This window comes from Ammodytes marinus (assembly GCF_949987685.1).
Source record: "Ammodytes marinus genome assembly, chromosome: 4".
In the NCBI taxonomy this organism is placed as follows: domain Eukaryota; kingdom Metazoa; phylum Chordata; class Actinopteri; order Uranoscopiformes; family Ammodytidae; genus Ammodytes; species Ammodytes marinus.
The window spans coordinates 11,543,427-11,687,605 of record NC_137233.1 but is presented as its reverse complement, the minus strand read 5'-3'; the positions used below and the strand labels follow the sequence as shown (position 1 = coordinate 11,687,605).

The 144,179-nt window shown below is 40.7% G+C and overlaps 3 protein-coding genes and 1 long non-coding RNA gene across 6 annotated transcripts; 2 read left to right on the top strand and 2 right to left on the bottom strand.

Annotated features, from left to right (window-relative positions):
• Window positions 1–37,164: 37,164 nt before the first annotated feature.
• Window positions 37,165–72,467, top strand: phc2b (polyhomeotic homolog 2b). Its single transcript, XM_080026847.1, has 15 exons — window positions 37,165–37,269; window positions 49,467–49,785; window positions 50,937–51,098; window positions 51,230–51,307; window positions 51,630–51,791; window positions 52,866–53,000; window positions 53,147–53,444; window positions 59,964–60,274; window positions 61,457–61,649; window positions 64,688–64,902; window positions 65,731–65,860; window positions 67,419–67,524; window positions 67,628–67,736; window positions 68,903–69,233; window positions 69,792–72,467. The coding sequence occupies exons 2-15, from the start codon at window positions 49,525–49,527 to the stop codon at window positions 69,944–69,946; spliced, it is 2,646 nt and encodes an 881-aa protein (XP_079882973.1). The 5' UTR covers window positions 37,165–37,269; window positions 49,467–49,524; the 3' UTR covers window positions 69,947–72,467.
• A 2,421-nt stretch (window positions 72,468–74,888) lies between these two features.
• On the bottom strand, window positions 74,889–83,016 carry LOC307249516. Its single transcript, XR_013844838.1, has 3 exons — window positions 82,949–83,016; window positions 78,081–78,196; window positions 74,889–75,396 (listed from the first exon to the last, which is right to left on the bottom strand). It is a non-coding gene; the product is annotated as an uncharacterized lncRNA (long non-coding RNA).
• A 1,608-nt stretch (window positions 83,017–84,624) lies between these two features.
• On the top strand, window positions 84,625–94,269 carry LOC307249566 (T-complex protein 11-like protein 1). Of its 3 annotated transcripts, none has more exons than XM_080026356.1 (10): window positions 84,625–84,733; window positions 86,079–86,169; window positions 86,299–86,428; window positions 86,547–86,667; window positions 88,153–88,373; window positions 88,942–89,078; window positions 89,603–89,784; window positions 90,708–90,889; window positions 91,532–91,704; window positions 92,864–94,269. In XM_080026356.1, exons 1-10 carry the CDS (start codon window positions 84,689–84,691, stop codon window positions 93,088–93,090), a joined length of 1,509 nt encoding a protein of 502 aa, XP_079882482.1. In that variant the 5' UTR covers window positions 84,625–84,688; the 3' UTR covers window positions 93,091–94,269. The 3 variants fall into 3 exon arrangements, with proteins under 3 accessions (XP_079882482.1, XP_079882484.1, XP_079882483.1); XM_080026358.1 differs by having other exon boundaries at window positions 91,532–91,727; window positions 92,864–93,090; XM_080026357.1 differs by lacking the exon at window positions 84,625–84,733 and adding an exon at window positions 85,120–85,187.
• A 3,552-nt stretch (window positions 94,270–97,821) lies between these two features.
• On the bottom strand, window positions 97,822–143,018 carry anks1ab (ankyrin repeat and sterile alpha motif domain containing 1Ab; the record flags this gene model as incomplete). Its single annotated transcript, XM_080025931.1, has 13 exons — window positions 97,822–98,251; window positions 100,855–101,031; window positions 101,988–102,125; window positions 102,223–102,306; window positions 102,400–102,471; window positions 102,692–102,829; window positions 107,935–108,102; window positions 108,998–109,105; window positions 110,921–111,067; window positions 111,440–111,538; window positions 122,469–122,584; window positions 128,820–128,892; window positions 142,722–143,018. 13 exons carry the CDS (start codon window positions 143,016–143,018, stop codon window positions 98,132–98,134), a joined length of 1,737 nt encoding a protein of 578 aa, XP_079882057.1. The 3' UTR covers window positions 97,822–98,131.
• Between the last annotated feature and the right edge of the window lie 1,161 nt (window positions 143,019–144,179).

Genomic DNA, 144,179 nt, shown 5'->3' with positions numbered 1-144,179 from the left:
CGGACAGCCCGCAGGGATTAATAGGCTACACTACAGCATGGAGCGAAAGGGTGCTGTGTGTGTGCCGCCTGTCCGCGGTTTTAGTTTTACCAAATAAACCATAGTCAAACCAGATGCTATTTTGTGCAAATAAATTAGCCCAGCAAATCCCGCCCGGGTGAGTACTGCATGTCTTCCCCTCTCTGCCCCATTTCACTAGCCTGGTGCTACCAGACCATCGTACTTCATTTCATTTGTACAGAAGGTCTGGAAGTGCTGTAATTGGCAAACGTTCACTCACTTGGAAGCGGGTGTCTGTTGAAGTTTAAAACTATTGGATCTGCCCAGTGCCACTCTGGATTAGCCAACCAATCGCATCACGTTTGGTCAGACGTATGTCATGAGTCGGCTTCTGGCGGTGTGTTTCAGTTGTACAGGGAACTCGGAAATTTCCGACTTCACTACATATTGTAGTCTATGGATCTACCGTACCTGACAACGGTAACTTGATAGAGCCTAACGTTCAGTTATTTGGATGAGAAAGGTTGTAGGCGTCCATACTTTCCCGAGCAGATGCACTGGAACACAGACAGGTCGGAACTCGGAACTACCAAGTCGGAAATTTCCGATTTCCGAGTATAAAGGAACGCAGCATTCAACTGAAACTGGAGCGCGACTTCGATGTCATCATTCTCAGCCACTCACTCTGTTCGCTGATTGGACCGGCAGAAATCTGCCTGAGCAGGAACCCATGAATACACCGCACACCCAGACTGACTACTGAAGTGAAATGAAAATTGAGCGGAAGTAGGTAGGCGGGCGGAGCCAGGCTACCATTTCACCTCTGTCTTTACACACTGTCAATCAAGCATGAAAAATGCCAATATAGGGGAGAACGGGGGAATCTGAGGCATCGGGTAATGTGAGCCACCCCCTGTATCTAGGCAACGGAAAACATTTGTGGTCATGTGAGATATATGTTTTCAAGACCCTCTCATTTCCCCATGGCCCTGAAAGAGAGGACCTCATGGTGCTATGGTAAGCATGTTTTTTTCACCAAAATAGGTATTTTGCATGTAAAAGTAAATTTTCTTGCTGTCAACTTAATCAACTGTTGTGCCAAAGCAAATGTATTCACGTAGAAAAACTTATATCATACGTGTTGATGAACTACCAACATATGAAACCATGTGATGCTGATAACTGAAGATTAGCCTGAAATGCTAAGAGAAGTAGTTTTTTCTCAAATTGTGGTGGTGGGGGAAAGTGAGCCAAATGCTGTGGGGGAAAGTGAGCCACTGTCTCACTTTCCCCCACCATGAGGCACAAGTTAAGTTTAGTCTTAACATATTTTAATGTAATATTACATAACATATGTTTTATTTTAATGTCATACACATTGTAGAAAAGCCATCATGCCAAGGAAATACACCAGGAAGACGACCTGGGGCAACCACACGGAAAGAGCACCTTCTCATCGTTCCCTGTAACCTTCAGGGCTGGAATGTAGAGTAGGCCTAGTTGTAGAGTATGACAGGCTGATGTTATAATCCAGTTGGGTCTTCTCCTGTGTTCTGAGTCCCAGGCTGTTCTCACTGGTTCTGATTTTCCTATGCTTTGACCCCCAGACACTAGCTGGCTCTAAGGGTCCTGTGTTCTGACCCCCAGACTGTGATCTAATCTAACTGGTTCTATCTATCATTTGAATCTTATTAAAACCTTTTGAATTATAATATGTTGTATTTGATTTTGTTCAGAGTTACTTTCAAGTGTTAAGAAAATTTGCTTTGCTTAATTGACCAAACCCCATCATTCTTTTACTAGTCCGACATTAGTTCTGGAATGTGTGGCTAGCTTTCAGGATTCTTACTGTTACAATATGTGTTGTTATGGTAGTTTCAGAGTGGAAAAAGTAAGTGGATCAATTTACCCCACAGCTGGGGTAAAGTGAGCCACATGACAACTTTTTTTAAAACAATCATATTTTCACTGCCCTTTGTCTTGAAAAAATTCTGCTAATGCCCATTTCTAGGAAACATCCTGAATTAATGGGAAATGTGTACATTTGAGTGATAAATCATTTTAGCTCCTTTAGAGGGGAGCAAATGTAAAAAGTGGCTCAGATTACCCCGTTCTCCCCTATGTCTAAAAAAAACATTTTAATTTTTAATTAAGCATATAGTCTGTGCCGTTTTGATGTTTTAGTTCATTCAAGGATTTTCCAGAATGTCAGACAGAAAAAGATTTAGGAGGTCGCACTACAATACGATAGCAATTTTTAGTGTTCAAAACAGCGTTTCTGACGATTTTGACCCACAATCATCTGCACAGCAGAAGTTATGTCACATTGACAGAGCCTCCAAGTGAAATCAACCAGGGAGGGATGTAACGGATATAACCAAGAAGCAAGTTCAAGGTGAGGCTGAGTGGGCTGAGTTCGAAATCAGAATGTATTAAAACATTTTCATAAACTACATGTAGTTTTCCTCATGCAGTATCTGTGCTAAACCATGAATTTTTCACATTATGGCAAACCAACACTTGTTAGTAGTAGATTATTTGTGTATTTTGTGTTGGCTTGCTCTGTACAAACAACATCATTTGGCTGTCTGCTGTCATATGTTGCTCTTCCCAAAGTTTCTTACATTTTTTTTTTTTTTTTTTTTTTTTTTTTTTTTTGGGGGGGTGGGGGTCCTTGGCTTCCTTGCTGGGGTTCCTTGCTCAAAATGATTCTGCAAAATATATAATACAATAAGCAGGCAGGAATGTCTGTAAATTGTAGGCTACCTGACACAAGGTATGTTACATTGTTGAAAAAATTATAAGGAATATAAATTTTGACATGAATAATTGATTTTTAAATGTTTCTCACAAATTTTAAAATAATAAATACCACAGCTGATTCATTAAATAATATTTACAAATGATTGCAACCTTCTGAACAAAAAGTTATTGAATCTATCCACATGTGTGATCCAGTGATCTTTCACCATGTTGGTTATATGTCTGCCATCCGTTCAGCCCTTTCGCTGTGATCTGGGATGTTTGTTACCAAAAGGCTTAAAAAAACAAATTTAAAAAATGAAAAATCTTTTGTCTAGGATTGAGGGGAGGTGTCCGGTCCCAGTGTATGAACAAATATTAAGAAAATAATTATGAGAACCCGAAGGGAAATGCATGTGTTTTCACAGTGCTTGAAAGCTCAGAAAAGACGGAGGGTGACGGGTTGAATTTGTCAAAATCTGTTCCCTTAGTATTTTATATCCTGCCTTTGAAACCTTGGGAAAACAATAATAGGGAAGCATTGAGGGAAAGGTCAAGCATGAATTGAGGGAAAGGTCAAGCATGAGCCCCAAATGGACTTGAAATTATTTTTCAACAAGCTGCCTTAAATAGAGAATAACGGACAAAAAAACACAGCAACACGTTTTAGTTGTGTCACATTGTTCAAACCTTTAATAGGAAGGAATTTTCTGTCATTTGTCCCACAATTAGAAGTCATACATTTTGTATTTAATGGAGAAAAAAAAGATAATCTTACATTCCTTTAAAGGCACTATAATTTTAATATATGCATTTCATTGAACAAGCAGACCAAATGCATGTGCTAAAGCTAAAATGGAGAGCTAAAACCAAAAAGTGCACTTCTTTCTGTATCCTCTTCCTGTCTGAGTTCAATACAGCCAATACAAACGTGATGATGAGGTGACATCACGACAGTACAAACGCTGCTCTAACCTTTTGTTAAAGGTGCTCTGAGGCCTGTTTCAGGTAGCTGGTTTTGAGGCAACCCAGAGTTTGTTCGCTCTGAGTTGGTGGAAACTCTGGGTTTTCCGTTTCAGGTAGCAGGTTCAGTGCAACCGAGAGTCAGTTACTGCGGCAACATACGCCGTGGGTCTAACCTGCTGGATAGGTGGTTAGACCTACCCTGAGTTTGTTTTCACTTTACGCTGCAGCTCCGACTGAAGAAAGAGTGTCACTGTCACACGCGTCCCTGTACAGTTTGAAGCAAACTCACTCTATAGAAATCTCCATCGGGATGTTTTTATCATTTCCTGATGATTTTACGTTTGACCAATCATTTATCTGATCAGTAGCCTTGTTCTCAGCCCTCGGTCCGTTCATATAGGCGGCCACCTTACACATCGTGACATGCTCTACATTCAGATTAATAAACCTATTTGTAGCCTATTGTATGTTTTTTAACGTCTGTGCCACTGAACAGATTTATGTCAGGTGGATTCATGTAACGCTGCGGCTGCACGCGATCGTTGTAGTTCACTTGTGCGATCCTAAAGTCACAGACAAGCCTCGTTAAATAGCCTAATATGAATATAAAAATGATACAATCATTTAAACTGTGATCACTTGAGGAAAATGGATCTGGTAATAAATCAATCAGGCTCTTCAATGGAAACTGTCACCTAATGTGTCTTGACGTTAATGTATTTCACTCCCCATTTAAAAGAAGCGACAGTCTGTTCTGTTTACTGCACAGTAGGCTTTAGGCACTGTCAGTAATGCTGTGCCGCGCCAGCTTTATTACTTTACAGCTGATATGCGTAACTTTTTAAGATAGACTATGGCTTCTCATACGGAAGCGAAATGATTATCTTGACAAAAAATGTTTGCTCTGTTTTTTTCTGAATTGCCGAGGAGATTAGATCAGAGTTATGAGACAATATCCCGTTAATTCTTCTCCATAGGCTACCATAAGCTCATTCGTTAATATTTCTAACTCTAGTGGGAGGAGCGGAGATTTCTTTTTTTCTTTTTTGAGAAGTGGAGAAGTGGGAGGATCAATCATTTGTTTCTTATGTATGTTCCATGGTGAATCATGTTATCAGCGATCCATTGACGATGGCTTTTATGCACACGCTCCACCCAGAGTGAACACGCTCAGAGTTGATTAACCCAACGCTGATCCACTGTTCTGAAACCGAAAACCCAGAGTTGCTTATCAACCCTGCGCTCTGAGTTTACCAACTCAGAGCGCAGGGTTAAACCCAGAGTATGTAAAACCAGCTACCTGAAACAGGCCCCTGGTGGTATCCGGATGAAAATAATCATAATGACAGAGGAGGAAGAGCAGCTTGCATTCATACGATAGTCGCAGCAACGGTACATCAGGGGAGGAAAAATGACACATTATTGAAAAGATTGTTGATGTTTGGGTTTTAACATGCAAATCCTTTGAAAGCCGCAAGGAAAACAATAACAGACATTTTCTGGAACAAAGGCTCGGGCCAATGTTCAGAAGGATGGTAGCCTATTGTACACTAAATCAAACGCTCAGGATGCCAGTAACAAGGAGTGTCCTGTTTGGACAAAGCCATTGCATAGAAAATGGCAGAAATCATTACCGTTTCGGTAACGCTTTATATTAAGGTTCTTGTTATAAGCCTTAGTTAATAGGTAATAAGGACCTTATAAGATGCTTATTAACATCAGTTTGTGTTAATAAGACTATATTTAAGTGTTAATAATAACACAATAAACATGTTCATTGTGTGATTATAAGACTTTTATAAGCACTTATGAGAAACTTCTTAACTATTTATTGATTGCTTAATAGCATTAATGAAAGTCTCATGAGTTTCTGATAGCTGTTAATAAAAGCATTACAAACCCATGTATTGAGTCTTACTAACTTACCTATTATGTCATAGTTAAACCTTTACTAAGGATTGTTTGTTGCTTTATGAAGGTGAACACACCTTTATTATTTGTTTATTAGCAGTTAACTATGTTCTAAGAACGATGCTTATTAAGGTTAATAAGTCCTTTATTAAACAGGTAATAATGCATTTTTATGCTCTAAGAACAATGCTTATTAAGGTTAATAAGTCCTTTATTAAACAGGTAATAATGCATTTTGAAGGTACCTGATCTAAAGCGAGAACAATGCTTATTAAGGCCAATAAGTCCTTTATTAAACAGGTAATAATGCATTTTGAAGGTACCTGATCTAAAGCGAGAACAATGTTTATTAAGGTTAATAAGTCCTTTATTAAACAGGTAATAATGCATTTTGAAGGTACTGGATCTAAAGCGAGAACAATGCTTATTAAGGTTAATAAATCCTTTAACATACACTTTTTAACAGTTAATAAGTACTATATCTTGTCAAGGTGGATACAATGTGAATGAAAAAAAACTACATGTAAATACAATGTTAGAGAGGTGAAGCACAAAAACTTACTTTTAAAGAAAAAAAAACACTTAACAACTGTGCAATTGTAAACATGTTTGTTTGTTTGTTTCCCAGAACTTTCATGAACAACATTTTACTAAATGTAAAAAAATAAATACCTTTGTAAAATAAAAATGCTGCCTGACATCAATTCAAGTGTCCAATGATTAAGACTATTAATTTAAAATATTAAATGAATAAGAACAACAAAACAATTAAACGAGTAGAGCAAAAAAAACTTCCATCAAACAATAATTTAAAAAAAACTCTGTTGTAGGTAAAACAATATAAAACGACGTGGGGTTGTATGAGTTGCTTCTGCATATTGAATCTGTAACCTTATGGAGATGGCAATCCTCACTAGAGGAATTTGGGCGAGACGTTGCTGTATCAGAAGTCAGCATTATACTGTTGCAGATAGGACAAGCAGAAAACCACATACAACTATATAGATGCTAACCCAGTGGTTCTCAAACTTGTTTTGTCATTCCCCACTTTGGAGGTGGGAATATTTTCAAGTCCCACCGTTCCCTGATTGTGTCAACAAAATAGTAAGAAAATTGGTCAGTCTTTAAAGTTTAAAATGTATTGAAATAAAATCAAGTAATACAATTCAAAAATAGATCATTTAAAAAAAAAAAGCCTTCTTCTGCTGGCCCCCTCTGCAACAGTATAATGCTGACTTCTGTTATACTTCCTCTTCCTCTTCCCATCGTCTGAGGAGGAGTCAGAGGAGTCAGACGACAACGGACTTGAGCCCCAGGGGAAGGTTGAGTCAGGCTGGTCTTTCTTGTTACTGTATAAAGACAACACAAAGAAACATTGATCACAATTAGACAGATAGCAGACAGGTTATACTAAGCATTTAAGCGATTTGGACATGGAATCTGCAAAAAGGGGTGCAGTATCAAAGTAAATTTAGTCTGTAATGGTGACAATTGTTGGAAAAAAGTAAATAGTTTCTTTCATTCAGATAGTTGTCCCTTCAAGAAATCTCTCTCCGTTGTCAGGTCTTTTATTTTTACATCCTGGCATTCTAATGTATACCTGGCCAGCTAATGTTTATATTTCTGTAGACCCAGTTTGGCAGTTAGGACAATTTGGGCAGCATCTGGGTCAGCACAGAAATAACCATTCAGCATTACTTTGCCCCTTCCTGACAAGCTAGCATGACACAACTGTTAATAGATACGTTTGGTTGCAGTTTTTATGATAGTGTAAGCTAAACGTTAGCTCAAAAAAGAAGCTCACCAAAGCTTCTGAAAGAAAGTAATGTAAGCTAGGCAAACAACTAGCAAGCTAGAACCAGCTAACGTTACTATAGCATTACATTCTTAAACTTACCAGAAGAGTCATCCTCCAGTTCGGACCTCACCCTCTTATTTTTCAGAGACCTGGTTTGGGGTGCTGACCGTGCTGACGACTCCGACATGTTCTCCTTACTTTCGTGAAACACTTTGTCAAGCATGGCCGTCAAGCTGGCGTCAAGCCATCAGCGACTTGCATACACGGAACTTCCGGTTTTACAACTACCTTCAAAATAAAAGCCCTTTAAGGATCTGATTTGAGGAACAAAACCGATCATACGAGTCATATTCATCATAGATTGTGAAAAATATACTACGTTCTCGGGGCATCTCATTTTAACACTCACTCAACATGTGTGCGTGAAAGAATCACTTCAGAGCAAAAACAAATATATTATGCACTCATTATGCTAGATGCCAAAAGACAACATTTTGGAAAGAGGGATGAAAATCAGTGACTTTAGCCAACTAAGATATGGCGCTGCAAACCAAACTCAGAAAACTCATTTTTGAAGGTACTTCAACAAGAAAAACATTAAAGCTAATCAAATACCTTCACCGCTCTAACATTGTATTTACATGTCGTTTTTCTAATTCTCATTGTATCCTGCTTGACAAGATATAGTACTTATTAACTGTTATTAAGTGTTTAATAAAGGACTTATTAACCTTAATAAGCATTGTTCATAGAGCATAGTTAACTGTTATTAATTGATTAATAAAGATGTGGTTACCTTCATAAAGCAACAAACAATGCTTAGTAAAGGTTTAACAATGACATAATAGGCAAGTTAGTAAGACTCAATAAATAGGTGTGTAACGCTTTTATTAACAGCTATCAGAAACTCATTAGACTTTTATTAATGATATTAAGCGATCAATTAATAGTTAAGAAGTGTCTTATAAGTGCTTATAAAAGTCTTATAATCACACTGTCAACATGTTTATTATGTTATTATTAACACTTATATATAGTCTTATTAACACAAATTAATGTTAATAAGCATCTAATAAGGTCCTTATTACCTATTTACTAAGGCTTATAACAAGAACCTTAATATAAAGCGTTACCACTGTTTCTTCATTTTGCAACAGAAAATAGTCCCAATTCCTTGCCTTAAAAACTACCTTTTCTTGTTCAAAGAGAAATCCTCTACTTGTAGCACCTGCACCCAAAAATAAATAACACATATTAAAAGGACAAGCATTGCATTTCTAAAAGTAGAATTGGACTTTTTTAGTTGTTTTCTTTATTACTGAGAGTTGGATCAGATAATTGATGTATAGGCTACGGTAAAATAGGTGGTGATTAGCTTAGCTTAGCATAAAGATTAAACACATGTGGGGGTGTAACAAGATTCACTTACCGTCACCTCTACAGCTCTGTGAATTACAGAAACACTTCCATATTTTGGAAATACTTATTTACTCTCTTGCCAAGATTAAGATCAAAAAGATGTTTGTATTGTAAAATATGAAGTTAAAGCTGCAATCTGCGACATTTGACTTGCGTTGTTGTTCCTAGAGGCCAAAAATGCTTCTTTTCTCATGAAAGTTCTGCTTTAAGTCTCCAATAACTCTTTTTGAGGGACATGTATTGTTTTTCAGCAACTAAGACCTACGCTATGGTCTCCATCTTTTCCTTGAAATTTGTCTGCCATAATATTTTTTTTTTTTTTTTGCTGAATACAACACTAAGAACATTACGACTGATTAAAATCTGTAAAATTGTGGACTATGAAACTAACCGCAAAATGCAAAAAAGCTCATTTAGCCCTTTTTCAAAGTCAAGGGGAAATGACCTGCAAGTTTGTCACCACATTTTCTCGAATTCCCTTTTATAAAAAAATATTTAATATAGCCGCATTAAAAAAGTAGAAAAAAAGGCCTCCTTTATCTGATTTTCGGGATTTCTGTTGTTGATTAAACTTCAGAAGCTTCCTGTCACTGCAGCCCATACAAGTGTTGACCTAGCGTGCTCCTGACATCACCTCTACTGAATCCATGAACTGATTAACACCTGAGTGAACAGGGAGATCAAATTCTCCTGTTCACAATGAGAGCCCAGGACTCAGTCTCCTCTGCAATGATGTTCCCACGAGTCAGTGTCCATCTCCAGCCTTTGTGTCGTTAATACTCTTTCTCAGAACTAGTTTTCTGTTCTTTGGGAGCATACAGTTTCTTGTCCATCATCTCTGTTTCATGAATCCTATTTATGTCTATCTGTGATAATAAAACATGTATAATAAAAACAAAAAGTGGGCTACACCAAACTCTTGATTCTGTAAAATGGATCAGCATTGTAAATTACCATTTTGGTATCCTGGTAGTAGGCTACAAACCATGTATTAGATAATTAAGTCATGCACGGTTATTTAACAAAAAAGCATCACAATGTGATTACAATTGAACATTCATTATTTTTAATTAAATACTTTGGCATTCCGTGAAGTATGCTTATTCCCTTTCTTGCAGAGAGTTATACTGTACCTTTATGGTTAATATAAAGCAATAGCCAGCAGCTAACTTTGCTTAGCATAAGGGGGGAGGGTGGGGGGGCAACACCTGACTTGTTTCCCACCCTGGAGATATGGTTAGCTAACAGCCAACTAGCTGAAACTTTCATTTTTATATGGACCACTGCCAAATTCTCATGAAACTCTTGGCAAGATAGCAAATGCATGTACAGTCATATGAAAAAGTTTGGGACCCCTCTCAGCCGGCATTATAATTGACTCTGCTTTCACAAAAAAAAGATAAAAGTGGTTTGTCTTTCATTTACCAGGAACAGCTAACTACTGGGATGTTTTCCAAACAAAGATTTTTTGAAAAGCAGTATTTGGTTGTATGAAATAAAATAAAATGTGAAAAACTGGCTGTGCAAAAATATAGGAACCCTTGTGGTTTTGTTAATTTTAATGCCTGTAACATCATGTAAAACTGATGACACAAAATTGGTTGGATTATGTTGTTAAGCCTTGAACCTCATAGAAATGTCTGTTTAATCATGAGAAAATGTATTTTAGGTGCCTAAATGCAATTGCACTTCTCTTTGACTCTCTGCTGAAGTGAGACAGAATGGGATCATCAAAGCAGCTCCCAAAAGATCTGAAAAACAATTATTATTCATTGTCATGGTTTAGGGGAAGGCTACAAGAAGCCTTCCCAAAGGTTTCAATTGTCAATTTCGACTGTAGGGAACGTTGTCAGGAAATGGAAGGACACAGGCACAGTGGCAGTTAAACCCAGGTCTGGAAGACCAAGAAAAAAACAGGAGCGGCATAGGAGGACGATTGTGAGAATGGTTGCACACAACCAGGCCTGCCCACACAAATGACTGGGCCCCTGAAAACCTCCAGTCAATGGGCCCCCCTTACCCATTACTCCTATCAACAATGAGTGTGAGTGTGCTCATCCCTCAATAAACACATACATGTATTTGTAGAGAGACTAACTATCTTATCAACCAGGGAATTGCAGAGACAGTTGGGGGAGCAAGGGCTCATTATTATTTTAAAACAGTAGCACATTTCTGACTTAGCCCAGCATACCTACCAATTTATTTTGATTCCCTTACACTCACACAATTGATTAAGAGATCAACAGATCTCTACAAAATAATCAGTTCACACAGAGACATTGTTCTTCTTTAGTATTCACTAAAGCAAACAGTTTTTTTTTTACAATTTGCACGTTTTCTATGCTACTAGTTTCTGGTAAGATACATTTACACTAATTGACTGCACCAAATATTGCACTTTTTTGTATTTCTGCACATGACATTAAATCATTTGAAATCTTTTGGTTTTTGTTGAAATAAATAACACTTAAAAACATTAACAACAAATTATTCACACATAAATGAAAAAAGGCGGTTCTCTACACGAATAACCAAACCAACCTACCCTCAAAACTATAAAGTTGGCCTATGTTTGGTTGCAACATTTAGGCTTAGTTCATTCAGCTCTCATCACTGCAAAAGTAGTCTGGCTTGACCACTTCAGCCAGCGTCTATTAAGCGCTGGCGTCGGCAAACAACGCCACGCCTCCATTGGCTGCTTCCCGGGGTTAGCCCCGCCGTAGATGATTGTGATTGGTTTAAAGAAATAAAAACAGGCCAGCCCAGTTTCCCCCCGAATAGACGGCTCTAAACGGAGTGCTTCCAGACCATACTACTTGCTGTAGTTTGGTCTGGCTTTGCGAGACTACTGCAAAAGCACTGAAATCATTACAAAAAAAGTTCTTAATATTTGAACTCAAATCTGTTCCTTCAATTATTTCCAACTTCTTTGTGCCTTGTGTCTTTCTTTGCATTAAGAACTTTTTTAGGTCTATTTATTTTTTTATTTTTTTAGAAACAATACAGAAAGCAGGACCTTGGTGGTTACGGCAATAATTAAAACAGGATGATGCTGCTCGTCAGCTTCATTGTGGTATTGTTGGTCAATTGGTCAGGTTTGTGAAAAACTGGTCAGACCTGGCTGGTCGTGTCAACCTGAAGACTTATGTCAAAGCCTTTGGAAGGTATAGTCCCCAAAGGGAAATTCTTTTTCACACAAATGTACGTCATGGGGAGAGATAATTTAAACCTGTTTGTAGACTAAGGAAAATTACAGAGTAACTAGCCTGTCCTCTTTATAAGAATGTATAACTACAAAAGGTACCCAACCTGTTTTTTCATGGGGTCCAAACAGTGGCATAACTTTGATGTTCATATTGGTGGGGACACATTTTGGCGAAACGTCACACAATTTGGCGAAAAGCCCTCGTCCCAGACCCAGCATCCAACCACTCACTAGTTTATTAAAGAGGACCTATGATGCTTTTTGACTTTTATGACCTATAAACGTTGTTATGATGATTCATAGTCATGCTTAACCATACTAAATTATCAAATAATGACTTACATGCATTTCGACGTATTGCCTGCTGACTGTCTGGGGTGTCTGTGCAGAGCACTAAACACTATTCTAGCCAGTCGAGAAGTCACGTGTTCAGAGCGGTCTAACCCTTTGTAACCCTGTGACGTCGCATGTAACCCTGGGACGTCACCACGCGGATGTTTCCATGTATGGTAATGCTGTCACTTCCCTGTTCGCGTCTGCCTCACGTCTGCCTCGCGCCCTGTCACTACACGATCTGAGGAGCCTGCACGATATGAGGTGCGCGTGCGCAAAATGGCCGCCATCATTGACAGCCCGCTTAGCTCAAAGTGTTTTGGAGAGCCACAGACTGCACTAAAAACAGACTGTAACTCGCTCAATTCTGAACCGATTTTCATGACATTTAGTTTGTTATGAAGATAGAACAGTTAATCATGCTACAGATTACGTGTTGGAATTAAATTCAGTTACGGGGCCGCGAACCCACGGACTTTGTGTGTGTGTGCTTGTGCTCACGGGGGACTTTAGGAGGGGGCGGGGGTGGGGACGCTGACGTGCGTTGCCTAGGCGACTGCGGGCTTTCCAAGATGGCGGCCGTTCTGCGCATGCGGTCCTCATATCGTGCAGGCTCCTCAGATCGTGTAGTGACACGCCCTTATAGGTCCATGCTCGCGCTTCCCGCCACTGAAAGTGTTCCGGAAGGAAGGTAACCAATCACAACGGAGTGGGGTTTGCAGGAGGGGGGGAGGGTAGCGGAGATGGCCGATGCACAGGCGGAGGGAGCGGAGATTGCCGAAGCACACACACTCAAGTGTTGACAGGACATGCTGGATCGCCAAAATAAGAGAAAGAGCTTCCCGAAAATCTACATAGTTTTTTGTGATGTGATTCGTGTCAGGTTGCTCTATAGCAGTGTAAAACAAGAAATTAAGACCAGAAAAGTAGTATAATAGGTCCTCTTTAACCAAACCAGTTTTATCATATCTATGTAGCCTACAGTTTAGTCAAGAGTTGAGCGGCTATCAATCGTTTTGCACTAAAAAACGTATTATATTCATACATCCTTGGCTGCTTATGTTTCACAGTAGGGCTGTCCCCGACTCGGAATTTCAGTTTACGAGTGAACCGGGGAGTTGGAGCGCAGCTGAAGCGCGAGCGTGCCCGAGCCTCGGCGAGCCGGTGACGCTGCAGAGAATGGTGATTCGAGCGAGTAAAAAAGACAAGATGCTCGCGGTCTACGGGGGCTTAATTGTTTCTAAGGCGACCTATCTTTACTACAGCACATAGCAGAGCAGAATCAATAGGCATATATAGTGCGCAATTTGCACAGCGCAAACGCTGAGCATTCACCAAAAAAAAAAAAGTTTCACAGCTAATGTTCATTTATTTCATTTTTTTTTCATTTTCCTTTATTTAACCTCGAAAGATCAATTGAGGGGTGACCCTCTTTTACAATGACGTCGAGTTTGTACAGATACACAATATACAATGAGAATACATAACAAGTTTACACAAACACGCACACACACACACACACACACACACACACACAGACAACAACAATTTAAAACATTCAGATCAATTGAATGAAAGAGACAATAGCCTAATTAAAACAGTTACAAGTGTAGAGGGGCTGATTCAAAATAATAATTTTAAATTGGTTAACAGTTATGAGTGTATTTATTTTAATTGTATGTTGTAGGCTGTTCCAGGAGTCAGGGGCACTATGGCTAAAAGCGGTTTTACCAAGCTCAGACCGGGCATAGGGAACATATAACATGAGCATGTCAGTTAAGCGGGTTTGATAAAGCCCATCTGAAATAAGCAGCATTTCTGTCAAATAGAGTGGTAGCTTTCCAGTCAGAGCTTTATATATAAAAATATGCCAATGTGCATCACGTCTCTCCTTAAGGGAGGACCACCCAACCTTTTCATATAAAACACAATGGTGTGTATCATAAGCATCTCCTGTAATGAATCTCAAAGCAGAGTGAAATACAGAGTCTAGGAGTTTAAGGCATGAACGAGATGCATGCCGATAAACCACATCACCGTAATCAAGGACAGACATAAAAACTGCCTCAATAATCCTTTTCCTACTGAACAACGGGAAGGTGGCTTTATTCCTATACAAATATCCAACAAGATTTTTTATGTGAAATGTAAAAGAGAGTTTTTCATCTATCCAGATGCCAAGATATTTATATTTAGTGACTCTTTCAATATGAGATCCATTATTTGTGTGAATAATAAGATCATTAAGATGTGTAATTCTTGCTCTGGAAAAACACATATTTTGTTTTTTCTGTATTAAGGACAAGCCTGAGATCCACTAGACAGTTCTGCAGGGTGTTAAAAGAGCTCTGTAGGTTCTGTTGCACTGAATCAGAAATGCAATACAGTACAGTGTCGTCCGCATACAAATGGGCATGGAAGTTTTGTAGTGATGAAACAATGTTATTGATGTAAATTGTGAATATGACTGGACCTAAAATTGAGCCCTGCTCATGTAGGCCTAGCCGTTAGCACACTCAGGATCTGTGTCTGTGTCTGTGTGTGTGTCTGTGTGTGTGTGTGTGTGTGTGTGTGTGTGTTTGTGTGCAGACGAGGTGAACCTATAGGCAAACGTAGGCAATTGCCTTGGTTTCCGGACTACAATGGGCCCCATAATCAATACAATTATTTTAAATATTTTTTTACTGTTCATTCATTAATCAGCGATCGCATCGGGGAGGGACACTCTTTCGGCTTTACGCCCGTGATCAGCTGCTGAGGTCCGACTGGGCTTTTCTCCTGAACAGTCCCAGTAATTACATGTCTGCGCAAAGTTGACATAGCTGTTACTCATTGTCATGCCCTCCTTCTAGAAAGTTCTCATGTGTTTGTATGAGTCAAGGATCTCACCGAGTTTAAACGACTGCATTTAATCAAAGCATTCAAAAACTGCTCTCCGATACAGTAACAAACAGGAGGTACAAGTGAACTAGCCCACCGGGCATTCTGATTGGATGAGGCAACAGAGTACGGTGGCTCCGGTGGCTCATAATGAACAAACTGCATATAAGGGCCCACTCACACTAGGGTCGTTTGCCTGTTCCGTGCTGCAGGAAGATTCAGCACGATTCCCCCCCTCCCCACTCCCCCCCGCTGGCCCGTGCTCACACTGCTCGTGGCCTGGGCACGATTGCACCTTGCCAACGTCACCGTGCGCGTTTAGGATTTGGAGCGTAGTCTACTTGTAGGCTAAACAATTGTTTGTGAATATTTTCATCCGGCCAAATTTGCATCATATATTCCACTTCCACATTAGAGCAACGAGAATCCTTAAGCTATTGTTTTTTTTAAAATGTAGCCTTGACGTAATAGGTCGCGGTGGACAGTCTCATATTTGTGCAGCACGCTGTTTATTATTAATATAACGGCCCGTCATCAGACCATACGTAGCCTACCGGATGGTTTTATACACATCGATCGCTCCATCAAATCCAAGTCAGACCTTTTTGTATGGGCAGAGATCGTTTTTTTAAGTGTCTTTATAAAGTTTCTTGTTAAACCTTAGTGTAGGCTACTGTTTCCTTATCACCGGGCCGAGGAGTCCCGTTGTGTGTTGTTTTGTGTTTGTCTCCACCGCCATGCGTAAAGGCAGTATTATGAGAGCTGACGGGAGGAAAAAGGAAAAGAAATCATCTGACGAACGTGAGTAAACACGAAAACCTTTTTGCTTTGCTTTCTGCGCTCACCTATTTAGCTCTCTCCCTCTTTTATTAGCCCACACCTAGGTCTACACACACGTTAATTCTCACACATTTTATGTAGCTACAAGTCCAAGTGGTGGGCAATTCTGGTGCCGACTAGTAAGGCAGCGGACGTTAACAGACTATGCATCCTTAATAAATTCACGTCAGGAACGCCGCCTGCGCGCTTGCTTGTGCGCTTGTTTGTGCGCGTGTCATCTCATTAGCATCTGTACTTTGGCCACGGCACACCTCTCCCAGGTGTGCCGTGGCCAAGGGGCAGTTCCGTGCTGGAATACGGATGGCGTGGTCACACTAGCCAAACGTTCTAGACTTTAGTATGCTAATGAGCTTTGGCACGTTGCCGCGGCCCTAGTGTGAGTGGCCCCTAATGTAACCAAATGCTAATGTAGCCGTTAGCACCATAGATAGTAAATAATAGGGTTAGGGTTAGCACACTTCCGAAATGACAGCAGAAGCTGTTTTACCGCTCTCAAATTAAGCAACCAATCACCGCTAACCAAAACACAACCCACGACAACCAACAGGAGGCAAAGCCAATCACAAAATACATAAGGCGGGACTATAAGGTGGTCGGGGGTGGTAAGATGGAGGGGGTGGTAAGATGGCCTAGAGGAAAGGTGGCCGGCCAGTAACCGTGAGGTCGCTGGTTCGATCCCCGGCACCGGACAGGAGGGTGCTAGTTGTAAAACTAGCAGAGGCTGGTATTACGTCTACGGTGCCCACCATCTCTACCATTGTGTCCTTGAGCAAGACACTTAACCCCAAACTGCTCCAGGGGCGCTGTACTGCGGCTGACCCTGCGCCCTGACCCCCTCCGAAGTGTGGTAACTTGAGAGGGGATATGCGAAAAGACAACTTTCAATGTAACCAACCATTGACTAATAAAGTAACTTAACTTAACTTAACTTAACTTAAAGAGGCAACGCATTAACCCTTTCTCGTCGTTGTCATATCCTTCTCATATTGGTGTGGACAATTTCAGCACGTTTGAATATTGGTATGGACACGTCCACACCGTCCATACGCAATTTTACGCCCATGGGTCCAAATACTTTTCACAACGACACCCAGACACAAGTAGCAGGTAGGCCTACATGTGTTTTCCGTGAGAAGGAACGCCTCAGGAAATATAATCCAGCCAAAACTGTTTAATATCAAAACCCAATCTTGTCACCATTTGGCACACAAAGGGTTTATAGGATGGATTATGTTTGAAACAGTTAGACTCCGCTGTGCTCAATCTGAAACATTTTGAACATTTCTGCTTTTCTACTGCTTTTTAAAGCGGAGCCGCGGCTCTGTGTAAACACCCAACTTTGAATAGATATTGACATAAATATCTAAAAATATAAAAATAAAGTTTAGCTTAGTTAGGTTCTTGACTTCCAAAGACCATGGGCCCCCCAAGTGGCTGGGCCCTAGAAAGCCTTCCCACTTTCTACCCCTTAAGGGCGGCCCTGCACACAACCCACAGATCACCTCCAAAGACCTGCAAGAACATCTGGCTGCAGATTGTGTATCTGTACATCGTTCAACAATTCAGCGCAATTTGCACCAAAACATCTGTATGGCCGGGTGATGAGAAGGAAGCCCTTTCTGCGCCCACGCCACAGATACAGTCGCATGAAGTATGCAAAAGCTCATTTAGACAAGCCAGCTTCATATTGGAAGAAAATGCTTTGGACTGATGAGACAAAAAATAAGTTATTTGGTCTTTATAAAAAGCGCTTTGCATGGCGAAAGAAGAAAACTGCATTCCAAGAAAAACACCTTCTACCTACTGTCAAATTTGGTCATGCTGTGGCCACTTAAAGGCACTACGAGTAAGATGGCACGTTGGCGTCCCCTTTGGACAAAAGCGGTAGTATTTTTACGACGCCCGCTGTCGCAAATGCTCGTGCCAGGCGCGTGAGCGTGGACTGAGAAGGGCGCAATATAGTGCATGTTCGTGTGTTGAAAGTGTGAGGACTCTTTTCGGCTCCGTGAGAGTGGTTTTGACACTGCATCAACTAATGCCAGTCAGTACACACACCTGCTTGCAATGAGTTGATTCAGCAGCGTCACCTAACTACTCTCTCTCTCACGGAGCTGTGTCCTCACAGAAAGCGAATGAATGAGAGACGGCAGTTGTAGACTATGGATCACGATGAGGTAATGTGTTTGTGTTGTTGATGTAAATAATGACTATTTCAGATAATGGTTATCTGATGATGGTGAAGCAAAGCAAACTTTGTGTTAGTACCAACCGCTCATTCATTTAGCAGTCTAGTTTCGCTCTCGTGAAATTGTATACACGTTGCTTGGCAACGTCCTCCCGCCCGCCTATCACTCACTCTCCCTTTTCGCTTTTCTTCATTGCATTCTCTTTTTTTTCTTTGATGGTTCAGCCCCGTTATCAGTCATTTATGACGACAAATAACTGTCTCAAACAAGGCTCCCGCTCCCCTTCCCTCACCTGGAGGGATAGGCTTCTCAAATCGCGTTGCAGCGCCACACTGAAATCTGCAACCAATACGGATATGTGACCATAGAGCCTGCACGAGCGAACCGAAAATCGGACTGGGTGTGCGACCAGACCAAAAGCAGTAATAAAAACTATATAAAAACGTCTTTCTTTGCACTGATGGTCTCGTTTGCTGTTAAAGGTAATTTATGATTATCAGAGGAAACATGAGGTTGTTTAAAAGATATTTAAATGTTACTCGTATCCGCTTTAAGGGACTGGGGCCCTGGTTAAAGTCGATAGTCGGATGAATTCAACCCAGTTTCAACAGATTATTCAGGATAATGTTCAAGCATCAGTCACAAAGTTGAAGTTGCCCAGGGGTTGGATATTCCAACAAGACAATGACCCTTAACACAGTTCAAATTCCTGCAGAGGGAAAAGTAAAATGTTCTGATATGGCCGTTGCAGTCCAATGACTTGAATATCATCGAAAATCTATGGGATGATTATGAAGTGGGCTTTCCATGCTCGGCAGCCATCACATTTAACTGAACTGGATCGCTTTAGTATGTAAGAATGTTCAAAATACCTCCATCCAGGATCCAGACACTCATCACAGGCTACCGAAGGCGTCTAGAGGCTGTTATTTTTGCAAAAGGAGGCTCAACTAAGTAGGGGAGAACGGGGTAAGTAGGCACACTTTTTACTCCAGTGAGAATTGCTCATCACCTAAACATCTTTCAATAATCATTACTACATTAAATTGGAGCTTAAGGTGTTGGCTTGAAATGTGTACCCCTCACTTTTTCTATCTTATTGTAATAAAGAAGAAATTAATCATCAAAGACACCCTTACACATTGTGACAACCAACCCCATCAAGGGGTCGGTTGTCAAACACTATGGGGTTGTTTGTCACAATGTTATCTTAATGGGAATAATATTATAAACAAGGCAAGAAAGTGAAACTAAATTTGAAAGTTTAATTGCATTGTCAAGTTGACAAATAGGCCTACATAACTTACTGTAGCCTTGGCAGCTGGTCTAGTTTGGGATGCACTGGGTTTGTTTTGATTTTGTTGCCCTTTTTTCTTTTGCATGCTAGCTGCCTTTACCTGCTCTATTCTTTCCTTCTCTGGGGTGTCAGTGAGGATACAGCTTGACAATTTCTTTCGTTATTGGGTTTCTTTTCTGGCTGCAGCCTTTGGATAACAGGTGACAACCAACCCCCCAAAAAATGTGACGACCAACCCCAACTTGAATTTCTTGCTAGCATCAAGGCCAACAACCATCTGAAAACTAATTAACTTGCTAACCACAATCTAAACTATAGTTTACCCTTCACACTTTGTATGGGTAACAAGTGTTTTGTTATAAACCAATTGTGTAAAAGCCTAGAAGAAAAATACTGAGCAGCTAAATATTTTCAATTTGACATGAAAAACACAAACTGTCGTCTCTCCTCAAATTCAGCAGTCTAACTCCAAGGAAGACTATGTAGGTGACCTCTGATCCCAATTCTGGATATTATACCAAAATTTCACAGACAGCGCCTTCTGGTTCTGAGATATAACGATTGTGACAACCTACCCGTGTGACAAATTACCCCGTTCTCCCCTACTGATGTCATTTTAGTTTTGGGGTGCCCAAATGTATGCACCAGTCAAATTTTGTTATGATGCCTATTGCATATTTTCTATTATTCCAATAAACAAAATGACACTGCTGAATTGCTTCTGTTTCCCTAAGGTATGTCATATATGAAAAGGAATTTGCGTCTTTGAAATCCCAGCTAATGATGAACAAAAATCCCCAAAATTAGAAGGGGGTCCCAAACTTTTTCATATGACTGTATTTCCCGAAATGTCAGTGAGTTAGAGTGACTAATACAGCTTTGCCTAATAATAAACTATTATCATCTCCAAATAGACCATTCATGATGCCTCACGGCTGCTCTTTTGGATCATGACACCTTCATCAAAAGAGTAGGTGGAGTTAATTCCTTACTCGTTTGATTTTGTACTTGTATCTTTTCTTAATAATGGACTTTAGTTGTAATCACACTATTTAAACATGCTACTGATAATTTACAAAGATAAGAAAATCAGTCTATGTGCGGAAATGCGACAACAGGATGCGCATTACGGCATCCACCTGTTAGTCACACTTTGCATCTTTGCTGGAGCTTTTCCGTAAACCGAACATGCATACGCAATACGGACTCTCCCAAGAGCTTGGGCTTGGGTCTATCAAACAAACAGATTTGTTTCCTTTTCTGCAAGGCCTGGGTTGTGGTCCTGCAAAACACAAATGCATCAAAGGCCTTCTTTCATCATGTGGTCATAACAGAACATCGCTGGTGCCTGTTCCTGACACTGCTGTTTATGGAACATATGAGATTAGAGCCCATGTCAGTCTAGCTCTTAGTGGCCTAAAATAGCCTACTTAGATCAGCAACAAAGATGCAGATTACTACCTGAAGTATTTTAGCTGGGTGGGTCAAGACATATTTGAAATACAATTCAATATTTATGGGGATGGGATTTAATATACTTTTGGTAACTGTTTGGCCATTATATAGCAAAAATATACATTTTCAAATCTCAGGGGATTTTAATCAAGAACTTCACACTTTACATGGTCCTGATTCAGTTAAATTATTTGTATGCTTATTTTTTATTTCAATTTTTGCTTTACGTATGATGCAATGCTGATAGAATTTTCGCCGGGATCAAAAAAGTATATCTAATTCTTGAAAACATAATAAAATCACATATTTTCTAGACATAAATATTACTATTAAAACATTTTCCACTTTTTTAGACACAAAAATGAATGTATACAGTATACTAAGATTCTTGAAAATGCCAGCATTCATTTGGAATTTTGCTTTTGTCAACCCTTTGAGCTCTGGTTTGGTCAACAAGTCCTGAGAGAATTGTCAGTTTTTTATTGAAAATGCTCCGCTGAGTCTGTCTGGGTAGTCATGTGGGTTTTTTACAACTTTCTCAAACAGCTCCCGGCTGCATATGAAAGAAACAAAGCAATGAGCTGCCTGAGAGACGTTGAAACCTTGAAGGAACTGGCTGATGCACCTGCAAAATATGGATATACATTTCTGTGGTTTCACTAAAAGCATATAAGTAGTCATTAGATCCCTAAACTTATTGATTGTAGCAACATTAATTCATTCAACAGCACCATATCACCTTGGAGTTACTTTCATTTCATTGCAATGCCTTTGTCGCAGTGTATGGGGCTTCCAGTATTGAGACTGTAGTGAACACAGAAGCCTTGTATGGGAGCAGTGACCTTCCTATGCACCTTGTTTTCTGTCACTTGTAGAGAGGAATGGACTTGGCCTCTTGGATGAATGTTTTCCCTTGGCTCACCACCAACATATTTGGTATAGGCCAAGGCCATAGACTGTCCTGTCATTCATCTGTTTGGGCATTTGGATTGTAATTGGACGACAAGATGACATGGCAGGTCCGCTACTGTTGCCTGTTAAAATAGTGAGAGATGTGTGCAGTCTGAATGGGGTAACCATTTCTCCCAGGGGTCTTGCTTACAAAACCATGGATACAGCAAATCCAAAGAAATGTTGTCTGGGACAAGGGTAATAAACCAAAGAGGACCACAGTCATTTGGACCACTTTTTTAAGCCATGCTAGCAGGTATCGTAGTTATCAACCGGTTGGTCCACAGTGAAACCGGAGCTGCTGCGTTACAATGCCAACATGCCTAAAATTGGGACATGTTTGGTTAATCACTATTGTGCCATTCTTCAGCAGGGATCAATAACGCAGACTGTATGTGCCTAAACATTTGCTTACTCCCATTGAGTGATCAAATATCTGCCACTGTTTAACAGATAAACCCTTTCCACTGTGTTGTTATCTACAGTCAACAGGATTATAAATCGGACTGTAAGACGTCATGTTTGATTTACCTTTACTCAGCGGTGCATTCCACTGCAGCCTCTGTTGCAGGACGAGGGTTACACTGAAACAAGACTGAAGAGTGTACAGCCATGCTAGTGGATCTGTGAGGCTGAACATTGGCGCAGTGGTGCTGAAAAGCTAATGTCAACATCCTTACTTGCTCACAATGATATGGCCTTATAGGAGCTGTGATGTCCCTGTTTCGACTACCGCAGGAGACCTTTGTTGCAAGTTATTCCACATGTTCCTCTTCCCTTCTTTCCTGACATCTCCTTACCCAATGTTTTCTAATTATAGTATACAACACCCAAAATAATCATTGTGGAATGACATGCAACAAGGTACTCAGCAAATTGGAAATGATGTTGTGGACAGGGGTCAGGTCAGAGTCATAGTGGCCTTTTTGGATCAGGAAAGTCGGTAACATTCCTCCTTTGGGGGCAGAAAAAAGAAAGAAGAAAATTGCTATTCAAAATTGCATCTCAAAGTTATTGCGATTTTTCATTCTGGACAAAAGTGGGAGACAGAGACGTTTCAATAAGGAGCCATGCCGCTAGCATGGATAAAAAGGTAATAATGAAGTAACAGCCAGGGGCATGAAACATGAAAGGAACTGTAAACCCTGATAATGAAGGCTGTGTGATTGGCATTCCAGTGCCAGGAATGTTTCACAGGTGTTTTCAGAGTCAGAATAGGCCACTTCCTGTTTGAGCTTCTGCCTCTTTATCATACCACGGTGGGATTATCCAGTCTTTATTTCACTAAACCGTAACTTCAACTGTCAAAAACAACCGACCAACCAACCAATGTGCGTCATTTGTCATCATGAACAAGCACAAATGAAAAGCCTTAGAATGAAGTTTGTGACAACAGTAGCCTCAACAAATAATTAACTCTATAAATACACTGAATAACCTGTGCTCATCCTATTGTTTTAGCTTGTATTTTCCCCCTCCTGTTTAAATGCCAAATAACGTTATATGAAGCAACATGCATTCGGCAATAATGAGTTGTGTAAATTCGAGTGTGCATAATTACATTTGACACGCTGCTGTCCTGATGATAACTGATAACCTTTCACCCACTGACCTCTGCCCCTGGCCTCAGCTGACACTGTGTTTATTATTTCACGGCTATACAAATAACACAAAAAGAACTCTCCAAAAAAGAGCTCTCTTTGATTTAATCCCCTACTCTTCTCGGCAGTGCCATACAATTGAACCCTCTGTTGTGACCTTCTAAAGCTGTGGTGTGCAACTCTGAATCCCTTCTCAAACTGCTTAGAAATGTGGCCCTCTTCCAATGAAGCCTTACCTGGAAAAAGTCCAAGCTAATGAAGACTAGGAGAAATGTAACTTTTTCTGAAGCGACAGCTCCTTCAACGCGGAGTGCCAGCAGGGTTGTTCTTCTTGTGGGAACAAGCTTGCAGAGCGAATGAGGGAGAGCCGTGGGGGTTTTTATCAGGTTTGTCTCGTATTGGTATTATTCAACTGCCAGGATTAACACTTAATATGTTACACAAAAGAGGCTGAATTCAGAGGCTTAGTAAAACAACCCAAATTCCTGTTCACACAACTTGTTAGCAGCCACAACATTCACATTCGGCTGCAGCCATTTTCAGTCATTTCGTAAGTCTTAAGTTCATATGAAAATTCATTGTTGGCAACTGCAGTTTTTTCATGATAATTATTATTGGTTGCACACCCAAGATTTTCCTTACATACATAAAGAACCATTTCACTTTTCCACTACATTCATATTCACATTCGCACATCTATAACGGTCTCCTCTAAAAGGGATCAACAAGAGCACAAACACATTAGCTATACTAAAAAAAAACATGTGATTGTCATGACTTGTGCCAAATGCCATGGTTTTTAACATGAGAGGGCTAAATCTGCACTTGGCAGAGTTACTGCTCTTTCTTTTTTGTTGAAAACAAACGTCCACTCTTTTTAGGTCACTCCTTTATCAGGTGATTGCCTGGTGGTTTGAAAAGAGCCACTTTTAACACAAGGAGCAGTCAACTTCACATTACAATTGAATAATGTCCATATTTGTATTACGCTTTTAGATATTCAGCAAAGGACTAATAACATGTCATGTGGCTTGTAATCAGAACATACATAATTATGTAAAACGTGTTTTCAGGGGATTATCTCGTGGAAGGAAGGTCAATTAATTTAGGGTGAACTTTGACGCTCAAACTTATGCCACTGTAATACTGACCTTTGAGATAATAGAGCAACGGTCCAAGATGAAGGAATGCCCTTGCAAGAAATCAATACGTCACCAAGCTTCCAGCTCCACAAATGTCACAAGGACTCACAAATTAACTTTGCTGTGCAACTTTCATGAATGTCCGGGCGGTTGAATGCTTACGTGAGGCATCTCTGTGAGCAGGTGTGGATCTCCACAACCTAAGCCATGAAGGAGCAACGATTAGCATGAGGCTGAAAAATCAAGTCTAGATACGTATTTTTTTAAACGCAACACAAAGCATCAGAAAAACTACAATACCACTGTAGAATACTATTATTGTTAATGTTAATACTGTATACTAATCAATCTGTTTTATTTTCAGCACTGTAATCCCTTTCGAGGATTCATTGTTTGAAATGAGTTGCTGTAATTCAGCTTAAACGTGCAGAGTGGACTGACCAAACTTTTCACGTGGAAACACGTGTGCATTGTTTCTGCATTTGTTTACCCCAAGTCTGCTAAGCTCTTATATCACTTACACAAAGGCGTTTTTTGTCCACACATTTGTTGAGGTTTTTGAATAGCTGTATGAGGCCTCTCTACACTGATGCCCCTGATGATTGTTAGTGATCCATACCTGATAGAATGGAGGAGGAAGGAATCTACGCTGACATCTCTACAATAAAAGGACCAGGAAGTAGCATATTTGTAAAGTCTAGTTTAGTGTGTGAAGCCTGCTTTGTCAGACAGTTAGCCCATGTCACTTTCCCTATACTTATGTCACTGTAAGGAAGGAATCCTATTTCCAACAGTATGAAGTAGTAGTAGGGTCATTTGCAGATATCTCTGTCCATATATTTATGACCACAAGTTGTTGTTCTTGTTTTTGATGTATTTTTCACTCATGCTGGATGCTGAATCATTAAAGTAATTATTCTAAAATCACCAATATCAAAAACTAGGTAGATCAACAGCTACTGCACAAAACAGGTGGTACTGAACAACGGTTTTTAAACAAGCAGCTGAGGTGGAATTAGCAATGCTGGAGAATGCTTGTTGTCAAAATCCCTTCAAGATCTCATGATTCGCTACCAGAAAAAAATGTGAGTACACAGCGTAGGCTCTGTAAATGGGCATGTTGCTAGTCACAGGTTATCATCTGTCTTTTTCCAGCACTCTAGCTCAACTTAAAGGCTCCCCAAAGGGCATCAAATGTCTTCACCATTTTGTATTTGATATTCATTCCTGAGAAAGTCATACCCTGGGGCAACCTGATTGTAAGAGCCAATTTTAGTTTACTTCCTATTTTGTAAAGGTGTGTTATTTTTATCGCTATGTTTATATACAAGGGAACATTTTCAGTAATATTTAATATTTATAGTTTGGCATTTAGTCAGTTTACGTCATCTCTTATTGTTTTACGACATATTAATGCCGTAGCTTGTAGCCATGCGCATGACTATTAGGAGAGTTCTTGCTACGACGTATTGACGTCAGAGAAGTTTGTCAGGCATGGTTCGATACAAGTTTTTGACCGTAGTCGTTTGTGGATTAACATGTTATAGGAAGAACATGTAAAAACAACTTTTGGATAATAAACCCTTAAAAGCTATCCTGCCTCTCTCGTGGATTTATGGGTGTTAACAAAGAACTGGATATACGACACGCGTCAAGGCTTCGAGTTCAGCAGCCTACAAGCTATGTGGCCATTACATTAAGGTTGGTCGGCCATAACACTGATTTTTATTCTGTTGTTGGCAATACTGGGATGTTTTGCTGGTAATAAGAGCTTTCTTTTGCGTTTCACTAAAAAATAACCATATTAAAACAGCATCATTTATTTATTGCTACAATACGGTTCCAAATATTTGATACCAAAATAAAAACAGGAATTGGACCGTGAGGGCATCTTCAATCACATGAAATTATTTGATCAAATGTTTGGACTATGGATATACAGTATATAATAAACACTGAGTGTGCAGTGTAAATAATTGTAATGGGGTTAGAAAGTTGAGTACAACTTTAACCGATGGAAGGTAATAAAATAGTCAAGAGAATTATAATCAACATATGACATATGTCTGCAATCAATTCCTTAACACCTTACTGTGCCCCTGTCAATTTCAAAATTACTAGAGTGTTTTGTTCCAAAATAATTGTATTCTCACCGTAAAATGTTATTCTATTGAAGCAGAACATTTAAAATTTTTGTCACGTGGTCACACCTAAATGGAACTTTCAGACAAATTTGCCTCAAGGCACGAATGTCCTATGAATCTGGTTTTATGAGATGCAAACATTTGCACATCGGCCCAGGACAGATACATAGAACCAACATTCACCAAGGCAACAGACAACAGAGTGGTGCAGTATTCCAAAGTGTGTGGTGGCCTTTGAGAGAGTTGGCATGTCGACTATGGTCACTGAAGCTTTCTCAATCCCATTCATTTCACCTCACCCATTGCCTGCAAGATTGTGAAACCAAAAGATAAAGCACGGTCACCAACAAAAGATTGTGTGTGTTAAAAAATAAAAAATCCTATCAATTTAAATTTTTCTGTGGAACAATTGCACAATTTTTTTTTCATCTGATTTTTTTTGTTGCATTTAATAACTTTTTTCTTTTCTTTTTCCTTTTTTTTTTTTTTTTTTTACAATATACAGTAACATATATTACATATGTTGATGTGCTGTATATGTGTCTTGCAAAATCAGTATGTGGAACACAACGGATTTCAATTTTAACTTTATTTAAGGTTTTACTCATGAACATGTCATTTTAATGACTCATCAATGCTCTAAGCCCGCAAAGTACAAACCAGACCATATGAAAGAGTCCATGGACCAAGTGGTTTCAATTAGCCCCGCAGTGTTTGGCACTGTACTACAACGCCAACCCCAACCAGAATGAACCGGCTTCCCCAAAAGCATCCAGAATCCCAGTGCCAGGGCTGAATACCCATTCTTATTCTCGCCTCATCTGTCTTTGCAAACTCACCTAGGTCCAACAAGGTCTTGATTCACTGTAACTGCCCTGTCACTCTGCCCAGTGCCCCCGCAGAAACTCAGTTGACCAGGCAGCAGGCTGGGGGCCAAACAAGGCTGTAACTCTCTGCTAAATTGCTGACACACTCCTTTCCTTTCTTTGCTGGGCCCACAAAAGCTGCACCCTTGGTGCCACGGGGCCTCTAAGTCCGTCCCTGATTAAGACGCCCGTGAGGTGCATGGAGGGGAGAGGGAGCTGGGGAGAGCTAAACGTGTTTAATCCCACAGTAATTAAATGGGCAGAAACAAAGGACGGCAGTATGAAATATAAGACTTCCATGTAAATGTTTTAGTGGTAAACTTTCCCATGACCCTCTCCCCATTGTTTTACATACACTACCCAAAGTTATTGGTTAATGCATTTAAGTTTCTGTACATCCATTCGGAGAGCTAAGAGTTATTAAGCTGTGACGGAGCTCATTTATAAATCTCTGTATAAGAGAAATGCATTCTATAGAGGGAAGAAGGGAATCCCTGAATATCCTAGCTTCACACGAAGAAACAGAAAACTTGCATGTAAAGTACTCTATTCATAAAATGAATTACTTTTCCCAACAAATTATTACAGTAGTGTAAAACGGTTAAATTCCGCTCAAGTAGCAAGGAGGGGCAAGGGTCACTGACTTCCTGGAAAACACAAAGCCAGCTCAGGTACAAGAGGAAAGGAAGGGGGAGGTGCATGTGTTTATTATCCAATTTGTGTGCAGTCGATCAGAACTAAAATCAGCAGTGATGTGCCATCGGAGAGTTAAAACTTGCACATTGTCCTATCAGAAAAAAAATTAAAAAGTGGCCACTTTATAATCTCAAACAGGGCACTGAGAGACCTTCCTCTCCATCATTATGTCCAATTAGAGAGATGTCACTCCCACCGCCTTCAGAACCGTGCATAATAGAAAAACAGATTGTCACATGGCATTAACCCGGCGCTGCAGTGTTTGGTGAAATCCACTGGAGCATCTCAGCTCCGCAGCCCGAGTCAAATGAGGTAAGAGATTACTGGAGCCAAAGAGAGGCCATGCCAACAAGCCTGCACCCCTCTTGTGAAACCTTCTTTTGTTTTGGTAAAAAAATATGAAATAATTGTTGCTGTATAATTTTGCCATGAATGTGTAATATATACTTTATCAGTGTTTCTGCAGGACTGCTGCTCTCTCACACATTACAATGCATAACAACGTCTAACAGGCTCAATGCAAAGGGGAACCTTTGATTATCAGAAGATGGTTATTTCCTGGAAAAGATATAGCTGCTATGACATCTTCACATTTATACCTAATTCCATAACACAGTTATCAAAGTGTGCAGTCATCTTTTTATGTGATAATACTAATGTTTTACAGAGGATCTAACTCAGGTGGCCATTGCAGATTGATTTGTATTGCTGGAGCTGTCTGTTAAAAAGGAAATTTGAATGTTAAAGGGACACTGTGTAACATTTAAAGTAATTTATTAGCTAGAATCAATATCCTCATTCATAAATATGTCCTCATATGTCCTCTGCCAATAATCTGAATTATCCCCCTGAGCGGAGAATTACAAATATTAATATTACATTTTGTACATTGAGAGGGTAAGTCTTATGGAGGCATCCATGTTTTTGTAATGTCATCAGGTGCATTGTTTAGAATTTAGAATTGTTCTTGTCCTTGAAGGCCACTGTAGCTTCTGTTATTATTCAAAAGGGGTGGGGTTACCCAGGGAGTGTTGCATTCTAGAACTTTCTTGATGATGTCATATTACACAATGCACCTTTAAATGATGTTGTTATTGTTGTTGTTGTTGGGATGGAAGGATATTGGTAAGGTGTGAAACAGTGGAGGACTCAGGATTTGTGATGGCTATAGGGCAGATAAAAATAGCTGGTGCCCCACCAGCTGCATGTGCTGGGTGTCAGTTGTCTTCAGACAAGGTGGGGAAAACCCTGTGTGTGTGTGTGTGTGTGTGTGTGTGTGTGTGTGTGTGTGTGTGTGTGTGTGTGTGTGTGTGTGTGTGTGTGTGTGTGTGTGTGTGTGTGTGTGTGTGTGTGTGTGTGTGTGTGTGTGTGTGTGAACTCAGAGGAAACCTGACACTGGTTCTCAGGGATCGTGATGAAGATGCATTATTAAGACATTACGAGTAAAGGAAGGGCTGTTGCTGCAGCCAGCTCTTTCAGGACTACACCGGTTCAGCCTAACTCACCGGCATGTGACGATGACTGGTCACCACCTGACTCTGTTTCCCTCCTCCCCTCTCGGCTACAGCCCTTATTTGGCCAATGTTTAAAGAATAAATTCAGTTCCAATTTAATTTCAGTCAGCTACAAAACACTTCAGTGCCCGCTGGCTTTGCACACAAGGGAATAACAATGCTTTGGCACAACGACCTACCTTCAAGACTTAACCAAACACAAGGCCAGGTGAACCTACAGTATTTGTGGTGTTTTTGGTCACAGGTGTTATCCCCGCCCATTCAATTTAGCTCACCTTTCCAGTTTAGTTTCAATCAAAACAAAAGCCGGAATACAGGTCAGTGGGAGTGGAATTATTATGATCGCGTGACTTGTGTTTCCGAGGAAATGTTTTGAATGAAAAGGAATAGATATGAATTTCTTCAGAGTTGTAGATCAGCGATGGAAGAAGAAACACATTTTATCCGAGGTCCATGGCATACGTGCCCAGGGTCCTGTGTGCATTCATTCCCACATTCTTTGTGTCTCAGTAACCGTTGGCTGCCAGACTACCAAACTCTTTACTCTTGTCACATTTTGCCTCTTCACAGATCACATTTCCTGTGGTTAAACCCTCAACGCTTTCTCGCGATGACAGAATGGAAATAGAAAATGTGTGCGTGCAGGCAGGCATGCTGCAGTGCACTCACTCGGTAGCCTGTGGCATACTACCATAATGAACTTAACTGTAAACATACCAGGTGGCATACAGCAGAAAAACCCTGCTTAACCATACTTTCAGGTCAGGTTTACAAGACAAAAAAAAAATTGAGCTTCATAGTAGGTCACATTACATCGTGTCTGGCAGTGCAGTGCAGAATTGCTTTCGTGTCTCGCCCACACTGTTCCTGTTCCTTCCCCTCACTTAACCCCCAACACTCAGAAACACAAGAAAATAGAGAGAGAAAGTTCCCAACATATTCAAAAATGTGCTAAATGCTCAGGTGTACTAGTTGGTTGTATGAATGTCAATGTTTGTCACTGTTTATAATATAATTTACACATGGGAATAAAACATCAAGAATCATAAAAGCTAAATCATTTTTGAATCGGCTGTGCAGATCAGAAAATATTTGAATTCAACAGAAAGTTGTGATGTTGCGAGTAGGAAAAAAATGTAGGAAACAAAAATGGTTTTAGGTTGGTTATGCAATCTAGGTTATATGAACCAAACAAGGCAGACAGAATCTGTGTTATGTTGCAGCCACCAAAGCCAAACAAACTAGCTATAAACAGAACTTTCTATTGAATTCAAACTTTGATGTGCAAAGCCAGACAAAAATTATTTCCCTTTAAGAAGTGGCAGCAGTGCCAGCATTATGAACAGTGACACACATTACCAACTAATACACCTACTTGTATGAAGTATGACATGGCTACATAGACACATTACAGCAAAGTCTTTAAAAAAAATTCAGACCATATATTTTTCTTTGTGCAGCTAGATGTATCAGGATGCTTCTGATTGAAATCATGATCAGCATAGCCACTGAAGCTATCTTATTTTGTTGCTATTTCAAAGCATGACACCAATATGCATTTTGATAATAATTGAAAATATGGCTAACCTGCCATGAGTATTTTCTCTGACAAGCCTTAAAATAAACAAATCTCTAACTTTAACACCATTTTAATATGAATTCAAAAACAGATCAATAAAACAATGTAGTAATGTAGGAGTAAAATTGAAAAGTCGATAGCACCAACACAATGTCTACATAATTATTACTGTAGGTAATTACTGAGGTCAGCTTGAGAGATAATGGCTTGAGTATTTGTTTGTTTGTGAACATTTAATCTACCAATCAAAAGAACAGTAACAGTGGCAGTTTAAATACCCTTTTTGTATCACTGGAATGAAGTTTTACATGTTGATGAATGTGTGGTATTTCACAGGTGGGGAAGCAGGAAGCAGTAGTGAAAAAATGGTAAAGAAGACAGATAAAAAAAATCAAAGCCCTCATTGGGTTTGACATGCTTTTTAGTCGTTTGTTAACACGATGATCTCTTTTTGTGTATAAGCTGTTGTTTCTGTGGGAACTTATATTCTGTTATATGATTGTTTTCATGTATTTGTTTCATGTATAATTGGCTGACAACTGAAAGGATGATGAGAGTTGCGCGAGCCAAAAGGCACGTAAACAGAGGCGGCAGCAGCACAAAAAACAGTTGCATGGGTCACTCATCAGCGGCAAAACACTGGACCTTTGTTCGTCACACAAACACACGCACACACACACACACACACACACACACACACACACACACACACACACACACACACACACACACATTGCCGCACACACTGTAATTTTGATAGCAAAAATCCTATTAATTTGATCGGTGTGAGGGAATTGAAGTAATGAGTGTGTTGGATTTGGTCTTCCGAGAAAGGCGGAGAGACTTTAAGCTGCCTTGAATCAGTGCTGAGGTTTTCCATTACAGTAATGGCACCTTACGTAAAGAAACGTACGGTCTTATGATGCTGCTCAGCGACAGGTAGGAGAGTGCAGAAAAGGACATGATGCGCAGGAAATTCTTCCGAAGAATTTTCCAGGAGGCCGGAGATGGGAGTCTTGAGTCAATTTCACTCTCAAGAACTGTAACAAGAAGTTGTTTCTAAGTGGCTGTAAATCATCAGTCAGATTAATTAAACAGCCAGTCATCTTCCTCTTTTCCCTTCATATGGGCTTGGCAGTTCTTTGGCTGCTTTACAACACCATACCTGTATGAGCAAGTGTCAATATTGATAATAGTGGTGTAAGTGCACCGTGATAAATAGTCCAACTTAGAGGTCAACATACAGGATGCATGTTATCCTCAAACATTTGTGTAGAGTGCGTCTTATACCGCAGGGAGGGGATGTCTGCTGGGGCCGAATCAGACTAAATATCCTTCCTCACAATAGTCATCCCTGCTGTTCAAACATGGAGTGAGACAAAAATCGGAGAACGACACAACAATGAGGAGAAAACGGAGTAATTCTTGAATCAATAAGCAAACTTTGATGCTGGGGGCCACTCTACCGTCATTCCCAAGCTCTTTTGTACCAGCACAAAATAAATAAAAAAATACAGGCATCAAAAAGGCATCAATGTGGTGGTTTAGTCCCTCTTTGAAGAAAATAAGAAAAGCAAACACAACCGGACCGGCCGGAGAGGAAGCAACCGCACACAGCCTTTGACTTCAAGAATGTTCATTGTTTCATGGGAACAATTAACCTAGTTCCTGGACGCTAGTTTAAACACCGTTCACCTTGCCTGAGCGATGACAGCTGAGAACTGGATTCTCACAAGCCATTGCAGACTTCAGCCTATATCCTTATAACAAATAACATTATAACCATATCAATTTCAAAAGACAAACAATACTGTAGGCAACTATTTAAGGCATTCATAAGTGCAATCTGCGTGGTTGCGAGTATAGCAGTTTGTGACTGATGATGCACATCTGAAACTATTTTCATGATGTCTTGAGTTTGCTTGTGATCTTTTTCAGACAGTTTTGTTGTAGTGAGTGTCAGCCTGAGCTGGGAATGTAGACTAGTAACATGATGGCACCCCCTTGTGGATGACAAATGAATAACAATACTTAAAGTAGGCCTACACTGATTTATGAAATGTCAAATAGCGTACTGCTAAATTGCCCATTTAAAAGAGGAACAGCAGGAAAAAAGGAACATTCCTGTAAAGGAGACTGTGAGGGAATTTTGGGTCTTTAGTTGTAATATTAATGGTAAAGATTAATAGTTCATATATGCCTATCTTGTGTCTGTCTCACAGACTCTATGTCAGCCTTGGAGCCTGTTAGGAGACACATAGGTCAGTTGTATAGATACAGTCTCATCTCCTTCTACTGCAGAATGTTATGGTTCACTGTGTTCAGCTCTGAACCAAAACATTGGCACGCTTGGTGCCCGAGCCGGGGAGGTGTCAGAGATATCGCGAGGTTAAGACACAGCTCTAAGCATGTGTCTGGCAGAATTGAAGTGCAGGTCACGAGAGTTGCAGTCAAGTTCTCCTTGGCCAAGTCTGTAATAAATATTGCTTCATAATTCATCCAAGTCTCCTGAAATATTCTTCCACCTGCGTTGACCTCCAACTTTAACAGAACTTCCTTCACAGAGACAATGCGGATTCTAATTATGAAACCACTGACTTCGAGTTTACTACTGTATTTTTGAGTCAGGGGAGGTTTCTCGTGTGTTGGCATGGAGATGGGGATTTTTCTGAATGTCAGAATTGTACAATGTTATTTTATTCATGTCTTCAATGAAAAAAAAAATAACAAACCCTTGTTTTTGGCCATCTTATAACATTTTTGTGTGGCAGTTGACCGTTTGACCAGCCATTGTGTTGTAATGAATGGAGTCACTTTGAATATGTCTTAATTATGACTCACTGAAATGTAATGTATGTGTCACTTGGGGGGAATCTCATTGTCATAGTCCAACCTTAATATACAAATAGCTTCAGCAAAGTTCCTCCCACGCGTGTGATGCTAAGGCTTGTCTCCTAAGGGAAGTTAGAGAGACCAGTCACGGGGTAAACCAGACGTGGATTGCTGTTATAGAATAATGTACTCATAGTCTTCACACAAACAGCAGTTGAGATAAGCTGTTGAATCATAAATAATGTAACTTGTCTCTTTAAATAATTGCACAAAGCTGCAACACAGCCAGAAGGAACAAACAAAAATGAATCGATCAGGGGCTGGAATGACTCGTAATTGTGTAATTATGAAAGATAAGTGCTAATGATTTTAGTAACAGAAATGTTACTCACCTCTCAAGTTTCAATGGGAACCCCACAGCTTTATGATAAAAATACTAACCTTTAAAACATGTAGCAAAATCTGGTTTAGACATTAAGTAACTAAGTGAATGGAGAAAAACTATGTTGATGTTTATTGTTAAATTAATTAAAAACAATTGTTCAGTATGTGTGCAGCATTATATTGGTTTAAATTTAATACTGTACATTCGCTTTGTATGAAACTAGTTCAGCCAAAGCCCCCACCACAACCAACCTCAAAATAAGCACAGCTGCAAGAGCTTCAAAGCATTGTTCCAGCACAACGAATAATAGCCATGCAAGCATGTTACATTCAAGTATTGAAAAGTCTATATCACGGTGAGAAGCTACAGGTTTGCACTTCATCTCGTACTTTTGTTTAAAATCCCTGAGCAGCACCGTACAAACACAGGGACACTTTTGTCTGGGATAGAAAACGAATCCCCCCTCCCCATCCCTGACTCTGGAGAAATGAAATGGAGGATCAACCAAGCTGAACAGGAGCCCACATCAATATTCCATCAGGATTCTCTTGTATTATCTACACGCCATTACATCGGGCCTATGATATTGTGTAAAAAAAATGCTTTTAAGGTATGTTCCAGTCCAGTAGAGAGAGAGTGTGTATGAAGTCAGAGTTACCTCTGTTGCAACATTAATATCACACAGTCTGCCTAGCTGCCAGCCCATGTTGTGTCTTTGGGGATTAACCAAGTTACTGGAATGATACTGTTCCCACTGATGCTGCAAGCGAGGTCTCAAGGGAGCTATGAAAGACCAGATAATTAACTCGGGGGCCAACCAAACAAGTCATATTCTGATCAATTATTCAGTACTTGCAGTCAGTTGAATGCACTGCCTCCCATGCTCATATTGCAGGCAACACAATAGCAACTCGCTAGAACATTAGCATTGTATTTCTGTCCATTGTATTACAATGCTCGGTCATTTCTATCTTGATACACAATGTGGATTCAAAACTTAGACAGTGTTGTCCAGCACACTTTAAACACTGCAGAGAGGTGATGCATAGGAGGAATGAAAAACACAGACAGCCATGACTGAAACAAGAGAAGCATTTAACTAGCAACACAACTACAAAATGTAAAGAGAGAGGCCCATACTGTGTATCTTTACAATGGTCAATACATTAGTATGAAATGAGACTCAGGGATTATGCACATTTCTGACAACTGATATGGTACTTAAAAGTTCAATACATTACCCTTTGACCAGATACATTTGATGCAAATTTGTATACATATTACAATAATTTGGAGTTAGATACGAAAATGTTGTATTTTTTTGTGTTCATGGGGTGGTTAGAATTCAAAATATGGTTCTGTTATTAGTAAAAACCAGCCAAGCGTTGTGTGTACCATTAAAACATAATAACATGTTATTAATATTTTTAGTTTTTTTCTAGTCAAATTAGAATGGTTCAAAATTACTATTTTGCTTTATAATGTCAACCTCAGTTTGTATAAGGAAACTCCCCAAAAAAAACTTTAAAGGAAAAAAGGGAGAAACATCCGACAGAGCAACAAAGGAGGGAGGGACATTGGCATAGTAATCATAATGTAGCAAAATCTATTTTTAATTGAGATTCTCATGGACACTCCAAAAAAGTCATATTACGGAAATCTTGAAGCAACATCCTTCCCTAGGCTATGCTAGTACTGCATGGGCCTTCATAGAGAATGACAGTAAATCCTACCTTGTATGTTTTAGTAAGCATTATGAAACTGCCCCAATGCAAAATGTAAGCTCAACAAAACAAGAAAAAACTGTAGCAGGAGAAAGAACAGCCAAAAGTGCCCCAAGTGCACCAAAACGGGTGTGTGTCACATAGACCTTCTTCCATGCTATTTCGTACAACATGGAGTAGGCATGCCAAAAATACCCCAATAGCCTATTTAAAAGAAAAGTATGCTATGCAACTTGGAACAAAGGGCTTGAATCTTTACCAGCTCTGTTTTGCTGATCCTCATCTGACCTCTGACCTTGCAGGAGGAGATAAAAAAATAAGCGGTTTTCAAGAAGGGTAACACAGTGTCACATAGGCTATAGACTATGCTCTGGTCCCCTTTATCTCTGATAACATATATTAATGTATGGGGTGCTTGAAAACACTCACTTTAGTATCGCTTAAGTAGGCTACAACTTCGACACAGTGCAAGGGTTAAGTCCCTTTTGTTACCATGGAGATCAAGACAGCAGTCGCCACTTGACAGGCGCGTGGAACAAGAGAGGAGGGAGGGGGCTGTTGATTGACAGGTAAAGGGGTGGGGTTAAAACATTACACTCCACTCTCATTGGTCGCGTTCACGTCACGTTGCAAGTTTGGAATGCAAATGAAAATAGTTGCTGTGGCCCGGCCCTGCTCTGCTCTTTCGCTGCTCTGACACAGTGAACCATCCAAGAAATGGTGTAGGAAAACGGGAAAAAACAGCAAAGGGAGAGAGAGAGCGAGAGCGAGAGCGAGAGGCTGCGAAGGCTACGGTAACGGTAAGGCGATGTCGTCTCTTGTGTGTTTCTTTGCAAAACGGTGTTTTTGTTCCTGTATGTGTTTTTGTCATGCTTGGCACGAGGGGTCAGTAGCAGTGTGTGTCGGAACGCGCGAGGTTACTTGCTAACGTCTCCTCGCGGCCCCCAAAACAACAACAGCAGCTGCACCGTTTGTCTCCAGCTGTATTGCTATAACGTTGCTTTTAGTTGAACCTGCTGAACGTCACGCAGCTTGTTACAGCCTAATAACAGCGACATGGTGACGGATATCAACACAAGTAGCGCTACAGTTAGCAACAATGTAACAGAACTCCGTGCCAGATATCAGAGTGAAAATCAGTGCGTGAGTAAAACATGTAAATAAGCCTAAGTGTCCTGGCCGGTAATAGCATCTTCTCTTCAGATTGTCTTGTTTTTCCGTTGTCTTGTGGTATTAAACGTGGTTGCTAAAGTTAGCTAGGTGCTCTCATGAGGAACTTTGGTCCCACAGGTCTTGACCTTTGTCAGAGAGGAGAGGTTATTTATTTTGACAGGTGTAGGTCATCACCAAGGATGGCCCCCAATGCTCCACAGGAATAATGCCATTATGGTCAAAATAACACCATAGCTAACCTCCCCTTCAGTTTGTGTGTTTAAGCGCACTGTATGGGTGTGTGTGTCTGTCTTGCAATTGTAGGAACTTTAGCTGTTACGATACCAACGTTTTCCATTATACACCTTCTTATCACTGTATGGAATCACTGAGTGGTCAAACCCTATGAAAAGTGTCAGACAGCTGAGACATTTCAATTATTGGAATGGACACGTTTAGGTTGCATTGTTCCTATGTGTTTTTCTTAACTGGACAATGTTACTATGACAAAAATGCACCTACAATTGTTGCCTATGGTGAGCAATGCATCTTCTCATGTTATCTGCACTCTTATTATTAAGAGGGTCATAGCATCCTATAAAAATTCTCTTTATTTCAAGAATGAAAAGCAGCCACATGCTCAGTAAACATGTGCATTTTTTCTAATGCTTCTAGGGTTAATTGCTTGCATTATCCACCTAAAAGCATGGCAATATGTTATTACGGAATAGAGTGAGATCACACAGCCTGGGATAATTAGCCAGAGACAATTACTTGCACATTTATTATCACAGCCCACACGTGGCCTAATGCTGTGAGCTGTTTTTCAAATTAATTGTGCTGTGCGGTTTATCAGACTGTTATGACAATTCTGATTAGTATATTCATTGCGTTCATGAGAGTGAAAACCACACAATGTCATGTTTTGTCTAGGCTTATGATTGTTTACATGCGAGATGGCCCCAATACGCTCATCTGTAGCCACTCACTTGCCTGGGCACTACATCTCTAATAGACAATCATGAATAGCTGGACTGCTCTCTTTCTCATTCAAAAGCAGCACACCTGGGCATGCTTATGTTGGCAAGATACTGACCAGATGTGTTCCCGTACGATAGACGTGCCTGTTTCAGTACCAGCATCAGCCAGCATTTCTATTTTTAGTTAGGTACTACAACTTGTAGGTAAGTGTGCGATGCATGATTTCAGGAAATCATTTTTACCATCAGAGCACCTATGGAAACAAAACTTTATTATTTTCTGCTAGTATCATAATTAGATGACTGACACAATTAGAAGGGTGCACGTTTTTATGTTTATAGACAATCTTTTTTTGTATGTGACAATTATGAGCCCGGTTTGAATACTTGTTGTTTCCAACTGCCAACTGTGTACTGATCAAAATAAAAACAAAATTGTGGTGATTGAACAGACCAGAGTTTCCCTTTTTTATTGCATAAAAAGCTCAGTCAACATGGTGCAGGTTAGGGCCAATGATCCACCTAATGGAAAAAAAAGTATCTATAATATTTTCTTGATTTAGCGTTAACGTAATCAATGCTTATCCCATCCCAAGTGATGGCAGGCAACTGTAGTGTTTATATACAATACATTGTAAAGTAAAGCAGTGAGTTTTTTTAGGCATCTGCGGTGAGATTTTGGCAGAAAGGGTGATTTCACACCGAAAAGTCCACACCATGTCTAGGGCTGGGCGATATGGACCATATCTTATATCACGATATAGGTAATTTTATATCACGATATGGACATATATCACGATATAGTATTTTTCCTTAAAATTCAATGGATTACAATAACCGTACTGAACTGTAATCACATTAGATTATTTAAATTTTTGCTTGGAACTTAAATTTCCATACAAAAGAGAAACTGGTGCAAAATACCACACCAGTCTGGCTTTAGTCAGTCAGCGCAAAATAAAAATGACAGCATCAACCAAAGAGCCTACATTTTCCAATTGATAGTAGCCTATATCAAAATAATGAAAGACTTGAATTTTCCTGCAGTATTTGCTCGTCTTCATTTAAAAAAGCTGTCAAAATTAACTAGTGAGCAAATGTCTGGTAATACTTTAACTCCAGCTTCAACACAAATAATATTTTCAAGTTTGACATGTTTTAAAGTTACATAAAACTGTCTCCAACAATAACAGCACGGGGGTGAAGCCCTGAGTAGGCTAAAGATGTCATTATTAGCCAGCTAGCTCACGAGAGCTAACCCATGTAGTTTGCGGCTTAAAACAAGCCAACTCTGCGTCACGGCAACAGCACGCTGAAGCAGCAAGCAAGTTTCCTTTGCCCGATGACATTTTTGACCGTTAAAACCAGCTGCTCTGCCACCGTGACACGGAGTTGGTTTGTTAACTTTAGTGACGGTGTGGTGCCAAAAAGTGATCGGCCGCCGTAAAGTGATTTCAGCCGCGGGAGGGCGCACAGGTTTAAACTGGGCTATATCGCCTCGAAACGTGTGTGCGGCAGCAATTTCTGATCAGTCATACTACTCAATAGCACTACAGGATTATTGTCCGCTGTATTAACACATACATGTATTTTAAGGCGACCAGACATCAACGTTGTACGGGGATCGACCCCGTTTTTGGTGGCTCTCTGTGCATCAAGGTGAAATAAAATAACGTGATTAAGGCAGGCATATAGCTATTGGTTTTTGATTTGTTTATGTGTACCGTGGGTCAATTATCCTGCTTTTTGTTTTATATACCTTAAAATGAGTTGTAAACATTCACGAGTATGACAATTAATAGATTATATCCCATCCAGTGTCTATTACGAGCTGAAACTCCCTTAAATGGTCAAATATAAGGTATTTCAGTAGTTTTCTTGCTGCCAGAAATTGATCTCAAGCCCTGTCTTGATACTGACATGTTTTATATGCCTTAAAATTAGTAGTTAACATTCATGAGCAGCACATTAAATAGATTATATCATATCCAGTGTATATTACCCGCTGAAACACCCTTAAATGGTCAAATATAAGATATTTCAGTCGTTTTCTTGCTGCCAGAAATTGATCTGAAGCCGAATCTTGTAGTTAAAATGATATTTCTGCTCCAAACTGACATTATAATATTCATGTGGGCTATATGGGGTAGATAAGAACAAATTCAGTCTCTTTTAACAGCTGTAATACGTTTTAAAGCAAAAATATAACACAGAGTCGTTTTTCTCCTGCCAGAAATTGATCTCAAGCCCTATATTGATACTGACATGTTTTATATGCCTTAAAATGAGTAGTTAACATTCATGCGCAGCACATTAAATAGATTATATCATATCCAGTGTATATTACCAGCTGAAACTCCCTTAAATGGGCAAATATAAGATATTTCAGCCATTTTCTTGCTGCCAGAAATTGATCTCAAGCCCTATCTTGCCCTATCAGCGCTCCCGCGGCTGAAATCACTTTACGGCGGCCGATCACTTTTTGGCACCACAACGGCGCACCGAAGCTAGACCACGGCTGTGTCTTGATTCAGAGACCACGCACTTGGTAGGACGCAGTCTCGCGGTCTATGAAGGCTATAGCCTATGAAGGCCGATTTTAAGGCCGGTTTTAAGGCCAATGAGCCTTGTTAATCGAGACGGTCTCCGCAGGTCTCCGTTTACGAGCATTTCCGGTTTACGTAACCTTGCGTGACGACTCGCCGCTCCTGTGCTGCCTAGCAACCCTGATTGCTGCCAACGGAGACAGCCCTGTCAGCGGAGGAAAAAAGAAAAATAAGTTGTCTACCAGACGAAAAGAAAAAAAAGTACAAGAAAAAAAGAAAGGATGATAAAAGTTAAGAAGATGGAGCAACACGTTGCTGTTTTGTTATTTTTTATTTTATTTTATGCAATCTCTGAAAAAAACGCAATGAATCTTGGGATATGTTGGGCCACGAAGGATACATCTGATGCAGCCTTCAAAACTGCTTCAAAACCGTGAAACGAAGGCTGCATTTCACGACCGCATATGAGGAGCCTTGCAAGGAGCCTTGCAAATGGGACAGCCTTTGCGCGCCGCTATGACGCAATCGGTCTTCAAATGCAGCCTACGAGGCCGGTTCCAAGACCGCAACCCCTGAATCAAGACACAGCCCACGAGCTAGACAGCTAGAGCAACAGATGAGGCTTCTTCTGTTGCGGGTAGAGAAGCTGTATTGCAGCCCAGAACTCGGCTGCAGAGCCCCCGTGTGGCGCGGCGGTGTAACTGCATTGTAACTGTAGGGACTCGGAGGGACAGCTGCCTCCCGCTCCATCTATGCTCCCGCCACATTAACTTTTTTTCTCCGCGATATAAACGGTATGGCCAAATCTCTCCCGGTAGACACTTTCATATCGTCCACGATATGATATCGTCATATCGCCCAGCCCTAGTCCGAACCAAGGTTTATTTTTGTTATCCACTGTACAGATTTGATCCACTTATGGATGTTTTCACGTTGCAGTTTTGCAATCACACTAAATAACTTTCCGTGTACTGTACACCTACACCCTGTTGTCATCACCTATGTGGGCTGTGTCTCCCTATACTGGACATTGATTGGTTTGTAGATGTCTGACGTCTGCATTTCTATTCGGTTTATAGCTTTCATCAGTTTGAATGAATGAATGAAGACAATGTATTAACAGATTCATTCCCTCAACGCTGTATAGTTCACTTAGCATGGAAAACTGTCAATACAAAAAAATATAATTTCAAAGTCTTTAGTTATTTAAAGTAACCTAGGAGGACTACACAACATTTACAAAATGTCATCTAAGGTCAAGATGGCTTTGACCAAGTGATGACCTTTTGTATGCAGCTCAGAAAACAGGCTCATTAGATTATAAGGTTGGCCGTGGCGTGGAGTCACCTTGTGTTTTACCAGCAGTTTCTATCATTTTACCACTATCAGAATGCGCTGTATTTGTTATGTTAAGTTTGCAAATGAAAAAGAAAGCTTATTATCGGGGGGAAATAAATTGAATGTACGTTGTTTTTTTTATAGATTTGTTTTGTGTGTTTTCCAAATATTATTTGACAGTTCAAGTCAGAGAGTGGAAAAGGGGAGAGGGGGCGTGACATGCAGTTAAGGTCCACGGGTCAGATTCAAACCCGCGACCACTGCGACAGAGACTGAGTCCATTTGATATGCAACCTACCCACTACGCCACCGGAGCGCCCCAGAAAGTCTTACATTTTACAAGTCCCCATTGGATAACAAGACACAATCATTTTGTGGACAGTCATCTCTAGGCCATATACATCTCAAGGAATAAACACTCGTTTTCGTTATCCTTTTGGAAACATGAAATAAAATTGGAGTCTATCACTGCTGAAATTGAATGTGCTTCCTTCTGATAAAAGCAGAGAAGCAGGGCATTTTTCTGTGCTGCTGCTCATCTCGGTTCATACCAACCTGACCTATTTTTCCCCCTCTCGTTGATTCACCGCATGGGAGTAATGCCTGGGAGACTGCTAGATATGAGCAGTCTAAATTGAAATGTATTGCTAATCTGCACACTTTAATGTTGGAACTATTAAACTGGGGTATTTATAGATTACATGGATAACCATTTATCGACAGTCAGCTTCCTTCCTCCAGGCTGTCTCTGTGCATTTCTATCTACTTCTCCCATGTTTATTTTGAGAGTCATTAACCGCAATTATTATAATTTTTTTTTTTACATCTCATGGAGCAATCTGACCCTTACAGTTAAGGCGTTACTAAATAAACCTGAATAGAGCAAGATCACCGTTTACTGGGTAGAGTCAAGTGAGGGGTTTTTTGTATCTTCCCAGCTTGAGTCTCTGTGTGTGCTGGAATTGTGCACACACGCGTTCAGCACACTTAACCTGGAAAGCAGCCAGAGTGTCTTTGTGTCGGTCTACTCAGGTCCGGCCGAGACATGGCTCAATTACAGTTTCCAGGCCAATCTTGCCTCTGGATCAGAGGGTATCTCTTGTCTTACATACTCTAACAAAGGCCGTGGCCTGCTTGCTCTGTTTGGACAATCCCCATCAGCCATCATCAGCCTCAGGGGGGGATGACCGCAGCGTCACCAAGGAAATGTTGCTTTAAAGCACAGGATGTGGTCGCTGACTTTTACCGTTGAGGTTCACAGGGCTGGAACCGTCCTCTCACCCATTGATGAGAACTTTTTTCAATTTTCAAGTCGATGGTTTTTCCTGACCATCAATCTAAAATCCTAAAAAGGAATTACATTTTCAATGATCTCAAACGAATCCTCACATTTGTGTATGTAGCAAGAACAAGTCAACTGTCCTAGTCAACTTTTCTTTCATTTGAAACTTTAAAGCTGGATCTTAATGAGTGTGGAGTTGATATATTTTTCGGGCAAACTTTTTTAAGTGCATTCCAAAAGAAAGACTCATATGGTGCCCGGATAATTTATTTTTAAACCGCACTCCCCAAAAGACCTTGGTTAGGCCGGCGCTGGCGTTCTTGAAATTGATAATGAGCTTGGATACCCTTTGAACAGAGGGCGGAGTTTATTTTTTTTTAAATCCCTTGTTGAACCACAACGTATGCTCCACTTCACTGCAACCGCTTTCTGTTTATTCTAGTATCTCAGACCGGTTTGGGGTCTTGGCCTTTCAAATGCTTAGGGCCATCATCAAGCAGCTCATATCAAACTACTATTTCCCTCTTGTTTTGACTGCCCATCTGCTGCACAGCTCTATTAGCCAAGTGTGAGACCAGAGGCTTGTGTCTTTTGGCTGCGCCGCCAGCTTATCTATATGCTAATGAGAAGATAATAATCAATGAGGATCATGCATGGATGGCCCCAATCAATACCACATTGCACCAGAAAAACGATTCAAATGGCTACATTTCATACAGCCAGACAACTGGGTGGCATGTTAATGTGAGGTGGGCCGACCATAAGTATGCCATTATCCTCTGGTTTTATCTAGCCTATTCCAAATAAACACATTTTATTGTCATTATTGAGAGGTTTGAATTCATCCGCAGAGCTATCCCATTTCACGTTTATGAGCAGATCGCAATTTTTCTACTTTTGTTTTGCATTTCATTTCCTAAACTGCTATAAATAGGTGGTTTGATGCTTTCCTGCTGCGACTTGGTAAGCCCCGGCATAGATTTGATCTCTGAAATTGAGTAAATGCTTTAATGTTGCCACTTTAGTGGGATGAGGGTACATTTGGTCAAATATGTAATCTACCACCACCTCACATAATAGGCAATAACTGGGTAATGGGCATCTTCACAGCTCACAATTATTATCTTTCTTCTTCTTTTTTTGTTTTCTTTTTTACTTTCAAGCATCAGTAGTCTTGTCACAAAATTGATGATGATTACTGCCCTGCTAGTAAGATAATGGGTTAGATTTTCAGTCTGACCTTAAGTCACTGATCCTGTCCTTTGCTGAATGTTATGATATAAAATTGGCCCACTCAGAGCTGCGATTTATTGGTGGAAATGGGCTTTTTCTATGAATGGTTTGAAACCCATTCCTTAGCCCTGAGCCTTTACATTTGAGGCACTGCAATGGAGCTGCCCAGACCTAGACTAAATGAAGAGCATGCTATCTGAAATTCAACCATACCATAGATGTTACATTTCAAAATAAATAATTCAGTGGATGGATACAGCCTATACCTTTATTATGTTGAAGGGTCTATGCATTTTTTTTTTTATAAATTCTGTATTCAGACGACAGCAGAGGGGGAGGGGAGAGAGTAAAATCATTACCATCATCTTCATTAGGGAGGATCCTGTTGTCCAATCAGCATGTGGCTGTGCACGGGGATTCCATAGGCACCCCGTTGGCTGTTGCTAGGATACCACATAATCAGGAGGCAGGCCGCGGCCTGGTTGGTGGAGTGTGGTGGTGTTGATGCTGGGACGTCGAGATCGCTGTGAGTTGGGGGTAGACGAGAGCGGCTGGGGGTTTGGAATACAGCACGGAAAACACGCTCGCACACGCTCACTCATTCAGTCATTCAGCCAGCCGGCCAGCCAGCCACTCAGACAGGCAGACAAAGAAGAGCAACATCCTGCAGGAGGACAGCACGCTCCCGGGGGATGGGGCATCATACCCCTGCATCGCGTTGGGGGGGTCGGAGGAGGTAGGAGCACCAGGGTTAGGGGGCTTTGTTTCAGCAGCTGAGTTCCCCTCCACTTACACACACTCAGTTATACATTTCTCTGCAGATGCATTTAAATCCATTATCACACATCAATTGATTTTTTGCATCTGACAAGTGCGTTCTTGTGGTGTATTTAATGTGGGTCATCAGAGTTTTCCTATATGTGCACTGAAGGGTGAACACTGATGGAGGCTAGTGCACTTTCTTACTGTGATCTAAGCTGTGTAGAGACAGCCAGTCTGTCTGACAGTCTCTTAACAGCTCTCATCTTCCTGCAGGCTATGCAGATTCTCTAGACACAAACTGACAGCCGGTTCCATGCAGTCTTGTAATGCCAACACAAGTAGATCATTATGTTCTCTTCTGGGGTGAGCAGAGAGCAGAAATTGTGTTATCGTGTTGACTAGCTCTTTGCAATGCATTACAGGATACTGGTGCTGCTTTGATGTGCTCTCAAACGCATTGGCTTCACCAAAACACATCCCAAAGCTTGATTGTAGATGGGGAAATCGGGTTTAGGATTGGAGTGGGGGTTTTCTCAATGGCACCCCTTTACTGATTGGTGGGTGACGCCACTGAGACAGGGACTCACTGAAGGCATCATTACCAGAGGGGATCCCTCCCCCCCCCTCCACACATGAGGAAGCAATGGGAAGCAGACTATGGGATATAGGCTAATGACTGCACACAGGCAGGCAGGCTTTGGCAGCCGGGGTGCTTTGTTTACAACCAGAAAGCCCCTCTGTCTGACAGGATTTCAGCTTCTTTCACTGCCGCAATTGTGTAGATATGAAATTTGAAATTCAAGACAGGCATTCCTTAATGTAAATGTATTGTTCCTTTGTTTTGGGGAATTTACAGTTTTCCTTTAGTTTTAATATTTGATTTAAATTGAATTTCTGTCAACAGTCTCCATTTTGGGGGGTTTTCTGCTGACGTAGATGGTTTATGTAAATTGTCTCGTATCCTCGAATGACCCCAGGCTTTCTTGCTTCACTATTGACAAGATATGTTCTGTTTTCTGTCGTTTTTAATTGAAACATGTAGGGTACAAAATTAATACCCCATAATTCAAATTCCAGCCTTGTTCTCATTCAGTGACTATTTGTTTATTCAAATTTTTTCGGCTCTTTAGGGCTGTTCTGCCTTTGCTTTTTGAATACGGATGGTTTAGTAAGATTGCAGTATGTTTCCAAGTCTGCTGTGTAGCATAAGTGGGCTATAGAGCTTTGCGTTTGCTCCTAATCCGTTCAAAGGAATAATGAGAAGGAGGAGGAGGAAATAGCTTAAGAATTGTGGCATGGCGGCAGCATTGCTTCTGATTTAATTACTTCCATCACTCCCTCTTTCCACTCCGACCCATTTAAAACTCTCAACTTGCTCACTCAACCTTCGACCTTCACTTGCTCTTTTACTTTTTCCATCCAGCCCCCTCTCTAACTTAATGCACACACCTTTTAACCTCAAGGCTAGAAATTCAATCCTCACAGCTTTGGCCTCTCTTTTCAGCTCTGTTACATCAGCTGTCATGCTGTTTTGAATCCCTAACTCACGCGCACACACACACACACACGCACGCACACACACACACATTAATCCCCCTTCCCTACACCACAAGCATCTCAAGTTCTTGATGAGTTCTTGTTCTCTCCCTGTTCTATAAATTATAAAAGCTCCACTTCATCAAATACCTCTGAGCTTTCTTTCTATCCTTTTTTAATAAAACTTCATATTTGCCTTTTTGCCTCAACACTCCTTTCCATCCTATTTGCATCTTATCAGCTGTGGCCTCCTCCATCTCATCTGCCTGGGGAGTTTAAAACCTTTTCCTCCTGTGCTAATGGATAGCGCAGCACCAAGGGACCAACCTTTTAAAAAAAGCTTTTATAGAAGGTGTCTATATCATTTGTAATTTTGTCCTCCCTGCTCATGACTGACAAGAAAAAATGGATTCAGAAGTGTGAAAAACTCTTTGTTAACAAGTTCTAGACACATAACGTGTTAAGAAGGAGATTGAAATCTATAGAGCTTGGGAAACAATTAGGCCGATACTTGTATTAAAGTCAACAACATGGCTTTTGTTTCATGGTTTGGGGGCTTTTTGGTGGGAGTGGGTGCGTGGGAGAACAGCCTCTGCTGCCTTCCCAATTAACTTTCAAAGAATATGCGAGTGTGTGTTCTTGTTTATGTGAAACGCTCCAGTGTGTAACATGCAATTAAAAGGGGCCATTAATGTAAGTAAGCCACGCTGCCTTTTATGTTAAATTCACTGGGTTTTATTAGTTTCCCCAACAGCATTTTTTGTGTGCATCTCTAACCAGCTCTGTTCTTTTTGGTGAATGGAGTCAGACCCATAGCACAGCGTTCCAGGAGCCGAGTTTTTCCCTGTATCCCTAGAACACTGCTGGAGTAGTTTATTTGAACAGGCTACTTAACTTAGATTGATGAATATTTCTCTTACACATTTATACATGAAGTTAAGCAGTCTTTAACATATGTGTTTATTTCCCAGCGTATGTCGTACAGCAGGACTTTACTTTCATGTTGTATTTTACAGCATTGAGACCAAATGAAAGCTCCTCTCCTAGGCGTGATTTAAGCATGACAGGTAGACTTATCATGTTAGACTATATTTGGAGGTTGAATGAAACCATGAATACAGTGATCAGATAAGTAATTAAAAGACAAAGATTCCTTTTTCAGAAGCTTTAAAAATATTTTGTGTGACTGACATTGTAATATGACCCAACAAAAAAAATGTATATGACTCATATGTTACATGTTTGGTTTAAAAGAGAGTAATTTAAGATGTAAGAATGGAAAGAGAGTGTTTTGTTTGGTTGGTCAGACTGAATCTCAAAAAGAAGATGAATAGATTGATAAAATAATAACTGAATATATTTCTGTCAATCCATTGACTAATTGTTTCAGCTCTAAACATAATTTAGTATTACAAGTAATCTAAGTAATTTTTCTGCTTCTTTTTTTAAATCCCTAAATGCCGTTTCCTTCTGCTTAAAATCAAACATTTTACCCCATAAAGTATACATATGTGCAGCTTACTTCGATAATATTGAATGAACTTAAAGCACCTTTTAAGCCTTCTTGCATTTAGGTTACAGAACGTTTTGGAAGGTGTTTGCTTGTTCAACATGTCATATGGTGCAACAACATTTGATTTACAATTGTTGAAGCCACAAACAATAATTTAATTAATTGAAGGACAATTAATTAGATTTTCTATCAAAAAATACCATACACTCAGTTGTGATGTAATCTATGCTTTTCATTTGTTCATATGATTCTAAGTTGAATGTTTTTGCGTTTTAATTGGTCACATCAAACCTACTTTATTAACAGATCGGCTTGAGCTAGTGGTCACTATACTTGTGACAAAAGTAATCATCAGATCACTCAAGAGAAATGCATCATTGGTTGCAGCCCTATGGGTCTTACCTCTAACAGGCTCCCTTTCATTTCCTGTATGATTTATTAATCAGATCTAATTTAATTTCCTCCTTGACATTTTATCTGTGTCGCTGGTCTCACAGCTGTGATGTTCAGTTGGATCTGTGCTTTTCCACTGTACATTTTTTAATCTAAAGAGACACATTTTTCGACTGTTCTCTTAGGTTTCGGTGTAAGAAAGGTAGAAAAGTGTGACATTTTTTCTCATGACGTGCCCCTCCTTTTCTCTCTGTCTCTCCAGGCACAGGAGAGCCATTCAGAAGAGCCGCGGGTCAAAGGTTCGGAGAGCAGAGGGCACCATGGAGAGTGAGCCGGGGGCCCCTGCCTCCACGGCTAACAACACAGGGACCACCAACACCAGCTCCTCCAGCACCACAGCTAGCAGCAGCAGCAGCAGCACCTCTAATACCAATACTACTGCTACCACTCCCAGTGGAGGGGGCGCTATCAGTATTAGTAGTATTAACTCTAGCAGCACTTCCAGTAGCACTACAGCAGGACGACAGGCAGTGCCTCAGATATCTGTCTACAGTGGGATACCTGACCGACAAACAGTGCAGGTGAGCTCCTTGCTGATTTCTCTTTTGCCCTCTGTTGGTGTAAATAAAGCCACCGTTTTTTTCCCTCGTGTTCGATCTCTTTATGGAAGTTACCGAATTGATTGTAGGCGCTTGTCTGCCTGATCACTATACCGATGAAGGAAATGGGTAATTTCACAGGATGTGTCCCAAGTTGAAGGGAGGAATGTTTTCTGTGCTTTAGTGCTCTTGACCTTTTGCCCCGTGGATAAGCCTCTACACAGGCTTACCCTCTGCCTGAATAAGGTTCACACACCTTTTAGTGCTGATGCTTTGACAGCAGGGTTTCTGTTTCAGCCATCCTTTTCTTCTGCTCGGCCTGCTGACACTTAAAAAGGCGAACGCTATTGTCACCATGAAGCCCTCTGAGTATGAATGACTACTGGGCAGTATTAGTTGAATGCATGCTTGCGGTGCATCTCTGCTAATTTGACCCTCATTCCAAGAGGTGTGGGTCTGGATGGATCTATCATACCACCACAGGTCAATGTGCTATCTGGTTACTTGGCAACAAGGTGCACTTGTAGAGGGAGAGGGTGATGAGAGGCTAGACATTTAGCTCTGTTAGAATAAGCTAGAGGAATCGATAAAACTTTTTTATTTTTTTTGCAGACAATAATTGAGGGACAGAGTTTTTATGTCAGTCTGCTTGTATTGCAATGTTGATAAATTATAAACATTTTGGCTTCAGTAACAGTTTTGCATAAACCCAGATGAGTTCAGGCTGCAAATGCTGGTTTTACTTGCTTTGTGTTAACTGCTCCTTTCTGCATCTTGACTGCGTGCTCACATTTTGCCTTCATACAAGTTGTGAATTGTGAGATGCTACGAGCACATTATGTGATTCTGTTGCGAGTTTTGAACACTGCAAATGCCATGTTAAACCTTAGGCAGTGTTGTACACACTAGTGACATTTATTTTATGTGGATGAGATGTGCACAGTTTGAAGCAGCTGTGTGAATGAAGGAAAGGGACAGATACACACACACACACGAACACACACACACACGCTACAGGTGCAGGGACTGCTGTATTGATGTAGAAAATTTAATATAGGCAATTCAAGCTCTTTTTATGTGGATGTTGCCTTGCTCAGCCAGCTATGTCTCTTTCTGTGTGTGTATATATACAGGTGTTCCAGCAGGCTTTACACAGACAGCCTAACACAGCAGCACAGTACCTGCAGCAGATGTACGCCGCTCAGCAGCAGCATCTGATGCTACAAACAGCAGCCCTCCAGCAGCAGCACAACATCAGCACCGCTCAGCTCCAGAGTCTGGCCGCTGTACAGCAGGTCAGCTAAACCAACCATAACACCAGTCAGTCATTATCACAGTGTAACAGTCATGCTGCTCTTCTTGACCCCCTGCAAGAAGAAATGTTGAGTTTACCTCTGTCCTTCCCGTCTCTTTCGCCCGGTGATAGGCCAGTATCGCAGCTGGACGCCAAAGCTCTTCACAGAACGGCACTTCATCCCAACAAACAGGGTCTACTCAGGCTACGGTAAGTGCACGTTTAGTGTTGGGCCTGTCTCCTCTAAGATTATTTAAAAGTTAAATGTTAAAGTTTGCTTTGCCTTGTTGATTATCAATCCCAATTTTAACACCAAGGTACTAAAGGGAAACTGGGCACACAAGCTGCTCTGTGAGCTTTGATACCTCTCTTTTGCTTTTTGAAAAGTTAAAATGGCCTTTGATAACATTCAGTCGTTAAAAATGTTCATTTCAATGCGTTGTTTAAAGGAAAGTGGTGTGTTTACGTAGATATCGGTGGTGTAAAGGAACTTGTGTTAATCCTGAATATCTTGTTCATCTTCTCCCCATAGATCAACCTTTCCACCTCCCCAGCGGCTGCTCAGCTGATCAGTCGGGCCCAGAGCATTAGTTCCACCCCCACCAGTATTACCCAGCAGGCCGTTCTGCTGGGCAGCCCATCTAGCACCACTCTCACTGCGAGCCAGGCCCAGATGTACCTGCGCGCACAGATGGTGAGACTGCAGACACAAGGAGCATAGCCACTAGCACATTTACAGGAGTATGCATAAATACACAAACAAACTCCTTTTTATACATAAATAAGCTCCAGCTCATATTTTTTCCTGTGGTGGCTTAAATGTGTGTTTTGGGATTGGTACATGCATATGTGCATACTTATTCCACTGTAGTAAACGGTGTGATTTATTCTCATCTTTCAGGATAATTTGTATGGCCCCAGAGGGCTCATTACAAACACAGAGGGAGATGTGTTAAATGTGCACGATTGCTCGGAAATCACATTTTGGAGGTCATAGGTGCTCCCTCGACTGTAGCTCCTAGGTCCTTTTTTTTAAACGGAGTCGCTGGAGGAAAGGAACTCCTTATTGGCCTATTTTTGGTGCAGCTGGCTGTGGCTGTGTTGTCGGTTTCAATTTGCCGTCAGTTGTGCAGCTGGCACACAGCCGGTTCCTGCCAACTCATTATGTCCAAGTACAGAGCATTGTCAGATTTGTGAGATGCTTCTAGCAAAACACATTTGTCAGTGTAGATTGCCATGGAGGTTATTTCTGGTCCAGTCATCTGGAGTTAAATTAGTGCATATGATTTGAATTTAGCCCTACACATTAATTTCCTTGTACTAGTTTTTTCCCCCACACATACACCAATTAGAGGTATACACAGTGTATGTTTAGTATAACAATGTTGGTTATCATCAAAGATACATTTTAAGATTGAATTGACACATTTGAGTGTAGTTCTATGGCAGGAATACGATCAATGTTGGATCACACTCTGTTCAAAATACATGAAAATGGTTTGTTTGAACTTAAATTCACATGATCCTTGTGTGCAATAGGGTTATCTTGATGATCCTTTTTTCTATATAATTATGCTCTGGGCGTTTCAGCTTTATTTAACTTAATCAAATCAAGAACTAATTTGTGGTTGATCCAGTTCTCTCTCTGTGTCTGTCTGTCTGTCTGTCTGTCTGTCTGTCTGTCTGTCTGTCTGTCTGTCTGTCTGTCTGTCTCTCTCTCTGTGTGTCTCTCTGTCACTGTCTGTGCGTGTGTGGTGATGCTTCCCAGGCTCAGCAGAATAACCTGGTGCAGGTGGCCAGGAGCCTGGGCCGGGCAGTGCCTCTCTCCCCGCAGCTCATCTTCACTCCAACGGCCACAGTGACGGCTGTCCAGTCAGAGAGCTCCACGCACGCCTCCCTACAGGTACAGTGGCTTGTTTAGCGGATATTGTCACTAAATGACACATATACTTTTTAGTAAACATTAACATCATAGGCTAGATAGGGTCATACTCAATATAATACTTATATGATAACCCACATTTATAATCAATAATTTCCCCTAATAAGAATCAGGTCCAGAATCTGGCCATCCGAGGCCAGCAGGGGGCGACCTCGTCCTCCACTCAGACTCAGACCCTGCACGCTCTCAGTCTGAAGCAGAGTCCTGTGCCCATCCAGCCCGCCTCGCTCATCAAGAACCCCAGCCAAGCAACACAGGCCGCCATGGGGGGGAAGCAAGGCTCCTCTGACCCTTCATCTGACGGAGGGAGGAAGGGCGACGCCGCTGCAGTAGTCACAGAAGTCCGAGCTATAAACATGAGCCGCCATGTCACAGCTGTCAGTGCTCAGCCCCTGATCGCTCCAGGTGAGTGGAGACTGCAACCCCACAGCCTGAAAATGTCCACCCCCCTCCACTCCCCCCCACCTTTACAAAGGCATTTAATGTTTGGTCTATTAAGTGATGACAACAATTGGAATTAGCACTATGGGTATTGGAACTAGAGCAATATTATTCTTTAGATTATTTTTTTTGGTGATCCCCCTACTTTCCTAGCAGTTCAAATCTTTCACTTATCCTGAGAAACATCTCATCTACCATATGGACTGGCAAAATACCCTTGAAAAAGACATAGCAGGTTTCCTAAAAGCGCTAATGACTTTCATGATTCCTTGATTTTTTTTCCCCAGTGACATCATCAGCTCAAAATTTCAGTTTGTCCAATAGTTTGAAATTGACCAGCAAAATGAAAGTCCTTTCCAATCAGCCTCAGCTGTATTAATTAAGGAATGACACTACACTGAGATTGTGAACATGGAACAATGAAACATTAGCATGTCAGCGCCTTCTAATGTGAGCATGTGATCATACTGATGTTAGCCACAGAGCTGCCAACATAGCCGAACATTTGTGGTTTAGTTTCCATCCATGTAGAGTCCACAGAGCAGATGGCATATATGTGAAATGTATACAGTTCTTTTTTTTTAGAGTCTTTTTTGTCATTTCTTTATAGAAACTGGCACTCAATATTCCATAGGAAGTTCATTTTCATTGTATGGTCAGATAAATGAAACTGACAAATCGTCTGCCAGCTTTTGCGTGCTTCTTTTTTGTAACAGATGTCCATTTAGAACCTCCAGGCAACTGTCATATGTACCGTACAGTAGAAATGTGTTCTCGTGTTAATAGCTGGATTAGAAAGGGGGATTTTTTGCACTTTGTGCTTTTAACAGCTTTTCCGGGCTGTGAGTGTGACATGTCAGGGCCTGCACCAGAAACACATTCACTCACGCACTAAAGGGGGGAAACCAGCCGTATTAAAGATGGTGTGTTAGGTTGTGTCTGGAACACTTGCGTTGCTTTGGGAATTAGAACGTGTGAAAGGCAAACGGCTACGCAGTAGTCTTTCTAAACCACTTATTGTGTAATTGAAAGTTGGCAGCTGTTTTTTTCTTTTCTTTTTAGTGTGAATGGTTGTGAATCTGCCAGCAGTTCAAGCTGATTTAATCAAATTAAGTCCGGTTTGTTTGCAGGATAAACCCATTCAGATGCATCATCTCATTTTCTAGAGGGTCATTCCATTTCACAAATTTGTTATTTTGAGCAAGAACCTAAAAATATGGTAACTATGAATATGCGTAGATGGCTGTTATATATTATATAGACTGTGTTATTGTGTGTCTTTTTCTGTCTGTTCAGAAGTGTGTCTATGTTTTGGGCTTTAGTGTGTGTAAGTCTGGAAAATGGAGGGGGGGGGGGTTATCTGAGCGTATCAGTGCACAACTGTGTCTTGCTTTGTTACAACAATAATGGATTCACATCAAATGAAAGGAAGGGTGGAAGCTAAAAATCTGTCTGCATGCTGTCTGAAAGAAAAAAATGAACATTGGTTACCATAGCAGCAGGCCATGGGGGACAGGTGTGCACGTGAGATGCTGGGGAGTTAATACACTGTGGATCAGCAGGAGGAGAGGCAGTATGTACTAGCTAATGGGATTCCAATTATTAGGTTAAATGCTAGACTGTGACTGGGTCAAAATGCACTTTGACTTTAAACATGCATTAGAGAAAAACACTTTGCACTATCCTTTGTGCATTCAAAAATTACACTTACTACTTTCATGATTGAGGTTTAGCGTCTCTTAAAGGGATACATTATTCATTTAGCTTCAGAAGGACAACAATATGATTGGTGTAAAATTCAAACTACACCAATGACATTGGCTTTAATGAGTATACCCTAGCTATAATAAGGCCAATGTCTAATTAACAAGTCTTTTTTTGTTTTTAAAATCTAGAAAATTGTGTGCTTTCAAAGTATAAAATTACGTTTAAAAATAATTTGGTAACAGTACTTTACTACTACTACCGTCACCTTTGCTCTCCATCCTAAATGGCTTTTTCTATGCTCAAATGTATTGGGTTAATTTTGTAAACTAAGCGTGCATTAACATCATACATGGTCTAAATAATGATTTGAGTGAAGATGACTTGAATGGAAGATATAACTTTGAGAACAAGTTTGCCAGTTAACATGCCAATAGCAGGGTTAAATAATTTCAAGAAACTCTGAAACCATATCAGTAATCATCCACCTTTTACTTTGTTAGTGTTGAACTTGACACAACAGAAATCGGCAAACAACAAATGGGAAGAGGTGTGATTTTTAATTGGGGCTTCTATTTATAGTTGTTGGTTTTCATCTCTCTTTTACAAAGAGATGGCAGATAATTTTAAGAGCAAAGTCTCTGTTACTGTGAACAATACAGACATCAAGAGCCGCTTTCCCTTGAAAACCAATTGGAAGTGGAAACAAATGTTAAGCCGTCTGCCCGGTGGCAGTAAGCGTTTGTCGTCGCCCTCCTCTTGGCAGGAAAGAGCCGGTACCTTACTATAAAAACCACAGCAGGGAACCCCCAACAGCACCGTGTTCCAAGTTTAAAAGAGCACATATGCACACACAGTTTGTGTCTTGGCATATGTATGTAGCCGCTAATAACAGTATTGGTTGGCCAGTTTCACTTGAATATTGTTACAAAAAAGAAAAACTTGGAATGGCAAGAAATAATGAATTCCTTTTTGTAAACAATGGAATCCCAGACTTCGACTTTTAAAAAAAAAAATTAAGATATTTTTTTGGCATTTTTTTTTATGCTTTATTGATAGTGTAGAGACAGAGTTGAAATGGGGCAGGGAGGGGAGTGACATGCAGAGAACGACCGCGGGCTGTAATCGAACCCGGATCCGCTGCTGGCCGAGGCCCATGGGGGGACGCCCTACCAACTGAGCTAAGGGCGCCCAAAAAACCTTAGACTTTGACTTTTCACAAAACAATTTATCTCAGAGTTATTAATCTGCTTAAGTTTAAACTAAATTGCCATTTAAAACTGACATTCAGCATTTTACTTAATCTCCTGTTGTTGGACTGAAAATATAGCCTCACTTTTCGGTGTAGAACTGCTATATACTGATCAGTGATTTAAGAGCGTGCCATTGTGTTTTCAATTGAACATGAGACAGGCAGTGTTTTTTCTTGTCTTTAAACCAATCAGGAACTGGCTTACTGTAGCCTGGTGCTCCCTTAATGCAAATGCGTACTTGATGGAAAGTGTCTGCAACCTAATGTTAAATAGTATTTTGCTAAGGAAAGATGGCATAAGGCCTGTTGCGCTGTTGTTTTAACCCTCTGAGGTCTAGGGGTATTTTCTCAGATTTTACATATTTCTATAAATACCTATTTCAAATGTGCAAGAAGATAAATTATACCAAAGTGTTTTATATGGAAATGTTCAGAACACATTAGGCCTTTGTTTTCTGAGGTCTACTTATGTCCTAGACCATTGTGTATATAAATAATTGGCTTAAATGCTGAAAAATGAATTGCGATTTTTGAAAAACCTGGAAATTTGTGTGAAAGAAGAACCTTTAGTCATCCTGTTGAGTTGTTTTGGCTCTTGAAATTGCTTCTCCTAAGCCTTAGCTTAAGAAAATGCAGTGGTTTTTCCAAAACACAGTAGGGGAGTGCACAAAACATGACGAATATAAAATTTGGTCCAGACGCTTTTTGGTAGAAATGTTGTCTCTACTTTCAAAAAACATAAGGAAATTAGACTGAATGCAGACTTTGAACCACATATAATGATTCATGGGATGTATACTAATAAAAGAGGAAGCATCACAAAACATTTTTCAAACAAACCATTAAGTAAATATAAAAACAATAATAACAAACTACTTTCACACTATGTATATACTCTATGCACTATTTACAAGCTAAGTGGTAGCTGGGGAGCTTCTGGGTCTTGCTTCTCACAGTGTTTTCTAAGCCTGTAAGGGACTCACAGTATCACAAGAACATTCCCCGGAAACAGGAGGACCTCTAGTTTGAGATGATGTTTTTATTTTACTTTTTCAGCCATATCTTCAGGGAGATATTAATAAAGATATGCGCGCACGCGCCGGCGCGGCCGATGTATTTTGTGAATATGTAAGCCAAAGCGGCAGCCAGTGAGAATGTGGAAACTCAGGGATTTTCCAGGGCCTGGTGCTTCAAACTCATCAGGAAAGTATACTGTCCTCAATCTCAGGACATTGTGTAACACAACGGAAGATAGAGTAAGAGTGTATGATCTGCGTTACTGTGTATATATGTGTGTGGGCGTGGGGGCCTGAGTCATTTCTGTCCTTAGTCCTTAAGACCTTGAGGGGGTGTGGCATCGAAATGAATTCCCCTGTCTTCCCATTCTTCCCAGATTTGTCTCTGTTCCTCATTAGGGGCTTGAGAAAGTTGTTTGGATTCATGGGGAGGGCTGCTTGTATCCGGTGTGCACTGATTCAGGAATCCTCTTCCTGCTCTCAGACCGGAGCTGGGAATTTATTTGCAACCTAATAATTCAGTGAGGTTTTAGAAGGTGCAACTGTTTAATCACAGAACGATGTATTATAGTTGTTCATGTTTCATGACCACATTTAAAATGGCATAATAATTCATCTCCACAAAGTCCAGAAATTTAAGTTTGACAAAACAATCCCAATTCAAGGTCCGCTCACTGGATTTTTAGCCATGCGGGTGGCTATGGCTTTAAGGATGGCAATGGCGGTTATTTGGTCGGTCCATTACTTTGGTCCAGACAGTCATTTATCAACAACTATTGGGTGGGTTGCATGAATGTTTTACAAACCTAAATGGTACCCAGAGAATTTAATCTGTTAAAGTATTACTTTATTCAGATTTATACACTGATTCACATTTTTTATAGCATGATACATCTCACCATCTATTGTTTCACCCTTAATCGAGCTGCTGATGTTACTATCCCCTCAAGTGTCTTGTTCAAATTGCTTTTCAAGCGTCAACCATCTTACAATCTAACATCTTTTAAGTATCATCCTGCTGGCCGTCTCAGGCTTATATCCATCCCGCTATTCTAAACATTAAATGGCCCTCTTTGTACACCATAGCTATCCAAATTGACTGTGAGTGGGTTCCACTGTGTGTCTCACCATGTGAAAAAGAAAACGCTTTTCAGCAGATCCTGTAGTATTCAAGAGACTAATGACATGCTAGCCCTGCTGCTGGATAGAAACGTCTATATATTCCACAGCAGGGTACAGACTGCGGTTCGTGCCTCACAGGGAAAACTTTGAAAACCAGATGGAGCCTATCCCACACAAAACATCATGAAAGAACAGGAGGCGGGGGCGAGGGGGGATTTGAGACAAACACTGATGTACTTGGCAGTTTTCCATGTTTGGAGTTATTGGGGGGGGGGGGGGGGGGGGTGTGGAGTTTATTAACATCACCTCCATGTTTCATACGGCTTGTATAGTAGAAGATATGTTACAGTGCTTTGGAGTAACTCATTTTCTAGTTTGGGTTAAAGTAATAAGAATGACTCAATTAGGTTTTATTGTTTCCTGGTACAGTTGTTACGGATCAAGGAGTCAACAGAGATGGGGCTTTTAACTGCTGACTCAACATCAACTCCTATATAAATGTGTCAGGGTTAGTTGGCTCTGCATGTTTGCTCTTGAGGCATTGCTAATATTAGACTAGCCCCGGGCAACTTCCCACTCACACTGTCCCCACTCACACATGATCCCTCAATACAAGATTGATGCGCTGCGTCTTGGGCTGCGGGGCAAGTTATGAGCTCAGGATGTCGTCTTTTTTTTACCGACAACAGCATTGACGTGTTGACAGGCCATTGTGAAACCGTTTGTGAATGATGGTCTGCCCAATACTGCAAAATAGAGCCTCCCTGCACACCTTTTCAACACGCTCTCAAAATTACATCCTGTCAACAAGAGGGGCACACAGGTGAAGGCGGCGCCATAAAACAAGCCTTTCTTTGCAAGCGTCTACATTTTTCAGTGGTACTGCTAGGGCACTGAGTTGTGGGTGCACCAGAAATAGATATCACTCATGGTTTCTAAAAAGTTAAACTTGTTAACCCTGTCACCCCTCAATTGATCTCTCGGTGTTAAATTAAATGAAATATTTCTCACATTATATTCATAGAAAACAGTGTTTGATTTAGAATGGCACAAATGTGTATTTTGAAATCTTTGTTCAAAACCAAGCCTGCAGCTACTGCTGTACTCGCTTACTGTAAACATTTCTTTTAAATTGATCAATTCATCTTGCAGTCTGTAAAAACAAAAATTGCAGTGCAAACAAAGTAACAGACATGTGCTGATATGAGCATAGAAACTTTAAACTACACTGTACTACTAGTCAGATCATCAATGTAAAAAGATCTATAGGAGTAGCACCTCCATTTAACTGTAAATTGTCCAACAAGTTTTCAGTGGCGGGGGAACGCAGTACAGTAGTTGGCTGAATTCATATGTTTAAAATAAATTAATGTATTTTTATCATTCCAGCTTACACGCAGATTCATCCCCACTCCCTGGTTAAGCAGCAGCCGCAGCAGTATGTGGTCCATCAGAGCCAAGTCTCCCAGAGGACCACGACGGGCCAGCTGCTGCAGACGGCCTCCATCCAGCCGTCCCAGCACCCTGTCCCTGTGCTGCCCAAACCTGCTGCACCACACCTGCCCTCCTCCACACCCAGCCAGCAGGCCACCATCTTCCACTCCACCATCAGCCCACACGCACTCCACGCACACGCCCTCAACCACGCCAAAGCTCAGCCCGTCCAGCTCACCGCCATCAACCTCCAAATACAGCCAACGGTGAGGACCGGTTGACCACACCGAGGTCTAAAAGGAAAAAAAAATAGAATATGAATAAGTGTCTTTTCCAGTGTCCATGAATAGGGTTAAAACGTTTGGTGGTTGGACTGAAAGTAGATTGATGATGTCAAGGCACGTCAGGGATTGGTAAAACAGGTATTGTCAAGACAGGTATTGTCAAGACACCCATGTCAAGCTAATGGCGGTTTTTACATTTACTTTAGTTTGGCAAGAACTGGACCATGTTTGGACAGGTACTGTTATTACGAGGGTCTACTTCCTACGTATCATTAGCTACCACAAGAAAACGTGTGTTATGTATAGCAAATGTTAAAACCGTTGATGTATCCTACTGACTGACTTTGGGGATCCCTTGACTTTTTCTTTCTTGTAGTGTCTCCATGGGGTTGACATTTGTGGTTTTGAGTTAAACGTTTAACAATTGTTGGAGGAATTATTATAAAACTTTGCTAAACCCCCTCCCCCCTCCCCAGGATAAACTGTAATCACTTGGTTGACCCCTTGACCTTCCCTGTAGCGCCTGCTAAACATCAGCATGTTAACATTGGCGTTGTGACCATGTGAGTGCTGATGTAAGCATTCAGCTCAAATCATATCATATCTATATAGTGGTTTTATGGCTTTAGACTCATAGTCTTGTTGGAAATAATTGACTTTACTTGGGAACTTCAATTGCTTGGAAATGTTCTAATGTGGAAAAATGGTCGGTTTATACAGTATGTGTAAGGGGTATATCTTTGTCAACATATCATCCAGTGTGTCGGTGTTTTTTTTTTGATGGACATGCCTTTCTGTCCTACTCAACATCCTGACTGTCTGTGGTGTTCACATTCTTTACTTTTTTAAAGTTGTAGCCAGCGAAACAAAAACGACTGTTCCAGCAACACCCACGGAATCAATTTCTAGTCCAACAAGACATTAATGTAAAAAAACACAAAAAAAAACACATTCATTCATTAGAACTTTGGGATGCTTGGTGTCATATTTTCCCCAGTAGTGTGATATTTTCCAGGCCTAATGGTTTTTCAGTTTTTGAGTCATCGACATTAACAGTACTTACAGCACAGTGATCTGTCTTCTGATTACTCAGTCTCAGTTGAATTTTTTTTCTTTTCTCACATGTTCCTGCTCTAACCCTTTTGTTCCTCGTGCACATCTCAGGCGTCCAGACTGCTCCAGGACAGTAAAGATAAACCCACGTCACTGGTGGTCAGAGAAACGTGTCCGACCCCCACAGCCACACAGCAACCGCAGCCACAACAACAACAGCAACCTGCGCCATCGCCATCACAACCCGCCAAGCCTGTAGAACAGCCCAAGGTCGACCCAGACACACCAGCTCTTCAGCCACAAGGTAATGGTTTAGTATGATTTTTTTCTAAGCTGCTGAATAACGTTTTGGTTAATAAACTCTTTAACCAGTTAGCCACTGGGACAAGACAACTAGTAGCAGATAATGGACCATTAATTCTGCTCCGCTCTCTCTGTGAATTGGTCGACTCTTGCAAACTTCAGAGGAGGAAAAGAAAATCAATGCTGATGTTTTACTTAGAAATTGGATCATATTGTCTCTGCAGCACATTTCATTTAACAATAATTTGTCTCTTATTGCTTGGCTGTTGTCCCTGGGATTTCTCTACGCCGTGGCCAAAAAACTCGAAAAATACCCGCAATTCACCCACGCTGTGTTGGGCCTGAAAATTGTATTTATTTGTGTGTATATATACTTTTTCATGACCTGTCATTTTAATTCATTATTTTATTGTCTATATTTACTCAAAAACATTCAAATATGAATATAGTTCACACATCACCAAAGACTACAACCACTTTTACAAGGTGTCAACCAAACCTGAACAGTATGAGCGTCACAAGACGAAGTTTTAGGAATTTTCTGTGGTCAGACCATGCACACAATAAAGATACAGTAGAAGTTACATAAACCTAGAGATTATACGTAAAAGGATTGCAGACTGTACAGTTATTCAGGCTAATAAACTGGTTACCCAATGTGCAGAGGTTTTTCAGAGTCACTTACAAAGAGTGAGTAAGGAGGGTTTCATCGTTTGCTTCAACAACGCTTTAAAAACACTCACGACTGTTGGTTTAAGTGTTGCTTGCATAGATGGGATAAATGACATTCCAGTCACAGAACAGCTTTTGCTCAATAGACAGGGCCTGACGCATACTTACTTGTTTATTAGTCTATGATAATGGCAGCTCCGAGGAACCAAATTCTATAAACTTTGGGGTTGTCTATTGCAAATATTGACATGGATCAGAAGTTACTATGGTGACATTTTTCCTTAATGGTTGGAAATAGTGTTAATGCTGTGTTTCTTGTAAAGGGAAACATACTGCAGACCACTAATTGCTCTGTCTCTGGACAGTGAATTGGGTGTGATGATGTGTCTTGGAGATGCACTGCTCACCGCCAGAGCAAGAAACTACTGTATTCCAGTATTCGGCTGCACGTTACAGATACAATGATTATCTGCACTGAATTACCTCCACCCTGCTCTCTGCTAACACATTTAGGGAAACTTTGTCTTTTAAGTATTAAAAGAAGAAGTGTATAAACGAGTAATTAATAGCAGACTTATGATCACTAATTACAGCAAACATGAACTACAGACCACCAATTCATTAAGGACTCCTTGGTCATTTCATTTATATTTTTCTGACTGTATTTGAGGGTGTTAGGCAGTGTTCAGACAAATGTTTGCAATGTGAGGAAAAAAATACCCTTTTACATTTAAATATGATGTTTCCTCACAATCATCCCAGAAAAGATACATTGACTTTCACCATGATACCATCCCAGAGTTGTAAAAGACTCTCATAGTATTAAAGACCACTGTGCTGCATAAATGCACTAGTGTTTCTGTATGATCTCATAAACTTAACATTGGGATGATGTCACGCACATAAAGATTCCTTCTCTAGGCCTTGTGAAAGTTACATTATTTACATTTTTAAACCTGTTAAAGGTGTCCAGTCAATGTTTCTACTTCATGGTTTTAATGCAATGTTGGTTCCAATTGAAATACATTAACACAATAAATTACAGAAAACATTTTCACAAGCATTAATTATTACAAACGGATCAAATCCCTCCATGGGGGCAACATTGTCGGGGGGCTTGCCCTTATTGCCCTCGGGACCCATATTGTTTTTTACGGCCCTGCTGAAAACGCGCGCGCACGTTTAATTGTGGATTTAATGGGTCTTAGTTATAAAATGTGGGAATAGTCACTGGAGAGTGAGACGCTTCTCCTTTTGAGTCGGAGTCTTGGCTACGGTTTACACATAGTAGTGCAGCAGCCTGTGACAACATTAGCAGCTGTGGGAGGAAAGGGGGTAGGCGGAACCTGCTTTTAAAAGCTTCTGCGTTCGCGGCTCTGTCTGAAGCGGCGCTGCAGCAGTGGAGCAGCAGTGGAGCAGCGGCGGTGGCAGGTCGCTGCGTGTCCGGATCCTTACAACAACAAAAACAAGCAAACTATAAACCGCACATGTTTTCTCTGTGAACACGGCGGAAGTCCGCGCGGTAAGCAAGCTTTCCTCATTCAACACCGCAGCCTTAGTTAGATGACAACGCGTTCGTTTATGTTTGCTTTCGCTTTGACGCTGTTGATGAAAAGCCGAGACGTGATGGTAGGAGTCAAAACACGATGGACTTATTTATTGATCGACAGTGTGCCAGTAGGTCACTTCTAATGTTTTTAAAACAGCAGCTGGCTGGTGGATGTGAGGCTGTTTTTAAATGGAGATGGCTTTAATTTGATAATTACAGTGTTGTCTGTGTCTGGTTTTGGAAAATTAGCCACACATTTGATACATTTATGCTATCATCTTTGTTTTATGGACAGAGACGGCGACCTTAAGCTCAGTAAAAAAATACTTTAGCCGAAAATGTAACCAGTTTGATGATGATGCAAACAATTTTTTTTAGTTTTGTTTATGGATTCATTGTTCTATCTTCATATATAGATAGTCTGACAATACTGATATCACATATATGTGCTTGGTCCCGACCTCCAAACATATTCAGGTTACTATAAAATATGAGGAAGTAGAAAAATATTCACGTTTGAGAAGCTGGAATCAGAACATTTGTTGCATATTTGACTTTAGTCTAATTACCCAGAGCCCAAAGTGATTTGTTTCCCTTGTATGCTTGTTTTTTCAGAAAATCCCCAAATACTCAGTTTAGGATTATGTATGTGAAGACCATTTAAATGCATCAAATCCTACAAATTAAAGAAGCTGTTACAACTCTCCATCGACCACAGCTCTTCATTTCAACCTCAATCCCCACCAGTGAAAAGCTCCCAGTCTACATGCTCTCAAAACTTAACTGCATTTCTTTTATTTCTTATTTCTTTGGTTCAGGCGGGGGCCTAACCAAGAGGCCTAGCCCTGCACCTGGGACCCCACCTCCGGCCATGACCTCGGGGAACGAGAGTGTGGCGCCCACAGTGACGGGCACGGCGCCGCACAACGGGGAGACAAACAGACCGCCCCAGGCCATCGTCAAACCCCAGGTCCTCACGCATGTCATCGAGGGCTTTGTCATCCAGGAGGGAGCCGAGCCTTTCCCCGTGTGTGTAAGTGTGCCCCCATTTCAGCTTCACTAGCAGCAGGGCGAGAGGCATGATAAACAACCAGTCACAGCCGGGCCCATTCGCTCTCTCTCTCTCTAGTGTACTTGCCTGCAGGGAGCCATCAGCAAGGCAAACACAAACCCCTCTGGCAATACTAGCACTGACAGCGTGTGATTCAGTCATTGATTCTAGTGAGGTGAGACTCTATAGATGAAAGAGTACAGATGTTCAATGAGCTGCTCAAGGCTTTTTACAATCCCTTCTTTGATCTGATATCTCCCTTTTTAGATTATTATCTGGTTATGTCTGACATTGTGTATCTGCTGTATGTGTAAGCCTGTGGTTGACACTAGTTTGATCTTATATTTATTAATCTCTTTGAAAAAGTTAAATGTTGCACTGAACCCACTTTTGTTTAGGTGCAATATGATGACATGTGCTTGCTGCAAGTGTAGACTTGGGACCCACTGCCTCCTACTGGACATTTGGTGTAAATAAATACCCAGTCTATGAACATTCATAAAGTGCTGACTAGGCACATTTCATACTGTTATTATACTGCATTAGGAGGCAGCATGCTCATTGCAGAAATGTTGATACATAATTATTGACTATTTATATCAATGATTGTTAGTGTTTATTCTTTCAGTTGATGGATTATGTGTTTATTTTTTTTTTAATGTCACAGAGCCCAATATGACATTTTCAAAACCCCTTCCGATGTTGAATTAATAATGGTCCAAAACATAGAAACAAGCATTGTTTGTGTTGCTTCTGCTCAAGATTGATTTGGATTTCATAGATTTGTACATATTGTCTACCTGTCACCAGGTGGAGCGGCTGCCAATTCTTATCGACAGCCCAAAGAAGCTGGATCACCAGCTCTCCTCAGACCCGGACAAAACCCCTGTCAGCAACGCAGCAAACACCGACTCTGAGCCCGAGGACATCAACCAGACGGGTAAGACGAGCACAATAGGTCTTGATTGTTGGTGTGTGTCGCAGTGTGTCAAAATAAACTAGCGATACACAGATCTGACTTTTTCCCAGGAGGTTTATGGCACAACATTACAGTGCATCATTCTCGGACCCACCGTCACATTTATAACACACACACACACACGCACACACACACACACACTCACACTCACACACACACACACACATATATATACCTACCTTGGGCTCCTATATATATATACACCTACCTTATATATATATATATATATATATATATATATATATATATATATATATATATATATATATATATATATGGTATGTAAACAAAGGGGGCCCAAGGTAGCTAACAGTATGCCCGTTAAAAGTTTTTAAAAACAAGCGTTCCCAAGAATCGCTGACTCGACCTTTTAATGGCCTTGTGAATAGATGCAGATCTGGTAGATAGAAAAAATAAAAGGACGGCTGAACTGCTGTGATAAACGTTGACACGAGCTGGTGCTGCACTTGTTATCCTCTGTGCGCGCTCAGAAAAGGCTAACCTCAGCGTAATTACAGGCTCGTGCATCTCTTCCAATTCACTGCATCTTTATTCCCCAGATCATAAACCAACCTGCTACATAGTTAAGCTCCTCATTTACTGTTTTGTCCCTAGTTGCTAAGAGATTGCCCTTGTTTACAGTACATTTCTGAGTTTTTTTCAAGTAGCACAACTGCAAAAGTCACTATTAACACATATGCTGAAGGCTAATTTCTGCCTCCTTATTAATGTAAAATAAACATGCAGGACATGATACGGTATCAGCAGTAGCTCTATAAACATAAATCTACCACTGGAACTAAAAAACATGGAAGAGGAAACTGTAATTCATGTGGATAAGTGACATTTGGCTGTTTACTGATCTGCTTAAGGCCACATTAAACCTTTCATCAAATTTAATGAAGCCAATCCATAAACTCATTAGTGTGCCACTGCAAATGCACAGATTATAGGAAAAACAACAAAATAGTTGAACTTTGCACAACTTTTGCTGCAGTGGCCAATCAAATACATGCAATTGCACATCCTTGTAATTGCTTTGAGTATTATGTCCGAGTCCCTGCTAATGAGGTCATCCAGTCAGGATTTTTTTTGGGGGGGGGAAATCTACACAACAAAACAATGGGTCACTTTAAATACCACAGAATAAAAAAATAAGAAGGTTTTGTTAATTGGTTTAAGTGTTTCTACTAACTTGTTTATGTAGCTTTGTGAGATATGGATTTAAGAATATAAAGTAGTGAATGGCAACTACACATTAATATTCTAACATCCTACATTTCTGAGGCAGAAGTTGAACTGTCACTTTATGTTGTGTTATCAATCATGAGATGCATTCAGAAAGTGCCATTGGGAAAAAAAAACTTGTATGCAAATATATTAAGAATGCTGAATATTTAATGCTTTGGTTTGGTTTTTCACTTTGGGGATTGCAGTTATTTGAGTCGGACAAAAGTGTATGTCTGATTTTAGAATAGAAACTAATATTTAGCATCTGATCTTGTTTCCTTTCCCACAGAAAAAGATCAGGAACCAAAGCTGACGTGTGAATACTGTGGCTGGGTCGACTTCGCCTACACGTTCAAAGGCTCCAAACGGTTCTGTTCAATGGTTTGCGCAAAGAGGCAAGTCACCTTTTTTTGTTTTTTATATTTCTTCTCATTTATACAAATAGTCATATGATGTGAAAAAGGGAAAACGCTTTAATGATGGACCTTCATGTTACAGGTACAATGTTGGCTGTACAAAGCGCATTGGCCTTTTCCGCCCAGAGAGGAGTAAACCATCCTGGCGTAGAAGATCTCGGGGTCGGCCTGGTGGAGAGGCTAAGAAGCAGGTACGGAAACACACACACACACACACACACACACATATATACACACACACCCACACACCTTTCAGCATAGACTGCTTCCACTGCACATTCTATGCCTTGCACTTTTCACGCCTCTTGCTTTTTTTAATGAACTCCGGAATCATTTGTGTCAGAGCCTGATTATGATCCTCTGTCTTTTAAAGGTTCATTAGGTACTCTGTGGTCTTTGTCAAAATGTATCAGCGACCAGTAGGGAATGGGGAAGCATTAGGAGGCATTTTCTGCCTCCTGCACAAGTTATTTTGACATCACTGCCTTTTGTTTTAGCCACTTAATAGAGACATTGACTTCTAGTTCTCCTTTGCCTGGACGCAGAAGCTCATCCCGTCCCCTTTAAAAAATAAATAAATTACAATTAGCAGGAAGGTGGGGACATGGCCGGAGCCTGCCTGAGCAGCACGTTGCAGCATTACCATACATGGAAACATCCGCTTTTCGTGACGACAAGAATATCAGGAAATTCTGAACCGATTTGAACACGTGATTTCTCGACCGGCTGCCCTAGCGTTTAGTGCTCTGCACAGCCACCCCAGACGGTCAGCAGGGAATACGTCTAAATGCATGTATGTCATTATTTGATACGCTAGTATGGTTAAACATGACTATAAATCATTATAACAACGTTTATAGGTCATAAAAGTAAGTTGATAGGTCCTCTTTAAGTTTAATTTATACAAAGATACAGGTCGTTTATATAGCAGACATTTAACAGAGATGTTGCGCAAACAGGTAATATTGTATAAAAGAATATGTCAATAACTGAAACTAAAATATCTATTTCTTTCCTAACTCGGGAACAATTTATTTGAGCTTCATAGCCAAACTATTATGAGTTATGTAATGCCTTGAGGATTGACTCTTGATTCCCCAGTAGGAGTGCTTTTGTTTCATTTTTTTTTCATCATCTGACAAAGCAATTTTTTTCGAGACATAGGTACCGATCCAACAACCGCCTATCAACTCCCTGCAGGTGTTTTATGCTCATTTGACGCTACTGTACAGCATAAATCTTTCTCATTGCCTCTTTAATCTTTTGCTGTCTGACAAAAATGGCCCGGCTGGGTTTTCTTTAAAACCGATGAGCCATTAATTTCTCATGTCATGTCTGACTGTCTTTCCCTTTTCAGAAGCTGTCCCCCTCACCGCAGCAGACTCCGGGCGGTTCAGTTTCCTCTCCACATCCCTCACAGCCCAGTCAGGAGGAGTCCAGCCCGTGTTCGGACATGTCCAGCTACGAAGAGCCACTGTCTCCCATGTCAGCAGCCAGCTCTGACCCACCGGCCCCTGCTCCGGCCCCAGCTCAGGGCCCCGTCCGCAGGCATCACAGCAGAGCCTCGGACCAGGAGGACTGCACTGTTACTGTTAGAGATGAACCTTCACTCTGCCAGCGCTTCATGCCTAACGACCCCACAAAGTGGAACGTGGCAGAGGTTTATGAGTTCATCTGTTCCCTACCAGGTCCGTACGGTAAACTAAACACAGACCCCCCTCAGTCCATTGATGACATTTAATGTTTGCGTAAAACTCACCTCTTTAAAGGTGCTCCGAGGAACTTTCAGTTTGTTTTCATTCTTGCACCCCTTCCCTTTGGACAAAAGCGGTAGACTTTTTTTCTGTGCCAGCTGTTGTTCCTGGGTGAGCGTACCCATGACAAAGGCATTAAGAAAAACTATGTTAAAATAGCATTCTTTGCAGTTATGGTCTCGTTTGCTGTGACATGTCATGTATGATCACCAGAGGAAAAATTAGACTGCCACTGCCAGAATTATTTAAAAGTTCCTCGTAGCACCTTTTAAATACAAGATGAGCTTGGGCTTTGAAAACGTATGTGTTTTATTGTGTTTTATACAACAATTTGGTCAACTGAGGTTGTTTTTAAATGTGCTGTGTTAATAAACTTGACTTGACCCCAGTGTGTTTTCGCTCAAAACACATTTTACATACAGATTATTTTGCTCCTGAATGCTGTTTTAACGTGACTTACTGTCGCTTGTGCTTCTCCCTCTCCGCTTGCAGGTTGTCAGGAGATAGCAGACGAGTTCCGCTCTCAGGAGATTGATGGACAGGCCTTGCTCCTGTTAAAGGAGGACCACCTTATGAGCACCATGAACATTAAACTGGGACCTGCACTCAAGATCTTTGCACGCATCAACATGCTCAAAGACTCTTAGCAGGAAGTGTGTGTGTGTGTGTGTGTGTGTGTGTGTGTGTGTGTGTGTGTGTGTGTGTGTGTGTGTGTGTGTGTGTGTGTGTGTGTGTGTGTGTGTGTGTGTGTGTGTGTGTGTGTGTGTGTGTGTGTGTGTAAGTGTGTGGGAGAAAAATACAGTGTAACACATTGGCACAGGGAAAAATATGCCGCACTGACAACTGATGACTGCACTATGACCTGGCCTTTCTGCCCATGACAGGACCCTTTTTATAATGATTGAGTGAATGTATTTGATCTAAACCAGGTATAAGTGCTAGCCATACTATATTGTTGGGGCGTTTTCTGCACTATGAAGCAGCAAGTTGAAAGGAAAGTCTAGAGCCGCCTCCAAACGCCCTTAAAGCTGGGAACACACCGCATTGGCCGCCTGCGGCGGTTGGCCGCGTGAACGCAGGAGGCTCGCCGCTTGATCATTTGGGTCATATTGGGCCATATTCAGCGGAGCCGCCGCCGCGGCCGCCGGCCGCCACATCGAAGGCGGCGGTTGGCCGCGTGATCGAAAGAGGCTCGCCGCTTGATCATATTGGGCCATATATTCCTGACGCCGACGCCGAAATCAAACCCGTCACACTTATGGTGCAACAACAACAGCATGGTCCAGCTGTGCCAAAAAATACAGATGTAGGTTCTCTGTGTAACCAGCGGCAGTCATGTCACAAATAACATTAAAACAGCATGAAGACGCACCCCGATCGCAAATACACACACATTAACAGCAATTCAGCAACATATCTAAACACAATAACAACAGCAGTGTGTGCTCAGCGGCAAAAATAAAGGCAAACATCAGCCTACCTGAAAGTGAAAGTGTGCCGGCTGACGGAGGACAACACCGGTTCTTCGCTGCACTATATTGGAATTCCACACGGATACCGCCGTCAAGTTTGGGTTCATATTATCCTCAGGAGCAGCACACAGCTGGGTGAGTTTCACTATGCTAACCGGCGCTACCTTGGCTAAAGTACAACCAACAGCTAAACAGATGCAAAATAGCCTACACATATTTGCAGAATGTATTGGAAGCCCGATGTCCTCACTCCACACGCCCACCTCGTCTTGCAGACCACCGCCACCGGGCAATCTCAACGCTGATTGGCTGTGGAGGCGCGGTGCCCGGCGGTGCTGCAGAAAAAGATGAAAAATGTAATCTTTTTCTGCGGCGCCGTGCTCGCCGCACAAGCCTTCGATTCACGCTCCTTCGATGACACAATTTCTATGCGCCGCTAATGGCCGCGCTCCCGATTCACGCGCCTCTCATGAGGCGCGGCCACGCGCCGCGCAAGCCCCCGCCGCCGGCCGCTGGACGCCGATTATTGGGTGGACGCGCAGCCACGCGCTAGTACATTGACTTTGTATGTAATCTCGCCGCGCGGCCAGTGCGGTGTGTTCCCAGCTTTACTCTGCAAAGGAGACGTAAGCCATCTTGCCACATTGTGTATCTGTTTTCCACATCAAGATCGAGATAACTATCGCTCTTTAATACAAGCTGTAACTGCAAAGGCCTTTTATCAGATGTCATTGTCCAGATAACGGGTTAACATTGTTATTATTCCGTGATAGTGGCAGGTGTGAATGGGGGTTCTGATTTGGCCCGGGGGGAACGTTTTAAGGAAAAACAGTGAAAGTGCACTACCTGTTTAGTTGTGCTTGGGTCAGGTCATACTGCAGCACAGTCGATACTGAAGCGAGGCATTGAGACAAACATGAGTGAAGTCTGAATTTATTATGTTATTAGACATGTTGTTTTGTACAGTTTTGTTCAGCGTGTGAATGAAAGGAGTGTCTGTATGTGAGGCTGGGAACAGAAGACTGCATTCATTAATTTGCTAATTTTCATTCAGCAGTGCTCCTTTGGCTTTTAAAAAAAACCAAGACTCTTACATCTCGTGAATACAAAGCCTGAATGCAGACAAACATCGAAGAAGCTTCTTATGCGACATTGATTTCCCTTTCATGTGGAACTCGCCAGCTTTTTCCTGTATATTTGAACTGCTTACAAAATGTTTTTTTTCCCAGTTTTTCAAAATGATTTACTAAAACATTGATTTCTTGTCTCAGTATTGTAAGAGGACTCCCATGCTACCCAAGGAACAATTTGGGTTTGCTGCTCTCTTCACGCAGCCCTGCTTTTAGCACTTATTTTCCTTGACGTTTTCCTTAACGTCCTGAGATACTACACCTAACAAGAGAGGGGCATTTGTGCAGCAATGCAAACTAGTTTATATGTACATAGATGCTCAAGTGAGGAAAAAGACTGAAGTGTGAAACTCACTTTTTTAAGTTATCCATGCTATTTTAAAATAGAAATTAAATGGTGTTTAATATTTTGAAATATGCAAATGTATAAATATCATGGCCTGGGAGTTGTTTTTAAATGTAAATTGTTTTTCTAATGAAAATATGATCATATCTATTTGTGTTTTGTGGGTGTGATCGAAGGTCAACTTTTTTAGATAAGGCTTTGTCAAATGCTTGTATTTATCAAAACAGTTTGTTACACAACATTTTGAAATTATAAATAATTTGCAATACAGTTCTGTCTTGGGCCATTTTTTCTGTGACAGATAAAGTATTTTTAAATGTTTGAAGGACAATATTACAGTTAATTGAGATACTGTCATTCTGTATCGATCATTTTACTATGTTGATCATTTTAAGTTGCAGGACTCAGGAGGCTTATCTCTCTCAGTTCCTTCTCAAATGCATTCAAAGTTTCTCGTTTAAAAATGTCAGCATTAATACTTAACAAACCATCATATCATCCAAACAAAAAACCAATGTAGGAAAAAAAATGCAAAAGGGTCAGGGTACTATAGTATAATTCCTTTTTTCATTGATATCAAAATGGAAAAAACGGAAAACTTCTGTTGGTTTCAAACCAAAAACGGACTAAATTGTTTTTTTTGTCTGAATCGAAAAACAAACAGAACTGCCCAATGTGTCGTCTCTGTACTATAGTATAATTCCTTTTTTCATTGATATCAAAATGGAAAAAACGGAAAACTTCTGTTGGTTTCAAACCAATAACGGACTGATTTGTTTTTTTTGTCTGAATCGAAAAACAAACAGAACTGCCCAAAGTGCTCCGTTTTTCGTTTTTGCCGATACCTTTGAGCCATTTTCTATTTGAATTGAAGAAGGAAATGACTGCCCAGCTGATTCCTTTTTTGATTTTGTGCTCAAAACGAAAAACGAAGTCACGTGGTGTCAAACAGGAAAGAGGTCCTGTGTCATGGCCGCCGTCAAATTGTGTCCTTCAAAATAAAACTATGCCTTTGCAACGCTAGCTGATCAAATAAAATATAACTAAAAATACAGTTTTATATATAAATATTTTGATATAGATAGGCTTCTGATATAAAAAGTCATGAAATGTTATTTTGTTGGCTATAGCCTATTCATTTTAATTGTAAAAGAAAAAAAGAAAAAAAAACGAGAGGAGAGGACACTTTTTTATTATTATTATAGGCCTAGCCTTCAGCTTACCTTTTTGCATATAGGCTATTTGTTGACCCTGACACACAGAAAAGTTTTCAATTGAACACACACAATTATGCCTAAACATTTATTTTCGATACAATAGGCTACTTGAACAAACTGGTAGAAGCAGCTCAGGTAATAAGCAATTATTAGGTCACTGCATATGAGGTCACTTAGGACAGCCAAGTCCAAAGTGTGTCCAAGACCAAACCCAGTACTGTGTGAATCTTGAGGTATGAAGCACAGGGAAATTGTCTCACCATCTCTGATCAGACAAACTTCATGCCGTTTCATAGTTCATATAAGATCTAGCCAGTTCCATGATAGTCATATTACTATTTGTGTTTGTCATCTGAGCCCAATTTGAACATCTAACCACACACACGTCGCTGTGCCAATATGTAATTAGGCTGACAAACCTATGCTTATATAGCCTAATGAGAATTAAAATAGCCTACTGTATTTCTATTGTCATTTTTCATGCAGTTAAAAGTCCTTTGTGTATAGTATTGTCATTTTTCATGCAGTTAAAAGTCCTTTGTGTATAGTATAGTGATGATAAGAGTTGAAAAGGCTATTCCGTTATTAATTCCCCTTCTAGTTCACCACTTAAACAGGTAACGTCAAGAATGAACGGGACAAGAGGTTGATGGCTCCAAAAACATAAACATTTCATCTAATAATTTGTAAATAATCCCATGTCAAAGGACAACAATACAATTACCTAGATAATCATCTCGTTTCTGAGTATTCAGCATGTATCCACAAATAGGCTATTGCTTTTAACCACTTGTTGGTCTAGTAAGGTAATAAATCCAACCAATTTGGTTGGATTTATCAATTTCAATTTGTGAATAAGTACAGACTAGCAAAAAGGAGACATTACAATTTGGAAGTTTTGTTCCTTCACATTTCTTATGTGACATTATCAGTACCTGTACAATTCTAATTAGATTATCGGGTTTAATTATGGATTTTATGTGCCTATTGCCAGGCAGTTCTGCTAAAGAACTTACCTTATGTGATGTGTCCATAGGAACCGGGTATTTACAAAGCTTCATATTCATCATTTCAATGATAAGTAAATATCAACCAAAGTGTCACACCATATACCATTTTATGCAGTTTGGAATGTCTATATTTGTAACACATATTGCATAAATAATTAGGTCTTTGTGCTTCAAAAGCAAGACTAATACATGTCATTTCAATACAAACATTTAATGTATTCTTATATTTATGAATGACAATTATCACATCAACACACGATCAGTTGAAATGCAAAGTAAGAGCTTGCCCCACCAAGAAATCAGAAATTTGGGGCTTTTTAAATTTCTTTTTTTGGATTATGCTATAATTTACTGTATATATGGTCAAAATGGAAAATACAAATTAACAAATTCAAAATCATACCTGCAGCTGTGTAATCCCTAAGATATTATATTAAGAGAAAATGTTAAATTTTATATCTGGCTATAGATAAAAATACCCACAATCCTCAGGTGTTTGCCTGAACAATACTTTATAAAACAAAACTAGTAACTCCTCCTTGTTCTGTGGCCCAATTTTTGTCAAAATCTATTTTAGCATTTTTACATGTCTCACAAATAAACATGACTGAGTATGTCACCTCTTTGACTGCAATCAATATGATTATGAATTGAGAACTGATCTGACTTTGTCTAGACTTAATAATCACAATCACAATCTGAAAACTGGAAACCAATTTGTGTGCTTGAGTCAGACTAATGTGCAGTGTGAAGCTGTGACAGCCAAGCGAGTTCCAGGCTGGTCCATCTGTAGAGATCTTCTCACAGGATGTGGTAGCAGAAGGGCAGCAGGTGCAGTGGAGATGGAGAACCAGCTCTGCTCTCTCATGTGATCTTCTGGAGTGTCCCTCCCTCAGAGAGTCCACCAGGGCCATTGCATAGGCTAGGGGATGAAAACAAATGTTAGAATTAATTTAGTGATATTATAGTATACACATGATAGGTAATATTTAGGGATTGACCAAAGCTGCTCACTGTACGATGGATTGACAGGGTGGCAGGATCACATAACTAGGGGTGTAACGATACACGTATTTGTACCGTACCGTGATGGCACAGGCCCCTCTTGGTGGTTACAGAGGTGGACCGTGGTCCGTTTGTGGCGTACAAAGCGTTAATATGGCGAATGTACAGGCTTGTTTTGCGGTGTGGAACTTAAAAAACTTGACGTCGGAGTTCCCCCCGGACCATTTAGCCTCCGGCTCGGCTCGCACTTGCGCAGAAGCAGCCAGCGATTTAGAGTATTTTATCTCCATGGTGAGCACAGCATGAGGGTGCAAAGTTGCCAACTTAGCGACTTTTCAGGCCCCTCTGGCGACTTTTTTTCAAAAAAGCGACCAGCGACAAATCTAACAGAAAAGCTCTCCAGCGCATCATTAAGACCGCTGAGAGGATCGCCGGCACCCAGCTCCCCAGACTGGAGGACGTCTACCTGACCCGCTGTACTCGGAGGGTCAAGGGCATCCTCAGAGACAGCACAAACCCTGGACACTGCCTCTTCACCCTCCTGCCCTCAGGAAGACGATACAGGACACTGCCTTCCCGCACTACAAGACTGCAAAACAGTTTCTACCACAGAGCGGTGACATTAGTAAACTCCACTCCCACTCTACTGCCACACTGACACTCCCCATCTCATCTCATACACACACGATTGCACTATTGCACTTGGACTTTTTAAAACATTTTATTTATATATATATTCTATTTATATATATATACTGCGGATAATGTCGTGTTTTGTTTTAAATATTTTTTATATTTTGTACTGTGCAACTGGAGGACTGCTCCAAACAGAATTTTGTTGTCTTGTACAATGACAATAAAGATTCTATTCTATTCTAGCTACTTTTTCTGGTGTTATTGGTGACCTTTGGAGACTGTCGCTAAAGCAAAAGCATGTAGCTCTCGCTGTCATCTCTCTCGTTCGGTCGTGGCATAGCGGGTCACCCTCGCTGCTGTCCTCGGCATTTGAGACGCAACATTTATTTAATGCTCATAGTTAATCACATAGCTTAGTGCTGAAACGAAAGCTATCAACGCCGTGGTTTAAGGCTGAAATGATAACCGGGGCACGTTAACCTTTTCGATTGGAAGGCTTCCGCGATCTCCGTCAGTTTCAGTTTACAGCCGACAAAGTTACAATCACAACGACCGCATGGACAGTGCATGGACTTGGGACAGCATTTAAAAGAAGCCTCTCATTCTTATTATCATTAGGGCTTTGATGCAAATGATGAAATCTAAACATTACGGCGGCCCTGGTGGTGCGTAAAAGGACAGCGCTGTTGGCAATCAATCTCTCCTCAACCCACAACTACCGCAGCTAAAAAGCCACAGTAAAAGTCGATCGCACAGCTGATTCCTGCCTGCGACACGTTGACTCGCCTCATAATGAGTCGAGGCTTTGCATTGGCTTTGGCGATGTCCGGTGCCTCTTTTTTCTCTCCTCACAAAGCGTTCTCTCTCCCATTGCACACACGCAAGCCCCGGCCGCTTCCAAGAGCACAGCCAGTGTTGGTTCCACTCGATAAAAAAAATAAAAAACACAACTTGGACACAGGCCCTTAAGCTATGTAAAGTGCTTTGAGTGCGAGAAATGCGCTATATAAATTAAACATAGGCTATTATTATTATTAGGCTGAATGATCGCTCTGGTAACGGGCAGTCCATTACTGGACGCTGAATACTAGACCCCGAATATAAGATGACCCGACTTTTTACGACCTTCCAGGGGGAAAAACCCGTCTTATATTCTGACCAATACGGTAGTAGCCTACTCCTCTTTTACAGTCTATGAGTAGTGCAAATAAAGATATTTTACAGTGCTATCGAACAGAGAGCGAACTGCATGGCGAAAGTCAGCAGAAAACCGGAGCTTGCAGGCGCCCCCGTCATTCAAATCGTATTTGAGGGATAACTTCGGATTCCAGGTGAATTATGAAGACAGTGATAGACGTGTGGAACAATGTCGGCACACAGGTTATTGTTTTACCGTGATCGCCTATGTAGGAGCCAACCATGGACATATAAAGGGAGCCAACACGTCGAACATGCATACGCATTTGAAAAGGCACCATCCAGGTGTTACTATCACCGTTACTGTGAAGAAAAAACGAGCTGTGCAAACCCAGACATTATTTTCTTCTTTATACTGAAAATACACAAGCTGTCATTTAATTAATGCTGCAGTTGCACTTTTATTTGATAATTGTTATATTTATAAGAGCACTTCAGAGCTAAGAGAGCTGCAGCAATATTTTCTTTTTTTAAAGTCAAAAATACCCTTAAAGATGAGATACCCTTTGTTTACATACCAGTTTACAGAGCCTGCTGAGCATTAACACTGGCTTTTTTTTCCAGTGCAATTTTAGTTTATGCTGCACCTTCACTAGTATTTAAGAAGTATTTTATTCATTGGAGAATTGTAGCAGTATTCTTTTTATATTTGTTATGCATTTTATTTGTATGTTAGCTAGTTACTGACAGCTAAAGCTGTTCATTCTCCCTTAACTATGAACCATACCGTACTGTACCGTACCGTGACTTCAAAACTGAGGTACGTACCAAACGGTGACTTTAGCGTACCGTTACACCCCTACACATAACACATTTCACCATCACTGGTTCTGGCTTCCTCTCATCTGCCATTATGGTTGAAGTGCATGACAGCCAAGATGAGTCTGTGGAAAAGCAGATGGTATAGGTCAGAAGTTGAACAAATGAGTTATCCCAGAAGTACAAACAACATGCAAACATTTGTAAAACCTAACTTACTGTGTGTGGAAACATAAACACAGTTCACATTAAAGGGGACATATTATGAAAAACAAAACATTGCAGGTGTTTGGGCACCCTTTTAGGTTATTGGGGTCTCTACCAGCACACACAAGCTTCAAAAAAACAAATGTGTCAGTTTCTTCAGGGATGCTTTTTTAGAAAAAAAGGGGGATTTGAAGGTTTCTTCCAAAAAACACAGACTGGTGACGAAACCGGTCGGTTTTCATTACCATAAATACTCCCACGGGAAAGCTTACCAGAAACTCGGTAGTTGATTGGCAAATCAAGACGCCCCGTTGGTAATCACACACAGCTGAGCCTCCACTCGCTCATGCAACAACAGAGGAGAAGCAAGCTGCAGTGTTAGCTCATCCTCAAGCTACCATCACACCCCAGCCTCGAAGCAGACCGGGGCTGAATGGATTTTTTGTTTGGCTATGCCCAGCAAAGGTTGGCAATCTAGTGTGATCTGCTGTTATACTGGAGTGTGGAGGAGATTGTGCCTGGAAGACAGAGAGACACCATCTCTCCTCTGGAAATGTAAGTAGTCCTATTTAAAAACAAATCTGTCCGTTTATGAGTTCAATGTGTGTAATGTGCTTTAATTTATCCCTCCTATAATAACCAACGCCGACTGAAACGAGAGAATGTCTCTGGGTTAAGTAGTTAGCGTTAGCGCCCGTTAGCTTTTATGCTAACGGTTAGATCTGTGAGTCTGTCCGTGACAGCCCCTGTGTGAAAACACGGTGAAACTGTATGGTGTGTTGGAAACTGAAGAGTATTTGTTTGTTGTTGACAGTGTGTAGTTATGCAAGCAGTCGTGGTACATGCAGCAGTAGGCCTATTACATCTCCAGTGTCATATAATAATAGACAGGAATAGCCTACTGTAAGTTGCCTCTGCTGCTGTTTGTTTCCTGTCCATTATATTTCAAAAAGCACTGCACAGTATCACTCAGAACTCGTTTCTTCTTGAGCAAGGGCTATACTGAACTTATTAGTGGCCCATCTTATTTAATAATGGAAGAAAAAATATATTTTCATTAGTTTGTAGCTTTGCCATAACTACAGATGTATCATGTATGTAGGCTACACATGATGTAACATTGAATGTGCCATGTTTTACAGCTATCTGGGTGACCTGACGGAGCGTTGACCCACAAGGACCGTCACACTATCTGTTCCATCAGAGGACTGTTCACTGGGTGGAACAGGTGGTCTTCTTCAGGGCCCACCAGCAACAACTGGACAGTTACATACAATATGGCTTTGCTTCTGTTTGAATTATGTACACTTTATATTTCCATTTCCCTGGCTATGAATAAACTGCTTTATTTTTAAGTATGGTTTTGGTCATTTTAAAATGTAATGATACTGTTTCAAAGAAAACATCTTCAGAGAGATAAAGGGTTGAATTAAAAAACGTATAAGTCAATGCATGTAGATCGGTCTGAAAACTAGTCCAACATCCTGACTATGAAAATGTGAGTTTCAAGTAATCCTTTACTACACGAAGCAAACAGTGACAGTAAGCAACACAATACATGTTTTAACAGTAAAACTTTATTATAAATGAGTGATCACAATACAAATGATACATTACCTACTAGATATTGAAAGGGTGTCAGATAATTTGCAGCTCTGACTGTAATTGTTTCTATATATTTTTTTTTTACAAAAGATAATGTCTTTCCAGTGGATCTTGACATGATACATTCCTTTCCTGCCACGTTACTGTACATTTACAGCATGGCTTCACAACCAAAGCTGTTTCACTCCACTGGGTTGTAGATCATTCCCCAGTTTAACCTGTAGAGACATACATAAAACGTTGTATGTTACAAGTTTAGAGAGTTTATTCATAAATACTTAGCTCATATTCTGTTACTGACTGTGACATATTTAAACTGTATTTACCTGAGGATAATGTCAGGGAAACCAGAAATCTTGATGCAATTTTCACAGTTTTCAGCTCAGACTCCTGCCTGACCAGGTTCAGTTGTAAAGCTTTTGGTTTAGAAGTGATAAGTGTGCTGATATTTGCTGTAGAAATGAAGGTAAACATGGTAACATCGATCTCCATGCTGCATTGGCCAAAAGTAAACAAAACTGACAGCTGGGCGTGTGCCATGCCCATATAGGTAGGTATAGAGTAAATGAGCAGGGCGGTGCATGCACGCCCATGTAGATAGGAGGGGGGTAGATGTCAAAAACAAATTTTTTAGGGAGAGGCCAAAAAAGGCCTGAAAAGGCAATGAAGAAATGGGCATTGGTAGAAAACTAATGGGCTTTTTGTACAATAGACCATTAAAACCTTTTCTAGTAGACCTCGGAAATACACATTTAAACCCGAGTTTTTGCATAATATGTCCCCTTTAATGATCGCTCTCTTGTTAGCGTTCATAGGCCCATCATATGCTGTATATACACCACTTGACCTCGGCGCTACTGTCCTATATGAAACACTCTTATACATCTCAAAACACATGCTCTCAATAACAATACACCTCATAAAACACAATAATCACATGCACTTGCACTAGACCTGGGACTCTTAGCACAATACTCAGTATCTCTCCAACAGTTACTAGTCTAAATACCCATGCTAGGCAGGCACTTACATGTTCAATACAATACATGTTCACTTTACAATTACAGGGCCCACGGGTAAGTATTAGCATTTAACCTCAGCTATATGAAAATACTGTCTCTTAAATTAAGTGTATAATTACTTCTTTAAACACAAGTAAAGATAAGCATAATGCATCAACTCAAATGACAGGGCATCATAATAACATTAGCACCATATTACTCCAAACTCAATAACTGTATAACCCAGACTTATTACTAATTTTATTCACTGTATATCATTGCTGCTTTACTGTTGTTAAACCTTTATGAATTATACCTATGCACTGCCTTAACCAAATATAACTCTTCTGTAACCCATAGTCAGCACCAGCCCTGTATTATTCTCACAATACTCTCAAAGAAACTAAAGCAAAAGCATTTAATTAAACATGGGCTCTAGTACAATTCTCAAAACACCTCTACTGCTCCTAACTGTGACGGGGAGGGATGCGTCAATGGCTATGGGCATTAGCATGCTATCAGGGATTAGCTCGGCTATTCATCAATACAAACGGCTTATTCCGTCTAACGACACATTTAACCGGTTCATCACGCTTCAGAACAGTCCTTCATCCCTCCCATGCTCCAAACATACATAGCTAGGAATAGTTATTACACTCGTCTTGGCCCCACACAGGACGTGCCTAGCTTAATAATTAGCCGTGTCATTGCTATCGGCGCCCGCGATCGTAAATAATGGCGAATACACATACATCACACGGGGTCAAATTCAATGTTTACTATTAATGCCACAAGTACAAGTCTAAGCTCTAATACACTAGTCAGGGGGCCTATTGCATAAAACTAGGATAAGGGATTAACCTAGGATATTTCGGTTATCCTGGCTTGCGTTAGCCATGATCTGGTTGCATAAAAGCGGAGGGACATAAGTTACCATGGAGATTTATCCTTTACGTTTAGCCTGGTCGGGACCAGGCTAAACGTAAAGGATAAACTTATTCTGTTGCCTGATTGGCTCAGTCAGCTGTCACTCCGATCTGAAATCAAGGTGTTTAACAGTTATTCCATGATCTTCCGTGTATTGCTTTATTTTCATTAGCCTGTTTTAAGGTACCACATAAAAGACTGCATTGTCATTTAGTTAAATCGTTCTTCTTTTTTATTTATTTAACCTGAACCATTTATAATTAACTTAATTATAATTAGATTAAGATGCAATGATATAAATTATAATAATTTATGTGATAGTCTGTTCATATTGCAGGCTATATTTATACAATTGATTATCGATGGCAGATGACGTTGCAAGTGTGGGTCAAATGAATTCACTTTGTACTTATAACTATATCGAGGTGCATCTGAAACAAAATTCAATATCAATGAAAAATTCCTTTTTTTCTATAATTGAATTCAAAAAGTTAAATTTAAATATATTCTAGAAATTCATTACACATGAAGTGAAATTAATCTAGAATAAACATACTTTTCAGAAGGTCGACATTTCTGTATTATAAATCCTGTTTCTGATTGGTTGTATGTAACATTCTAATATTTTGAGATACTAGATTTTTTATTCCATGATCAATCAATCATCCAAAAAAAGGCCTGACATATTTCACTTCTTGTAATGAATCTATGAAAGTTTCACTTTTTGATGCACCTGCAGACTGCTCACTGTCAACTATTTTATCATAAAACAATGCAGGGACATCAGGAACAGTTAGCAGAGAATACATGTCCTGTATGAAATGAACTGCCCCCTGACTTACGGTTTAAACTAGCAAGGCATTGTGGGAAAATGGGCCGTCTTTTCCATTTTTCCATCAGTAAATCTGTGTTCGATCTTTGGGTCTACTTCTGAAAGCTGTGGGCTGGCACTTAACAGAATTACTTACACCTGGCTTGACAAAGCAGCCCCTTTACATCCTGGATTGGCGTTTATGCAACTGACTAATCCAAAGTGCCCAGGCTAGACTTTGTCAAGGCTGGCTTTATCAATCATCCTGGATGTCTTTATTCCACTTTTATGCAATAGGCCCAGGGTATCATATCTAACCAGCTTACCTGTGGATGGAAACATAAACACAGTGCATATTAATGATCGCTCTCTTGTTGGGATTGGCTTGGCTCGTTGGCTTGGCTCGTCCATGTGCTCGTCATGAACTGACTACCTCGCGGGCCGGGCGCGATCCAGCCAAGTGTAATGCCTAGAGCGCCCTCTGCTGGTGAAGACGAAGGCTCAGCTCCGCTGCACTGCAAACTGTGACCCATCAGAATGTGTGACCCTAGAGGGCGCTGTTCTCTTATTTATCAACTGATTTCAATAGATCAAATGTTTCAACCATAGATAGATAGTATATAAGTTTATATAGGCCTATAAGGTTTCATCCTGGTCTCACAGTGAAGTGTTTACTAATATGGTGGCCCACAGCTCAATTAATAATAGTTTCACAAAAACAGCCCTGCAATTATGAGATTATCAAGTATTTTTCTTAGCCTACAATTTAAATTAATGTGCTGTGGGTCAACGTAGTTAGAACACATTTCACTGTAAGACTGGGTTGATTATTCACCTTTTAAAAAATAACAATCCTACCAATCAGACTCAAGCTGTCTAGTAGGCCTAGGCCATCATATTCTGTACCATGAATACCACACTGTCACTGAGTTGAGTTGAGTTGAGTTGTGGACTTAATAGTAAAGGACAATTCTCAACCCACTGTTCTTTCTGCTCATTCTTGTTACCAGAGCTTTGCTTCTACCAGTAGGCCTGTATGTGTTCAATAATTGTATTGTATGGAAATGTTAACACAAATGAAGATATTAGGCCTATTTGTGTGTGTGTTCAATGAAATAATTTTCCGTCTGTTTGGGTCAACAAATATAGTTAAAGAGAGGTGAGCAGAGAGGTGAGCAGCATCAATAAAAAAAAATCCTCTCATGACTGTTTATCTGTTTGATTCCTAAGTCTTTTTTTTTCTTTTACATTACACAATGGGTTAGCAATTGGTTATACTGCATCATATAGCCAACAATAAATAACTATTTGACAACAGCCTATCTATATATTAACCTGTAAATAAAGCTCTGTATTCTTCATTATTTAAAAAAACAAAAAAAAAAAAACGTTTTCCACACACCAGATAGCAATGCTCTTATTTTGAAGGACACAATTTGACGGCGGCCATGACACAGGACCTCCTTCCTGTTTGACACCATGTGACTTCGTTTTTCGTTTTGAGCACAAAGCCAAAAAAGGAATCAGCTGGGCAGTCATTTCCTTCTTCAATTCAAATCGAAAATGGCTCAAAGGTATCGGCAAAAACGAAAAACGGAGCACTTTGGGCAGTTCTGTTTGTTTTTCGATTCAGACAAAAAAAACAATTCAGTCCGTTATTGGTTTGAAACCAACAGAAGTTTTCCGTTTTTTCAATTTTGATATCAATGAAAAAAGGAATTATACTATAGTACAGAGACGACACATTGGGCAGTTCTGTTTGTTTTTCGATTCAGACAAAAAAAAACAATTTAGTCCGTTTTTGGTTTGAAACCAACAGAAGTTTTCCGTTTTTTCCATTTTGATATCAATGAAAAAAGGAATTATACTATAGTACCCTGTCCCAAAAGGCTTTTAAAACCAAGGGCTATTTCATTTGAGGGATTTTGAGTTTATTATTCTAAAGACCGACGTGCTCTATTTTTAGGCTACTGCATATTCTCGACGTTCCTTGTTTATAGGAAACGGGACATTTCCAGCTGTAGGCCTATGCCTCAAACAATGGATAATTTATACAAACGCTTTCTATGTTGTTTCCACTGAACTACAATGGGGCTACGAACAATGAGCAGGTATGGCGACTTTTCTTTCAAACGAATTGACTTGCTGTGTGGTGTTTTTAATCTGCTCCAACACAACAGCGAGAGAGGGAGGGAGCTAAAGACACGCGGAACTGACACGCCCACTGTTTTGATTCAATAACGGACCAAACCAAAAGGCAGCCCTCGTCTTTTTCTGTTTGTTGTAATGTAGAAATAAACACGCCAACTATTCGATACACTTATTGTTGTATCACACTAAAGTTGCTTTTACAGGTTCATAGTGTTTGTTACGACGGTAACAAAACCCATTCCTTTTTTTAACCTCCCCCTATCTAGATTCAAGTGGTTTAGCCCAGGTTCAAACTTGAAAGTTGACGTCGCTGTACGTGGCTTTTAAACGGCTGATAGGCTACATAAACTGTTACTGTGTTTCACTCTGTAGTTCTGTAATAATAAACTCACCGAAATAATACAACAACAATAGGTAAGTTAGCCTTTTTTCTGTAATAAGGTGACATAGATTTAGAAATAAGTCAGGAATTTGGGTGGCCTAAGTTCTACTTTACTGCATTAGGCCTATTAAAAAATAAATAATAATAATGCTATGGATACAATTGACAATAAGCTATCTTCATCCATGGTGACAAGTTTAGGATTTTGGAATGACTGGAAAGATGCAGCGCCCGCTTGAGATAATAAAAAAAAAAATCAGGAAATCAAGCAATCAGTCGTGAATATCAAGATTATCCCGATAATGGAAATTCATCACAATCGACATATTATTTATCGCATTTGTGATATACAAACAATGATGGCCTATATCCTTCCATCCTTAACAGTATACACAATAATATCATAGCACTTTGGATCTTATATTTCTTCCACCAAACTGTTTTGTTGTTTGAATCACATTGCAGAAAAGTGTCAGGACAATACGTTTGATCTACAATTATATTCATTGTCCACTATTCAGCACATCATTTTTCTAGATCAATCATTTTTCCTATGAAATATCTGAAAGGTGAAAGATGCTAGTACCAATTCCCCACGGCCCATGGGGATGTCATTGGATCTCTTTTTTCATTTGACAAACAGTCTAAAACCAAAGGATGTGCTGTTTTTTTTATAGAATTATAAAGAAGAATTATCTAAGAAGCATAAACCTGTGGCATTTTTGCTTGAACAATGAACAAAACGTTTAATCAATCATAAAAACAGATGCAGATACATTTTTCTGCCAGTTGAGTTATCGAATTTCTCTGTATAACTGCAGCTCTTTATATTTTTACTGTGCACATTTTTAACACAAAACCAAATGACCTATTTCACCAAGCTCCCTTGAACTGATTAGTTATTGACTCATTCAAATGTCCAGACCGTTGTAGAAATGCCAAATCAAAGAGAAGAGGCTGCTGACGATTCCCCTGCTGACCTTCCCAGTCTGGATCAACTCCACTCTCCTACGGGTACGTGACTTCATTACGGCAGTTATTGTTTTTCAGACACGTCCAGGGACCATTAGTAATTGAATTATTACCACCATGGCAGCTTCAATTATCTATGGGTGTGTGTGTGTCCTGTATTTCTGGTGTCAGGGAGCCCACCCACCGCCTCATTATCCAGCCTGATGGAGCTGGAACATTGTGTTTCCAACCTGAGCCTCGCACATGAGATAGTGGTGAACAGAGATTTCTGCTTCAAACCCAAGAGCCCTCCTACCGACAGGCAAGAACAAAAACACTCCACCACAGTCACCTTGGTTATTCCAATTTAACATTAATTGAGAGTTTAGTCTCTTTTTAGTTGCTTTTTCCTTTCTTTTTTAATGTTTTTCCTTCTGCAGCCTTGAAGGCAGAGTGACAGAGATTGTGCATCGCGCATTTTGGGACAGTCTTCAAGAGCAGCTGAGCAGTGATCCTCCAAACTACAGCCACGCTGTCGTATTGCTGCAGGAAGTCAAGACTGTAAGTGTGTGTGTCCAGCATAAGGAACAGGAGACGACTTGAGAGCCCTGACCTCAATCACTCTTTCTCATACAGGCTTTGTTAGATCCGTCTGCTATTCAAATGCAAATAATTATAAAATAAGAAATAAACAAGTCATAATAAAAACTAAAGGTGAAAAAAAAATATTTTCATTCAGGACATAACAGAGATGGGCATATGCAGGGCTGTACGCTTATTTTTTTAGGTGGTAGCACCGGTGCTAGCAAGCAAAAAAATTCAGTAGCACAAAAATAAATTTGGTAGCACACAAAGTAGGCTATTGAAAACTTGCATAACCTTAACCCTTGCATTTTGCTCTAATTACCTTTGAGCATGTCATCCTGGTCTCATTTGAGATTCACAATTAATATGATGCAGTAATAATTGTAGAAAAATTAATAGGGGTGCACTGATTGCAATTTAGAAAAAAGAATCTAACCTGCCAATTGCAATTTTTTGCTGATTCAGAATTATTATTATATTGTCCTTCTGTTAATTAAAACCAAACTTTAAAACATTAAACATAGCCTATTAAATAAATAAGTATACATATTGGTACAATTTAGGATAAATTAAATAGGTTGTTGTGAATGTGTTGGGAGTAGCTTTTCAGTGGCTTATTTAAAACTTTGTTTAAATAGACTAGGATACTGTTGACTGCTCTCTGCAGCTGAAGGAGTTGCCTTTCAAGTTAGAAAAAAGCGCTAACTTCCTGTTCTTACTGGCTTCAAAATAAAAGTCAACTCACGTTTGTCTAGTAACAGGCTTTTAATGTGAAGGCGCACAGGAAATGTTCTGTTTGTACACGCGCTAACTTAACTGCGGTAATGTGCCGTCTCCTTCCGGTAATTGCCGTTGAAGCCGTGAAGTTTTTATACCTAGAATCGCTGCATGAACACAGATCCCGAGCACACATCTTTCACCAGCCAAATTGAAGGGTGGACTCAATAACTTACTTGCCTTAGACTCATTTACCCGCAGTGTTAATGTAGAGCCCTCTTAAGCAGTGTTGTGCATCTGACCTCTGTGTTTTAAAGACAGCCTCTCCTCATTATCAACCTGTCGCACGAGTGCGAAAGGATTCGTATTCATCATCGCACGTGATCAATTTCAGTAGCAAATGCGATCAAAACTGTCGCACTGTACAGCCCTGGGCATATGGGATTTTTTTTTTTTATAACTAATAATCACTATTGATTAAATAAATAATCTGACATTTTGAAGGGTGTACTCCTAATCATTTGAGAGGAGCAGCAGCAGGTTAGCTTAGCATTAAGACTGATACACACGGGGAAACAGCTACAGTATGTAAGAGATTCCACCTACCAGCTTAATAATTTACACATTATATCTTGTGTGTTAAATCTATACCAAAAACGTGTGAAAAATTAACTGAAAATAAACAAAATGGAAACCATATTTAAAGGCCACTACTAAAGGCAGCACACATATACTTCCTGTTAGATGCTTCAGTCCCTGCTGCTGCCCGGGCACGTTAGGTTGAGGTCTCAGCTGGACGAGGTGCTGGACATGGAGCTGATCCAGCAGGAGGTGGATCATGGAGCTCTGGACCTCCACAGACTGGCAGGATACCTGGTCAACACCATGGCCTCTCTGTGTGCACCTGTACGAGACCCTGAGGTCAGAGCACTGAGGGACCTCACTGACCCCGTGCAGATCCTTAGGTGAGGGCAAGGTTTACACTACAAAACACATTTGTGTCCACTATATCATAATAGAGAATTATAGATAAACCAAAGTTATCAAGTACAGGGTCTAACTGTGTTTCCATATCACTACCAAATCACATTATTACATTAAAGGTGCTCCGAGGAACGTTCAGTTTGTGGTAATTATTGCACCCCCTTTGGACAAAAGTGGTAGTGTTTGTATTTGGCCAGCTGTAGTTCATGGGTGAGAAAAAAATTGTATTCTTTGCACTTATGGTCTCGTTTTTACATGTTACATGTGAGACGCTATTACATGTGAGACTGTTTCAGAAATATTTAGTATTTATTAAATTGTTACATTGAATTGTTAATCAAATGTATTGTGTACATCTTTTTTGTATATTGTGTTCTTCTCTCTCACTGTCTCCTTTCTTCTTCCTCCTCTTTCTGTACAGCTCTTATTCTGTTTTTGAAAATGTGCTATATAAATGAACATTGCTTGCTTGCATTTTCATCTCTCTCCAAAGCATCCCAAAAGCTTTTTTTTTTTACCCAAAGCTAATTTCCCTTCCCCGTCCCTCAGGGAGATCTTCCGTGTCTTGGGTTTGATGAAGACCGACATGGTTAACTTCACCATCCAGAGCCTGAGGCCTCACCTCCTGCAGCAGGCCGTGCACTATGAGAGGGCAAAGTTCCAGCAGATCCTGGACCAGCAGCCAGGTGAGGGACAAATGTCTGACATCCCCCGACAGTGATGTAGTGTGAGCCATGGATGATGAAGGTGACTAGTGGTGACTGTTGAAATCAGTGCATATTTCACTTTTCAATCAAACAGGCTTTGACCCTTGTCGCATTGAAGCACCGTCATGTCATTTTTCAGCTTCTCATAGAGTGGGTGAGGTGCTGGTCAGACAGTGAACTATCCTGTCTTTATAATCATAGTCATTAGCGGAGTGATGATATAATCATTCTTGCTCTGCTACTAAATATACTATTATTTTTCAATTCTTGGTCGAAAACATTATGTCTTCCCAAAATAAATGTTGTTAGTTAGTATGATTGAATTCAATATATTTTCCACTTCATTCCAGCAATATTAAAATTTTTAAATCAGTAGTTTTCTTAGTTGTCATCTTGGTAGACAAACTCCAAACAAGTGTGCTGTGTATTCCCGAAACATTACACTTGGACCCACTATTTACTACATTCCATTTAAGAAATGTTGCTGTTTTTTTTCTCTGCAGATTCTCTAGACTATACTACTGCATGGCTCCAGGCAGCGGTGGCAGAAGAGGCGTCGTCCATCACAGCTGGCTCCGAATCTCACAGTCCTGACATCCGAGGTCCTGTCAGCGCCACGGCCGTGCTCAACCGGGCCTACATGCGTCTGCTACACTGGGACCCGCAAGACCAGAAATATCCCAAGGTCGGCCTGGCTGCACGATGCAACATTACATTACATCACTCTACACTTTGCCTTTCATTTGAGCGATGTTTTATTGATCAGCGCGGGGAATATTTAGAGTCCCTACACACTCCTCGCCGTGCTGCATGTTAAATCGGGTGACATCACATTAGAGCTCATGTGGAAATGTAGATCAGTGGCTTCAAACCTTCTTCTTTTTTATTTTTTTTTGCTGGCCCTGTCAGATTATCTCAAGTAACCCATCACGCATGTTTCAAATGTGTTCAGGTTTTTATAAGCACTTTTCATTTTATAATAGTAGATATGGTTAGCCCAGCCTGCAATAATGTTTCCATATAATTGAACTGTCATTGTTTGGTCAAGTTTGTTTTTATTTTACTACCATATGAAGTGGCTGAAGCTGAACATTTCAAACATTATCCGTTACCCTCTGCCAACAAACTCCCCTATACATTACTACCTTTTGGTAAATATATGGTATAATATATTACGGTATAACCCTAAAATGTTTGCTGATATGTCAAATTACTTTTAGCTAACAATTAACACATATTTATGTATTATCTTTTGCTACAATTTTACCTTTTTATCCATTACTTTCAGTTAACAATTTCACATAGTATTCATATCTTTTTGCTATCAATTTAAACCAATTTGTCCATAACATATAGCCAACAAATTCACCTATAAATCCATTACATTTAGCTAGCAATAAGCACCTTATATATCTATCAATTTTAGCTATCTATTTGAGCAACTCTACAATCTTAGCATGCACCTCCTGACAATTGCAGAAGTACCCTTCGCCCTCTGGCACAAGTATCAATCGTCTCAGAATCGCTTTTTTTGTTGTTGTTCAAACCCCAGTATGTTTTCATTTGGATTACTCTGTTGTGATTAAAGCATGTCTATCCCCTACACAGACGGTGCTAATGGACCGAGGCCGCCTGGACGCTCTGGGCCAGCGGCTGCAGGTGTTGGTGCTGGAGGCTTCGGTGCTGCTCCACGCTAACGCTCAGTGTGGGGCCTCTGTGTTCTCTCTGCAGGGGTTTGTAGGTAAACTCAGGCAGTCCGTCGCTGCCCTGCTGGAGGGCAGTCACACCAGGTAAGAGGAGGATGTAGGTGATGCTTGTACTGGCTGTCAATGGGGGAACAGGTATCGTATGAGAAGGAAACCGATGGAGGTGACAGGAGAGGAAACTAGCTTGTCAGAAAGGATCCTGCTAACCTCATTCTTTCTGTTCAAGAGAAGGCCCGTCACGATTAGCGTGATAAATGTGGAACAGCAGCTCGTGGTAATAAGGCCTGCTCGCACACTCAGCACTGACTATGTCTCCCTCAATCACCTTTATTATAATACCATTTTTATTTAAAGGTGGTCTCAGCAGTTCTGGAGAAAGCTTGTCAAAATCTCTTTCTTACGAAATCAGTGAATATCTCCTTACGATCCGCTAGCTGTCCATACTGTTAGTGCGCTATGGGGGGGGGGGGGGGGGGAAATCCAGTGTTAATACACAGCCTAGGCTGACTCAACCTTTAATCACCTTTATAATTATACCATTTTATTTAATCTAAACCTCTTTTGAGACCTAGATTGTTTTAAAGCCCTTTTATGTAATAACCTCCGCGAGTCTCTTTGCTCAACACTCTTTTATAAATGGATAAATTCATAGGCCCTGTGACCTAGAACGCATCTAATGGAGCCTGCTGGTAGTTTGTCTAACGCTGGTTTTTCTGGTGCTTGCAGGGAAGCTGATCTGAAGTCTGCTCTGCTGGGGCTGGGGGAGAAGGTCCTGCAGCAAGTGGCTGAAGCTGTGAGCAGCCAGGGGGGAGCAGCGCTGCCTCGGGACAGACTGGATCTGCTGAGAGGACAAATATCTGAGCTGTGGAAGCACAACAACCCTGTCCGCACACTCATAGGTCAGGCTGGAGAGGGCTGCTGGGTGAATTATTAATTGAAGCACAAATTGGGGGTGAATGGTGTAAATCCACATAGCAAGTTAAAGGTGTTGTGTATACAATTTAGACCTTTTGGGAGATAGGGAAGTCAACCCACCCAGATTCATAGGGAATACATTTGAAATGGAAATTGCTGAATTGTTTGTCTGTGAGAAGCTTAAGTTCTCTCCAGAAGATACATGTGTTGCTGCTAAGGTTTTAATTTAGTTATTGATGAAATTTCCCATTATTTTCTTACTTGACTGATAAATCGTTCTAAGATCTCTGTAATGTTGTCCTGGTCAAGAGGATGTGGTGATAACATTGCTTCTATTATCCATCCTACAGTCCAAAACCAAAGCATTTAAAATTGACTGGACTTTATTTAGCGCTTTTTAGCCGATTTGATCAGCCCCAAAGCACTTTACATTTCTAACCACATTCAGCCATTCATACACACACTCATAAACCGATGGCAGTAGCTGCCATGCAAGGCGCTCTCTGAACCATCGGGAGCATTTTTGGGGTTCAGTGTCTTGCCCAGGGACACCTCGACATGTGGCGAGTAGGCGGGGGTCGAACCTCCGACCCTGCACTCCAGGGGCTATCTCCCTACCCACTTCGCCACTGCCGCCCATTTAGTTGGCTTTCATTCATGCACATTAAAAGGAGGAGTCAGTGATTCTGGAGAACGCTTATCCAAAAATCAGTGAATATCTCCTCATGATCCCGCTTCCTGTCCGTACTGTGTGTGAGCTGAAAAAAACCCCACTGTTAATACACACAGCCTAGGCTCTGTAAACGGGCCTGTTGCTAGCTTCGGTGGGCCCACTTTGTTAACATGACCTTTCTCTACATACAGGTGATGGATGATGAGGAGATATTCAATAATTTTGACAAAAAGTGACTTTGACAAAAGGCGTTCTCCAGAATCGCTAGCTCCACCTTTAAAGCCACCGCTTGGCACCTGTCTCAATAGGACAAACCTATTGTATTTTCATTCAATTTGGGTTATCTCTGTGCACATGGGTGTTATCAAACTTGGGATGTGTGCTGCTGCTGAGAGCTGACTTCCTCTTTCCTCTCTATACCTCCACCACCCCCTCATCCCCCTCTCCCTGGTTCTCTGGATCAAACACAGGAGAAAGGGTACAGGGCTTCCTCCAGGTCATGCTGCAGGGAGGCAGCGCTAAAAGGAGTCCAGACCTGCCCGCTGCCCTCGGGCCGGTGAGTGCAGAGCTCGCCGAGCTAGGGACGGCCTTCGGGCGAATCGTCGACTTCAACCGGACGGTCTTTGGTCCCTTCTATGCACCCATCCTCAGAAAACTGCTTTTCCCACCGGGAGAGACCGGGGAGGACTCTCGCTAGGCACCGGTGACCTTTACATAAGCTGCCATTTAGCGTTTTAATGTGTAATTATGCAGTGTAAATAGGGTGAATGTCAATGTTTGAGGGGAAAACATTTAACAAAAAATGTTTTATGATATTATATTTTTTCAGTATAAAAAAAATAGTAAGTTTAAAGGCATAAGGAGAGTGCTGAATTATAATGGCAGATTGGTGCATCATAACCCTTGGAGTGCACAACACATTAGGGAAACCTAATAGACTGTGTGAAACTTAATGAGTCATAGTTTTCACCCCAACGAGAAGCAAACAGTTTGTTGTGTGCTGATGAGAAATTCCAGTATGAGTCATAACAAGAGACAGCTTGTGATTCTGAAATGTTTTTGAACTCATGAGCTGCCTGAAGAACATATTTGTTGGTTTTCATTCAGTTTACTTCATCTCAAGATAAACACCCTCAGGAAAAACATAAAGCACCAAAGATTATGCTAACAGTTTGTAAATAATACATCAGTTTTAATATGTGGCCGGTTTCTCTTCTGTTCTTTATGTTGACAGATTTTTATCTTACCAAAGACAGTGTGCACTTTTTTTATTACTTATTTTTTTCTTTTCTTTTTTGCACCTTTGATCATGAACCAAAAATATACGTCAATGTTTCCCCTACAGTATTTGGTATTAGTGGGTTGTGTGCACACCATTAACATGAAAGAAAATATATAAAAAATCCTGTTAAAAAGTTATCACCATTCACCTCATTTAACTTGAGTTCTTAATCAGTTTGCTTTGGGTGACAAAGAGTTTTCTATTTAATTTAGGAAATATGCTGTTAATTCAGGCAAAGTCCAAAATGTTATGTGACTTTCCCTTAGCTACAGGAAGCTATTGGTTTCAATTCATTCCACTAGGAAAATCATTTATCCGACTCTTGCTTATGTTGTATAACTTCTTCAAAGAACAGCAGACACTTTAGAAATGGAATGTTTAGTTATGTCAATGAATATAATAGAACACGCGATAAGCACAAGCTTGGGCTAATCGTTTGTTGAGATTACAAATTGCACCACCCACTAATCTCTACAGCAGGGGAAAGACAGATTGTGTAATTGTACAATAATTACCATGTTGTTATATTTGTCACTTACAATTTTAATGAATGGTTTAATGTTTCCCGCCGTTTTACTTTTCAACCACTAAACAAAATCCATGCTGACAACAGACTTGAGAGGGATTCTTTTTCTCATTGTATTATTTAATTTCATTAATATAATATTGCTTTGAAATTTGAAACAGAATCACATTTTCTTTGACAAACCACACTCTGTCCACAAACATGGGCAAAGCATTGTATGCTGGTACAGTTTCTTTTTTTCTCTACATTTTGTTACATTTCTGTTAACCCTCAATAATTCCCAGTGACTATCTCCAATAGACCTGAATCAATAAGAAACGCTCATTAAAGGTCTATATCATTAATGTTCTACAGTGCTCTAAACATAACAGTACCTACATGACAAGATCAGAAAGTCACATAGAGGCCAGGAAATAGACTTGACCATACTGACTGACCTATCAGGAGTGATAACACAGGGTCATGTTACCTTTCCTCTGCGTGTTAGGATTCATATCAGGGGCAGTGGAGGAGCAGGGTTATACACAGTGAGATCTAAATGTCAGTGTAGAGCTGGATTGGCCCTGCACGTTGCATAAGGCTTACCTCTCATTTCCTCATCGCTCTCTATCTGTTTTTTTTTCCACTGCTCTGCCCACTAACTCAACGCACGCAAACACACTTGCATCGGCTGCTCCCCTTCAACTCACAGCTTGGTATCCGGAAACTTGAACGCTGGGGTGAGCTACACAAGGAAAACACCAATGTTAAAAAGACCGGTACATGCACAGCCATATCATGCCACCAAAACTTGCTTTAAATAGCTGCTGCTCATTAAAGTGTAATGCTTTTTCATTATGCATCCATTACTAGACTAGAGCAGGTTGTCTTGGTGACACACAAAATGGAAGATCATACGTGACAAAATGTTGGAGGAATGAGGACAGTGGAAACATGGAAGGGATGGAGATGAATCGCTGTGTTGGTGTGTAACGAAGAGAGGGAACATAAAAAGCAAATGGCAGATGAGCGAGAGGAGACGACGAGACACTGCTACAGTACATACAAAGACTGCTCAGGCCAAGTGCATCAAAGGGTACAAAAATAAATCAAACACTGCCAACATGCATCGACACAGTGGCAATGACACAGCCACGGTACCGCACACACAGACCAGCTACATCTTAACAGTCAGTCTGCAGCCACACACTGTCTCTTCTGGAGAGGAGCTCAATGCCTCACTTCTCCTGCAGCACACAGAAACAAAGACGGTGGACAGTGAATGGAACAGTAACAGTCCAAACCCCCATGAGGACAGACAAAAACAAAGGCATACAGCACGCACAGTAGGTAGTGCACACATGGGAGAACCCACAGATACGTGACAACTCCACAACAAGCATTTTTAGAGTCACAGTGCAGGAAGAAAAAAATTCTGGTTTTCAAGAAGAAGAAAAAAACGTCTCATGTTCTATGTTCTCCGCATAACAAATCCATTCGCACATTAACACGACGCCAGAGCAACAATTAGATTTGGCTCTTTTAATATAGTGGGATTCAATCTTATTTTCAAAGGACATGCTTTGCATGTACTGTAACTAATTCTAAATTGATGCAAAACGGCACGGATACCTCCCCATGTAATTATGATAATACGATGCTATGTTAGGAAACGTGTGCCAAATTGTGTTCAAGGTTCATTAATATACTTGAGTAAAATGAAATCGTGCTGAGGATGTTTTCGTTGAGATTACCAGAAATGTGGGTATACTCAGTACAATTCTATATTTTTTGTATTCTTTTTAATTTTTTTTCACCTCTGATTGTATCAATGTAGGATTCCTACTTTGTAACTCTCTCCAAAATGCCTTCAGTCAGCTCCACGTCTATCAAAAAGTATTACAAAATGCACTCATGTCCTATTTGCACCGTAAGAAAAAGAAAGATGTATTCAAAGGGATAGTGCCATGTTTTAACACAGTGTTGATGTTTTTTAATTGACAAGAAGGAGATGCTGAGATTTGCTGTCTCTCATTGCTACCATGAATGTTGAGAGACTGCAGGGGCAGTAAAAGGTCAGAGTAAAGACTCATCTGGACAAATCTGTACCATCATAAGAACAACGTCATCCCAGCCCAGTCACAGTCAATTTAACCCACCAGGAAATTACAAGTGTTCTCTTTTTTAAAGTATTTTAGAAGCAAAGGGGGAGGGGAAGGCGTGCAGCTGTTGGATGTTGGGTTTTTAGCTGATTATAGGTAACCGAAATTAAGTAAGGCTGTTGTCCTCTGTAAAATGTAGGAAAGTTGTCCTCCCGTCCGTGTGTGTGTCTGGACAAGGTTCTTGGTCCGTTTCGAGTTCAGACATCAGTGACAGATTCACAAGTGATCCATTGTGTTATTATGAGTATTGTACAAATGCGTAGAAAAAAAAACTGCTTGTTTTGCTGCATGTCGCTGTCTTTCATTGATTAATTTTCCATCTTGCATCCAATACTAGCAAAGCAGCCTCCTCATAGTGCCTCACAGTGGTAGTTGCCTGGTTAGACAGGACAGGCTAAAGATGGAGAAAGAAAAAATAATAACTGTCTTGAGGCAAAACAGTCAAATAATACAGTAAATTAAAAGAGATGTAAAAAAAAAAAAAAAAAAACAATCATACTTTTATTTTATATAATTGGAATTTAAATCTTCGACCTGTATAATATAAAAAGAGCTGACTGAAGCTGGCTGACTTACCTTAGCGCCAAAAACAACAACGAGGAAACAGCTAGCATGGCTCTGTTTGAAGGAAACAAAATCCACCCACTAGCACCTCTAAAACTCACTTATTAAAATGCTATATCTTATTTGATCAATCCGTTAAAAAGGGTCTGAGTAAGTGGGATTTAGAGGATCACCATCTGAAGGTTGGGACTAGCATAAACAGAAATTAACATCCAGCCAGTGTGGATGATAAGATATATTGCAAAATAAAAATAAACATGAAAGTTCAGTCTGTAAAGAATCAGTACGAAAATGCCTAAAACAGGAAATATATGCACCTTATGGAACTTGGCCATAAGGTTGCAGTCACCAACAGAACCAGAAAATACTCCTGTACTTAAACTGTCAATTGTAAAATGGTCATTTCTACTTTTACACTGTCGTGTACAGATTTAACAAACTAGTTATATTGAGATTAGGTGGTGCTTGATTTTGTGACTTTTTGTAATAGCCATGCTAGCTTTCCCCCTGTTTCCTGTCATTTCCTAGGCTAAATAAGCTAGCTGTAGCTTCATATCTACTGCAAAGGTGTAATAGTGGTCTTGATAGCTTTCTCAGTAGTATAAACCTAGCCGTTCTGGAAATTACACACACTGTTACTTACTAAGCCAATTTCAGTCTAGATACAGTAAATAGCAAAATTTAAAAAATATTATACTTGTTTTGCTTATGGATAATCAAATAAAACAAATATACACTGAATGAGGAATAATAATAAAGGTGCAACCTCTGGGAGCTATCAGGGATTTGGAGGCAGATGCAAGTTGTCAGGAGGAGGGGGATGAGGAGGAAGAGGCAGTTTGGTTGAGAGAGCAGGGCCACTGTGAAATGACATCAGTCCAGGATCATCTGGTCCAGGTCTCCACCATTGGCTGCAGCAGCAACAGGCATGGGAGGCTGCCAGGGGGTCTTTGGGGGAGGCACGGGAGAGCCGCAGGAGTGTTTTGTCATGGCGGGTAAAGAAGAGGTTGGTGTGGGTCGCTGGGCAGGGCAAATGAGGGTGCGGGAGTAGGCAGCCCTGAGGGATGCTATACCATCACAGTGAGAAGGCACGGGGCTCACATGTATATGTACATTTATATGTGTGCGTGAGTGTTTGTGTGCGAGATAAATAAAGAACCAGATGCAGGGGGGAGAGGGTAGAAGTACAAGGGGGTGCAGAGGGGCGGCTGTGGGGGATCCGGCCTCAGAATATGGTGGTCTCGTACTTGGTGCTGACGGGGCGCCTGTTGGAGTCCCGCGGGTCGAAGAGCCAGGTGGTGCTGCCCAGGGACTGCATGTCTGCGTCCATCTCCAGGGGGTCCATCTGCCGGAGGGAGGGAGGAGGGACGAGAGGAGGGCGTGAGACGGGGCGGCAGTGGAGGCCACTACGCCACACTGACAAGTCCTCAGCTCACACACGTGCATGTGGATTAGAGGTACAGTCCAGTGATCATTGTTATAATCACAGACACTCAAGAGCTCAATCCACAACATGGATGATGTCTGACACTCTCTGTGGGCCTCAGCAGTAAACCAAAGCTATACAACCCCTCTGGGAGTTAAAGGAATATACTGATTAGTGATTCAAAAAGCAACACGTTCTCTACACCAGTGGCTCTAACGAACACGAGTGCTTTTGTCATGACATAAGCAGTCGACTCAAACAACTCATGCCGATTGATACCAATGGCCTTAGAGCTAGAGATGGATTTGAAATGGCTAAGATTTTGGAATGTTAAATTTCCCTGCGGATGGATAACATCTTCAGTTCAACAAAGATAGTTACACAAAAAAATGAGAAGGGAGCCTAAAACCAGCCACCAGACAACTTCAACCAACTTGTATACGAACCCTCACTGGCCCAATTAGGCCAACAGTCCTCACATAAAAGCTTGTATAAAGAGAAGCTAAAACACATCAATAAACCCTCTCTTATCCCTGAGTGTGTTTTACCACAGACCGTAAACTAACGGCATCTTAAACTCTGAAATGTACGATGAAGGTGTGAGATGGGAAAGCATAGGGATGAGAAGAACGCTCATGGTCGGAATATTAAGAATCACAGAAAAGGGGGGAACAGGGTGCTCTGCCGTACCCACCCAACAATAACGAAAAGCAAGAGGGGAGGGATTGGTGCGTAAGAGGAAGTGAGGTGATCACAGGTTGAATAGAGGAAAGGAAAGAGAAGGACCTGGACTCCAGGGCTAAGAGAGTGCAACGGGAGGAAGGAGGGACGGTGGGTAGTACACGTGTGACAGTGACAGCAGCGGCATTCGAGCAGAGGGGCACCCTGGGAAGCAGGAGGACCAAGAAGACAAGAACAAAGACATGTTAAAGAAATTGAGAATCGAGGGGCAGAGCATTTAATGCACCGATCGTACAATGAAGGAATCCAGTAGCAGCAGCATGAAAAATGTATCACGTACGTTTCTACTTCTTGTGTTTCTGTAATTCACATTTGCTAAACCTGGACCGAATAGTGATGGCCCAATCGAAGCTTAGCAATTATAACTATACACGGCAGGCTGGCAAGCTTTGGATTTACTAGACAAAGTGTGAGCAGTGTGCATGTGGTTATAGTAAGGGAAGACATTTTTAGTTTATCTTTGACCGTAACCACTCTAGATGATACAGAGTATGGGCTAACTTAATCAGCTCTGTCCGTGTCTTTATTGAAATATTCTCTAGCTAAGTTACCGAAGAGATTTAGGAGCATTGTTGAATGTTAAAAACTTCCGTAAGTCATCAGCAAAAAGGCTTTTTTTCTTGCACCGCTCGTAGCAAAAGAAAAGTATGTAAGCTAAGCAGCCAAACATTGTCAATGTAAATAACAGTCTCATCTACGTAGTAGCCTATCAGATTTATAATACTAAGATGAAGCAGCTCTACACTGCAACGCAAGAACAGTTCTCTTTCTTTTTCCACATCTTCTACGTGGGTTATCAACTTGAAAAGATGCTTAATATTTGCCAGGAACTTGTTGGCTTTAGTATTAGCATTTAACCATAATATGTACTGTATGTGGCCATCAGGTGCACATAAGACTCTTTTAGAGTATTTTTATTTTAAAATAGCCAGTTGAACACAACACATTTCAACATTTCATGGAACTCACTGTGGCTGTCACAGTTTATATTTAAACCAATCCATATAGCAATAAAAAGCATTAAAAATGAATTGCACCAGATTGGAGGCCCACCCCCTTCTCTATCAATACGTAAACAATCAGCAGGACTCATTTTGCCGCTCTGTGATTACTCTGTATATTATCCTTGCAGGCAGGTAGTAAAACAAAGTGATTTGTGTCTCTGCATAAGCATGAGGTCTAGCAGTGTACGTGCTCCCAGCTGGGCAGCTCTCTCAAGTGACAGTGATCACTGAACGCTCATTATGTGCAGCCTGAGATGTCAATGCATCAATGCAGCTCAGGCTATATGTGGACATTTACGCAACCCACTCAATCGATAGTGAGGAAGCAGCCGATGGGACCAACTGGCAGGTTTTAGCCATCAGAAAAAAAAGGCCTGGAGGAAATCGCATACCCGCCTGTAAGCAACACATAAAACTACTCATTCATCATGTTTCGCATACACATAAAAACAAAGTCTCCCTGATGTGAGTGAATCAGAGTTAAGGGGGTGGGTGAAACCAAATTTGTAGCAGAGTGATGACTCAACACTTTCTACCACACACACACACAGCAAATCTTCCTTTGTAGGTGGCCCATTAGGGGTTCAGCTGCGGGTAGAAAGTCGGTCACAGGGTCTGTGTACCCTTTCTAAATTATGATGGCACAAAGGCATGTTTCTGTTCCCCCTATATCCTTAAAACAAGCAGAGCGAATTCAACACTCATTAACACACACACACACACACACATTCAGCCTTTTTCTAATTCTCTCTCAAAGGATTTTAGGGTGGTACTCACTGCTGATCTCCGCATGCTGTTCCACGACTGAGATACAGGGCGGCTGGCTTTGGTCTCTATGACCTCTGAGGGCAGAGATGTAGGCGGGACATATTGTCTTGCCCTAGACTGCATTGCCATCTGATAGGCTACCTCAAACGCCTGTCCCAGTGTCAGGATGATCTCGTAGGTCTGTGTCTGTGTGAATGAAAAACATGGTTTTATAATAGTGTGTAACCTCTTCAGCTGGGTCTCGGAGCGCTTGATTGGTCCGCCCAAAAGTGCGATTGCTGTATTCACATATGTCTGAAAGATGCGCACCGAAGGCGGAAGTGCATCTGAGTTTGTTTCAACTGAAGTAAACATGGCATGTGTGTATACACCCTAATAATCAGGCAGTAGTGACATTGAGGGTTCTGTCAAACTTTGAACACAGTTGAACATAAACTTCTTCACATTGGTTTATAACACATCTAACCAGAATCCACATTAACCTAAAGTGATACAGTGTATGGACTCTTTGCTTGTGTGCATGACAAATGACCTTTAAAAGGACAATCCTTTCACCAATGTGATTTGACATTTGGCACAAGTTATTTTAAACAATTCAACCAAGTAGCTTGGAGTGTTAGAATATACTGTGAGTATCATTTTACAATAACTTCTGACTAATTTATTTTATTTTATTACCATTATTTGAGTGGGTTCTGTTGGCTCTTGTTTGAATATCGCATACATTTTCAGAGAAAAGCCATTCTGCCCTTGAATCGGTTATGTTAAATGCAAATAATTGAGGTCCAAAATTGTGTTTTGGCCTTGTGAAAACTTTGATCATTAAAATTCAGTAAAAAGAAGTCCCTGCAGATAACAGACACTCCAAGGTGGCCTGACACAAAGGATTGTCTACGACCTTTACAGGCGCTGAAACACAAATTACAACATAATCTGTGCCTGTACTTGGAAATGCCACGCATAGCAGGATTGGAAGCTCATTTCAAAGCAAATCAAAGATATAGTATCCACAGAAGGCTGCATGCTGTTTTAACGGCGTCCAGGCGTAGCCGACATCCCACTAAGGACCATTCGTTATTTAAACACAATACTGAATTAACAAAAACTCAGGAACTGAAACAGGACTGCGTTGCATCACTCACCACTTCCACAGTGGTGAACACATGACAGAAGTGGTGGCCACTCTTCAGGTCCTTGGTAATGTAAGCAAAAGTGCAGAGGTCATCTGGGTCTTGGGCAGCGCATGAGATGTTTCTAATCTCATGCTCCGCAACTATACTCTAATGGAGGAAGAAAAGAAGTGAGAGCTGAATGGAAACCAACCACTAATCGACAGATCAATATACACAGAGACACACAAACATACTTTCCCATTACCTTCGTGGCTGCATCAATGAACTTGACCCCTCTATAGGTAATGGACAGTATAACAACTGGACCCTTCCTTGAATCCTTTGATTTCTGCAATGGACAATGATAAAAAGACTTACGATAAAGATACAAAGACACTTTTATTATTTATTTGCTGGATTTGAGCTTTTCAGAAATCCTCACCCTAATTTTAGCACAGGCTTCTTGTGTGGACTCAATCCCTCGTAGATCCCTGATGATCATAGATCCAAGGTACTAGGAGAAAAGAATCAAAACACACTCAATCTAAAATACAATTTCCTATTTCGGTACTGACAGGATACATGTCAAGTCCACGCTGCATGACGGAGGCACTAGAGGCAGTAAATGAAATCAAAGATCCCATTGAATGCATTCGATAACAAACAGCACACTGTACGTACAAACATAATGGTGGATATGGTCTCCATGCTGAAGACAGTACATAGTGACTTACAGTTGCCTCGTACCCACAGGAGTCCAGGATGAGTTTCTCCGGCTGGTGGTGCCAGGCGGACACCGTGGCATAGGTAGCAGAATGGCTGGGCGGCCGGAGATTCAAACGAGAGTCTTTGTGTCGTTCACTTTGTCTGTCCTGAAGGATGAAGGCAACAAAGACGGTAAAACACAAATTGTTTCATGAAAGAAATTACATACTATTATCAAGCTTTTGGTTTTTAGTGACAGGCTACTTGTCTTCACATAAACACACCACAGTTGGGACAAGTAATTCAGAGTAAGACACTGTATTGTGTGCATTAAACTAGAACTGAAAAGCTAAAAGAATCACCGGTTAAACCTGTTGCCACATTGACAACAAGAACAACTGTGTGTGTGTGTGTGTGTGTGTGTGTGTGTGTGTGTGTGTGTGTGTGTGTGTGTGTGTGTGTGTGTGTGTGTGTGTGTGTGTAGGTCAGTGTGCGTGTGTGTGTGTGTGTGTGCGCGTGCGTGCGTGCGTGTCTGTGTCTGTGTGTCTGTAAAGGAAATAAGATAAGAGACTTCTGAGCAATGTACATTAGTGTAAAGGCAACAGAAGTCTGCCTGATCAGCACTTTAATAAACTTTCTTTTTAATCTGCTGGAATGCTCATAAATATTAATGCACCGCTTTGGGGCCTTGTAGGTCAATGTGGGCTGCGCTCAGCTTTTTCATAAATCCCTTGTCAGAATAAAATACACTAATGACAATATTCCACTAAGCATTTAGGAAGATGCTAAGTGTTGATTTTCCATGTGTCATGGATCCCGAATGGTGCAGTCGTGCAACATTTCCCTTATATTTGGACGGACGCTGCTCTGTGTTTGTCAATAGCTATGCCTTCTCCACTCTTTGTGCATGTCATAGTTTGACCTTATGTACACAAATTTCAGTCATTATTTGATTATCTTCTTAAAAAGGAACAAAATCAAGTCAGGGAATCAAGAAAGAACTGAATCAACCACAGTGGTTGTAGTAAATTTAGTTAACTGGTAAACTTGAAGTAAATGTTCATGTCTTTCAATTCTTTTAGTGTGCTACAGTATTAAAATATGTGTCTGGCCTCGTTTAAAAAATAAGGAAGGGCAGGGCAATAATTTGATACCCTCAGGTTTCAACTTTGATTCATACCAATGAATACCAAGCGTGTTGACTGATATAATTCAAACCTTTGGAACATTTCATTGTATTGAATAACAATTTTTACATGTGATTTTGCATACTTTACAATAATTTAACACTGTCATGTTTAACTCTCAGCAAAATAATATTACAGTTTTTGCTAAACCACAGTGGGCACAACTGGAGCGACATGTGCAAAACTCTAACAACACTATGCACCGCAGCGGTTCATGTGGACCAAACTGTAGCTCGTTTTTCATTGCTTAAACACAATTTTCAAAACTCTACACACTTATCTCATGGCTTAACCACAGCCTGCACAACACTGGATTTCTAGCTCTTTGTTCAAATGCTAAAACACTAGTGGCACAACTGTAAACCACACATTCAAAACATAATGGTATAGGGAAAGCTCAAAAATAGGAAGACAGGTTGTTGGAGGGAGAAGAGAAGCAGTGAGACTGTGGATGTGTGGAGGAAGACCTAGGAGACATTGAGCTCTAATTTTTTATGAAATACAGAAAGGGCTACAGTGATAGACCCTGTTGTGAATCATGGTATCTCATTGAAAGAGACAGGGTTGAGAGTGCAACCCAATCTGCAAAGATCTAAAGTTGCATCTGTAATACAGATTTTCCAGCAAACAAACAGCTTACAGTTGCATCCTTATAGTAAATAACCACATGAATTGATTTCTGTATTACAATTATAGAATATTTACAATGATAAATATTACATTTGGAAATGTTTTAAAAAATATATTAAATATGTATCTATCAAAGCAAACTTCTGATTTCCATTTATTTTTGTTTATACGTAAACATAACAGCTATGTTATAAAATAAACAATTTCATGTGAAATAATGTCAGTCTGTCCTCAAAGAAAATATTACGTACTTTGTGTGAAGTAACTCAAATTATTCAAACTGTAAAGATTACAGTTTTTTTCGATTGCTAAACCACAGTGGGCACAACTGTAGCTCAATGTGCAAAACTCTAACTACAGTCTGCACTGCCTACAGTCACTGGAGCTGAACAGTTCACTTCACCTGCAAAACAGGTTCAGTGCAGCAAACACAAACACTATGAACCAGCCTCATTGAGATAACACACACTGTCACTCAGAACATGCTCAGAGTACAAACACTAGCATCAAACCCCAATACACAAATTACAAACTTTTAATCTTTACAATTTGAATAATTTGAGTTATTTCACACAAATTACGTAATATTTTCTTTGATGAAAGGGTGAAATTCTTTCACATGAAATTATTTATTTTATAACATACCAGTTTTTTTAGGAAAACAAAAATAAATGAAAATCAGAAGTTTGCCTCAATAGATACATATGCTGTATATTTTATTGAAAACATTTCCAAATGTAGTATTTATCTGTGTAAATATTCTATAATTGTAATACATCAATTCCTGTAATGTTGTCATTTACTGTAAGGATGCAACTCTAAGCTGTTTGTTTGCTGGAAAATTCGTATTACATATGCAACTTTTTTGCAGATTGGGTTGCACTCTCAACCCTGCCTCTCTCAATGAGAGACCATGATTCACAACATGGTTTTCAGTGTAGCCGGTGTGTTCTAGGTCTTCCTCCACACATCCACACTCTCACTGCCACTCTTCTCCCTCCAACTTACTTGGTCCATTTCCAAAAAAAAATATATATTTTTGAGCTTTCCCTTTATACTGTATACAGTGTCGTGCGAAAGTTTGTGAACCCCTTGAGCCTTTTGGAATTTTATTTATGTTAACCATTATTAATTCATTTTTTTCAATACCAGTATTTTTTATATGAAATAACAGATGTTTGTTTATCAATTCAACATTTTTCTTTTCCAGAAATCAATTGTTAAAATAGATAAAACAAATTATTTGACAAATGTTGTATGTGCAAAAGTTTGTGAACCCTAAGCTGCATTGCTTAAATCGAGCAAGGTAAACACAATCAGGTGGGCCAAATTGATTGATGAAATAGACCAATGTAATGAGAGATCTTTAGGGAAGAAATTGGGCGCCACTAGATAAAACACGGATAAAACCAGGTCAGTTTAGGCCCACCAAACTGAACCCATACAGGTCAGACATGCTAAAAGGGAAAACAATCTCAGAAGATCTCAGGAATAGAGTTGTGATGCTGCACATTTGTCTGGGGACAGCTATAAATTAATTCAAAAAAAGTTTGAGCTCCATCGGTCCACCGTGAGGCAAATCATCTACAAATGGAGAGCTTTAAGAGTGACTGAACATCTGCCTAGAAGTGGACTTCCTTCAAAAATATCTTCAAGCGCCACAAGAAAAGTATTTTTTTAGTTAAAAGCCAACCCACACATTACATCTAGTGATTTGCAGACCTCTCTTGCAACATCTGGGACAGATGTGCATGGTTCCACAATAAGAAGAAAACTCAGTCAACATGGCTTTCAAGGGAGGGTTGCTGAAGAAGCCTCTGCTCTCAAAAAAGAACAAAACTGCTTGTCACAGCTTTGCCAGAGAGCACCTGGAGATACCTGAAGTCTTATTCTGTGGACAGATTATGGAAGTGGACGGATCCACTTCTAGGCAGATGTTAAGTCACTCTTAAAGCTCTCCATTTGTAGATGATTTGCCTCACGATGGGCCGATGGAGCTCAAACTTTTTTATACGAATGTATAGCTGTCCCCAGACAAATGTGCAACATCAAAACTCTATTCCTGAGATCCTCTGAGATTGTTTCCCCTTTGAGCATGTCTGACCTGTATGGGTTCAGTTTGGTGAGCCTAAACTGACCTGGTTTTATCTTTGTTTTATCTAGTGGCGCCCAATTTCTTCCCTAAAGATCTTTCACTACATTGGTCTATTTCATCAATCAGTTTGGCCCACCTGATTGTGTTTACCTTGCTTGATTTAAGCAATGCAGCTTAGGGTTCACAAACCTTTGCACATACAACATTTGTCAAATAATTTGTTTTATCTATTTTAACAATTGATTTCTGGAAAAGAAAAATGTTGAATTGATAAACAAACATCTGTTATTTCATATAAAAAATACTGGTATTGAAAAAAATGTATTACTGTAATAATGGTTAAAATAAATAAAATTCCAAAAGGCTCAAGGGGTTCACAAACTTTCGCACGACACTGTATGTTCACTAACAAGTCTAAAACAAGACATCTTATAGTGTTTCAGTTGAAATTGCAATCTGCAGTGTTTGAAATGTACTAGGTATTCATTCTGTTTTGAATGTGTGGTTTACAGTTGTGGCAGCAGTGTGTTAGCATTTGAAAAAAGCACAGTGTTGTGCAGGCTGTGGTTAAGCCATGAGATAGGTGTGTAGAGTTTTGAAAATTGTGTTTAAGCAATGAAAAACGAGCTACAGTTTGGTCCGAATGAACCGCTGCTCTGCATACTGTTGTTAGAGTTTTGCACATGTCGCTCCAGTTGTGCCCACTGTGGTTTAGCAATCGTAAAAAACTGTAAAAGTTTGTAATTTGAGTATTGGGGTTTGATGCTAGTGTTTATACTCTGAGTGTGTTCTGAGTGACAGTGTGTGTTATCTCAATGAGGCTGGTTCATAGTGTTTGCTGCATTGAACCTGTTTTGCAGGTGAAGTGAACTGTTCAGCTCCAGTGAATGTTGGTAATGCAGACTGTAGTTAGAGTTTTGCACATTGAGCTACAGTTGTGCCCACTGTGGGTTAGCAATCGAAAAAAACTGTATTCATCCAAATGAATAATTCTACACAAATTAGATTTTTCTTTCAACGATATCATGCATAGCTTTAGAACATTACATTGTATTTAAACACGGTTCGATTTTTTATACATGATTTTGCATACATTTCCATATAGTAGAACATCGGACAGCTCTCGTGGAGGTGTTTCTTAGCTGACTAGCTTAACTGAGGAAGTCACAAATATACATAATACCATTGTCTACAATGGTCTTATCCATCCAAACATACAGAATAATAGACATGGTATGAACAGTACAGGTAAATCTTTTAATAATCTCATATTACCAGATTCTTACGGCCTGACATCTAACTTTTTACAGAATCCATTGTGTCCTAGTCGCACACTAAAGAAAAAGAAGGTGGAACTCACAACAGAGCGCGGCCTTTCACTGTATGAACGCAGAGACACACTACAGTCTTGGTCTCCTCTCCGCCTTCGGTCCGGCTCAGACAAAGGCAGGAGCATGTCCATAGAGCGACTAGTGTAGGGGTCCATCTGACTGAGGGGAGATGTGGTCTGGGACAGGAGGTCATGGAACTGCCATGCACAGAAACACACACAGTTGCACAAAATAGTACAAAAACATCACACACACACACACACACACACACACACACACACACACACACACACACACACACACACACACACACACACACACACACACACACACACACACACACACACACACACACAGTTCAGATTAATGATTTTACAGTGGTGTCTACAAGGGCTGCTGTCCCTGATCTATATCCAAGCCTAATCCCCAACAAAAAAAGACTCTCCTCCATGGAGATTCTCAATTCTTTTTAGCCCGGTTTAATCTGCCTGGGAAATCAGCCCTGAGTATTTAACTGTTGTGAACATAATGAATTTGAAGAATCTCATTCCAAAATTAGATATCCGCTGCCGGGAGGAGAGAAAAAAAAAGATCCATTTTCTCACAAAAGGAGGTTGGCACAGCACTAAAGCTTCTCATGCAGTGTTGTTTAACTTCCATCATAAGCTCTGTTTTCCATTGTTGTCCAATAGGGAAAAACACAGGCTGTAATCACTGATCTCTATTGAAATATTGAGAACTCTAACAGCTAATCCAAACAGAAACATTAGGAATCTTTTATAGATGTCACTGATGCTAAATGTGTGTTTATATAGAGGTCATATGCGAAGGGTTTCCTTCTAATTGATGAGCAAACATGATCTCTTAACCAAATTAGCATTGACAGTATCTGTCTGCTCTACGACGGTTAAATAGTAGCACTAACAATGCAGCAGCCTGAATCACAATTTTGGTGCTGTGAGGTGATTTTCGTGCTGTCTTTTTGTAGATGCTAGGCAGAATAGACATCAAGTCAATGCAACCAAATGAAGCGATGAGAGCCGTTAATACTGTAAATGTGAACTGTATCAATTTCCACATCAGCAGTCTTACCATTATTGGGGACATACGACGGGACTTAGACGGAGCCTCTTCATAGGGTCTCTCTGCTAGAGAAGCAATGATCCGCTTCCTGTGGCCCAGGGGACCGATCTTAATAACCTAGAGAGAAAAGGGTCGTACAGGCACACTGTAAAAGGCTTTCAAGTGCATTTTTACATCAATATCTCAAAACACAAGAATTTAGCTCGACTGCGCTAATAGAAATATATCCAAAGTACACTGACACAAAATTGGTGGCATGCGCCCCTCACTGGCAGGCATCCACAAGCAAACAGAGATGACTCTCGTCAATAATTCAGCCTCAATCTGTTTGGCCGTAAGCTTAAAGTACAGCACTGTCTCTTTCCCAGGACACTCTATAATTCATGATCTTTTTTTTGTGGGGACATATATATATAGTAATAAAATAACAAAAAACTATTTGGCTAAATTGGACGTTATATATGAAGAAAAAAAAGATTTTAAAATAACTGTATTGCATAGATACACTTCATGTGACAATTTAAAACAAATGTTTTACATTTACTGTATTTAACATTTGATACACACATCTTTCCAACGTATCTCTATCCCTTTAAACCTTTAAAAAATGCTTGTGTGGCTAAAACCCGCAGAGGAAGAAGCATAGGTTAATTTTGTGTAGTCAAAACCCATTATCTTAATACTGTATATTTGCATAATTGGCCATTAACATTCATGCTCATCCAGTAAAGGTGGATGTCGTCTGATTAATGTTACATTTGCAATTACGTCGCTGGTACAAAATATTTCATAGCCAGGCTCGTATGCTTCTTTTTTTGAAGGCTTCAATATTTTATTCAGGGAGAGACAACTGGTCTGTCCTCTGGATTTCTGGTGTCGTTTTCATTATTGTCATGTGCAGAATCCCAGGAAGAGCAGTAAGCAGCAGGTGTGTGAAAGAAGTGAAAAATAAATAGTCATAAAAACCCACAGGATTATATGGAAATGTAAACCAGCACATAGATCAAATTGATGGTTGATACGTTTCGCTTTAAGATGCTGAGGCTGTAGGAATTGTAATGGGCAGAGTGAGTTCAGCCAAAATGCTCAGAGGCAGTTCTGCTACTCTGCACACTGAAAGTAATATGCCTGGCTAGCACACCCATCTTGCTGGACTGCATCGCAATCAGCTGGACACCATCTCTCACACACTGCATATACAGTACGTTTGGCTGCTGCATTCCTCCTCCCGCTGCTGCTGCTACTGTTGCAGTTGCTGGTTCCTGCCATTCTACCACCACTGTCTGTATTTGTATCACAACCAAAACACACATGATAATGCAGTGATACGTGTGGAAAATATGATCGCGGTAAACAAGCGTATGTATCCACTGTCGAGCTGCTACCCGTGATTGCTTATCAACAAAGCACCAGCACACATGTTGTGCAACCAAATTGGTCCATGTGTTTCTCTGTATCTTCCCCAAGTTGTACCCCCAAGTTAATTACTCAGGCTTTTTCAGTTTTAGATTATCATTATATGTTTCACTATTTCCATCAAGATTAAAACAAAATATATAGTTCCCAGTCACAATATTGTTCCTTCATTTACATTGTATCTTGCCAGTTAGGTTAGACTACCATTTAATCTGTGATGTTTCTGCTTTTCATTATTAAGTAAATGCCTTTATCATCGAGCACTTCTCTGTCATTTCAGCATTGCATTTTAAAGTGCTTCTTTTAACCTTCCAACACGATCCATAAACCAAGGTCAACTTTGTGCACGAGGAGACCCTTCAGTGAGAAGTCATCCAGAAAGACATGAGTCCATCAACACTCGTGGATCTTTGTCAGAGCGTAAATGAACACTGACAAATTTCATGCTCACCTAGTATCTGACAGACGGAAAAATCCAAAGTGCACTGAATAAATGTTACGGATGGCTTCTCTTACGTTGACAATCTCCAGCTCCCACAGGTTCTTTACACACTCCAATGTGCGGTAGCCACTCGAAAGAAAGTTGGGCAGATATTCGTGCAGGCCGAGGCCATCCAGCCAGGAGACGAGAGACGTGCTGCCATCACAGCCCAGAGCTTTTACCTACAGGGCATGCAGGGAAGGACACATGTAAGGGGGCAAGTACTGTAACTCTTTATTCTGAGAAATAGGGACATGAATTAAGAATGAACATATACTATTCTCGTTTTCCAGTTGTGGCTATAATTTTTTTTTTTTTTTTTTTTTTCTTTGGCATTTTGCATAGAACGATCACGGGCTGGATTTGAACCTGTGGTCTGCTGCTTCTGAGGAATGAGCCTCTATTTGCGGGCGCTCTAACCACTACACCACAAGAGCCCCCCATGGCTATAATTCACCATTAGGTGAATTTCTGTGAAATTTGCTACCATTTTTTTTATTGACAGACACTTGTCATTCCTCAGTGCCAAGGTTAAGTTATGATGTTATAGGTACCTTGGGCAAGCCGCGTGCCGCATGAAGGATTTTCTTTCTGTGTCCTGGGTCAGTGATCCCGAAGTCTCTGAGATCCTGGTCCTCCATCACGTTACTTCCCTACATGTTGACAAACGCATGTGACACACACAAATAAACACATTCACACACACAGGCACACACACACACACACACACACACACACACACACACACACACACACACACACACACACACACACACACACACACACACACACACACGCATGCAAACAAATAATCACATACACACAAGAACATACACATGCACAGACACAATATGGATATACAATTGGTACAGTACATGAAAAAAAACATTATACTTTATTCTATTTTTAATTATTTTAAATTTAACTTAATTGTCTCTTAAATACATACTTATGTTATTTACACATTTAAGACAATATACAGTTAATGACAAATGGCCTTATTAAAAAACATAGGTCTATAAAAGTATCATCACCTGTTCTACACTGTTACTACCAGGGAAAATTGCAACGGTGCAAATACACACTCAACACATATAGAGATGAACACACACGCAGAGTATGCACATCTTTGACACAAGCAGTAACAGCAGAGTGGGAGGACAATGAAGTCAAATAAATTGTGCATGCCAAGAGTAATCAATCTGATCTGGTGCGACTCAGAGGGAACAAAGCCTTCATCATAACTGCAGCGGCATTTACAAGGTCTTTGCTGCTGTGTTCCATTAGAGGAATCTAAACAACAATCATGTTTCACTACATTTTTTAAACAATTGCTTCATTGAGGACATAGAAACAATGAACAATAATGGTTTTCCACCTCCTGAAATCTTGAATGAAAAGCAGATTCTTGTCTATGTCATGTAGCTGTTCATGTCTGGAGCCCTCTAGATGCTTTGTCATCTTATTCCAGTGTATAGGCTGAATAGAATAAAGATACAAGGAGAACCTTGAAAATGTGGAGCTAAGCGTTTTTTTCCCACCGTGGACAGCAGCAGATTGATTCTCTCTCTGGCCAAGAATGTTAAAATGCTCTGTAGTCTTTACTCTAACTGCTTTTTACTGGATTGGTTTCAGAGCACAGTGCAACAGTATCCACAGGACTGTACCAGGGTGTAGTTTGGAGATGACTCACTGATCGCAAGAATAAAAGGTCACAAATGAAACGGGGATGTAAGGGAGGCCCGAAATAGATTCCCCATACTTTTTATTAACACAATTTGAGGGTTTGATGATGCCTCGGGAGACCTGGCAAACTTATTATTTCATGCTGCATTTGAAACATGTGACGAGAATGTATGGTTCAGTTCTTACATATCTCATGAGCTATGGTAGTTTGATTTTAATCTGACACGATTTACAGATGTAGCCATGGAAGAAGTCCTTCATCTCTCTAAATGCACTCGGTTAATGCAACAGTGAATTAGAATTGCTCTATTGCTCTGCACCTCAAAGGAATTGTTTAGAATCTAGAGTGTGTTCCTTTTTGCAGGAGTCAGGCATAACAATAATCTGGCAAAGAAAGTCAATTTAAAGGTGGAGTCAGCAATTTTGTCAAAATCTGTGAATATCTCTTCATGATCGGCGACCTGTACTTAATGTGTGCGCGCGCTGAAAGAAATTGTGTATACACAGCCAAGGCTCTGTAAATGGGTGTGTTTCTAGCTACTGTGGCAAACTATGTTTACAGACCCGTTGCTTATATGCCCGTTTTACATAGCCTAGGCTGTGTATAAACACCAGATTTTTTTTCAGCGTACACTCAGTACGGACAAGTAGCGGATCGTGAGAAGACATTCACTGATTTAGACAAAAAGTTATTTTGACAATAGTAGTTATCCAAAATTGCTGACTCCATATTTAATTTCTGTGTTCCAATATGCATGTTCAGTTTTACATTATAACGCTAGCGAAAGAGTTGGGAACAGAAGCTGATGCAATATTAATGCAGGAAAGATGCAATGTAAGATTTTTCACTCCAGTCAATCTGCCTCACAGTTTGGACATCAGAGCAACGAAGCATACTTTTTTTTTTCAGACATTTTGTGAATATTTGTGAAGGACAATTTATCACACAAACACATTCTGATGTTTAAGTTCAGTTGGATTGATCACAGCTATAGCAAGTCGGGCAGAATCTTAAAGGGCACAATGTTAAACATTCACAATGTCAGCGAGATCTACTCTGACCTTTCCCTTGTTTGCGACCTCCACATCTTCGTAAATATCCAAGGGTAATTTGCATTGTGAAGCTAATGATTTATCTACTAATAACCCATTGTTGACCCATTGTCCTCATCACATTAATTCCCGGACGATTTCTTGATCAATCTTCCAACTCATTAAGACAATACGTTTTCTATGTTTTCTTTTTAAGTACTGTGTTGATATCTCTACACTAGTGTTGGTGATATAATTCTTTACACTATGAGATGATAGAAATGTATGACCATCATTTAATACTCAGCTGGCATTTTCTGTAACATCACTAGCTGTATTATGCTGCTGTGCAATTCTGCTAATCAATGTAAAGGACTGATTTATTGCAATATTGGATTTCTTCCATCAATTTAATGAAAGCGGAATTGTATTTGTTAAGGTCATAAATGGACTAAATATGTAATTAATTAATTAATTGATTTAATTGTATTGTATCAATAAACTGTTCCTCGGTTAATGATACATATAATTATTGCAACAATTATTTTTCACACAGTGATGCAAGATGTTTTCCATATCAAAGCCCAACTGATTTTTGAGGCTGGTTGATATTTGGGATTTAAGATGCACAATAAAAATATGTTTCATAATCAATACCATGAACGCATATTTATGATAAGAATCCTTGGGCGTCAAGGAGGTATAGTGGTAGAATACAGACCATTTATCATGTATGGATCATTATTGATTCAATTCCAGCCTGGGACCTATATATGTTGCATACCATGCACATACCATCTACGTATCTCCCCTTATTTCCTGAAACCCCCCCTTATGTCTGTTTACAAGACATTGTGTAGCCTAAACACACTTTAAATGTGTCAATTATTTTAAGCCATGGCCAGGAAATGTACTCAGTAGAACATTTTACAGTTGACTTGACAATCTTCTTCTTGTGCGACATATAAACAACACCAATATATCTGCAATAAACTAACATTGGCTGATTAATCAGTCAGGACGATTCATCTGCTCTAATCCATATCCCACACACCCCTACTGTATATTATAACCTCACATTCTACTCCTTCAGGCTTGTTGTTATCTCATTAACAGATACAAATCTGAGCCTAGAGCTTGTACAGCTCGTAGTAGGAGGGATCACATGTTCATAAAGACTCCCATTATGTTGTAATCTCATGCCAGAAAGAAAAAAACAGATGAGGGAAGAGTGGTCCTTAACTGAGACACTTTGTGAATTCAACCACTTTACCTCTGAGCCTGCTGCTTTCACTTAAGTGAGCCCAGCTGTGACAAACTGATGTAACACATATAGGCTATAGTAGCCTATAGTGGTAAAGCAGCTCTGTGTTATGAGCAATGCCTGTCTTTCCCCTGTGGGCCTAGTTATGTACAGTGTACAGTCATATTTTGTCAGAGTAACATGACCGGAGGATTGAAAACGTAATGTAGAGTTTTATACAATGATGGTCAAATCAAATGCAATATCATTCAGGTTTCTTTGTTATGTTCTTTACGGGAAACATGATAACACTTTTAGTCTTGACAGTTAAATTGATTTATCCACATGTCATCTGACAGAGGCTTTTAAATAATGCAAAACATTCATGCCAAAGCTGTCAATGCTATCTCATCATGTTTTTTTAAAATCAGCAGAGTGGACAAATCCTGTGGCGTTTGATCATTTACTTCCAAGTAACTAAAATGTCTGCATGCAAACATGTTTAATTCAAACCTAAAAGAATATGGGCTTGACACAATATATAAATAAAGAATTAGAGCATGCTCTGTTGCAGTGTGAACATACAGTGTGCAGTCATTGCAAGCAGAGCGTAACGGGTAGAGGATTTAGTGAGGATCTGATGAGCAACCATGCAAGGTGTTTTTAGGACACACAACAGGGCGTGGTGAAATTGGTTTCATATTCGACATTCGTCTATTTTCCGGGGTTGTAACTGTAATAGCGTCACGAAAACAACACAAATTTCCTCCAGAATGGTATTATTATGTACAGAAGACTAAGACTGACATTTCACAGGCTCGACCAACTCACCAAAATCAGCGAGTCTCGCGAAAGATCAAAGAAACCGCGCCGAATATAGTGTTTAGTGCCACACGGCAGCGGACTGCTTAGGGACCGTCGCAAAAGTGCAACGTCTTTTTTCTATTCTTAATAACTCACTGGAAATTCATCCTATCAACACCAAACCACTTCTGTTGTGTTTATGAACTCATTTTGTAGTTACCACAACCCTTTGTTTTAAAGAAAAGCCTTTGATTTTTTTTTTAAAAGGGAAAATTATTCAGTGTGTATATTGCATGGATATTTAAGGCAATTTTTTCAATAGCTCACAGTTTTTTATAGCTATCAACACCAAACCAACTCTGATGTGTTCAAGAACTCACTGTGGAGTTCCCACAGCCCTTAATTTTCAAGAAAAAACTTTTAATTTTTTTTTGAAAGGCAAAATAAGTCACATCATATATTTAATCCATATTTAAGGCTCTTTTTTCAATAGCTCACTGGTTGTTATAGCTATCAACACCAAACCAACTCTGGTGTGTTTATGGACTCACTGTGGAGTTCCCACAGCCCTTAATTTTCAAGAAAAAACTTTAAAAATGTTTTGAAAGGCAAAAGAAGTCAGATCATATATTTAATCCATATTTAAGGCTCTTTTTTTTCAATAGCTCACTGGTTGTTATAGCTATCAACACCAAACCAACTCTGGTGTATTCATGGACTCACTGTGGAGTTCCCACAGCCCTTAATTTTCAAGAAAAAACTTTTAATTTTTTTTTGAAAGGCAAAATAAGTCACATCATATATTTAATCCATATTTAAGGCTCTTTTTTCAATAGCTCACTGGTTGTTATAGCTAGCAACACCAAACCAACTCTGGTGTGTTTATGGACTCACTGTGGAGTTCCCACAGCCCTTAATTTTCAAGAAAAAACTTTAAAAATGTTTTGAAAGGCAAAAGAAGTCAGATCATATATTTAATCCATATTTAAGGCTCTTTTTTTTCAATAGCTCACTGGTTGTTATAGCTATCAACACCAAACCAACTCTGGTGTATTCATGGACTCACTGTGGAGTTCCCACAGCCCTTAATTTTCAAGAAAAAACTTTAAAAATGTTTTGAAAGGCAAAAGAAGTCAGATCATATATTTAATCCATATTTAAGGCTCTTTTTTTTCAATAGCTCACTGGTTGTTATAGCTATCAACACCAAACCAACTCTGGTGTGTTCGTGGACTCACTGTGGAGTTCCCACAGCCCTTAATTTTCAAGAAAAAACTTTTAAAAAAAAGTTAAAGGCAAAAGGAGTCCGATCATATATTTAATTTCTGGAGGCCGGCCTCGGCCAGGAAGAGGACGATGGAACCCTTCTGGAGGCCGGCGGCGACGACCCACAGGTAGCCGGCATCGGCGAAGGCCCACAGGTAGCCGGCATTGACGAGGACGGACCTCCGCAGGAGACCGGCGAAGGCAGAACCACTCAGGCGGCCGGCCACGGTGAAGGCAGGCCCCCGGAGGAAGGCAGGGCAGAGGGCGGTCCCCCTCAGGCAGGAGCGAAGGGCGGTCCCCCTCAGACAGGAGCGACGGGCGGTCCCCCTCAGACAGGAACAGGGGGCAAGATCCCTCGAGCAGGGGGTAAGACCTCTCAGGCAGGAACAGGGGGCTGGGCCCCTTGAGCAGGGGGCGAGACCCCTCAGGCAGGAACAGGGGGCTGGGCCCCTCGGGCAGGAGCGAAGGGCGGTCCCCCTCGGGCAGGAGCGAAGGATGGTCCCCCTCGGGCAGGAGCAGGGGGCGATCCCCCTCAGGAAGGCGAAGCGGCCGGTCCCCCTCTGGAAGGCGAAGACAGCAAGCCTCCCCTGGCAGGCCCGGAGGGTGGGCCCCCTCACGATAACGTGGAGTGGGCTCAGGAACTAGACAGTGCTAGCGTGCTAGTGGCTAGCGTGCTGGGGCAGGTGTCTAGCGTGCTGGTTGCTGGGGCCCGGGACCTGAAGCTTGTTGCTGGAAGCCTGGGGCTGGAGCTTGTTGCTGGAAGCCTGGGGCTGGAGCTTTCTGCTGGAAGCCTGGGGCTGGAGCTTGCTGCTGGAGCTTGTTGCTGGAGGCCGGAGGCTGAAGCTTGCTGCTGGAGGCCGGAGACAACTCGGGAGCTGGAGAGCATTGTGGAAACTGCTGGTAATCCAAACTCACCACCCCCACTCTGATAGTCCTTAAGGCAGGAGGAGGCTGGTAGCTGGGGCCCGGGGGCTGTGGCTGGAAGCAGGAAACCGGAGGCAGTGGCTGGAGGCTGGAGCGTGGAGGCTTGGGACGGTCGCAAAAGTCCGGTGGCAGTGGCATGTAGCTCTCAGGCCAAAAAACGGTGGGGTTGAGAAGCTCGACTGCCCACTCGGGTAAGGCGTCCTCCAACTCGGGCTTAGCAGCGACAGTCTTGTATGTACGCCCCAGCACATGCCCCTGCTCCTTCCTACTGGGAATTGTAGTGGGAAATATTGCATATGATATATATATCTCTGGACTCAGATGTTATGCCTCGTTTCCACCGAGTAGAGCGGGTCGGATCGGAGCGGTTCGGTCCGGGTAGTTTGGCTTTTCATTTGCCAAAAGTTGGGTAGGGTACGGTTTAAGCGCACCTAACCGCTCTGAGCCGCTCCCGATCTCAGTACTCCTCCGTAGGGGTACTGGCCGCCTGAAAGCGGTCTGAAAATTCATGAGAAGGCGGCGCTACACACTGCCGTCATTTGATTGGCCGAAAGAATCATTTCCGCCATGTGTAATCATCTCAGCAAGAGTGAAGAGGGTATTGTGTTTTGGCGAAAATGTGAGCAGAGCACTGTTTATTGTGTGGTGTTTTTCCTCGTCAATAAATTAATCAGTTGGTTACACTGTGTCCCACTGCTAGTCACGTAGCTGCCGCAGCCAGCACTGTTTGCTCAGCCGTCTCTGTGTGTTTACGCCATAGCCTAGATAGTAGTAAATACACGCTCACAACAACACGGGGGGAATAAATAAAAAAGCGGCTGGTTTGACCGAGCAAAAACGAGAGACCGCTGGCTTGACCACAGTTGGTCGAAAGAATCATTTCCGCCTTGTGTAGTCACCTCGGCTAGAGTGAAGAGAGTCAGTGTGTTTTGGCGAAAATGTGAGCGCAGCACTGTTTATTGTGTGGTGTTTTTCCTCGTCATTAAAAGAATCAGTTGGCTACACTGTGTCCCACTGCTACGATGTCACGTAGCTGCCGCAGCCAGCGCTGTTCTCTCACTGTCTCTATCAGTTGCAACTTGCACCGAGCCGTCTCTGTGCTCACAACACGGGGGGAATAAATAAAGAAACGGCTGGTTTGACCAAGCAAAAACGAGAGACCGCTGGCTTGACCACAGTTGTTCCACAGCCCGATAGTTTAACCCACATTCTGGCGGCGGCTATCGCAGTCCAGCCTAAACTCCGCCCCACCAGTAAGGGTAGGATCCGCGGTGGAAACAACACCAAGATTCTTAAAAGTGAGCTGTCCCGCTCTGAGCCGCTCCGATCCGACCCGCTCTACTCGGTGGAAACGAGGCATTAGAATGCTTACTTGGCCATTGTTTGTATGGACTTATGGGTGTGGTTGAGAGTATCGCATGGACAGCCACGCCTATGGTTAATTTATGCACAATTACTCTCTGTTCTATTGTCCTATGCTAAACTCCTCCTATGGTTAAGTTATGTACAATTAGTCTGTCTGCCTGCCTGAAGCAATGTGCTTAAATATCCCTCTCTCCTACGAAACGGGGTTCACTCTTGCAAACACATTCCCTGTGTTTTGGATTAGTGGCCTCTCCGCGGAGATCCTTGCTGTATGATTAAATAAAATCTAATGCTACTATTAACGTATCACTATTGCTTAACTTTCTCATTACAGAATGTTCTCCCAGACGTCCATGGCACTGATAATAAAAAATAGCATGTCCTCCAACTCACGGCAAAAAAGAGTGTCTGCTGGGTCCAATTTTGGTCTGTGCATTCTGTTATGGTGAGGTAGGCAGGCAGGCAAGTAGGACCCAAACGCAGACGTTAAAAAGAAAAAAGGTAATTTATTGCTCCACAAAAAATACAAAAAAAACTCAGGACGGCCAAAAGGCAAAGGGCAAAAAGGCAAAAGACAGGTAACATGGGTAACACAGAAGACGAGACTCACCAACACGCAACAGGACAAACCATAACATTTTATGATGTATTGTTGTATATTTTAATGAATGTGTGCAAATGAAATAAAGTCAATTAACACACAATAAGTGGTTTGGTGCTGAAATGTTGAAATACAAGTGAGTCATTAAAAAATAAACACCTTAAGTAAGAATCAAATTTACAAAAATAAAAGCCTTACATATGAATGCAAAATATGCACTGACTACTGATGCCTTACATTTTTTAAAGGTTTTTCTTGAAAATAAAGGGCTGTGGGAACTCCACAATGAGTTAATGAACACATCAAATGTGGTTTGGTGTTGATATCTATAATTACCAGTGAGCTATTACAAAATAAAGGCCTTAAAGATGAATGCAATATACAGTATGCACTGACTACTTATGCATTTAAAATAATTGAAATGTTTTATTTTAAATAAAAGGTTGTGGGAACTCTACAATGACTTTGTGAACACATCAGAAGCAGTTTGGTGTTGATATCTACTAAAACAAGGGAGCTATTACAAAAATAAAAGCCTATATATGAACCCAATATACGCACTGACTACTTTTACCTTTAAAAAAAATTGAAAAGGTTTTTCTTGAAAATAAAGGGTGGGAACTCCACAGTGAGTTCATGAACACATCAGAGTTGGTTTGGTGTCGATAACTATAAAAACCAGTGAGCTATTGAAAAAAGAGCCTTAAATATGGATTAAATATATGATCTGACTTCTTTTGCCTTTCAAAAAAAAAATAAAGTTTTTTCTTGAAAATTAAGGGCTGTGGGAACTCCACAGTGAGTCCATAAACACACCAGAGTTGGTTTGGTGTTGCTAGCTATAACAACCAGTGAGCTATTGAAAAAAGAGCCTTAAATATGGATTAAATATATGATGTGACTTATTTTGCCTTTCAAAAAAAAATTAAAAGTTTTTTCTTGAAAATTAAGGAATGTGGGAACTCCACAGTGAGTCCATGAACACACCAGAGTTGGTTTGGTGTTGATAGCTATAACAACCAGTGAGCTATTGAAAAAAAAGAGCCTTAAATATGGATTAAATATATGATCTGACTTCTTTTGCCTTTCAAAACATTTTTAAAGTTTTTTCTTGAAAATTAAGGGCTGTGGTAACTCCACAGTGAGTCCATAAACACACCAGAGTTGGTTTGGTGTTGCTAGCTATAACAACCAGTGAGCTATTGAAAAAAGAGCCTTAAATATGGATTAAATATATGATGTGACTTATTTTGCCTTTCAAAACATTTTTTTTAAAGTTTTTTCTTGAAAATTAAGGGCTGTGGGAACTCCACAGTGAGTCCATGAATACACCAGAGTTGGTTTGGTGTTGATAGCTATAACAACCAGTGAGCTATTGAAAAAAAAGAGCCTTAAATATGGATTAAATATATGATCTGACTTCTTTTGCCTTTCAAAACATTTTTAAAGTTTTTTCTTGAAAATTAAGGGCTGTGGGAACTCCACAGTGAGTCCATAAACACACCAGAGTTGGTTTGGTGTTGATAGCTATAACAACCAGTGAGCTATTGAAAAAAGAGCCTTAAATATGGATTAAATATATGATGTGACTTATTTTGCCTTTCAAAAAAAAATTAAAAGTTTTTTCTTGAAAATTAAGGGCTGTGGGAACTCCACAGTGAGTTCTTGAACACATCAGAGTTGGTTTGGTGTTGATAGCTATAAAAAACTGTGAGCTATTGAAAAAATTGCCTTAAATATCCATGCAATATACACACTGAATAATTTTCCCTTTAAAAAAAAAATCAAAGGCTTTTCTTTAAAACAAAGGGTTGTGGTAACTACAAAATGAGTTCATAAACACAACAGAAGTGGTTTGGTGTTGATAGGATGAATTTCCAGTGAGTTATTAAGAATAGAAAAAAGACGTTGCACTTTTGCGACGGTCCCTAAGCAGTCCGCTGCCGTGTGGCACTAAACACTATATTCGGCGCGGTTTCTTTGATCTTTCGCGAGACTCGCTGATTTTGGTGAGTTGGTCGAGCCTGTGAAATGTCAGTCTTAGTCTTCTGTACATAATAATACCATTCTGGAGGAAATTTGTGTTGTTTTCGTGACGCTATTACAGTTACAACCCCGGAAAATAGACGAATGTCGAATATGAAACCAATCTCACCCCGGTACACAACAGTGCGTTCAGATTGAGGACTGTTTGTCCGGGTTTATCTACACGGGGGTCAAGTTCCAGTGGCTGTGCATTCAATTAAATTTAGTGGGAGAGAGGAGATGGCTTTTACAATTCTACAGTAGGCTATACGAGATAGCATGATTGGGAGTGCTGGGAGGGAAGAAAAATTAATGGGATTTGGGTGGTCATTTGTCTTGCCATGGGTGACAGCCCATATTCTTTACAGGGATTTAGTGTAGGGGGGGTCATAAATCTTCAGCAGGGTCATGCATTGCACGGAGGTGAAGAGGAGTTATTAAAGGAGAGAGGGGCAAGAAAGAGAATGAGTGAGTGGGAAAGAGGAAAGAGTCAGGTGAAGGGAGCAGAAAGAGGTGACACAAAAAGACAAATGCAGCGAGGTCGACACGGTGAGAGAGAGGAGACGAGAGTGATTTAAAGTGGAAGCGACCCCCTCCCTCCCATCGGATGACGTGCTGTTCGTTGCAGGTGACTCACCATGAATCGTAGGTCGTCGAAGCCATTGAGCAGGAACTTGCTCTCGTACTGCGGCAGGCCCACATGCTCCAGCCACTCTCCAACCGGCTGGTCCAGGGCTTTACCACAGGCCCCATCTGCCGAGAGAGGGAAGCGCTTCAGCAGGGAGAAGCCGTTCAGCCGGTAGCAGCGGCACTCGGAGGACGACACATGGCATTGCCACATCATCCTCGGCCAGCAGAGGCAGAGCCGAGTGCAGCAGCACCCGGCGAGGTGGGGGGGAGACAGGGTCCAGGCCGGGGGTGTGGGGCTCCCAAGGTAAAGGCAAGGGGGCCCAGCTAACTCAAACAACAGGGGGGAAAGGGAGGAGAGGGTAGGAAGTGGTGCAGGTCCCCCAGCTCAAAGGGGGGAACTGACTATATAGGATAATACACACCTACTGGGGTGTTAGTGTGACTGACTGAGGAGGGAGGTAGTGCAGGGAAGGAAGCCCATCTGAAGCTCGCTATAGTTAGTTATGTTGGGCTGAGCCACTACGGCATCTTCCAACAAACGGGGTGGTTCACTAAACATTCCTTTAGTGAACAGATGAGCGAGTGTAAATAAATAAAAGAAAACACAAGTGACTATAGCTAGTCCAACAACATGATTATACTGAACTCTACAAGTCGAGAGGCTTAAACATGTTCAGGCCGAGGGAAAGTGGAAATTTGTATCGCTAAGTCAAGACATTTTCATACATCACATTATTATTATACTAAAACTATCCCCATAATTTTTTTTCCCTTCTGTAAAATCTGTAAGGACTCCATCAGGGTGCAAACACAGAAATATTCAGTTCCCCCAAAAATAAACCGGTCAGGGTTTTTTTTCACCACATACTTGTAACGCTCTGGCTGAGTCCCATGGCTTCATTGGTCAACCTCTTTGAGAGCTAGGACTTGGCTCATACAATGAAGGTAGCAGCATTCTAAAGTACTGTTGAGGTAAAAACGTGTTATTTCTTTTCTGATCAAGGAATGCAAATGTCCTTATTAAAACAATTCCTCCTCTTTACTCCGGAGCACGGTCAGGTAGACGTATTGTAAAACTCTACATTTAAAAAAAATTAACAAAGAAACGTTGGCTTTGGATTTGTCCACAGTGTGCTGCTGATTCCAAACTCCTCAATTCATAATCAAATCCAAATATAGGTTCCTTGGCAAAGCTCCAGGTAAAGCTGTCTTGCCAGTGTTGAGGGAAAAAAAGGCTCTGTGTCCTTGTTGGATGCCAGTGCTCCCTGTGCTACCCAGCATTCACACGCCAGATACCGTGATACTCGTCATCATCTCGGAGCAAGTCTAAAAATCCAGGTTCAGATCCAACAGATGGCAGGTGAGCCTCTTGACTCTTGAAGCTGAAGGAGCAGTGCGAGGACCACAGTGCGGGTTAAGCTGGCTTCCTTTCCTGAGGCAAGCTCCCCCCTACCCTCCACTCCACTCCCAACCATAGACTGTATATAAAGCAGAGCCACCTGGTTCTTCTGGCTGGGTATACGGCAGCAGCTAGCAGCAGCAGCCTCGGTGCTCAGGGCAGCAGGGCTTTGCTGCATCCCCTGCTCGTCTGAGACATGCAGTCACACAGCAGCTGCTCCCGACTCACACTAACACACACACACACTTTTACACACACACAAACACGCTCACACACACACACACGCTAACCCCTTGCCGCTGCTCACACACAGGGCATGACGTCCTGACTTCTTCTTCTTCTACACAGGAGACCACCACAGAAATTAATCCAACACGTCCCTACTATATCCAGGACAGATCATCTCCTCCTTCACCAACCCCCCCCCCCTCAAACCTTTCTCATCCAAGCAAATCCTTCAAGCTCTTCTTTTTTAACTCTCCCTCCCTCTCCCTCTCCCTCTCCCTCTCCTCCTCCTCTCGTCTTTCTCTGCTTTCTTTCTCTTCTGCCTTGCCTTCTCTCGCTCTCGATCTCATAGCCCCATTTCCCACACTGTGTGATCGCACTGCAGGGGCTGCCGTATGCTGCCTGATGAAGTGGGGTGCCGCTCCACGTAACCACCTCTCTCTCTCTCTCTCTCTCTCGCCCTCACTCTCCCGCTATATCAATTCCCCTCCCTCTGTCTCTCTCTCTCTCTCTCACTCCCATTTCTGGCTTTCCCTCTCCCTCACTCAGTCTCTCATTCTCAAACACACTCACACACACTCTTTCTACCTGTTTTCATCGTCTGTCTCTCTACCCCTTTCCCCCCTTCTTTCTCATAAAAAAAGGCACACATACTCTGTCTGTCTGTCTGTCTCCCTACCTAACCTAACCCCACATCTCTCCCTCCACTGCACTGATTAGAATTGCACACACACAGGCACTCTGATCTTACCAGTATAGAAAGGACACCACTACACCATCAGTGGCAGAGGAACAAGCACTCACAGTCAGAGCCCAAAATCTCAGTCCTTTCTGCAAAAAAGAACGACTAGACTATGTAAAGGGATGGAATAGAATCGATCCTCCACTGCAGGAGCCACGCCACGCCCTTGCTTATGAGGAGATGGTTTTAATTCATTTGCATCTTACTTTGATGATAGGACAGCATTGATTCAAGTCAGCAGAAGTCTCCTAATGCGTTAGTACAGGGGAGGGAGAATGGGAGAAGAGAAGAAAGACAAGAGGCACGCTTTCTCTCTTGTCATGTCTGCTCCCCGTCTCATCCAGTCAGCATGACAGAAAAGAGGCAAACTCCATTTCGTAACATCCATATGCTCATGTCACATCAACGCATTTTTTTTAGAGCACAACAGAGACTACCTACATGGGGGAAAATACTGGGATCACAAGTGAGATGATATACAATTTGAAAAGGAAGTGTGACTGTTTGACTTCAAAAGGATTGCCATATAGTCTACAACACAGGGAGCGGTAGACTCCAACGCCCACCACATAGGGTTGCTTACTGTGTCCATCACCGGTGTTATCTGGGTACAGCTGCAGGCAGGGCGTAATTACCGTATGCAGTATACACTTTCAAGCTGTTTGCAATCACCTCACATGTTAGTCAGCCAGTCAGTAAAAAAGAAGCCGGGCCAAAAAAAACGAGGGAGGGCAAAGTGAAGGGCTATTGATTGAACCTCTTCCGTAATTGGCTGCCCTTACACACCCCCACCCGCCCCCCTTCACCCCCAGTTGCTCTGGCACTAACGGTCAGGTAAAAGGCCAATTCGTCGGGGCCTTCGTTACCGTGTCAGTCATTCCGCATCCGGACTCACACATTATTCGTTAACAGGAGAAGAAGCCGCTGTCAGGTTGGCTCTGCCCGTAGGGGGAAAAAAATGATGGAGGGAGCGTGAGAGGGAGAGAGAGAGAGAGAACGGGAGAGCAGGAGGCAGATAAAGAATAAGGCTAATAAAGGAAGGAGGCTGATGAAACATATGGGCGAGATAAGGTGGTAATAGGAAGTAAGAGGGATTGAAGCGGACTAATTATGATTCACTACGAGATCCCACAGCCGCTCATCCCTCTGTACTCTCACTACCTCAGCAGCCTCACCAACCAAAAAGTCAGCTCTCACAACCCCACATCCAAAGACTGTTAGAAAATACCAGGCCAGGCACCCCATCCTATTACTTCCATTCATTTGGGGACTATAGTGCGGCACCTCCCACAGTAGTAGTGGGACCTAATTACTGACTAAGAGAGTATCCATCGCTCATCCATGGGGGGGAACTGGGTCACTGTCTGTTGAGCAGGCAAAGCTATCAAATATACCCAAGTCAGATTCAGTGCTGTTGGAGCCCTGCGATAGGTCTAGACTTGGATAGACCTAGGAGCGCCCCCAAAACACCTATTTACGGCAGAGTATATAGGTATAGGATGTGCCTAGATAAAGAAGGTGTGCCTCTTTATCAGAAGCTTGGGAGAAAAGCACTAGCTCCTTGTCAACACATCCAAGCGCTGGAGAAAAATGAGCTGAAAAGCTGAATTAATTCAGGGAAACTGAAGGCGGACTTCTTTTTGCTTTGAATGTCAAAGTGTGCCTGTACACAAACCGAAACGATGCCTTCCTGTGTGCTGTTAGCTGAGCTCTCTCTCTCTCTCTCTCTCTCACTCTCTTTTTAAGCTAATTTACACAGTGCTCTCTTCTTAGCACACAATTGAGGCACTAGTTATGGGCGCACAACACAAACAATATCATCCTTGAGAGAATTGCAGGGCTGGTGTTTTGGTTGCCACATAAATCTGATGTTCAGACATCTATTCCTTTTAGGATGAATTTGCCATCCTTGACTTCTGATATGAAAGGGGGAAATACACATAAAACAGAGATGGAGGATAAGGTTTTTCCAAGTTCCGACACAGTTAGAAGATAAAGGTGGAATTAGGAGTGATCTCTTTCTCCCAACCTCCCCGTTTCTCTCTCTCTCTCCCTCGGTGGGGGATGACTCTGAAGGCTACCTGTTTGCTCCCCTTTCATGACATTGCATAAAAAGAAATATGACCTCCTTACTAAGCGACAAAAACAGCAAGAAAACAAAACCATCCTCGCAACCTCTGCAACTACGTGTGCACAATCTCCGATCAAAATCCGAGCAACATCTGCATGACTCAGCTGAATCTGGGACACTTTCCGCATGCCGTTCTTCAGACGACACCTATAAATAGCACACACCTAGAAAAACAAACAAACAACATCTTTGCTCTTATGTAATGTAGAATCACCTCAGGACTAAATTGTTGGGATAGCAATTAATATAAGAATGCTCGGGCGCGCAGAAGGTGGAATTAACGCTGCAATGGGAACCAGCTTTGCTTATAGGATTGCTTGGCTTATGTGTGTCTCCTTTTGGCCTAAAAATAACACTAACAAATACCAATCATTTTATAACAATTGTCATATGGTTTAAGGTCAAACAGAAACATGATATACCTTAATAAAGGGTAAGACCTTACAATAAGGGTACATTAATTAACTATTAATGAATGCTTTGTTAATGGTTACTTTGAACTTGTTAAGCAGTAACTAACTGCAAATGCTTAGTTATTTACGGTAAGTTGATGTTTGTTTAGGCATTAACTATGCATAGTTGTTAATGCTTAATTAATGCTTGTTAAGCATTACCTAAGCATTTATTAACGGTTAGTTAATGATGAGTTAATGTTTAGTATGCCTTAACTAGGCATTAACTAACAGTTTATTAATGTACCCTTATTGTAAAGTGTTATCCACAAAGGTTATAATTTTAAAATATAAGATACGTATATGGGATTCATTTAATGTAACAAAGTTATCTTAAGGCTAAAATAAATCAACCTTTTTCCTATCACTCATCCACAGTTCCCCTTTAATATTAAATCAAGAAGAAATAGGATTAAGTGAGTAATAATCCTTAATGTTTTCTTTACTCTGCATTTCCTTAAATTGGCTGCATTGGTCAAACTGCACACTAAGCCTTTGTGATGGTCTGACGGGAAGAAGTAATATCATTACCTGATGGCACACTGACTCATGAAGGGTTAAATGCTGGTGCAGCAGTAAAATTATTTAGTACAATTTTTTTTCTTTCTCTCCTTTTATCACAACTACATTTGACTTGATCCGTCCTTTCCTTCAGCTGGGGCGGTGACGCACCTCACTGTGGTCAGCAGATTGTTAATCCATGCGACACACTGCGCATAACTAATGAAAATGTTATCTTAAGAAATTGGACAAGGCTTTGAAGAGGCTGCTCTGTGCAGACCCAGGGAAGCTGTTATACAATACCGTATGATGAAACCACCTCATGGCATAGTATCTAATGGAGGTAGGTTTGCTCTGTAGCAGCTCGGGAGTGTTCTCCAAACAAACTGAGCTGACGCCAGCTGGCTTTCTCCCTCTGCATCGCCTGAAGGACACTTGATGAAGCGTACTATCAATTCAAGCCTTATTGAGATATATAGTAACTCCAGAAAAGAGAAATATGACAGTGAGCGGAATTTAGAATTAGATTCCCCATAAAGTAGAAACATTGTTGGTAACAAATAACGACAATGACGTGCCAAACAAATGTCAGCCTGAATCTCAGTGACTTACGACAGACGTCAACTCCATCCTCTCTGAAGGTGTGGTGGAATTCTGAAGTCAAGCTCTTAGTAAAGCTCTAAACAAAATGTTACCAGTTTCAGTGTATAATTCCCATCCAATCAAACCTATAGGGATTGTGATCAATGCAGCACCAAGGGCAATTAAGAGCTTGATAAAAGGTTAATGAATGAGAATCACCCGATCCCCCAGACCCAGTTGTCATTTTGCATTACCCAAACAATAAACAACACACCACATAGTCAAATATCAAGAACAGAAATCTGCTGCAGGTGGAGAAGCATTACCTGATGTTGGTGTGGGCTGTTTGTTTTTGGACGTTTCAATACCAGCTCCGATCAAGTTCATGATCTTCTCAATCTGTTGAAGAAAAACAAGCATGAAAAGACATACAAAATGTTTAAAAAAAAAATCTCCTTTGCTTTTGATTGAAATGGCAACAACACCAAATGAATAAAAGTTCAATACATTACAGTACACTGAAATTATTTCAACATACATACATATCAACATTTTAAATTAATTCAAAGCATGCAATAAACTATGGTGGCCCTTCTAGCTACGGTGTAATTACGGTATTTGTAATACCCTTTGTTTACAGAGCCTAGAATGTCTATCAACACTGGATTTTTTTTTCAGCACACCCACAAATACTGACAGGTAGCTGAACATTAGGAGATGTTCACACTGATTTTGACAAAAAGGGATTTTGACAACATGCTTTCTCCAGAATCGCTGACCCCACTTTTTAACTTGCAGTGAGTTGTGCCCTCTGTTCCATCATATACAACTCATATCATCTTAACCTCATTCATCCCACCACAATCAAACCAATTACAAAGCAGGAGCAATGAAGGAGTAGCACTGGCTGAGGAGCTATAGGACAGAGATGCTACTGCTGCTACTGTTGCTGCTGGGAGTATTGGGAAGAAGGCGGGCTGCCCTGCCATGATGGATTACAAGCAGCACTCCAACAGGGACAGCAATTCATTGACTAACCCTCCACTCAGCAGAAACACAGGGGGGAGATGAGGTGAATTATAATTTCCAGAAGTTTTTGAAATTCCAAATTATTGAGGCCTTATTCTCCAGCAGCAAAGTCCAAACTTGACACTCCAGATATATGTTGCAGACTGTTTCTTGGTGAGTATTTGATTGCCCTACCCAGACTTGTATTATTGCAGCTGAAGCACAGAATTAGGAAACAGTTTACCGCAAGGTTAAGTGAGCCAGCACAATGCTGCATGCAGGAGATTACAGAGTCACTCGGAGCAGAGTTGTTTTGGGGCTTAGTGCCGCAAATGTTTATTTATGTATTTGCTGACTTTCCAGAAACAACTAAATTCATTTCGAGGTTGTTTACCTTTGTTTATCTTTGCTCAATTACTGAACAGTAACTCATGCGCTAAATGCAGTGTGTCATCAAGTGCTGTTAACAATACAAGCAGGACATGTAAGGAACATATCTCTCATATCTGTCTGTTATAATATAATATGACAGTGGCCGCATGTGCTTCATACATTCACTATCAATCATTTGTTGTGGGAATAGATCTTTTATTAGTTACATCCTGTTTGCAGACATTCATTGGACAGTGCTCTGTGTCAAATAAATTCCAGTTAATAGCTGGTTTACTGGACCTTTCCCAGTTGAATATTCATGTTCAATAGGGAAAACTCAATACTCAATTCCCACATACACTCACTCACACATAGTTTAAAGATGCGGTTTGTGGTGCTGTTGAACTCTATTGCATTATACAGAGAGGTGTTGCTGATGCTTATCCTACCGTCATTGATTTAACTGCCGGTCAACTGTTTGTGTGTTTTATGAGCTTTGTTGCTGATAGTTCGATCAGAAGATTGATGCCCCTCTTAAAGTGGTGGTAAGTGATCTCCAGAGAACGTCTGTTTATGTTTATTCTATCGGTGGCCAGTAAGCTACGTTGAAGATCGAGATTTCAACGAGTGGCCTGGGCCAGACCGCCTCAAAACTTTGATCCCCGACGTACTGATTGGCTGCTGGCTCTGAGTCAGGCTTTTAGATTGCCGTTTACGGACAAACACCCGAGCGGATGGTGAGTAGAATATTAGCTGCTTTTGACAAAAAGTGTTTGGTAGTACAATCGCTGAGCTGCCTTTAAAGAGATCCTATTATACTACTTTTCTGGTCTTCATTTCTTGTTAAAAACTGCTATAGAGCAACCTGACACGAATCACATCACAAAAAACTATGTAGATTTTCGGGACACTCTTCCTCTTACCCTAGCGAGCACAGCAGTCTCTCTCTACACACTGCTTTGAGCTTCTCCGCCCCTCCCCCCCCCTACTGCAAACCCCACTCCGTTGTGATTGGTTACCTTCCTTCCAGCAGCGGGAAATGTTAAGGAAGGTGGGGGCATGCAGCCGGAGCTTGCCTGAGCGGCAGCATTACCATATATGGAAACATGACAGAAACGACCCGAGCGTGACAGACACAACCTGGACATTTTAACAAGTTCGGCTCGACCGGCTGCCATAGTTTTTAGTGCTCTGCATAGCCACCCCAGACGGTCAGCAGGGAATACGTCGAAATGCATGTACGTAATTACTTGATACTCTAGTATGGTTAAACATGACTATAAATCATTATAACAACGTTTATAGGTCATAAAAGTCGAAAAGTATCATAGGTCCTCTTTAAAGTTTGCACTAAGCTCACAGATGAGCTTAGTTTAGCATAGCCCAGACTGTGGACAGCTATAGTCTCTGTCAAAAGATTTCAAAACAAATTGTAGCCTATTTCTAAGGTTCAATATTGAAAACTTTATGTATTCATCAAATGATCAAAACAGTCTGTGTGCACCTGCGTGACGTCACCTCCTGGCGCTAAGGTGCTGGGAAGTGTAGTCACTAACATGTCAAAAATCAGCTATTAAACAAAGGGATAGGCCTACAAACTGGAAAGGACTCAACAACGTGCCCGTAACACAAGAAAAACCAAGGTGGAAAAACCAACAATTTGAGGTTTAATAAGAACTCACAGACAGTGACAAAATGGAAGCACACCCCATCAAAATAACACAATTTATATATAACTCTTAGAACATGTGTTTTACGATTTGTAAATCTTGCCGAGAACTAAATTTAGAATCACTGAGTAGTTTACTCACAATCAGCAATGGAGATTTTTACAAGCCTGAAAAGCTGATTCTGCTTTCACTTGTGACACCAGAGACACATCCAGGCTTATTTGATGTAATATTTAGTGTTTGAAAAAGCCCTATGCACTTTGCTAGTGGCATCAACACTGTTGAAAAGCCTTCATTCATTTGGAAGTCAGACACATGGGACATGTGGCATATGCCTTCAGCAATACCGACCTCATATTACTCTTTGAATTAACCTAGTTACATTCTATATCATTCACACACTCCCAACAACTGCATGACATCTGTAAGGGCACTTTATTAAGACCTGTCACCAAAATGTTGTTTCTGAGGAAGCCGGCGTCATCAAAGTTAAAGTGGTGGTATATCTCATACCTTCATGCACATACAGCATCAACCACAGTATAAATAGCAAGAAGTTTGTCACTTATTTGGGATAGATATTAACTGAAAATATTTCTGGTGGAAAGTTCATGTCAGATGCTGTATATTAACCATATTTTATAAGTACTTTTCAAGAGATACAGTTGCCATGTGAGCTTAGGTCAATTGATTTTGAATTCATATTTCCATCCATCCAACAAATTTATCCTTGAGGTTTGCTGGAGCCAATCCCAGTTTACACTTGGACAGTTCCTTCATCAATCTGACACATGAAGACAGACAACCATTGCAACCAGCTCATATTCACATTAGAGACACCAATTAACCTAACATATAAAATCTAACTTCCAGCACATCTAAAGAGCATTATCTTAGTTCATTATCTTGTTTGTTCAATCCATACTAAGTGTGAAAACAATGTGTGGTTTAAAGCAGGCTATGTAGTGAACTATTTCAGTTCAGTCTCAGCTGGTTGCTTTTATTGACTTTTTCCTCTAGTGCCAACAACAGGTCAATATTTCCTCCTATACATGGCATTTTAAACCAAAATGTGTTTCATGTGTGAAGGCAGGAATGGAAAACAGCAGAACAAAATTGGTGGAAGGTCAATGGATAAATATTGAGTTTTTTGTAAATATAGTATACCACCTTATTCACAAAAAGCAGCAGTAATTGCCACTGGCGGTTATAGTGGTGCCCATTCTCTCTTTTTCTCTTCAGAGTTTACCACCATCAAATCCCAGGTGGTCATCTTACAGTTTTTTTCGATCGCTAAACCACAGTGGGCACAACTGTAGCTCAATGTGCAAAACTCTAACTACAGTCTGCACTACCAACAGTCACTGGAGCTGAACAGTTCACTTCACCTGCAAAACAGGTTCAGTGCAGCAAACACTATGAACCAGCCTCATCTTTGTAACAGACTCTGTATATGTGTCGTTTTATTGTGTTTTTTTTAATGTGAAGCGCTTTGTGACCCTGGTCTGCGAGAGGCGCTATATAAATAAACTTTACTTACTTACTTACTTACTTACACACTGTCACTCAGAACCTGCTCAGAGTATAAACACTAGCATCAAACCCCAATACACAAATTACAAACTTTTAATCTTTACAGTTTGAATAATATGAGTTATTTCACACAAATTACATAATATTTTCTTTGATGAAAGGGTGAAATTCTTTCACATGAAATTGTTTATTTTATAACATACCATTTTTTTTAGGAAAACAAAAAGAAATGAAAATCAGAAGTTTGCTTCAATAGATACACATTTTGTATACTTTATTGAAAACATTTCCAAATGTAGTATTTATCTGTGTAAATATTCTATAATTGTAATACAGAAATGAATTCCTGTAATGTTGTCATTTACTGTAAGGATGCAACTCTAAGCTGTTTGTTTGCTGGAAAATTTGTATTACAGATCCAACTTTAGATTTTTGCAGATTGGGTTGCACTCTCAACCCTGCCTCTCTCAATGAGAGACCATGATTCACAACAGGGTCTATCAGTGTTGCCCTTACTGTATTTCATCAGACATTGCAGCTCTATGTCTTCTAGGTCTTCCTCCACACATCCACACTCTCACTGCCACTCTTCTACCTCCAACAACCTGTCTTCCTGGGTCCATTTCCAAAAAAATATTTTTTTTTGAGCTTTCCCTTTATACTGTATATATGTTCACTAACAAGTCTAAACAAGACATCTTAGTGTTTGAGTTGAAATTGCAATCCGCAGTGTTTGAAAGGGATTCATTCTGTTTTGAATGTGTGGTTTATAGTTGTGGCAGCAGTGTGTTAGCATTTGAAAAAAGTGCTGGAAATCCACAGTGTTGTGCAGGCTGTGGTTAAGCCATGAGATAGGTGTGTAGAGTTTTGAACGTTGTGTATAAGCAATGAAAAACGAGCTAAAACGAGCTACAGTTTGGTCCGAATGAACCGCTGCTCTGCATACTGTTGTTAGAGTTTTGCACTTGTTGTTCCATTTGTGCCCACTGTGGTTTAGCAATCGTAAAAAACTGTAAGTTTACAATGCGTAAAGGCGCACAATTCCGTCTGAATTTGGGAAACACTGGGAAGAGATCTGCTTATACTCACTAGAACGCCAAAACGCTTGAAGGAGCTATTTCTCCGCAAATCATGGAGCTGTTCGCATGCACAATCCAGGCTGCTGGATGTAGCTTCTTATACTAACAGGTGTTTACTATTATTTTTTTCATCCAATTGAGTTTTTCTGATTGGACGTGTTTTAAGAAGGTGAAGGTCCTGTTACCCTGACCTGTAAATCAGCTCACAGAGGGAATCAATCTACCACAAAGAGCACTTTCCAGTGAATGTCTGAGAGCATGATGGCAAATAATCAGAAGATCTATTCACACAGAAATCTAATTGAAAGTGCAGTTATGAAGCACACAGGGCTGAGTGGACTGTGTCATAAATCAGCGGTTCTCCACCCTTGAGAGAAAGCATCGTATCCTGAAGTGATTTACATATTAATGCAGGTTATCTCCTGCCCAACTTCTGGCAATCCATTTCATGTCATTCCACGTGAATTACTTATATATTTCCAATACAAATATGAATGTAGATATTATACATACTGTATATACATACAGCTCAAAACTGAAAACACAAAGGAAACAAGTACATTCTTTAGACATATTTGAAGTAATATAACATCTTAAATGTTATAATTGACCAAAGAAAAATGTATAGAGGTTTATTGAAGTTAACTCTCCTCTTCTATGGGGAGAAATCTAGTCCAGCAGCTTTATGTTCTCTGTTTGGTCCACAGTGCTTCTGAGGATTGGTTTAAATATTAAGATTAAAGCTCTGGCTCTATGTGGTCAGATAATTTGACTCCGGGGTACCAAAACCACTTGATTTAATCAACAGGCCTAGTTATACCCACACTCAAGTGCATATTTTCTTCAAACCAAATACAGAATATATGAAGAGTATGTTTAAATCTCTCAGTTTTGGTCTGGGGATCTTTGTTGTCTTTAGTTTATTTACGCTGGATTCCAAGTAATGCGGATGTTTCATACATTCATATAGAAATGTTGGGAATATGTCTAATTTTAGTAACGCCAATACCAAGCTCCCTTCACCAGAGAACGATGAGTTTTAAAAGTTTAATTTTCAAAGTAAAGCCCTTTTAAAAGAAGTATCTCATAAATTTATATGATTTTTCCCTTCTTCACAATCGATAACCGTATTGGCCTCAACAATCCTGTGTTTTTAAACATACTTATTTCAACTGATTGGCAACACATGTCTGAAGATGCCACAGTGAAGAGTTTGATTTTAATTCAAATATGTGACACAGTTGAAGACCTTAGACAAATTTTGTGTATCTGCAATTTGTTTTGTCTGGTTCATTAAAAGGGTGAATGCTTTGGAATCTGCAACTGATCAGCTAATTTTGGACCAAAAGTTATCATGCACTATTGTCTTTTTTGAAATGGCAACAGGCATGGATAACAAAAACAAAATGCAATGTTATTAAGACAATCAGCCAGTACCAAAGGGATAGTGTTTTAGCCTAATAAGTTAGCCGTTTTAGCTGGCTAATAAGATAAAGATTATTGTGAAATAACCTTAAACGATGGGCTTTGGAGAGAGGGAGCACAGCATTCTCCACTGAGGCAATGTCTCCTCCTGCACATGAATGATGGCTGTGATCCCAAAAGAGAACTGTATAATGGAAATGATGGCTGGATATAATAAACTAACTAAAGAGGCTGCCTGCCTCACTGGCGCTGGTCTGGAAACGGGATTACTGCCTCAGTCTCATTGACAATAAAGACAGATGGGCCAGAAGCTCCACGCTATACAAGACCCAGTTCACGATAATTCTATCCAGCCAGTGCTCATGATTTAGATTGATTTTTATTTGTTTGACAGCTTTGGAACCAAGCAGAATACATAAAGAATAGTCATGATGGCTTTCATGTTGTTCTTTAAATGTGGGGAGGCATGGTGACATGTCTAATGTCACAAAGATGTATGTATTTGTTCATTTTTGAAATATTTGTTTTTGCCACGTAATAATCTTAATAACTTTATAATTAGTATGCGATGCAGTGTCAAACAGACACACATAATGATCATAGCTGATTTTGTTGTCTTCTTAAACCACTCCATAAAATAAGGTTTTTGGAAGTGTCACCTGTCGTCACTTAATAATATAATACTTAATTTAGTATAGATTTGACCATTTACCTGCGCCCAGCGTTTCACATAAAGCTGGATTTGTAACTTAAAGTCAGACTATCTGCTGCATGTCTGTTTTAAAAAAAGCCCATAGAGAATGTCACCACAGTCATGCAAATATGTTCCATACAGTGTACATTTTATTGGTTGGCAATTTTTCTGCAAAGGGTGTTAACAAATGCAAAATAGTCATATCTGACAGTGATTTGTTAAAGACTGGGTCGACTTTTCAAAGAAGCAACTGCTCTTGGTCTTGCTTGCAGTCGATGTAAGCATCACCGGAAAGCAAGATTTCAGTGTCGCACTGATGATGACCACAAATAAAGTTGTAAAATTGTATCATCATCATCATCATCAACAACAACAACTAATGCTGGGCTTACACTAGAGGACTTTTAAAAGACTTTGAAAAGACTGAAGACTGAAACCCTCTTACATCTAAAGACAATCAACTCACACCTGAAGACAACTAGTCATTAGTTTTCAGTCACAGAGTGAGATTTTGAAAAGACAGGGGATCTTATATTGCAAAACTACAACTAGATTCCTTTTGAGATTAATATTATTTCCGAAAAAGCAATTGTGATTATTTAATAAAAAAAATGTAATTCAATATTCCGAGCGGGGGACTTCCTTTAGTTATTTGACCATCTTTATTTGCTGATCTTGTCCCCCAATAACTTTAACTCCTAACCCTGTATTTGACGGTAAAGTGTTAAAGGCCTACTTCACCAGTTGGAATATGAAGGTGTATTGAACTCGGAGATCCTATGAAGTATAAATGTGCAACAAAAATTGAAATCGGATCATCCTAGCCTGAGAAAAAGCAGAAAGAGTGTTTTATGGTCTCACTGTCTAACCCTACATTTCTCTTTCTGTGATGTCACAGAAAGAGAAATGTAGGGTTAGACAGTGAGACCATAAAACACTCTTTCTGCCTTTTCTCAGGCTAGGATGATCCGATTTAAAAAATGTTTGCACATTTATACTTCATAGGATCTCCGAGTTCAATACACCTTCATATTCCAACCGGTGAAGTAGGCCTTTAAGGTTGCGCGGCTGTCAGCTTGGTTCTCCAGCCGAGGCTGCCAGGAAAAAGTGTCCGAAATAAGTGCCTGCACAGGCGGACACAGGTCGCGACTAATGCCGCTCCTCCTGTGTCGTGCTTGGTGCATGCGAGAGTGTGACAGTGTTTACGTCATTTCGCTTGAGCCAACCCCTTAAGACTAATGATAATATCAAACATGTTTGATAATGTCGGAACGTCAAGACGGGAAGAAGACTGGCTGAAATCGGGTCGGATGACCACCATACACCAAACGACTGAGATTACGTGCGCGCGCCACAACTCCAGCATGACTTCTGTGATTTCAGTCCGACATTGGAAGTTTGTCTGCGACTGTCAAATCGCGTGAAAAGTCGTGTAGTGTAAGCCCAGCATTAGACTCAACGTCCATTCAAATACATTTTCAAATACATTTAAAAATATGTTCCGTCTCTTAATAAAATAATTCAACCATTCAAAAGTTATAGAAAAATGAAACCATTATGGCTGTGTATTCAAATCCAAATTCAAATAATTTTTGAAATGTGCAAACTCACATTTTCAAAAGCAGCCCTTGCATGTGTGGAATAAAAGCGTTAAACGGTAAATTGGATGAAATCTGGTGCCTCATGTGTTACACCAGGTTAGAAATATTCTGGGCAATTTGGCATTTGAAAGGGCACTGGGCCTACACTACTGCACAGCCCCCACCAAACACCATCACCACCACTCTCATATTCATGTACCACATCTGTCTAACCCAATCTTGGGATGTGTTCACTCAGCTGTGGCTTGCTATATGAATTATAAAGCAGCCCACATATACTTTGAATATCTTCCCTTTTTATCTACTGGATTTGGCAACATGAAAACGTTTTTGTAAGAGAATTATCTTTCATTTCCACTGCAGCCAATTCAAATTCATAGATATTGAAAATAGAATTTGTTTTATAAATAATTTCAAGCTATGTTGTATCAGTTTTAACTCTATTCATAGCAAAATTATCATACTACAAAGGCACATAAATCAGGTACATGTTCTTAAACATTTCATTAGAATTACATTAACATAATAAAAATTTTAGTATTTTGATTAGGGATCCCAATCGTTGTGTGTTATGTAAGAACACGCGCATTAGTAAGTGCAGCAGCGTATAAACAGATACAGTGTGCACTTTAAAAGCTTGCATGAGTAATGACCTGAGGTACACTGATGGGAAATTTAGAGTAGACCTACACATACGTATGAATCCACTCAAGCATATTTTACATGTGGTTGCATTAACCTTCACCTTTTGAGTATTGAACAGATGTGGTGAAGACGTCAATCACTTTAATCATATATGCCATTTCTATTATTAGCAGAGTGTGTAATGTTCACTGAAATGCAATACTCTATTATTGGCATCAATCGTATAAGAAAATAAAGAATACACAAACACTTAAAATATAAATAGTGAGAGAAATGTTGATGTTGGCCTACCATGCATTCGTGGATCCATGTTGTGGTTTGGAAAGTTATTCACTTTTTAATATGTGATTAGTCATTTTCTAGAAATTCATTAACCCATTCAAACTCAAACTAGGAAAATGATCATACAACGGAAAAGGTATTGTAGAAGAGTAATCAACTGACCTACCGCCACTCCATCATTCAGTGTTGTGCTTTGTTTGAAATCAGATAGCTAGTATTTACAGGGGAAATTATATTAATATTATTAATGAGCTTAATACTAATGAGCCCTGTCCTGCCTTATCCAGATAGTCTTTTATCAATTTAATAAAATATTTCATTTTTACATTTGGACTTTGTGTGGACATTTTAAAAAGACAAATAATGTAGAGCCTAAATTACAACACATTTTGAGGAGAAATTTTTGGAGAAAAATAACTTTGTTAACGATGTTCTCCATCCCCAAACGGTCTTGGCAAAACATGTTACCGTAGACATATGAAAATAAGACATTTTGGTGATTTGTTAAGTGAAACGTTAGCTTACGTTAGCTTTGACGTTAAGAAGGATTTGGTTGTAGCTAGTTGAAGACAACTAGCTAGCTCAAAGTAATATTACAAGTGTCCATCAACTTACATTTGAGGGACAGGCTTACACAGAAAACAAAAACACATAAATAATTCAAATTAAAATGGAAAACTTCACTTACAGTTGAACATCTCTGACCTTACGGTTGAACTTGGCCCTAAAAGTCATCATCGCTGGGGTAACACAGGCAGCTAACACGCTAAAGCTGTCCACATTAACGGCAACATGTAACTCTCAGAACAATATTTTAATTTAATTCCCAAACATATCTGCTAGTTCCCGTAAAATTTTTACTAGTTTATTCAGCTCCCGGTTTGTTGTTCTTGTCTCCATCCTGCTACCCATATTTGGATATTTCTGGCTCCAGTTAGCCAAAGATGGCAGCTTACATAATTATTATTTTGTATTTAATTGTGTTTCATTTGATCTTTCTGTTTCATTGTTTGTTTGTTTTAAACGTGTCCCTTTTAATTAAATAGTTTTTGTTTAAGAGTGTATCTCACTTTATGTACAGTTTTAAAAAATAAAGAAAAATAATTAGTTTATTAGGTTTTTCTAAATTGCAGGGGAACGAGGCAACTCTCATGGTGTATTATTTATTCATCATGTCACATTAAAAATCTATGGTAATATAACATGGATCAAGATATTGTTTTTACCAACAGGGTGCAATGTGATCAAACAAACATAAATCAGAGTTAGCAACTCTGCCAGACAATTTTTGCTTTATGTGAGTGCATGTCTTGACATAGTGCAAGTGCTAATGTCTCTAACGTGGATACTATAGCCTCCCTACATGTCTCATAGCTTTAATGTTTGGTGGTGGGTAATCGCTTCATGACATGACAAGGCAGAGGCAGTTTTTTGACCTTGTCACACACACACACACACACACACACACACACACACACACACACACACACACACACACACACACACACACATACACACACACACACACACACACACATATATCCCATACCCAAACAAATCCCTTGAAATCTGGAAGAGAAACAGACACTACGGAGCAGCTGCAAAACAGGATGCCCTTGAGAACAGGACGCCACACCCAAAATGGCCTGAATAAACATTTCTGTCAGAGAGCGGAGGGGTGGAGCAGATAGCAGGCGCTGGACAGGGCGAGGTGACAAAGAGAGGGGTTCACAAAGCCAAGGAAAAGTTCAAGATGTCTAAGTACTCTGAAGTGACACTCAACTGCCCTTGTTGTAAGGATGAAAATGGTACATGCTCTGAATGTTAAAAGACAAATCCCATTGTGACTCGGCAGGGGTGTCGTCAAGACCACCAAAAGTCACAGTCACAGCCAAAGTGCATGTCTGAGAAGTTTTGAAATTGATTCCAGTTTGAATGGGCTCAGGACCAAGTTAATTAAAGAAAACAGTTCCAATTTTTAAAAAAAAAACATTCAAACTGTTGGTGGATGGTTGTTCATATAGAGATTTAACTGTAATACCACTTTAATCGCTCAGTTGTTATTCAGTAAAATTTCCCCTTTCCCTTTTTTTGTGCATCATGCATCTGCCTTTCCATGCATCAGTGGCACCAACTGTCAAATTGCTGCTGGATCCAAATAAGGCTTAATCCCTTGTTTTCACTCCAGAAAAAAAACTGTAATTGTTACCAAAAACAATAATATTAAACTTTTTCCTCACATTTAAAGCATAAAAAATGAGAATGCTTGGTTGTAACATAGCAAATTACACTATGGAAAATATGCAATACCAGTTTGTGAAGAAGAGGTTTGCGATTTATTTTGTTGTGCTTATTAAGTTTGTTTGTGTAGTTAATTATTATTTAATTAGCCCACTTAATTCACTGAAATGCATTATTACTGAGGACATAACATGTGAACCTGTGAACTGGAGAAGTTAAATACAACCCTGGAAACCAAAGACTGAAATGTGGGAAACTCAGGCCGTGACAAAATATAAGTCAAAACACCCCTGAGGCAAGCACAAGATAAGAGCAACAACATCGCATTCAAATCAAGTCCTACAGTCTTGGCTAAGTTCAACGTTTGAAAAAAAGGGCTGTTTTGGATAAATAACCACCTGAAAGTACATTCCTCTTTCTTGAGAATGATTCATATCAAATCTGCAGATAAAAAAATGCTTACTGTCGAAGCAGAAAATTATAAACTGCTCCTAAACTGAGGCAGGCGTATGTGTTTCACAAAAGAACCTCTGTACATAAACCAGTTGCTAGCCAAGATATCCCCCAGTTGTGATGAGATATTGTACTGTACCAAAACTGAGCTCTATAGTGTTTTTTATTTTATAATTCACTAATTTGCTTCTTTACTTTGCACTAAAGTAATGAGAGAGAATCCGTCATCAGCCATATCCCTTCAGGTTTCGTCTATTTATGTTTGCAAAGTTTTGGTTGAACACTATGCTAAATTTTGGGGTATTTGCAGTGCTCTTTGGTGTTCTGCAGTGATGCACCAGAGTGCTAATAAATCACAAAAGTTAAGGCTTTTGGGGATACTGGGAGGGACGGGGAGGTTGATGGCGCAAGATGCAGCAAAGGAGCCAGAGAGGAGTGCGGTAGGAGACACTGTAAGCGTGGCTCTGCCCCTGAGACACGCACTGAGTGGATGGGCGATGACAGCGCAAGCCCAATTAGTGTTGGATGCCAGTGCTGCTGCTACAGAGAGGTCGGTGCAAGTGATCAAGCCATTCATGCATTCAAGCACTCATCTGCAGGCAAGCCATTCTATGTCAACAGCATGGGTCTATCACTGGCCTCCTCCTGATCCTGATCATTCTCATACTGCTCTGCCCCTCTTACTTCCTTCCTTCCTTCCTTCCTTCCTTTCTCTCTCCTGAAATGTGCTATTTTGGCGGTCCCCATTTCTACACTTACACTCACTAACAGTCTCTCTCCCTTAAAGTTGGAGTCAGAGATTCTGAATAAATGCTTGTTGTCATACATTTTTTTTGTCATAATCATATCTCCTCACGATCCACTACCTCTTCATACTGTGTGTGCGCTGAGAAAAAAAATCCAGTATCAATATACAGCCTAGGCTCTGTAAATGATCATGTTGCTAGCTATACGGTGGGCCCCCTTTGTTTACATACCAGTTTAAACAGTACGGAGACAGGTCGCGGATCATGAGGAACAGATCAATATTCCCTGATTTTGATAAAAAAGCGATTCTGTCAACAATCAATGTGTTCTCCAGAACCACTGACTCCACCTTTATAGGACATCCACTAACACACTGTTGCTTGAAAAGCCTTAACAGCGACAGTGCCACTCCCTCCTGTCCTGTATACCCTCCCACTTGTTTCCCATACATCCCCATACAGAGCTGGAGTATTATTACCTCATCCCACTCAGAGGCAAAGGAAGACGTGCGCTCCGTGGACAGCTGCCCAGAACAGTTGGACACGGAGCCGCTCCGGCCGGCCAGACCTCCATCCTCCTCCCCTTGTGGCGACGCCAACAAGTCAGAGTCCGACTTGGACAGGCTTCGAACCAGCCCCAGCTCTGTCGGTCTGACTTTGGCCGTCACTGTAGCGGATGATGTGGACTCCACTGGAACTTCCTTTGAAAAATCCTCCTTAATGTCATCCTTTGGATCCCGGATCATCTTGAGAGCATCCGGAGAGCACTCTGCCATTGGGTTTTGGAGCTGCTAAAATTGCAGCTCCAGGTCTTTGGTTTCCTTCTCTATTCCCGACGTGTTTGCTCAGTCCCAGGGAGAGATCCAGGATATTTGTGGAGCTTTTAAAAAACTTTTAGTTGTGCAGAGCCAGGGTCAATGGTACACAGCACTGAAAGACGCAGATTCATGAATTATTAGGGCTGCTGTCTTTAAGAATTGTCCCCTCCACAAACTCATACAAAGTGTTCCTGTCTGGAGGAAGAGGGAGCATGTAAGTTAGAGAGACTTGTTGTGCACAGAAACAATCGTTCAAAGGTCCACCCACTAGTTGTATCCTGTTGCCCTTCCCCTAAGTGACTGGCTGACTGCCTCAAAAGAGTTCCCCCTCCTTAATCTTCTGAACTGTGACTCTTCTGTTTCATCATCCCACACTTTCTCCTATCCACACTCTCCCATACCCACTACAAAAGAGAATATTCCCAGTTGAATCTGGAATAGGAAAGCAGCAGAAGATAAATGAAGTCTTTCATGTTTTAATTTCCAAGTGGATACCATTCACTTAGACACACCCAGATACATTGAAATGCATCTATAGTACTTTAAAACCATCATCTTTTGCTGAAAAAAAGTCCTAATTACTCCATCATCTTACCTGCTGACTTTTGTAGAGCCCTGCTGCTTCCCCTGCTCTGTGTTTTGGTGTCCGTCCTGTTATGAGCTTGTTTCCAGACTATTCTGCAGGACCGGGCTCTGTGGATCAGAGGAACGGGAGGATCCCAAAGCCTGGCCTTATTCAGACTGACAGCTGGGGTAATCAGGTTACTGACGCACTGGGTGGTTGCTCCATTTTAAAAAAGGGAGGGTCGGGATTCCTCCTTTTCTGTCTGTCTGTGTGTCAAAAGAGAATGTGTGTATGTGTGTAATTGAAGACCGTGGTTACTTAACCTTTTTGGGCAGACAAAGTGTACATCTAATGAACTAGCATTGATCTATCGATTGATGGATCGGTCTGTCTGTCTGTCTGTCTGGTTATCTATCTATCTATCTATCTATCTATCTATCTATCTATCTATCTATCTATCTATCTATCTATCTATCTATCTATCTATCTATCTATCTATCTATCTATCTATCTATCTATCTATCTATCTATCTATCTATCAATCTATCTAAACG

Coding starts and splice junctions, on each gene's coding strand:
- phc2b (XM_080026847.1), top strand. CDS start 49,525: ATGGAGAGTGAGCCGGGGGCCCCTGCCTCCACGGCTAACAACACAGGG. Junction 61,650..64,687: donor ACCAGCTCTTCAGCCACAAG/GTAATGGTTTAG, acceptor TCTTTGGTTCAG/GCGGGGGCCTAACCAAGAGG. Junction 67,737..68,902: donor GTGGAGAGGCTAAGAAGCAG/GTACGGAAACAC, acceptor TTCCCTTTTCAG/AAGCTGTCCCCCTCACCGCA.
- LOC307249566 (XM_080026356.1), top strand. CDS start 84,689: ATGTTGTTTCCACTGAACTACAATGGGGCTACGAACAATGAGCAG. Junction 86,429..86,546: donor AAGAGCCCTCCTACCGACAG/GCAAGAACAAAA, acceptor TTCCTTCTGCAG/CCTTGAAGGCAGAGTGACAG. Junction 90,890..91,531: donor CTGGAGGGCAGTCACACCAG/GTAAGAGGAGGA, acceptor TGGTGCTTGCAG/GGAAGCTGATCTGAAGTCTG.